Source organism: Diabrotica undecimpunctata, chromosome 8 (assembly GCF_040954645.1).
Source record: "Diabrotica undecimpunctata isolate CICGRU chromosome 8, icDiaUnde3, whole genome shotgun sequence".
NCBI lineage: Eukaryota > Metazoa > Arthropoda > Insecta > Coleoptera > Chrysomelidae > Diabrotica > Diabrotica undecimpunctata.
This window is the reverse complement of record NC_092810.1, coordinates 42,540,019-42,684,197: the sequence shown is the minus strand read 5'-3', so window position 1 is coordinate 42,684,197 and position 144,179 is coordinate 42,540,019. Positions and strand designations below refer to the sequence as shown.

At 32.7% G+C, this 144,179-nt stretch overlaps 2 protein-coding genes across 2 annotated transcripts; one reads left to right on the top strand and one right to left on the bottom strand.

Moving 5' to 3' along the window:
• The first annotated feature begins 19,633 nt into the window (after nt 1-19,633).
• LOC140448790 (protein FAM200C-like) lies at nt 19,634-20,916 on the top strand. The gene is given in 2 exon segments (XM_072541906.1): nt 19,634-20,225; nt 20,228-20,916. Coding segments are annotated over 2 exon segments (1,281 nt in total).
• Nucleotides 20,917-47,339: 26,423 nt separating this feature from the next.
• Nucleotides 47,340-120,312, bottom strand: LOC140448789 (uncharacterized). Its single transcript, XM_072541904.1, has 4 exons — nt 120,180-120,312; nt 89,703-90,948; nt 88,088-89,213; nt 47,340-47,618 (listed from the first exon to the last, which is right to left on the bottom strand). Exons 1-4 carry the CDS (start codon nt 120,310-120,312, stop codon nt 47,340-47,342), a joined length of 2,784 nt encoding a protein of 927 aa, XP_072398005.1.
• Nucleotides 120,313-144,179: the final 23,867 nt, after the last annotated feature.

Here is a 144,179-nt window from a genome sequence, read left to right as displayed (position 1 = left end):
ACAATATACAGTACGCCGACGATACTATGATTCTAGCTGAAAACATCGACGATCTGCAAGAGTTGACATGGAATGCACAAATTGGGGACTGTCGATAAATATCGATAAAACTAAATACATGGTGACCAGTAAAGTGGATATCGGCGCAACCCAACCTATATTAAACCAACAACCGCTGCAGAGAGTTCAGAGATTAAAATACCTTGGATGTTGGATTACCCAAAATCTAGATCCATCATTCGAAATTCGATGTAGAATTGAACAGGCAAGAAACTCATTTCAAAAATTCAAGCCTCTATTATCCAATAACTCATTAAATTTGGAAATCCGTGAAAAGTTTACAGATGTTACGTGTGGTCTGTACTTTTGTATGGATGTGAAACTTGGACTTTAAACGCCGATATCATGAATAAAATCGAGACGTTTGAGATGTGGTTGTATCGAAGGATACTAAAAATTCCATGGACTAGCAGAACCAGAAACGAAGAAGTTCTTCGAAGAATGGGACATCAACGAACTCTATTAAATATTATTAAGAGGCGTAAACTAGAATATCTTGGACATATAATCAGAGGACCAAGATATGAGTTCGATCGGCTAATTCTCAACGGTAAAATCGAAGGAAAGAAATGGATAGGACGGAAGAAACTCTCTTGGTTGAGGAATTTGCGGCAGTGGACAGGTTTGACAGCGGACCAATTGCTACACGTAGCGCAAGACCGAGATCAGTATAAAAATATTATAAGCATGGTAGTCGCCGACGTTCCGTAGGGATATGGCACTCTAAGAAGAAGATAATTTAAATTTCAAAATGCTGATCCATGTGTTGCTAATTCCATAAATATCTCTTTACCAGAAAAATCAATATTTTTCAATCAAAATAATCCAGATAAAAAAATAAATTTTTTAATAATGCTTAAAGGGATTTCAATGAGAAAAATACTTGAGGTAGACTTAGGTATGAAGACAAAGAGATACTTGGGTATCGAGATAACTTTGTTGGCAATTTTTAAACTATTAGAGTTAGTGCATGGAGAAGAGTTACCAGAGACAGGGGTAAATAGAAGATTGTTCTGAAGAAGGCTGTAATAACATTAATGATGATGATGATGCATATGTCATGCTTATGCTCTTATTTTCTATTTTTGCGGAAGTTTTATAAGGTACTTTTTAAACACATGTTCTTAAATTCTTAAAATCTTAGACCATACACCTTAAACTCTTCATCTTCCCCAAGTAATATTAAATTATTTGTATATAATTTATAGTATAGAATAAATAACGTTACAACTGATACCATTACGTATATAAATTGTTATGTCATCTCCAGATGTGAAAAATACCGTTAAAATATGTCGTTATTCCACTATTTGGACGAATATGAAACCAGCCGATCTCACAGCAAAATTGCCGATGTTATTGAAAAATCAATACCAACTACGGTCTGAGTATCTATTAAAAATATTTATGAAGAAAATCGTAAAGAGTTGTTTGTTTGTCCAAGCTGTTGTTATAAAATAACAAGTTTTACAAATGGAAATCAGCAGTCGTTTTCTGAACATAAAAATGGATGGAAATCGTTATAGCCTGTGTATAATTTGTATTTAATTATTAGATTATTAGGCGGGTATATAAAAACAATTTAAAGTCTCTAACAGCGGCGGCTCGTGGCCTAAAAAAGTGGTGAAGATGAGGAAAGCTTGCCGGACCAAAAGGAGTTTTGGTACCTATGACGTGCCCAAAACTCATTAAAAATTTGTTAAAAAAAATGTATAGAGTTTAGGGCTCTAATAACTTGAAAACAGTTTTTTAGGGCACTTATACTAGATACGATTCGTTCTGCTTGCCTGGGTATTTTAGTCCTGAACCTTGACATTTCATTGAGGGTTTTTTGGCGATTAAAACACCACGCCTGCTTAAACGAGTTGGTGAGTTTCGATTCAGATGTTTAAAATACTGGTTGGTCGACCATGTAAAAGAACATCCCTTTTATCTTTATTTTTCCAATGCCTAAACGGAGTCTCTAATATATTACACACCAAGTCATTAATTTAGCCACCATTTAATATAGTCTTCTGCAGGTCATCATGCAGGATAGAGTCGATGGCAAAAAGGGAATAAGTAGAAAGAGGAAATCATGGCTGCGAAATATTCGAGACTGGACAAACATGACTCTAGACGAATTATTCCACGTTGCAAAAGACAGAGAAACTTTAAGAAATGTGGTCGCCAACCTCCGTTAATGGAGACGACATAGGAAAAAGAAGAAGAAGTCATTAATTGGATTTATGTCTGTCTAAAATTATTTTTGTCCAAACGAAATCCACGAGAACACTTTATATCCGAAATCCGAAACAAACCACAGAGAAATGTATTAATAAAGTGCACTAAACAAATAAAATGAATACTGTGACTAAACTAATAAATACTATACTATACACTATACTATATAAAAAATATCTATATAATAGACTAAATTTCAAAATATTGTCGCTGAGAGAAATTTCCGAAAAATAGGAATACCAAATACACATCGAACAGTGGGTGAAGACAAATAATATATTTATAGACGGAACTGCACTCACCATATTTATGAAGTTTTCTCAGCTATCACTAAGGATAGGCTGACGTCACGTTGCCATGGCAACCGTGAACGCTTATGCAGATGCATTTCGCATTTCAAAAATTATATTCACCGATTCCTGAATACTAAGATTCAGTACACGGCTAGTGACACAGGTCAGGACTTGACCGTCAAGTACGTACCGCTAATAAAGCTAGTTGTCTTTATAATTTTTAGATTAATTAAAAGAGAATAAATAATTGATTTCAGAATTTAGATATAATAATGTTGCTTTCATTTTTTATTTATTTGTCTAAATTTAATTATATTTTTTTGGTGAACCTCACCTTCACCTACTTCACCTGGCCGGCCGCCGCTGGTTTCTAAGAAAAAATAGTTTCGAGCGTGTCAAATTGTTAGAGTAAACTACGCGAGCAAAAAAATCTACTCAAAAGTAAAATAAGTTATATTTCTTCACTACGCTGTTTGGCTGGTTTATATTAACATCTATTGTAAGTGAAATATCGTGAACAGAAGAGATTTTTATTGTAATAAAATCAATATTTATAAAGTTAATAAGAAAAGAACGTAACAACGATAACTTAATATTGCATGTGAGAAAACATGATTAGCAGTCGTGAATGAAAGTCATTCTGTAATGAATATAAAAGTAAATTAACATAAATAATCAAAATTAATACTGAGTATTTCCTCCTCTGAGTTGTATTAGTTATTATTATTATCTGAGGTCCTTATTAAGTTTCTAACTGATTCATGAGGAATCGCTTTCCACTCTTCATCTAATTGCAATTTTTAGGTCCGCCACTGTCGCTGGTGCTGGATTACAAACACAAATTCTGCGTTTCAGTTCATCCCATAGATGCTCGATGGGATTCATATCCAGACTCAAAAGGGGCCAGTCCATTATTGTTGTATTGGTGTTGGCCAGGTAAACTTTCGTAATCCGCCCCGTGTGACACCGTGCGTTATCATGCATTAGCATAAAGCCGTCGCCTTTATAGTAGGCGTAGGGAACAGTATGGCTATAGAGAATATCCGTAATGTAACGATCCGCTCTCAAACCCTCTTTGCGACCACCACCAGGCTCAAACATACACGAACCACCTCTACATCTCACTGTTTCGACACTGCAGCAATAAGCAAATCGTTTTCCGTGCCTCTGATAAACGCGACGTCTTCTATCATTGATATTTAAGCACATTTGACCCTCATCGATGAATAAAGCCCTGCTCCATTGGCCAAGTTCCCAATTGACGTGTTCTCGGACCAATTGAAGTCGAGCTTGTCTCTGACGTGCATCAATTTGGGTCCTGTGTTAGCTCGTCAGAGAGACAAAGTGTCAGCTTAAGTACGCAAATACACAAATCTATCAGCAAGTGGTTTCGAAGAGAGTGATACCGAAATTAAAACTGATTTAGAGGAAAGTGATGTTGACACCTCTTTGAATTTAGCTAGAAATTAGTTTCCTATTAGTACAAATCAGACAGGCTTTGATCCACCAAGATTTCCCTTTATTGGAGCGACTGGATGCACTTTTGCTTTGCCAGATAAATTTGACGTTTTCTCATAGTATCAATTATTTTTTGATGATGTTCTCGTCAATCAAATTCGTTCTTGCAATGAAAATACTTCAAGGAATTTTCAGCAAACTAGAGGAAAGAATGTAATGGACGGCTTCAGAAGTCTTTGAGACTCCGATATTCTCGAAGTTGCTCGCTTACTGGAGATATTATGATATCCAAAAGAATTTGCATTTTAGCAACAATGAAGAGTACAATCCTGAAACTCATCCACAGCTCAAACTAAATAAAATGTGGCCTGTTTTCAACAATATAAATAATAAATGCAGCTCTTTATATATTCCAGAAAGGGACATCAGTGTCGATGAAAGTTTTATGTTGTATAAAGGACGTCTTGGGTGGGTGCAATATATCCCAATGAAAAGGGCTTGATTTGGTATCAAACTTAATGTCTTGCGAGTCAAAATCTGGATAAAAAGGTACAAAAGTAAGTGAAGAATTCGAAAATTTACCCAAGCCTTCCCAAGTAGTACTCTCCCTAATAAAACCACTGTTAGGTATGGGTTATTGCCTAACAACACATAATTTTTATATATCTCCTCAGTTGGCAGACATACCAATCAAACAGAAAACAGATGTATACGGAACTTTGCGTTTGAATCGTGAAAAAGTTCCCATAGAATTGCAATGAAGAAGGAAGTAACGATCGCGTTTCAAAAAGGGAAATTATTGGTGCTGAAATGGAAGGACAAGAAAGATGTTTTTCTTTTATCTACAGTTCACAACCCACAAATGAAGATTACAAGAAAAACAGAGAGAGAAGGAAATCACATTTCTAAACCGAAAGTAGTCATCGACTATAATAATACAATGGGAGGTGTTGATCGGCTAGACCAACATCTTCTTGACTACCCAACAACGAGAAAGAGAAAAAAAAGTACTCCAAAAAGATATTTTTTTATTTATTGGATATTTCGGTATGGAACGCATTTGTGTTGTACCAAAAAAATAGGGGACAAAAAAGAAATTTGGAATTTAGAAAAACTCTAGTGAAATGAATGATTGAAACTTATCATACACCCACTAAAAACGTTGGAAGACGTAGCATACAACCTGGACCTTTGCGTCTAACTGAGAGGCACTTTCCGGAATATGTTTCACCAACCGAGAAAAAGGCTAATCCATGTCGGTATTCTGCAGTATGTTGCAACAAAAGAGACAAGAAAGGGAAGAAAAAGCGAAAAGAAACCAGATTCTTTTGCAAAAATTGTATATAATATGCGTCGAGTCAGAATCTATGGAGAAGCTATGAGCATATTACCGTGTGTATTAAAAACGGCGTCAGTAGATGTGGCTAACGAGCATACCAATATGGCGGTGGGATCAGGGCCTGACTCAATAATATTAAAACTACTATACAAATATGACTAGTTATTCAGAAGATTTAATCATAATCTAAAAAAGTGCAATACATTTTTAATAAACTATGATTTATTTATATCGCGGTAAACACTAAAAACACGACATATTATACATAAAGATAAATTAATACAGGCAAATAACAAGTTGTATCTGAAAGAGATAATAATATAAATAATATTTTAAAGGGTAAAATGAATATACGGTATGCAATAAAAGAAATACGTTTGTTTTATAATTTATATGTACATTCGATAACTATAAATTAACTGACACTTAAAAATTTAGTTCAATTAATAAAGTTAGAAAAGTTATTATTAAAAAAACAAAATTGAATATCTGCCGAATATCACAATGGAAATACTATGTAGAAATAAAAATAATGATGTTGCGGTAGTTAATAAGAAATTTTAAGATATTTAGGATGAAGATATTTGAGTATTCTTAAGAATAGCACGATCTACCTTACTTATAAGATTTTTTATGAATACTATTAATTTATTCTCTGAAGTACGGGCCATTATTTTGTTTACATATTTGTATACTAACCTGTGGAACGTTATTCCTGAAGATTTTTTATTAACATTGCTTCTGCTACTGCAACTACGATGAGAACAAGAAACCATTATTATGCACTATCACAATATAATATTACAGTTTTTATAAAAGTATTATAAAACTAAAGATATTCGAAAAACAACAAACGTAAATAATCATACACGATCTGTCAAAACGATCATAGCAATATGGCCGAAGTGAGGTCGTTTTTAGTCACGTGATGCCCTCTCCATAGATTCTAACTCGATGATAATATGCGTATATTATTAGTATATGTATGAAAACAAAAATAAATATTTCGCCTGACCCCCCAGGAACAGTGAAGGTTCTACGCCACTGAAAATATTTTTTTATTCAATTATAACCAAAACAAAACATTTTCACTAAAAAAATATCGATCAGTTTTTGACCATAACTTCAAAATTAATGTGTACGTTAATGAGTTAAGAAAATGGCAGCTAATTTTCCAAGATGAAAAAAAAGTTACTTTGCGGTGTTTATCGTAACTTTCTAACTGAATCTTTTGACAAAAAGCCAAAATGATTGTGTTAGTTTATGAGTTTCCCTTAGTCTCTACGTTAAGGTATTGTTTATTTTATTGTTTTTTTTTCAAATTTTAGAAAAAAAAAAGAATTTTTTTAATGTTTGAAAATTTTTTGTTAAAATTTGAGTAATTTGATGTTGTAAAATTAATTGTAAAAACAAAATGGAAACATCTTGGTGTTGCGACCTAGTAATTTATTAAGTGTGCAAAATTTGAGAAGAATCGATTAATAGTTTTGGGATACAGTTAACACCGACTTAAAAAATTTATTCCGAGAAAAACGCATTTAAACAAAAAGCTCTTTTTTTCGATACTCACACAGTATTGTCTGTTCCAGCCCATATAGCGGCGTGCTTCCTGCTAAAATATCTAGAGCATCTTTTTGCTTCTACTTTCGACGAACTCTGCCTTTTTTGTTGCATCTGCAGCCATTTTATTTGCTCTATTTATTCGATTGTTATCTGCCGTGAGTGCATAATTATGAAAACTTGACACTCACTCACCTCACTCAGTCACCTCACTCACTCAATTTATTCACTAACCTAACTCACTCACCTCACAAACCTCACTCATTCACCTTACTTACTTCTAAATGCCTATAACTCCATCAATTTTGCTACGATCAGTCTGAAATTTTAAGTGGATACTCTTGAAGAGTTATTCTATCGAATAAAAAATACCCTACTCCCTTAAATTTAATAAAGCTTTAAGCTTAATTAAACGTTATTTATAGCGTAAAATATAACGCCGTTTCAATTAACTTCTTCTTCTTCATGTGCCGAGCTCGATTATCGAGCGTTGGCTACCAAATTGGCTATAGTTATTTTGTTGACGGCAGCTCGGAAAAGAGATGCAGAGGATCTGTTAAACCAATCTCTCAAGTTTCTAAGCCATGACGTTCTTCTTCGACCTGGCCTTCTTCTTCCGTCTACCTTGTCGTGTATTATGAAATGGAGCATATTATATCTCTCTGGGTGGCGCATAACATGGCCAAAATATTTAAGTTTGCGATTTTCACTGCTTTGACGACTTCCGTAACTTTTCCCATCCGATGCAAAAGAACTTCGTTACGAACTCTATCCACCCAACTTATTCGTAGGATTCTCCGATACACCCAGATTTTAAAGGCTTCCAGTTTCTTGAGTGTATCCGTCAAAGTCCAACCTTCGACACCATACCAAAGAGTAGAGAACACATAACATCTCACTATTCTAATTTTCAGACTTAGAGTAATATTGTTTCCACATAATAGTTTCTTCATCTTAAAGAATGCAGCTCTGGCCTTCTCTATCCGTATTCTAATTTCTTTGCTCTTGTTCCAGTTCTCATTTAGATTACAACCAAGGTGATACTGTTAGTTCTCTCCCGTTGTTCACCATAAGCTGTTACCACTTTCGGTTGTATTGGCGTTTTACTGACGACCATCACCTTTGTCTTTGCGGTGTTTAGCTTAAGGCCATATTCATCACACGTTGTGGTAATTATATTAATTAGATGTTGAAGTTCTTCGTAATTGCTTGCAATTAACACTGTGTCATCTGCATATCTCAAATTATTAATATTGACGCCATTCATCTTTATACCACATTGAACATTATCCACTGCTTTATTGAAAACGAACTCAGAATGGATGTTAAATAGTAGCGGGGACAAAATGCAGCCCTGCCTTACTCCTCTTCGTATTTGAAGCTGTTCAGAAGTGTCCCGGCTAATCCTGATGTTTGCACGTTGATGCCAGTAAAGATTTTTAATAATGCGTAGGACTTTATTATCAATACCTACCTGCTGAAGAATGGCTATCATTTCAGTATGTTTTACTCGATCAAAGGCCTTCTTAAAGTCAATAAAACACATATAAACTGGATGTCCGACATCTCCGCATCTCTATACCATAACCTAAATACTAAATAGTGCTTCTATTGTTTCACAGTTATTGCGGAATCCAAACTGTGTGTCACCAAGTTGTTGTTCTATTTTTTGGTACATTCTAGATTGCAAAATTCGTAGAAATATCTTTAAAACATGACTCTTTAAGCTGATGGTCCGGTAGTCACTACATCTTTTTGCATTTGCTTTTTTAGGTATCGTCACAAAAGTCGACAACCGCCAATCCGTTGGTATATAGCCGGTTTCATAAATTTTATTAAACAGATGAAGGAGAGATATTTTACCTGAACCACAGTACATTACTTAAAAAGAATTCGAAGAGCTTTATTATTTCACTCGGTATTTCATCTGGTCCAGTTGCTTTTCGGGTCTTTGCTAATCGTATTGCTTGTTCAATTTCGTCTATAGTTATATCAGGTCCTGTAACTACTTCGTTAATTTCAAGCTCGGGCCTTTCATCACTAAACAGTTCCTCAATATACTCTTTCCATCTGTCTATTTTATGCAAATTAGTGATAACCAGTTTTCTGTCTCTATCAACGATGTTATTTGCCTGTTTTTTGTTCTGACCTGTCAGTTCTTTTATTTTTTTATACATATTAAATGAATCATGTTTTTCCTATAATTCTTCAAATTCTAAACATTTGTTTTCGAAGTATGTTTGTTTTGCAGCTCTTATTTTAGTCCTTATCTCTTTATTAATTACTTTATACATTTCGACGTTTTGGTTCTTAAAATTGCGTCTTTTTTCCATCAAGTTCAAAATTTCATCGTTCATCCACTGTTGCTTTTTTTGACTGCTCTCTTTTTGTTTGGAGTTGAGTTGCTTATAATCATTTTGATTTGGTTCCAATGATCCTCGAAGGATTCTTGTTGTTCATAATTCTCAAAATTGCTCTCTAATTTGTTTGCAATCAGGGCATAAGTTAATTAACGTTATTGTTAATTTCAATTAAATACCGTATAAATTTTATCTCTCGTTTATTATCGAGTAATACTAATAAATAAGTAGAAAAGGTATTTCTGTTGCATTCTAGATGATTGAGTGTAAATTTCACGATTGAAAGCATCACCCACCCTCACTCCTTCAACCCTTTTTGCGCTTTGATCTGTCCGCAATCGTCCCGTATAGAAAACAAGCCCCAAAAAGGGGTAAAAGGACATAAAGGACTGTAGTCACTAGTATTGCTAAATCATAAAGTTAATTTCAAAAGCCCACAATGAATGGCGTCTTATCAGCGGGAAAGAGGCCCTTTTTGGCCCTAAGCTTCTTGTTGAAAGGTCTACATATCTATCTGGCTCCACAGTTAATAACGAACTTATCATTCGCGATAACAGTGGGGTAATGAAAGTGTCCCATTTTCTGAGCATCTCTACTCTCTAATATTGAGCAGTAAATTATACTCTCCTGGATGCTTAGTTAAACTAAGACAGAGCGATGAAAGTACAGGGGTGGACTTAATTTTTCTTACATTCTTTATTCTTAACAATCAATAAAACAAACAAACCTTAAAAATAAAGTAAATTTAAAGCAAATTAAATTGTTTAATTGCTAATTGAAATACATATAAAACTTGCTTTATCGTAAATAGTTGGTTGATAGTTGATCTCCATTATCTAAATCCTACCTGCTATTCTATGATGATGTCTGCTAGGTATTGGGGTCTATGATTAAGTGTAGTGATTATTTTATATCCGCAACACAACAAGGAGATTCCTCTACTGGTTTTGACAGAGCAGATTGTCGAACATTTTATAGATTGGCAAATGATACTCTTTAAGAATTTTCACTTATATCCATATTTATCTATATAAAAGGTTATGATTACAGCTTACACAGTTTTTCAAGTAAACTAACGACGTCATCTAGGAAAGAAATCTAAACTATCACCATTTGATATTTTAATCATATTTTGTTCTTGAAACGACACGTTTAATTAATAATACTGTATTGCTTACATATTGATATATTTAATAATTATTTTAATAATATTTTTAAGGTAGAATTTAATAAAAAATAATTTAAAGATTTATTTTATTTTAGATTTAAAATCCTAACGCCATCTGAACAAAGAAATCTGAACTACTGACATTTCAACCTATGAGTCAATCATATTTTGTTTTTGAAACGATAGGTTTAATTAATAATACAAAAAATATTATTTATATATTAATATAATTAATAAATAATATTATTAATAATTTTAAGGTGCGATTTAATACAAAATAATTTAAAGTTTTATGTTAGTTTAGATTTAAAATTCTGGCGTCACCTAGGAAAGAAATCTGAGCAGATAAACTGACAGATAATATAAACTAAAATTATCTCACATATAAAATATAAAATATTTATTTGCCAAATAAAGTACTGAATACAAAGTAATCTGGAAAATAAATTGTGTTTATTGTAGTTTGTTATTATGCTATAGGTTATCGCGAACTCAAAAATATAACCTAAATATTGTTGTTTAGTGTAGGTTAGAGCCGTGGATATTAAAAGATCTAATGAACTCAGAGAGTATGATTAGTATGATGTTTAATGTTTATAAACTTAGTGCGAGAATATCGCTGTCCCGGTGGAACATTGACGTAACTGCAAATTTATCGAAAATGAGTTTATGTCGTGATTGGGTCCAAACTTGGTTACCCCATTCGTCAGATCACTGTCAGACATGTTGTTCAGCTTTTAGCCACCAGGGAGCATATGCGTCATATTTGAAAAATCAGCCGATCTCGGAGAAACAATGACAGAATATATAGTTGTGCTTCGATAAGTTGAGTGTGTGCTTGTACCTACGGTGCTACATTGACGCAATTGTATTTTATGTTATTGGTGCTCTAAGGTTTTTTCACAAATACGCGGAAATATTTACTTAACTGTATTCTGTGTCATTTTTCATCTGAATTTCTCCTTATTGTGAGGCAACATTGACATAATGTTGCCGTTTGAAATGATCAAATAGGGTATCTGAAGACAGAGACACAGTTTAAAGAGTATTGGTCATTAGGGTCCTTGCAAGAAGAGCGAGATTTTTTGGCTTCTTGTATTTAGCTACTTGAGTTGAACTACTGACGTATTTCTACATAAAAAACCACTCCCAGAAATACAAATTGCGTATTTTTCATTACAGGCAAGGGAAAACAAGAATGGGTATGTAAAACGTTTCTGAATAATATTTTTGGAATAACTGAAAGAGCTATTCGCTCTATAATTAAAGCAGTTTCAAGTAAAAAAACTACTATTATACCAGAAGATAAACGTGGGAAGCACGAGAGTCACAAGAAAATAAGTGACAAAATTTTGGATCCTATTCGTAGCCATATAAATTCAATTCCACGAATTACTTACAAGCATACGATGAAAAAATTGGAAAAATTAAGCACCACAGACATCAAGCAACAGTAGGGTAAATAAAAAAAAATAATGTTTATGAAAGTATAGTGCCAACTAAATAGTTTTGCCACATGAAAAAAAAAACACTGCAAGCAGAGAATTAGATACGCGTCTAGCAAAACCAGCAGATACTCAGGTATTGAAGATGTTACTCTCCGGAGCAGAAGATTCGGAATTGAGTCTGACTTTAAAAAGTGTGGTTTCTATACATCAAGACACAAAGTCACAGTATTATTGGCAACAATAAGGTTCTACCAGTCTTTGCTGATACATGGGCCACTAAAATTGTACTAGAGTATGATTTAGCGATATTTATACACATAATGTTGAAGTAAGCTACAGTAATTCTGTTAAAATGTGTTTAGCTACGCTAAACCAAACTGGAAAAGCGTGAAAAAACTTGAGGCGACTGAGAGTAACTGGAACTACTTGCTACCATTTATTTACATACAGCAGTAAAAATAAAAACCCAAATTTGCCACTTTAAGTCAACCAATTATATTATTCCAATTTTAAAGGAAATACTGCAACATTACATGGGAAACAGTATGAATCAGTTGCTTTAAAAATGTATGAAAAAATAACTCAAAGTAAAGTTGAACATTTGGGAATTCTTATCTCATACGATGTACCATGGCAGGCTGTAAATGTCGATGGAATTGTTTCGGAACAATTTTGTGTAGAAATAAAGTGCCCTCAGACAGGCAAACCAAAATCTGTGAAATTAATTTTACGTGACCTTAAATATTTATGCATTGTTGAGGAAAATAATATTACTTGAAAGAAAAACCACATGTATTATGGACAAGTACAATTACAAAAATGTTACTGGACTACAATTATGTTATTTTGTAGTGTTTTATCCATTCGATAAGTCCACACTTATTATTATAGTACCATTTGATGTAAAATGTATACAAAACATGTTAAAGTTTTTGTAGGCGTATATTTTGACATATTTTTGTATGACCACTGAAAGAAAGGAACACTGTCAACGGTGAAAGGAAGTTTTGGAGAAGAGCCGCAGGAAGATCTAGAAGAGAAAGGATTACCAACGAACGCATTAGGTTCGGGCACATACAAAGAATGGACAAACAACAAATGCCAAAAGAAATAATAAAGTGGCAACCAGAAGGAAAGAGAAAACGAGGTAGACCGAGAAAAAGTTGGAGCGAAGGAATAAATAAAGAACTGAGAGAGAGGGCCATAGAAGAATATCTATGGAACAACCGGTCTAAGTGGCGATTGGAAGTCGGAAAACGGCGGAGAACGTTATAAACCGACAAGTAGTAGTAGTAGTAGTATATTTTGACAATGTTTTACCAGTTTATTTCCAATTATATAAATAAAAAACTTGTTTTAAAAGATTGTTTTATTTCTTAAGCGGCCACTATACTACTCGTGACGTTGATCGAAGTTCAGCTAGTACGAGAGTGTAGACAGGTACTTCATGCGACTTCGCTTGGCTTCGTTCTACTTCCGTCTGTGTCGGTTTTCGCGTCCAAGTCAAAGGGCCCGAAGTTCGAATACCAAGTGCCCCACTACATTACTCGACTTCACGAGTATGTAGAGGGTTACCTCGCCTTGTTTAACTTCACTTCGACACAGGGATACCAGGTCTGGGGATTTTTCCTCAGAACTGGGGAAAATTGAGAATCTTTGGGGACTGGGGAAAAACTTTTTTATAATGACTAATATCTGGGAAAATCAGACTGGCTAAAATATGTTATTAAATTTAGTAAAAAATTTACTCATTTACTTTAATTTACGCGGTGACTGATTCCACATATAGGCCACACTCAATACAGTTTGGTGAATTGGCGCTACCGCGAAGAATGATATTGCCTGGGCTGGGGTTCCCTGACACTGTCATCCATTATGAACCACCTGTGTAGGTCTGGGGTTCCCCGACTTACAAGAAACAAATAAAATTATCAAGACTTCTTAGGAGTCACGAGGAATATTATTGTCATTTGTAATTTCCGGTCGGTAATTCTATATAATTACTGTCAATAATGTCAAAAACAATTACTATGCCTGTCAGTGCCACTAATAGGACTTTACAACACTTCTCATTTGTTTCGAGCTTCTGTCATATGTCATATAATCCGTGTATAATATTAATATACGCCATATGACAGAAGCTTGAAACAAACAAGAAGCGTTGAAAACTCCTATGGCTGGATATAATATCGGTAACCTACATGGCAGGCAACGCACAGCGCAACACGGGTTGCATGCATGTAGAAGAAGATTTGTTAAAAACTAAAATGTATAAATCTGGGGAATTCTGTTCAAAATTTGGTAACTTTTGAAACACAATTTGGGGAAATCAAGTTTTTGGGCCTGACAACGCTGCCGATACTTCGTCCGAAGCACTTCGATCGAGAGTGTAGATGGCGTTTTAATTTAGATATATACAAATATAAATTAATAGTTATCATTACTAAGTATTGGTGCAGAAGAGTTAACAATACCTGAAATAGTATTTATAACAGAGTCCCTTTAAAGAACTAGGAATAAATTAACTCTTGCTTTAAGAATTTTAAAGATTTTTAGCCGTTGTATAGTTCTCTCAACGTTTGTTTCCGCAGTACAAAGAGTATCTTGCATTGATAATTGTTTTCTTTTTTCCAAAAATGACGGTCTTATAAATTTGATTTTCTTTTAAATGCATTCATTTTCTATCAAAAAGCCCTTATCTACCATTATAGCATCCTCATTTGGTGTCAATTTGTCCAATAACTTTGATTGAATAAAAATTTCTTGTTGTCTGCGATACGACCACCATAAACAGGACTTACAAATGTAATTAAACCGGATGATGCTATTCCAATTATAACTTTTAATGTGTGGTCTCTTTTGGGGTGAGAATAAGTCAATATGCGATACTTGCTTTTTTGTAAAGGTAGTTCTGTACAGTCCAAAATAATTTTTGTTTTAGAAAATTTCTTAAAACTAACAGGCATCCTATTTTTGTTCTCTTCTTTTCCTGGCCAAGGGATTGCGGGTTTTAATACTTCAGAAAGAACTTCCACCGCTATCTGAAAATGATTTCTACATGACGTGTTTGCTGAGACACCATATATAACAGAAAGGCAAAGAAAAGTGAAGTCAGTTTTTAACTTAGCAAAAACTAAAACAGTACGTAGTTTTAGCTGAAGCAATAATGGTTTCGAATTTTTTTTTTCTAACAAACTAGCAGCTTCTCAAATTTTTTTCAACAAAGTTAGAGTTAGTATTCTAGTAAATGCATTTAAATCGAGATTTGTTTGTATCAAATGATACAAAGTAATTTTTTTTGCCTTCACTTAATACAGATGGGGTCACTTGGATTGCCTTTATTTCTGTGCTGATTTTGAGTGAGTGATCCCGCTGTAACTCTTGATGGATTTTAAAACTGTACTAATCGCTGTACCTGTGTTAATTTCGATTTAATCTTCCGTAATTATTGATGTAGTTGGATTTGAGTTAATCACTACATCTTTTGAAATAGATCCTGTACTGGACAGATGCCTTTGTTTTGCTCGTTTTGATCTTTCTTCTCAAAATGATCTTTGTGAAGCGGACAACACTTTGTTCAAAGATCGAATAGGAGATTCTTATAGGGAATGGAACCTCTATTTTAAAATCGTTTACCAGTTCTAACATCTAAAAAATAAGTAAAACGCTATTTTATTGATTCAGAAAAAACTAGGCTGAAACAATATTATCTAAATAAATTTTCTATCAAATATGATTTACCTTCTTCTTCTTATGGTGCCCTATCCAATTAGTGGATGTTAGCGACAATTCTGGCATACTCCTCTCGGTCTTGTGTGGCTCTAAAGAGTGCATGGGCATCGAGGTTTGTCCAATCCCTTATGTTTTTAAGCCATGAGTATTTCTTTATTCCGATGCCCCGTTTTCCTTCTATCTTCCCTTCCATGTTAAGCTTTAAGAACTGGTACTTGGAATTTCGAAATATATGACCCAGATAAGCAGTTTTTTTTTTCTTTGTATTATTTTCAGCAATTATAGTTCTCTGCCCATTCGATTTAATACTTCGACATTTGTTGTGTGATCTGTCCAGGGAATTTTAAGTAATCTTCTAAATAGCCACATTTTAAAGGCCTCTTTTAAAATTAGTTCATCACATTGACTGTTATGGTCCAGATTTCTACACCACATAGCAGTATGGAGTAAATATAACATTTTACAAAGCGATATCGAAGCGTTAAGTTAAGCCTGCTGTTGCTTAGCAAGGTTCTCATATTAGTAAATGCTGTTCTGGCTTGCTCAATGATTTACCTGGAAAAAGGTAATCCGATTTCTTAAAGTGTCGGCTGCATACATTTATGAATTGTGTCACAGGTTTCGCAATATGAAGGGCTACTTGCTAGTTTTTTTCGTAATTTCTTGTACTTTGGAAAGTAGTGGAGATGTATATCTTTCGTACATCGAGTAGAATATTGTGGCACTGAAAAATATCTATTACTTTGCTTCTTATCGCTCATTATTTTTCAATTTTAATGAAACTTATACCAGTTTTAAACTCTAATTTATTAAAATTTTCGACATTGATCTCTATTTTATTAGTTATCTATTTTGACAGCAGTTGGCAGCACGATCGTTTGAGAAACCGAATACTAAAAAATCCGTACACGAAGTATTCGAAAACACAACTGGATTTCGAGCAAATTTCTTTCAATTTCAGTTCAACACACGTTTCGTTTCAAAACAAACTTATCAGACCTTCTCAAAACTTCTCTGTCAGAAGTGGGTTTTGGTGTCGACCAGGCTAAATCTGATGCAGATACAGTCATCATCCATTCTGCGCTTGCTACATTCCAAGTCTATGATTCTGTGACTGTAGTACTAGAGGACATTGACATTATTGCCTCACTGACGGAATTACGTAATCCTCCAATATTGTGTGTCCAAAGTGTCCAGTTTTTTTAAATCTTTAAAATGGTATAAAAAAATAAGAATAAAGTTGTACACAATTTAATTCTCTACAAATAATGTTTAATAAGATTTTCTGTATTCTTACTAGTTTACGAGATACAGCGCGAAGACAATTTGCACCCCTTATTCCAAAATGCCGAGAATTCAAGAACTCGGTCAACTTCAGAGCGCTGTAAAATCCAGAGAAAGTATTAAAATTAAAAAAATTGACAGTGAAAATTACTCTATGAAAAACTCTATAATATTGCCAAAATGTCATTTTACTGTAAAATTACCAGAAAAATGAAATGAAATGAACGATGATTTATGGCTCGCAAATACAAAGAGTGTAGACGTAGCCCGATATTGGGCAGAAAAACTGTAGTCGCATCCAGATACGAAAAAGTAAAGTAAGTAACCAGAAAAAAAGTTATAAGCCCAAAAGAAAATTTGTTTAAACATTTTTAGATATTTTTGTGTCTAACTTTTTTATTTTCAATTTTACGATAAAAAATATTAAACATAAAGTGGCAGAAAATTTAAGTTGCTACAAATAATATTGTCAGTAGGATTGCTAGTTTACGAGATACAGCGGGAAAACCTTTTGTTTCACTTTTTTCAATATGGCGGCCTGGGGACAAAGGTGGCGACCTCACAAACTGGAACTTAGGCTTATACTAACCACCCCCATACATCAAAAAATTAAATTGCGTCCTCTCAAAAATGTAATCTTAATGTAACTTTTCAATGTATTGATACGTTTTGGTTGTTTAAATTTAACAGTTTTTATTTGCGGCTTGAACATTTTCTTTTTTCCTGCCGTTGGCCCTTTAAGTTGTTGGTGCTTTTAAGAATAGGAATGTCACTTGACTTATAAATTGTATGCGAAATAAAATATATTTCGTCTGTTTTATATCTTCATCAGAGTATTTTCTTTTTGTTTGTACACAATTGTATGTCTCCCTAACTTAACATATATAGTCCTCTTATCTAAACCACGCCCTGTAATCATCGTGCACTGTTTCATCTGTGATTAAGGTATAAATACACCCTTTCACTATCAAAATTATAATCTGTATGTGTACACATTTAATTTAATGTAAAATGGTAATTAAGGGATTAGCTAGACAAGAGAATTTATTAGATTTGCTGAAATTACATCACCTTAATTCATCTTCTATAATATACTCAGTGAAGGAATTATTATAATATGAGATGGGACTGTTTTACAATTTTTGTTTAAACTGAGTGCTATTGAAATTTAGCTAGTACTGTGATTGTTTGATGATATTTTTTAACGATATTTTAAAATTAACAATATAATTTGTTGAAATGCCCAAATATTTTGCCGTTGAACTATTTCTTTTTAGTTTTGGATGCATATAATTACCGTGAGGGATAAAATCTATGGAACTGGATTAGCCAGATATAAATTTAAAAGTTTATCCATGAAATCACAATCATCCAGTTGTTGCTGGACATAGGCTTCTTTGAATCCAGTTGGATCTCACTGTATAAACACAATCCATCCAGCGTGTAGGTGGTTTACCCATACGGGTAATGCTATGCTTTTGTCTGGTCTTGGTTTGTGCAGACAATTACCTAGGAACTCTTCTTCTTTTTCGTATAGTACCTATCCGTTCCGGATGTTGGCGATCAGCATAGCTATCGTAACTTTACTTGCAGCTGGTATTGAACCACTTCCTTAGGTTTTGAAGCCAAGATATTTTTCTTTTCCCTGGTTCTCTCTTTAAAAATACCTTGCTCTAAAGCAGTGGTTCCCAACGGGGGCGGTACCCCCCACCGGTGGGCGTTGAAGAGAGATAAGGGGACTTTTTGGGTCCAAGGAAAATTTGGGGGGCGTTGAGGAACAGCTGCCGCCCCCCTAAAGTAACTCATTGCTTCATTGCTTTTAACAACTTCTAACAATCCGAAAATATAAACGAAATGCACAAAATGCATTTTGGTTATGCACCGTGCAATTTTTTATTTATCACTCAGTCCAACACTGCAACAATTTCGACGTTGCAGTCGAGCGTAGAACGTTTCAGTTTGGTTAGTATAATTCCACTTCCAGTAGAACCTTTATGCTTTAAGTGAATTTTGGCTCCTCCTTCGCGCAGCGGCATGGTCAGGCATAACTTAATCATTCGAGACTGTTTCGCTAAAGCAGGGTGGTGAATTTTCTGTGTGTTATTTGCAGAAAGTTGCAGTGCATTTATTAGAAATATATTTTATTGTAATAGATATTTATCACAAAGGTAAGTATCTACGTGGCATTTATATCACTTACTATAATTCTCTAGTATTTTTCCCTATCGTAATTTACGAGGTATTTGTAAAAATGTAATAAATCTAAATTTGTTTTCTTATATGTATAGTTATTGTAAAATATTCAAAAAGTACCAACTTGCACAAACTGGATCAAAGTAAAAAGTTAATTAGGACCTACCTACACTGAGAGAAGAATTGGGGAAAAAGTACAAAAAATCTTAATAAAATTTACTATAGTGATCATAGACTGCCAAAAATAAACTATTTACTGAATATAAAGTTGTTTTTATAATATGTGTACAGTATGGTAATTTTTAATAAGTTGTTTTGTAATTTTTCCTCAAATTCTTCTCTCAGTGTATATTTATTTACTTGTGGTATGTTTTAAATTTCTCGACTACTTGCTTGGATATTCCGCCACTCTGAAATATTGATTTTGCTAACTAAAAAAATATTTAAAAGTTTATTATTTAAAATTATCAAAGCGGTGGCTACAGCATATTTATTTTTACAGATATATCTACAGTATGTCCGATCCAAAGAAAAAGTGCAGACAATACAATGTCAAATATTTGAAGTATGGTTTTATTCAGTCGCCTTCTAATAAGGCATTACCAATGTGTTTAATTTGCCAGAGAGTTTTCTCAAATGAAGCCATGAAACCTTCACGATTACAAGAACATTTGACCAAAATACATCCCGACGGAAAAGACAGAAATTTATCATATTTCGAAATGCTCAAAAAACAACATTTCAAACGTCCAACTTTAGCTAGTATCTTTTCAGCAGCATCAAAGCAAGACGATAATGGGCTACGTGCTTCTTATTACATTTCCTTACTTATAGCTAAATCAGGAAAACTCCATACTATTGGCGAAGAATTAATACTGCCAGCTGTAAGTGAAGTTTTGCGGACTGTACTGCACCAGCCGGCATCTGATATTATTAAAAAAATTCCATTAAGCAATAATACGGTACAGAGACGAATTCACGAAATGTCTGAGGATGTGGAGCGTTCTCTAACTGATTATTTAAAGACTACTGAGTTTTCTTTACAGCTTGATGAATCAACTCTGCCAAACAATGAGTCTTTACTTCTTGCGTACGTTCGCTTTATAAAAGTGAAAAAATCTGTCAAGAACTGTTATTTGTAAGAACACTGGAAACAGATACTAAAGGCATATCGATATTTAATGTTCTGGAACACTATTTTACAGATAAAGGTATACCTCTGGAAAATGTCATAACTGTTGCTACAGATAGTGCTTCGGCAATGGTTGGACGACACCGCGGACTGATAGCATATTTGAAAAAAGCGGTACCAAATATACTCGCCGTGCATTGTGTAATTCACAGACAGTATTTAGTTGCAAAAAATCTTAGTGATCGCCTTCATTGTTCACTACAATATGTAATTACTGCAGTTAACAAGATCAGAAGCAGTGCTCTTAATGATAGATTGTTTAGAAAACTGTGTGATGAAAACGACGAGAATTTTAATCGTTTATTGTTGCCCACAGAGGTTCGATGGCTTTTGAAAGGTACCTGTCTAAAAAGATTTTATGATCTCTTTGACTCAGTTTTAGAGTTTTTTGAAAGCAAAAATGATTCTTTGAGAGACAATTTATTAAAATTTAAGATCGATATTGCTTATTTAACTGATTTATATGATAAATTTAATGAAACAAACCTACAGCTACAAGGTGATAATTTGAATTTGATCAAAGCAAAAGGAACTATTTCCTCGTTCGTGTCAAAACTTAATTTGTATAGGCAAAATTTGGATCGGAGACAATTTCATCAGTTTTAAAATCTTTCCTCTGTGGAGACAAATGATGAAGACATTCTGGTATATTGCCAGCACTTGGAAGCACTTCAAGAAGATTTTAGGAATAGATTTCAGGATATCCTTGGTCTGATTATTCCATATTGGGTGCTAGAACCGTTCTCAAGTTTAGAAACAGCAGAATTATCACTACAGGAGGAATTGATAGAATTGTCAACAAATGAAGAGTTAAAAGTAAAATTTAAAAATGGATATCAAGAATTTTGGCTGCAATGTCAAATTTCAGTATTATATCCAGCTTTATGGGCTGCATCAAAGAAGTTTTTCATTGCCTTTCCTTCATCGTATTTAGCCGAAAGAGAATTATGGAACCAAATATTGACAGATTACTATCATTACATCAAGCTCAGCCTTCTCATTAAAAATGTTATATTATTATTATATTGTTTTTTATGATATGTATTTAAGTTAAAGTTTGATCAATACATGAATACTGTATTTTTGAATAAAACATTTTTTTTTAAATTTGTTGTTGCTTGGATTAGTTAAGGGGCCGTCGAATCATATTTAAGGTAGCCTTTGACTCAAAAAAATTAAAACAATTGTGAATGAAAGTGCGTTACTAATTTTAAGAATGGAAGAGTTTTTCAAGGGGGGCGTTAAGTATTTTGTTTTTGGAAAAATGGGCGGTAGGCCGAAAAAGGTTGGGAACCACTGCTCTAAAGAATGAATTGCAATAAGCCATATCTCTGGTCATTTCTCATAACATGGCCAAGATATTCTAATTTGCGCTCTTTGATTGTGTTAGTGATCTCGCATTCGTTACCCATTCTACGTAGGACCTCAATATTAGTTAACGATCCACCCGTGAAATTCTTAAGATGCGCCTATAACACTACATCTCGAAGGCATCGAGCTTTCCTAAAGAAGCTTCCGAGAGCGTCCATACATCTACTCCGTATAATAATGATAGATAGAAAATATATAGCATCTGATGATAGAAATTTTGGTACTAAGTGATAAATCGTGACTTCTGAAAAGAGACTTCATCTTTACGAACGCTAATCTTGCTTTGCCTATGTGAACAAATTCCCTTCGTTGGCTCAGTGAAGATGTTCGTTCTGTTGTAATGGAAACACCAAATAATAGTAGCAGAGTTTATTGTTGAGACGTACACTATGGGTGTAGACCCGGGATTACTTTGAGTAGAGACTGATGAAGTTGATCGTTGAAGACTATATGTTCGTTGAGTGAATATTGATTGAATGCTTCTCTAGTCAAGAGATATTAGTTTTATATAAATTCTATTTGGGTCAATATTTTTCGCGTACGTAGCGTGATATGTGTATTTAATTTATGTAAATTGTTTAACTTTGTCAGTACTTTTGACTGATGTCCAAATTATTATTTATAATTGACCAAATGTGTATGTAACCTAATTAACTACGTGTGTGTATTTAATAACAAATAGATTCATTCGGTCTACTGGGTGATAAAATTATACTGTCCAATTTCGGATATGAATTATGAAGATTTGATATTGGACACTATGCGTTGTTTTATTTTAGTAGAGTGTTGACTGTTTATATGTCCATGGTAGTACTAGTGTTTAGTACTAAGATATGTGTAGCTGTTTACCCTGTCAATTGGCTGTTGGTTTACTAAAATATGTGTATTTAATATTTCGCGCTTACTAACTACCATATACTTTATTTTCTTCGTATTGAGATCCAGCCCATATTAGGATCCAGACATTATTGTTTGTAAACCATCTAGGCTATCTGCACAAACTACTGCGTCGTCAGCATATCTTATGTTGTTTAGACGCACTCCGTTAACTAAGACGCCTTCCTCTAGTTCTCCCAGTGCTTGCTCGAAGATACGCTCCGAGTACATGTTAAATAGCACTGGAGATAGAATCCATCCTTGTCTTACTCCTCTATCTATGGAGATTGTCTCTATCAACCGGTCATTCACTTTAATGTTGGCAGTTTGGTGGTTGTAATATATATATATATATATATATATATATATATATATATATATATATATATATATATATATATATTGAAATGATATAGAATATAGGAGAAAGAAAAATAGTATTTAAAAAATTAATTTATAAGTTATATACTAGATAATATTAGATATTAAAAGTATTTGGTTGTTTTAATAAGTTATATACTAGAGAATTTTATAAAAATTATTTATATGAGGGTATTCTTAAGAAATTAGCATATAATAAGTGTAAAAAGTTTTATTTTAATAATTATAATATTGTAAATACATTTAAGTGAGCCATGTGATTAGGCAACCAACTATACATTTAAGTGACAGACAGATATACATACTCTGAAAGTGACATTTTAAATAATAATTAGGAATATAAAGTGGGGTTATAATAATATGTTAGTTTAAAATGTTTAATTTATATATAGTTACTGATTTAAGTGTATATTCTGATCTGAAAAGCCTAAATGTCGACAAAATTCTCGATAGAAAAGTAAGGAATTCTCTAGATCACCGAAGATAACCTGTTTGCAAAATGGATTATTCCAGAAAATTCAGATATGTAGGAAATGGAACAAATCGAATAAGATTTCTTGCCAGATGGTTCTGGAACATTGAAAAGGTATAAATACTCGGTGATTTGGATTCAAGGGGCCAGTCAGTTAGTAAGAAAGTTAGTTAGAAGACAGACACATTTAGTTAGTGAAGTCAATTGTTCAATAATTTAAGATAGTCGGTCAGAAGGCCCAGAAGATTAATAAACAGTATAAAGATAATATTATTGAAGATTAAAAATTATGTTATGTAAACATGGTAATTGGATAATGGAAGAAAGTATCAATTGAAAATTAAAATTATATAATATTTGGTGATTGGAGATTGGTGTATTAAAAAGAAGAATAAATATAAATACAGTTAAGCAGAAAAATATTTTAAATTGGTGGAAGCTGATAATTGGAAAAAGTAATTTCACAAAAACAAGGATAATGTAACGAGTCCGTTACTTAAATAATCGTTTACCTTCTTTTTGTGACTGGAATCTTTTAATTTGATTCTAAATTAAATTCATATTAAAATATTCTTAAACTAAATATTTAAATAACTCCCAGTAAATTTTAATTTCTGATATTGGCATTAAACTGCGCCCTCAGCGGTGAAATTCTGAAAGTACATTTATTCTGCGGCGTGTAAAATCTCAACTTGTCACTTGTTAACTGGATGTGAGTGAATAAACATCTCAGAGTAGAGCGGCTGGGAGTCCATTTTTTTTTCCCGAATTTAGTTTAAGTTTATTTTTTATGTGAAGAGCTGTTATTTTAGAAGAAACCATTTGAGTTATTTTGTTGTTTTGTACGAGGATATTTTCAGTTGGATCACCCTAGCCGGTAAGATAAAATTACAAATAAATTATAAGGAAAAATCCTTTATATCATCCGTCATTGTTAGTAAAATTCAGACCTATTTTAATTTCGTCTTTGATAGGTATCTCATATATTTGATACATGTTATATTTCACCTTATTTCATTAAGGAAAAGTTTTATACCTAAATAAATTATAAGTATTAGATTCTATATCTATCTCAAATTTTTATTTCCTTTCAAGAGTTAAAGTAAACAATTATGTATTTCAATTTCATACCATTTAAACCGGCTAATATTTCTTTTTTTTCCTATTCTATAATATATAAAGATCATGTTTTCAGTTAAAATTATCTATCTAATATATCCATACATTATAAAAACATTGTCACACCATTCGAAGGTCACTATTTACCGAAAACCATTAAGGTTTTTATTTCAATTTAAGGTCACTTGCTGACATTTTTTGTATCGCCTTCCAAGGTTGATAACCCTTGTGTTTTTCCTTAACTTTTGTATGTACAAAAAACTTGGAGTAACACAACTGTTTTTTTAGCCTACTCAAGAATCCAGTTACAAGTCAGGGGAAGAATTATTTTTTAGTTGGGGTTATACTTAATAAAGATAAGGGGAAGGAGTTTCAAGTTGGTTTTTTTATGGGAAATTAAGAAGCAGTTTAAAGGGACGTATTTGTCCAATAGTACCTGATCCAGGGAATACAGGTTTGGTATCTTGTTACCACCTGAGTCCAGTTCTCCACTCTTCGAGGGAAACCGACAGGAAGAACTGACTTATTTTTTTTTATTATCATTCAATTACTTTAAATAATTTTTTTTATGTCCTCTTCAAGGTTTAACTTTTGGTTCAATTTTTAATAACAAAAACTATCCTTAATAATAAATATTTTCAATTTTTCCTAAAAAAAAAACATTTTATCATTGTAATTTAATTTAATTATTTATTGTTTACCAAGGGATGAGGTTATAACTCTCCCTTGAATTTCTCTTTGTTAGGTTATTGTGTGCACACATATCCCAGAGAATTTTTTTTCTTAAAAACCTAAACAATTTTTGAACGAAAACTAACTATTAGTGAGTAGTATATAATTATATTTATTATTTATATATTATTATTGGATCTAACTTTTGTCACAATTTGAAATTTTTAAGGGGTATATCAGGGGTAAATTGTTTTATAATTATTCAGGGATTTTACTGTAAATATAGATAAGTTAATTGTATATAAGAGGTGATGGGTCATATATAAGTGTTTAAAATAGTCTGTACATAAAATTGGTATTTATTAAAGTTGGGTTAAAACAATTCAATATTTCAATCAGTACCTATCTTTCATATTTCAGCAATACAAGATATCTCGGAAGAAAACATTTAACTTCCTGGCGCCCAAGCATTCACTAGAGCAGCTTTTATTTTTTCATCTGTTTATTTCTTGGTGGTTTTCTTGTCATTAATTCTTATATCTTACGGTCTCTGTAGGGCATGCAAATTGGCCGAATCCTTCTTTGAGTGTCAAGTGGTCATTCTCCTGCATAGTCGCTAGCCAACACTTAATTCTGTTATATTTTAAAATTCATATTTACTTCATAAAATTCATATTTATTTCTTTTACATAATTTATTTCTATCTAATCCCTTCCATCTTCCGTTATTCCCCATAGTAGTTCGTTGGTGTATCAAGGTGCATTTTAGAGTTCACCCTTTTGCTACACTGGATAGAGTCACCCAGACTTCCTCTAGCACAATTGTTGCTACATTAACATATTTTTGTTACATTGGCGAGCCCAACGTGGTGCCTATTCTCAGTTCAGACCGTACATTCTGTAATATATTTCTCGTTGCAAAATATTCTTTATTATTTCTAATTTGTTCCTGTTGCTCTTTGTTCATTTTTTTTAACTTCCTTATTTATTTATCTTTTCTTTTTAGATTTACATTTATAGGTATACTTGTATTGCTGCAGTTTACTTATATTCATATTTAAACCCTCACCTTCTTAATCATTGTGTACAGTTAACAATCTATTTTACTAATTATTGAACTATAAGAATTTAATAATTTAGATATTACTATTTTTATATATATTTATTAGCCAATATTGGTGGGTTTTTATATTCAATTATTTGTTAATCATATACTTGTTGAAACCATTGTGTGTTGCTTCAAGGATTGTGTTATATTTACTTAACTTTACTTAACCATTTTAAAATTTTTGTGAATAACTTTAGATTATTCTTGGATTGATTTTGTGGTGTGTTGTTATATATTTATTTAGATATATATTTTTTTTTTAAACCTTAGATTATTCTTCGATTGATTTTGTGGAGTGGTAATACATTATTTCCTCTGTCTATTCCTTTATTCATCTATTTTTTTTTCACAATGTCTGCATTCAAGGTAGAACATTTATTAGTCAAGGAATTAGATTATGAGTTGAGAATTAGGGACATCAATATTGATGAGTCTTCCAATGTGGATTTAAAACGCAAACTATTGCGTGGAGCTTTAAGGCAAGAAGAAGGAAACAGAAGCTTTCGACAAATTTCTGCCACAAGTATTCCTTTTCTAGAGCAGCAAGAAGAGATTGATGAGACTGTGGATGATTTGGCTAAAAGGATATCCGATTTTAGAGGGACTGTCCAAGATAGCCTATACTCCAGGCTGATATCACGTCTAGCTCATGTCTCAGGCCGTGTTCATTTATTGTCGTGTTCGAATGAGGATCAGCAATCTTATAAACGCTCAATTTCAATCCGAATTCTTAGCCTAGAGGGTGAACTTGATTCACGAGTAAATCCAATTGCTACTTCAACTCCTATTTCTTCTGTCCAAGCAGCTAACTCATTTCTACACCCCAAACCTGTTCAGGTACATAAATGGGGCATTACATTTTCTGGTGAAGGTCATTATGACCAAGTAATTTCTTTTTTGGATAGGGTGGAATGTCTTCGAGTATCGAGAGGAGTAAGTGAAGATGATCTTTTTGCAGCTTCTGCTGAATTGTTTACAGGCGCAGCTTTTACGTGGTTTAGAAACAACCGCAATAATTTTTCTAATTGGTCTGATTTGGCTCAGAAACTTAAATCTGATTTTCTACCATATTCTTTTCAAGATGACCTTCTAGACCAAATCAAAAATCGTAAACAGAAGCCAAATGAGTCTGTTACGATGTTTATCAATAACATTTTGGGTATGTGTAGTCGCCTTGAGACTCCTTTAACAGATTCTGCAAAAATTAAGATTATTCTGAAATGTCTATTGCCTTTTTATCACCAACAATTAGCTTTAGTAGACATCACCAGTATAGCAGACATCACCGAGAAATGTAAACGTTTGGAGGAAACTTTATCTTGGTCTACTCAACCTCCCACCACTTCCAAACACTCTTCTGACTCTTTCGGTCAGCAAAATCCTTTTAGACACCGTTCTTGGCAATCTAAGGGCCCTGAGCGTAATATCTCAGTGGTAAGTTCTGTAGTGTGCTGGAATTGTCGTGAGTCTGGCCATACTTTTTATGATTGCGGCATCCCTCGTACCCGTATTTTCTGCCACGGTTGTGGTAGGGAAAATACCCTCAAACGAAATTGCTTTAAGTGTTCGGGAAACGAACGATCGGAGGCCCGTCCCCTGAGCGTTTCTCCGTCCACACCCCCATCAGGGAATCAAACCGTTACATCAAACGAAATCACTGGTCCAACCACGTCAAGCCACCCAAACCCATCTTCCAGTCGGAAAGGGAAAGGGGTTGTCCCCAAAAAACCAACACACACCACACCAAGTCATTCCAAGAAGTAACTTCTCAATATAATACATTTGATTCGCATAGATTATCTTCCCCAAATATCTTCCCAAATTTTAGTAATAAACATAATAGTAGCAGTGTAGTAGTTCCAGTATCTATACCAGAGTCTACCACAATTCAGGAGGATTCTTTTATTTCTGATTCTTCTTGTTTGCCTATTGCATCCTCTGATTGTGTAGGTAGAGATAATAAGTTTAGTTTAGTACCACTTAAAATTTTTGATCAATCAGATAATAATTGTTTTGATTTGAATTCGTTATTAGTGAGAAAACATAATGATAATAGACCTTATCTTCCTATTAAGATTTTAGGACAATCTTGCTTAGCTCTTTTAGATAGTGGCTCGAACATTTCTGTGATAGGTTCACATTCATTAGCTTTACTGAAAAATGCTGAGATTTTTATTAGGCCCATTTCTTCTCTGCAAGTGTCTACTGCAGATGGTACAGTTCAGTCTATTACAGGCAAATTTGAAACTGAAATCACAGTAGCAGATTTATGTAAACAAATTACATTCTATATTATTCCTTCAGTTCAGAATTCTATAATTTTAGGTATGGACTTCTTAAATGCTTTTAATAGCACACTAAATTGTTCTAATTTTTCCTTTTCTATTTCTCAATTTAATCTGTCCTTACTTAGTGCTATTCAGGATTTTACTAGTTTATCTAGTTCAGAACAAAGTCAATTAGAGAATATGATCTCTAAATTTACAATTCTTTCGTCAAAAGACAAATTAGGTCGTACATCCTTAATATCTCACACTATCGAAGTGGGAGATACCACACCTTTTAGACAATATCAGTATCCTATTCCTCAGGCTTGGCAAGTTGACTTGGAAAAGGAAATTGATTCCATGTTAGAGTTGAAGATCATTGAACCTTCCACGTCTTCTTACTGTAGTCCTTTGTGGTTAACCAAGAAAAAAGATGGATCTTTTAGGGTTTGCTTCGATGGTCGAAAGTTGAATAATATTACTACAAATCGGGATGCTTATCCTATTCCTCGAATAGACGTCATTCTAAGTAAACTCCAGAATGCTAGATATATTTCTTCTATCGACCTATCTAAAGCTTTTTTACAAATTCCTTTAAGTGAGGAAAGTAAAAAGTATACAGCTTTTGCAGTTAGTGGGAAAGGATTATTTCAGTTTGTCACTATGCCTTTTGGTCTTGTTTCAGCTCCTCAGACAATGTGTCGTCTGATGGACTTAGTCATTGGTCCTCAGTTAGAGCCCTATGTTTTTTATTATTTGGATGACATTTTGGTTGTCACTCCTGATTTTTCTCTTCATATGGAAATTTTGGATAAGTTGTTTTTACGTCTCAAAGAGGCTAATTTAACTATTAATTTAGATAAATGTCAGTTTTGTCGTCCTAGTCTTAAATTTTTAGGATATGTAGTCGATAGTAAAGGTTTAAGGACTGACCCTAATAAAGTTACAGCTATCAAAGATTTTCCTATACCTAAGACTACTACTCAAGTCCGTAGGATATTAGGCATGTGTGGATATTATCGTCGGTTTGTGCCGTCTTATTCTACTTTGTTATCTCCACTTACAGATCTCCTTAAAAATAGGAAAAAAGGCCAAACTATTACATGGACTTCAGAAGCCGATGATGCTTTCCGGCGTATAAAAGAAGCTCTTACTAGTGCACCTGTCATGACATCTCCGAATTTTAAAGAGCATTTCTATCTCATGACAGATTGTTCCAACACTGCTTCAGGTGGTGTACTGTTTCAAATGAAGGATGGTTCGGAACATCCAATAGCTTATACCAGCAAAAAGCTCAATAAAGCACAGAAAAATTATTCCACCACAGAGAGAGAACTTCTTGCAATTATCCATGGTCTTGATGCCTTTCGGTACTATCTTGAGGGTCGTAAGTTTACTATCATCACAGATCATAGTTCTTTATTATGGTTACATTCCATGAAAAATCCGTCACAACGTTTATCCCGTTGGATTTGTAGGCTTTCTGTCTTTGATTATAATATTGTTCATCGCAAAGCCAATGGTGTTGTGGTTGCAGATGCGTTGTCACGTACATTCGATATCAATCTTTTAGATCTGTCCACTTTATCTCCAGATAATTGGTATCGAAAGATGATTCATAATGTCACCCAAGAACCTACTAGATACCCTGATTTCAAGGTAGAGAATAATATCCTGTATAAACATGTAATCAGTCCAGTTGAGTCTTTATCGAATATGTCTGATTGGAAAATAGTAGTCCCAACAGCAAATAGGGATGAAGTCTTGAGAACTTTTCATGATGATGTGACATCAGGTCACTTTGGTTTTTATAAAACATTTAGTAAAATAGCTGAGTTATATTACTGGCCTGGTCTGCGCAACTCAGTTAAGAAATACATCTCTAGATGTAGAGTTTGTGCAACATGCAAGCCGAGTAACCTACCTCAAGCTGGATTAATGGGTTCGTTTAGGAACATTAATTTTCCTTGGCAAATGATCTCTTTAGACCTTATTGGACCGTATCCACGTAGTTATTCAGGTAATACGTATTGTTTGGTTGTTGTAGATTACTTCACCAAATTTCCTTTAGTTTGCCCTCTTCGTAAGGCTACAACTCCAGCTATTTTGAAGTTCTTAGAGGAGCAAGTGTTCTTACTATTTGGTATTCCCCAAATAGTATCATGTGATAATGGTCCACAATTTATTTCTAAAGCCTTTAAAGATCTTTTAAGTAAATATAAGGTCCAAAAGATATTCTACAATGCAGCTTATCATCCGCAAGCTAACCACACTGAACGTGTAAATCGTAGCATTGTTACTGCTCTTCGATCTTACACTTACACTGATCATAGAGCTTGGGATCAGTACATTCATTCAGTTGCTCAAGCCATTCGAACTTCTGTTCATGAAACCACTCAGTGCTCTCCAGCTTATGTTAATTTTGGTAGGCATGTTCCATTGTCAGGTGATTATTTCGGTTTAATTTCTGAAAATTCAACAACTCTTCCTCAAATTTCTGAGAAACTTCACCGTATGGAAGATCTCCAAAACTTACCTCCAATATTCGCTGACATTAGGAAGAAGTTGAAAGCTTCTTACCGTAGAAATCAGCATCAGTATAATTTGAGGAAACGAGATTTGCGATTTTTTGTGGGCGATCGAGTTTTGAAACGGAATTTTGTAAAATCAAATAAAGGTGATGCCATTTCTGCTAAGTTTTGTCAGAAATATGTTCCCTGTACTGTCGTTAGGGTAATATCTCCTTTAGTATATGAATTAAAAGACAATTCGACGAATAGACGAATTGGTCAATTTCATATAAAGGATTTACTCCCGGATAATACAACATATGAGGCAACATCTTCATCTTCAGAGGAAGATTAACTTAATGTCTATTAAGTTAACTTATTCCTATGAGTGTTATTGTTTTGGCTCGGTTTGGGTACGATTTGATATTTTCTTAGATTTTTGTTATTAATCACCAGATTTGATATATCTACAGTTTATACTTTGATTAGTATCTGTTTATAATTAGTTAAAATTATTAAGGCCATTAGAGTGTTTACGTATATTAGATGTTGCATTGGTATGGAACTAAATATTGTAATGCTACTATACTGTGCTATATGTTTATGTGCTGTATAACTTATGTTCTCATTTTACTTACTTGTTTTGCCAGTTGGAAAGAATGTTGTATTTTTTTTGTATGGATTTGATTCAGTTATTGGTCATAATCAAGTTATATAGTAACATGTACCTGAATTTGCTATGTGGGATGTTTTTTTTAAATCAGTCATTAGGAATTTATATAGACAATCATTATGCATAATTTTAGGACACTCCTATATTATATAGACTATTCTGCCTGTGTATAGGTGAATGAATATGTGGGTTCGAAGTTTTAGTTCAATTGTTGGCCTCAGTTGTGCAATGAATTTCGGAATTCACCATTTTCATGACAAGTTGTACAGTTATCTAGGCAGTAGAACGTCTTAGGATTTGAACATTTAGCTTTAATCCTTAATATTTTCAGACTTTGGTCTAATATAAGAATTGTTGTTCCTTAGCTGATTTATTATTCTTACTTATAAAATAGTTTATTCAAGTCATGGATTGCTCCCTTTACAGCTAACATGTTTAGATTACAGTTATGGATAGTGATTCCATATTTTGGCAACAAATGACCATTTATAGTTATTTTCACTTCTTTCCTCAGGCACTTATCTATATTTTGGTATATTGAATTAGGAATTATCTTGTTCTCTTTTATTAATATCAGAACGAATTATAAATCTGCAGTTTCTTCAGAAATTGGTCTACTCGTTCTTGATGTTCTGTTTTGTTATTACTCCTACCTTAACCCTTACTGTTTTGCTATGGTTGTTAGAGTTACTGGCACATTAAACTCTTTTTAGTGCTCTTATGTTAGATATTCTTATAAATTTGTTGTAGCTACCTGCTATAGTTATCGAGTATCAGCATAAGTTAATTTTGTTGTTTTTTTTTTAGTTTTTATTTTTGGTCTTTATTTTGGATCCCAAATGTACTGATGGCAGATCATCAGGATGGAATCGATTTTATGGCTGTCCTTTTGTTCAAGCCGTTAGTCCCACATTTTGATTCAATAATTTATTTGATGAATTTTTAGGTTAGGCACATATTACCGGATGTGGGTATATGTGGACCTACCCTATTTGGTTTAGTTGGTTATAGTGTGAATTGGGTCATTATTTGCCTGATTGATTATCTTTGGATATGCTACTTTATAAATCTGTTGTCCACTGTATGGTCAATTTTGGATTTACCATCCAATTCGACACTTATATTGTTGTCTATACATTTGGTATTTTTATTGTTACTTATATTGTTTTATATAAGTACGTTGGTATTTTTATTATTACTTATTATTGTGTATCGGTCCACCTATTTGCCTGATTGATTATTCCTTGGATATGCTCTTCTATAAATCTGTTGTCCATTGATGAGTCAATTTTGGAACCAGGGTCCGATTTCACATTATTTTGGATTATTTTTATTGAGTATTTGTATTATTAGTCTATACTATGCTATGTTGGAGTTACCTTACTTTAACTTTACTCTAAATAGTATGTGACTTTTTACTTAGTTACATGTGGGTATCTTTAGATGAAACCATTTTTTTTATTCCTACATCACTCATAATCTGCGGTTAATTATAATCATGTGAATCGATGTAGATTGTTTTGGAAGTATTTTAGTGAGTTAATATAGTTTATAGCTGTACTTGGCAAATTGTTGCCATGGCTATAATTTTTTATATATAAGTTTATTTTTTTCTCGATTCTTGATTGCTCCACATATGGTTGAAGTATTGGTTAACCTACATCTAACCAATCAGTCAAGTAAAAAAAAAAATTTTTTTTCACTAAAAATTTTTTTTTCTCCAAGTAAGAGGGGAATGTAACGAGTCCGTTACTTAAATATTCGTTTACCTTCTTTTTGTGACTGGAATCTTTTAATTTGATTCTAAATTAAATTCATATTAAAATATTCTTAAACTAAATATTTAAATAACTCCCAGTAAATTTTAATTTCTGATATTGGCATTAAACTGCGCCCTCAGCGGTGAAATTCTGAAAGTACATTTATTCTGCGGCGTGTAAAATCTCAACTTGTCACTTGTTAACTGGATGTGAGTGAATAAACATCTCAGAGTAGAGCGGCTGGGAGTCCATTTTTTTTTCCCGAATTTAGTTTAAGTTTATTTTTTATGTGAAGAGCTGTTATTTTAGAAGAAACCATTTGAGTTATTTTGTTGTTTTGTACGAGGATATTTTCAGTTGGATCACCCTAGCCGGTAAGATAAAATTACAAATAAATTATAAGGAAAAATCCTTTATATCATCCGTCATTGTTAGTAAAATTCAGACCTATTTTAATTTCGTCTTTGATAGGTATCTCATATATTTGATACATGTTATATTTCACCTTATTTCATTAAGGAAAAGTTTTATACCTAAATAAATTATAAGTATTAGATTCTATATCTATCTCAAATTTTTATTTCCTTTCAAGAGTTAAAGTAAACAATTATGTATTTCAATTTCATACCATTTAAACCGGCTAATATTTCTTTTTTTTCCTATTCTATAATATATAAAGATCATGTTTTCAGTTAAAATTATCTATCTAATATATCCATACATTATAAAAACATTGTCACACCATTCGAAGGTCACTATTTACCGAAAACCATTAAGGTTTTTATTTCAATTTAAGGTCACTTGCTGACATTTTTTGTATCGCCTTCCAAGGTTGATAACCCTTGTGTTTTTCCTTAACTTTTGTATGTACAAAAAACTTGGAGTAACACAACTGTTTTTTTAGCCTACTCAAGAATCCAGTTACAAGTCAGGGGAAGAATTATTTTTTAGTTGGGGTTATACTTAATAAAGATAAGGGGAAGGAGTTTCAAGTTGGTTTTTTTATGGGAAATTAAGAAGCAGTTTAAAGGGACGTATTTGTCCAATAGTACCTGATCCAGGGAATACAGGTTTGGTATCTTGTTACCACCTGAGTCCAGTTCTCCACTCTTCGAGGGAAACCGACAGGAAGAACTGACTTATTTTTTTTTATTATCATTCAATTACTTTAAATAATTTTTTTTATGTCCTCTTCAAGGTTTAACTTTTGGTTCAATTTTTAATAACAAAAACTATCCTTAATAATAAATATTTTCAATTTTTCCTAAAAAAAAACATTTTATCATTGTAATTTAATTTAATTATTTATTGTTTACCAAGGGATGAGGTTATAACTCTCCCTTGAATTTCTCTTTGTTAGGTTATTGTGTGCACACATATCCCAGAGAATTTTTTTTCTTAAAAACCTAAACAATTTTTGAACGAAAACTAACTATTAGTGAGTAGTATATAATTATATTTATTATTTATATATTATTATTGGATCTAACTTTTGTCACAATTTGAAATTTTTAAGGGGTATATCAGGGGTAAATTGTTTTATAATTATTCAGGGATTTTACTGTAAATATAGATAAGTTCCTTACTTCTTACTCCTTACTCCCTGCTGCAGTCTATATTGCAAGGTAAAGTCAAAGGTAAGCGAGGACCCGGTAGAAGGAGAATATCATGGCTGCGGAATTTAAGAACATGGTTTAAGAAAACCTCAACGGAGCTGTTTCGAGCCGCAGCAAGCAAGGTCATGATTGCCAATATGATTTCCAACATCCGAAACGGATAGGAACCAGAAGAAGAAGAAGATAGATAAGTTAATTGTATATAAGAGGTGATGGGTCATATATAAGTGTTTAAAATAGTCTGTACATAAAATTGGTATTTATTAAAGTTGGGTTAAAACAATTCAATATTTCAATCAGTACCTATCTTTCATATTTCAGCAATACAAGATATCTCGGAAGAAAACATTTAACTTCCTGGCGCCCAAGCATTCACTAGAGCAGCTTTTATTTTTTCATCTGTTTATTTCTTGGTGGTTTTCTTGTCATTAATTCTTATATCTTACGGTCTCTGTAGGGCATGCAAATTGGCCGAATCCTTCTTTGAGTGTCAAGTGGTCATTCTCCTGCATAGTCGCTAGCCAACACTTAATTCTGTTATATTTTAAAATTCATATTTACTTCATAAAATTCATATTTATTTCTTTTACATAATTTATTTCTATCTAATCCCTTCCATCTTCCGTTATTCCCCATAGTAGTTCGTTGGTGTATCAAGGTGCATTTTAGAGTTCACCCTTTTGCTACACTGGATAGAGTCACCCAGACTTCCTCTAGCACAATTGTTGCTACATTAACATATTTTTGTTACATTGGCGAGCCCAACGTGGTGCCTATTCTCAGTTCAGACCGTACATTCTGTAATATATTTCTCGTTGCAAAATATTCTTTATTATTTCTAATTTGTTCCTGTTGCTCTTTGTTCATTTTTTTTAACTTCCTTATTTATTTATCTTTTCTTTTTAGATTTACATTTATAGGTATACTTGTATTGCTGCAGTTTACTTATATTCATATTTAAACCCTCACCTTCTTAATCATTGTGTACAGTTAACAATCTATTTTACTAATTATTGAACTATAAGAATTTAATAATTTAGATATTACTATTTTTATATATATTTATTAGCCAATATTGGTGGGTTTTTATATTCAATTATTTGTTAATCATATACTTGTTGAAACCATTGTGTGTTGCTTCAAGGATTGTGTTATATTTACTTAACTTTACTTAACCATTTTAAAATTTTTGTGAATAACTTTAGATTATTCTTGGATTGATTTTGTGGTGTGTTGTTATATATTTATTTAGATATATATTTTTTTTTAAACCTTAGATTATTCTTCGATTGATTTTGTGGAGTGGTAATACATTATTTCCTCTGTCTATTCCTTTATTCATCTATTTTTTTTTCACAATGTCTGCATTCAAGGTAGAACATTTATTAGTCAAGGAATTAGATTATGAGTTGAGAATTAGGGACATCAATATTGATGAGTCTTCCAATGTGGATTTAAAACGCAAACTATTGCGTGGAGCTTTAAGGCAAGAAGAAGGAAACAGAAGCTTTCGACAAATTTCTGCCACAAGTATTCCTTTTCTAGAGCAGCAAGAAGAGATTGATGAGACTGTGGATGATTTGGCTAAAAGGATATCCGATTTTAGAGGGACTGTCCAAGATAGCCTATACTCCAGGCTGATATCACGTCTAGCTCATGTCTCAGGCCGTGTTCATTTATTGTCGTGTTCGAATGAGGATCAGCAATCTTATAAACGCTCAATTTCAATCCGAATTCTTAGCCTAGAGGGTGAACTTGATTCACGAGTAAATCCAATTGCTACTTCAACTCCTATTTCTTCTGTCCAAGCAGCTAACTCATTTCTACACCCCAAACCTGTTCAGGTACATAAATGGGGCATTACATTTTCTGGTGAAGGTCATTATGACCAAGTAATTTCTTTTTTGGATAGGGTGGAATGTCTTCGAGTATCGAGAGGAGTAAGTGAAGATGATCTTTTTGCAGCTTCTGCTGAATTGTTTACAGGCGCAGCTTTTACGTGGTTTAGAAACAACCGCAATAATTTTTCTAATTGGTCTGATTTGGCTCAGAAACTTAAATCTGATTTTCTACCATATTCTTTTCAAGATGACCTTCTAGACCAAATCAAAAATCGTAAACAGAAGCCAAATGAGTCTGTTACGATGTTTATCAATAACATTTTGGGTATGTGTAGTCGCCTTGAGACTCCTTTAACAGATTCTGCAAAAATTAAGATTATTCTGAAATGTCTATTGCCTTTTTATCACCAACAATTAGCTTTAGTAGACATCACCAGTATAGCAGACATCACCGAGAAATGTAAACGTTTGGAGGAAACTTTATCTTGGTCTACTCAACCTCCCACCACTTCCAAACACTCTTCTGACTCTTTCGGTCAGCAAAATCCTTTTAGACACCGTTCTTGGCAATCTAAGGGCCCTGAGCGTAATATCTCAGTGGTAAGTTCTGTAGTGTGCTGGAATTGTCGTGAGTCTGGCCATACTTTTTATGATTGCGGCATCCCTCGTACCCGTATTTTCTGCCACGGTTGTGGTAGGGAAAATACCCTCAAACGAAATTGCTTTAAGTGTTCGGGAAACGAACGATCGGAGGCCCGTCCCCTGAGCGTTTCTCCGTCCACACCCCCATCAGGGAATCAAACCGTTACATCAAACGAAATCACTGGTCCAACCACGTCAAGCCACCCAAACCCATCTTCCAGTCGGAAAGGGAAAGGGGTTGTCCCCAAAAAACCAACACACACCACACCAAGTCATTCCAAGAAGTAACTTCTCAATATAATACATTTGATTCGCATAGATTATCTTCCCCAAATATCTTCCCAAATTTTAGTAATAAACATAATAGTAGCAGTGTAGTAGTTCCAGTATCTATACCAGAGTCTACCACAATTCAGGAGGATTCTTTTATTTCTGATTCTTCTTGTTTGCCTATTGCATCCTCTGATTGTGTAGGTAGAGATAATAAGTTTAGTTTAGTACCACTTAAAATTTTTGATCAATCAGATAATAATTGTTTTGATTTGAATTCGTTATTAGTGAGAAAACATAATGATAATAGACCTTATCTTCCTATTAAGATTTTAGGACAATCTTGCTTAGCTCTTTTAGATAGTGGCTCGAACATTTCTGTGATAGGTTCACATTCATTAGCTTTACTGAAAAATGCTGAGATTTTTATTAGGCCCATTTCTTCTCTGCAAGTGTCTACTGCAGATGGTACAGTTCAGTCTATTACAGGCAAATTTGAAACTGAAATCACAGTAGCAGATTTATGTAAACAAATTACATTCTATATTATTCCTTCAGTTCAGAATTCTATAATTTTAGGTATGGACTTCTTAAATGCTTTTAATAGCACACTAAATTGTTCTAATTTTTCCTTTTCTATTTCTCAATTTAATCTGTCCTTACTTAGTGCTATTCAGGATTTTACTAGTTTATCTAGTTCAGAACAAAGTCAATTAGAGAATATGATCTCTAAATTTACAATTCTTTCGTCAAAAGACAAATTAGGTCGTACATCCTTAATATCTCACACTATCGAAGTGGGAGATACCACACCTTTTAGACAATATCAGTATCCTATTCCTCAGGCTTGGCAAGTTGACTTGGAAAAGGAAATTGATTCCATGTTAGAGTTGAAGATCATTGAACCTTCCACGTCTTCTTACTGTAGTCCTTTGTGGTTAACCAAGAAAAAAGATGGATCTTTTAGGGTTTGCTTCGATGGTCGAAAGTTGAATAATATTACTACAAATCGGGATGCTTATCCTATTCCTCGAATAGACGTCATTCTAAGTAAACTCCAGAATGCTAGATATATTTCTTCTATCGACCTATCTAAAGCTTTTTTACAAATTCCTTTAAGTGAGGAAAGTAAAAAGTATACAGCTTTTGCAGTTAGTGGGAAAGGATTATTTCAGTTTGTCACTATGCCTTTTGGTCTTGTTTCAGCTCCTCAGACAATGTGTCGTCTGATGGACTTAGTCATTGGTCCTCAGTTAGAGCCCTATGTTTTTTATTATTTGGATGACATTTTGGTTGTCACTCCTGATTTTTCTCTTCATATGGAAATTTTGGATAAGTTGTTTTTACGTCTCAAAGAGGCTAATTTAACTATTAATTTAGATAAATGTCAGTTTTGTCGTCCTAGTCTTAAATTTTTAGGATATGTAGTCGATAGTAAAGGTTTAAGGACTGACCCTGATAAAGTTACAGCTATCAAAGATTTTCCTATACCTAAGACTACTACTCAAGTCCGTAGGATATTAGGCATGTGTGGATATTATCGTCGGTTTGTGCCGTCTTATTCTACTTTGTTATCTCCACTTACAGATCTCCTTAAAAATAGGAAAAAAGGCCAAACTATTACATGGACTTCAGAAGCCGATGATGCTTTCCGGCGTATAAAAGAAGCTCTTACTAGTGCACCTGTCATGACATCTCCGAATTTTAAAGAGCATTTCTATCTCATGACAGATTGTTCCAACACTGCTTCAGGTGGTGTACTGTTTCAAATGAAGGATGGTTCGGAACATCCAATAGCTTATACCAGCAAAAAGCTCAATAAAGCACAGAAAAATTATTCCACCACAGAGAGAGAACTTCTTGCAATTATCCATGGTCTTGATGCCTTTCGGTACTATCTTGAGGGTCGTAAGTTTACTATCATCACAGATCATAGTTCTTTATTATGGTTACATTCCATGAAAAATCCGTCACAACGTTTATCCCGTTGGATTTGTAGGCTTTCTGTCTTTGATTATAATATTGTTCATCGCAAAGCCAATGGTGTTGTGGTTGCAGATGCGTTGTCACGTACATTCGATATCAATCTTTTAGATCTGTCCACTTTATCTCCAGATAATTGGTATCGAAAGATGATTCATAATGTCACCCAAGAACCTACTAGATACCCTGATTTCAAGGTAGAGAATAATATCCTGTATAAACATGTAATCAGTCCAGTTGAGTCTTTATCGAATATGTCTGATTGGAAAATAGTAGTCCCAACAGCAAATAGGGATGAAGTCTTGAGAACTTTTCATGATGATGTGACATCAGGTCACTTTGGTTTTTATAAAACATTTAGTAAAATAGCTGAGTTATATTACTGGCCTGGTCTGCGCAACTCAGTTAAGAAATACATCTCTAGATGTAGAGTTTGTGCAACATGCAAGCCGAGTAACCTACCTCAAGCTGGATTAATGGGTTCGTTTAGGAACATTAATTTTCCTTGGCAAATGATCTCTTTAGACCTTATTGGACCGTATCCACGTAGTTATTCAGGTAATACGTATTGTTTGGTTGTTGTAGATTACTTCACCAAATTTCCTTTAGTTTGCCCTCTTCGTAAGGCTACAACTCCAGCTATTTTGAAGTTCTTAGAGGAGCAAGTGTTCTTACTATTTGGTATTCCCCAAATAGTATCATGTGATAATGGTCCACAATTTATTTCTAAAGCCTTTAAAGATCTTTTAAGTAAATATAAGGTCCAAAAGATATTCTACAATGCAGCTTATCATCCGCAAGCTAACCACACTGAACGTGTAAATCGTAGCATTGTTACTGCTCTTCGATCTTACACTTACACTGATCATAGAGCTTGGGATCAGTACATTCATTCAGTTGCTCAAGCCATTCGAACTTCTGTTCATGAAACCACTCAGTGCTCTCCAGCTTATGTTAATTTTGGTAGGCATGTTCCATTGTCAGGTGATTATTTCGGTTTAATTTCTGAAAATTCAACAACTCTTCCTCAAATTTCTGAGAAACTTCACCGTATGGAAGATCTCCAAAACTTACCTCCAATATTCGCTGACATTAGGAAGAAGTTGAAAGCTTCTTACCGTAGAAATCAGCATCAGTATAATTTGAGGAAACGAGATTTGCGATTTTTTGTGGGCGATCGAGTTTTGAAACGGAATTTTGTAAAATCAAATAAAGGTGATGCCATTTCTGCTAAGTTTTGTCAGAAATATGTTCCCTGTACTGTCGTTAGGGTAATATCTCCTTTAGTATATGAATTAAAAGACAATTCGACGAATAGACGAATTGGTCAATTTCATATAAAGGATTTACTCCCGGATAATACAACAGATGAGGCAACATCTTCATCTTCAGAGGAAGATTAACTTAATGTCTATTAAGTTAACTTATTCCTATGAGTGTTATTGTTTTGGCTCGGTTTGGGTACGATTTGATATTTTCTTAGATTTTTGTTATTAATCACCAGATTTGATATATCTACAGTTTATACTTTGATTAGTATCTGTTTATAATTAGTTAAAATTATTAAGGCCATTAGAGTGTTTACGTATATTAGATGTTGCATTGGTATGGAACTAAATATTGTAATGCTACTATACTGTGCTATATGTTTATGTGTTGTATAACTTATGTTCTCATTTTACTTACTTGTTTTGCCAGTTGGAAAGAATGTTGTATTTTTTTTGTATGGATTTGATTCAGTTATTGGTCATAATCAAGTTATATAGTAACATGTACCTGAATTTGCTATGTGGGATGTTTTTTTTAAATCAGTCATTAGGAATTTATATAGACAATCATTATGCATAATTTTAGGACACTCCTATATTATATAGACTATTCTGCCTGTGTATAGGTGAATGAATATGTGGGTTCGAAGTTTTAGTTCAATTGTTGGCCTCAGTTTTGCAATGAATTTCGGAATTCACCATTTTCATGACAAGTTGTACAGTTATCTAGGCAGTAGAACGTCTTAGGATTTGAACATTTAGCTTTAATCCTTAATATTTTCAGACTTTGGTCTAATATACGAATTGTTGTTCCTTAGCTGATTTATTATTCTTACTTATAAAATAGTTTATTCAAGTCATGGATTGCTCCCTTTACAGCTAACATGTTTAGATTACAGTTATGGATAGTGATTCCATATTTTGGCAACAAATGACCATTTATAGTTATTTTCACTTCTTTCCTCAGGCACTTATCTATATTTTGGTATATTGAATTAGGAATTATCTTGTTCTCTTTTATTAATATCAGAACGAATTATAAATCTGCAGTTTCTTCAGAAATTGGTCTACTCGTTCTTGATGTTCTGTTTTGTTATTACTCCTACCTTAACCCTTACTGTTTTGCTATGGTTGTTAGAGTTACTGGCACATTAAACTCTTTTTAGTGCTCTTATGTTAGATATTCTTATAAATTTGTTGTAGCTACCTGCTATAGTTATCGAGTATCAGCATAAGTTAATTTTGTTGTTTTTTTTTTAGTTTTTATTTTTGGTCTTTATTTTGGATCCCAAATGTACTGATGGCAGATCATCAGGATGGAATCGATTTTATGGCTGTCCTTTTGTTCAAGCCGTTAGTCCCACATTTTGATTCAATAATTTATTTGATGAATTTTTAGGTTAGGCACATATTACCGGATGTGGGTATATGTGGACCTACCCTATTTGGTTTAGTTGGTTATAGTGTGAATTGGGTCATTATTTGCCTGATTGATTATCTTTGGATATGCTACTTTATAAATCTGTTGTCCACTGTATGGTCAATTTTGGATTTACCATCCAATTCGACACTTATATTGTTGTCTATACATTTGGTATTTTTATTGTTACTTATATTGTTTTATATAAGTACGTTGGTATTTTTATTATTACTTATTATTGTGTATCGGTCCACCTATTTGCCTGATTGATTATTCCTTGGATATGCTCTTCTATAAATCTGTTGTCCATTGATGAGTCAATTTTGGAACCAGGGTCCGATTTCACATTATTTTGGATTATTTTTATTGAGTATTTGTATTATTAGTCTATACTATGCTATGTTGGAGTTACCTTACTTTAACTTTACTCTAAATAGTATGTGACTTTTTACTTAGTTACATGTGGGTATCTTTAGATGAAACCATTTTTTTTATTCCTACATCACTCATAATCTGCGGTTAATTATAATCATGTGAATCGATGTAGATTGTTTTGGAAGTATTTTAGTGAGTTAATATAGTTTATAGCTGTACTTGGCAAATTGTTGCCATGGCTATAATTTTTTATATATAAGTTTATTTTTTTCTCGATTCTTGATTGCTCCACATATGGTTGAAGTATTGGTTAACCTACATCTAACCAATCAGTCAAGTAAAAAAAAAAATTTTTTTTCACTAAAAAATTTTTTTTCTCCAAGTAAGAGGGGAATGTAACGAGTCCGTTACTTAAATATTCGTTTACCTTCTTTTTGTGACTGGAATCTTTTAATTTGATTCTAAATTAAATTCATATTAAAATATTCTTAAACTAAATATTTAAATAACTCCCAGTAAATTTTAATTTCTGATATTGGCATTAAACTGCGCCCTCAGCGGTGAAATTCTGAAAGTACATTTATTCTGCGGCGTGTAAAATCTCAACTTGTCACTTGTTAACTGGATGTGAGTGAATAAACATCTCAGAGTAGAGCGGCTGGGAGTCCATTTTTTTTTCCCGAATTTAGTTTAAGTTTATTTTTTATGTGAAGAGCTGTTATTTTAGAAGAAACCATTTGAGTTATTTTGTTGTTTTGTACGAGGATATTTTCAGTTGGATCACCCTAGCCGGTAAGATAAAATTACAAATAAATTATAAGGAAAAATCCTTTATATCATCCGTCATTGTTAGTAAAATTCAGACCTATTTTAATTTCGTCTTTGATAGGTATCTCATATATTTGATACATGTTATATTTCACCTTATTTCATTAAGGAAAAGTTTTATACCTAAATAAATTATAAGTATTAGATTCTATATCTATCTCAAATTTTTATTTCCTTTCAAGAGTTAAAGTAAACAATTATGTATTTCAATTTCATACCATTTAAACCGGCTAATATTTCTTTTTTTTCCTATTCTATAATATATAAAGATCATGTTTTCAGTTAAAATTATCTATCTAATATATCCATACATTATAAAAACATTGTCACACCATTCGAAGGTCACTATTTACCGAAAACCATTAAGGTTTTTATTTCAATTTAAGGTCACTTGCTGACATTTTTTGTATCGCCTTCCAAGGTTGATAACCCTTGTGTTTTTCCTTAACTTTTGTATGTACAAAAAACTTGGAGTAACACAACTGTTTTTTTAGCCTACTCAAGAATCCAGTTACAAGTCAGGGGAAGAATTATTTTTTAGTTGGGGTTATACTTAATAAAGATAAGGGGAAGGAGTTTCAAGTTGGTTTTTTTATGGGAAATTAAGAAGCAGTTTAAAGGGACGTATTTGTCCAATAGTACCTGATCCAGGGAATACAGGTTTGGTATCTTGTTACCACCTGAGTCCAGTTCTCCACTCTTCGAGGGAAACCGACAGGAAGAACTGACTTATTTTTTTTTATTATCATTCAATTACTTTAAATAATTTTTTTTATGTCCTCTTCAAGGTTTAACTTTTGGTTCAATTTTTAATAACAAAAACTATCCTTAATAATAAATATTTTCAATTTTTCCTAAAAAAAAAACATTTTATCATTGTAATTTAATTTAATTATTTATTGTTTACCAAGGGATGAGGTTATAACTCTCCCTTGAATTTCTCTTTGTTAGGTTATTGTGTGCACACATATCCCAGAGAATTTTTTTTCTTAAAAACCTAAACAATTTTTGAACGAAAACTAACTATTAGTGAGTAGTATATAATTATATTTATTATTTATATATTATTATTGGATCTAACTTTTGTCACAATTTGAAATTTTTAAGGGGTATATCAGGGGTAAATTGTTTTATAATTATTCAGGGATTTTACTGTAAATATAGATAAGTTAATTGTATATAAGAGGTGATGGGTCATATATAAGTGTTTAAAATAGTCTGTACATAAAATTGGTATTTATTAAAGTTGGGTTAAAACAATTCAATATTTCAATCAGTACCTATCTTTCATATTTCAGCAATACAAGATATCTCGGAAGAAAACATTTAACTTCCTAGCGCCCAAGCATTCACTAGAGCAGCTTTTATTTTTTCATCTGTTTATTTCTTGGTGGTTTTCTTGTCATTAATTCTTATATCTTACGGTCTCTGTAGGGCATGCAAATTGGCCGAATCCTTCTTTGAGTGTCAAGTGGTCATTCTCCTGCATAGTCGCTAGCCAACACTTAATTCTGTTATATTTTAAAATTCATATTTACTTCATAAAATTCATATTTATTTCTTTTACATAATTTATTTCTATCTAATCCCTTCCATCTTCCGTTATTCCCCATAGTAGTTCGTTGGTGTATCAAGGTGCATTTTAGAGTTCACCCTTTTGCTACACTGGATAGAGTCACCCAGACTTCCTCTAGCACAATTGTTGCTACATTAACATATTTTTGTTACAATAACCGAGGCTGAGAACGAAGAAATTGAGTGGTGATTAAAATCTTTATTTTGGAGAATATTTTCATTTAGGCATTCAGTGAAAAAAAGGTACAAAATTTTGTTAATATAATTTAGTTAGTGTCATAATTATTTCAATTTTAAAGATAGTTTGTTTAAATTTTACATTGTCTATATAATTTAATTAGTTTCATAAGAATTTCAATTTAACGATAGTTTATTTTAAATTTTGCATTGGTTATGTTAGATATATATGTGTGTTTCATAATAGATATAATAAAGATAATTTAAAAAAAGTGCTTACAAACTAATTCTTTGAGAACCGCGATAAAAACCCTATATATATATATATATATATATATATTATTAAAAACACTCATTGCTCATCATTCACAAATAATATATCATCACAATATATACAAGGATTTCCACAGTTTTCACTGTATTCCTTCACTCAACCATTTTCTCCAATTTTTCCTATTTAGCCAGTCCCCTTCCTGTAGGTTTCTTCTACTCATTGCTTCGTGGTTGTAATATAAATTATATATAATTGGCAAGTCTCTATCATCCAAGCCCGCTTGTTTCCAGATGGATATGAGTTTGTCATGTTTTACTCTATCAAATGCCTTTTTGTAGTCGATAAAACAAATATATACACCACAATTGACATCCATGCACCTCTGGATAAGCACTTGTATAGCGAATAGAGCTTATCGGGTGCCTAAGGTATCGCGGAATCCAAATTGTGTTCATGACTATTGATCTTCACATTTTTTATATATTCTGTTATGTATCACTTTTAAAAACGTTTTAAGTAAGTGGCTCATTAGGCTAATTATTTTGTAGTCTTCATATGTTTTTGCATTATATTTTTTTGGTATAGTTACGAAGGTCGACTTTAACCAGCTGTGGAGAATATTTTCAGTTATATATATATATATATATATATATATATATATATATATATATATATATATATATATATATATATATATATATATATATATTTTATTAAATATAGTTGTTATCCATTTTATTCCTTATTCGTTCAAGTTTCAGGAATTTTGTATACAATTTGTCAGGGCCTACAGCTTTACCATCTTTAGTTTTTCTAATAGCTGCCGTAACTTTTTCAATGGTAATCGCGGATCCTGTTTGGCATTCTACGTCTTCAATGGCAATCTGCCTTTCATTTGCAAATGTTACTTCCACATATTTCTTCCAAATGTCAAGTCTCTCTTCCATACTTAGTAGTAGATTAGATTGGGTATCTGCCAAACATCCAACTCTTCTAGACTTGTATAAGCCTGCAGCATTTTTAACTTTTGTGTGCATATTGAATGAATCGTGTTTCTGTTGTAATAACTGTATTTCCGCACATTGTTCTCTCAGCTGTATGTCCTAAGCCATTCTTATTGCTCTTTTGATCTCTTTGTCTATTCTTTTGTATAATGTCTTGTCCTGATCTTTGACCTTTCGCTTTTCTTTCATCATATCTAGAATCTCATTTGTCATCCACGGTTTTTAACTTAATTTTTGGTGGTTTGAGGAATTTTTTTTGTATGTCTTGTGAAACTCTATGCAATTTTTTAAGCTCCTGTTCTATTGAATCAGTTTGAATAACGGTATTTAAATTACTACATATGTATATACTGTTTTACACTCTGTTCTGTGCTTTGGTCTTTGAGTCGCCTGATGTCGTATTTTGGGTTGACACTACGTCGAATCTTCTTTAGCCTGAATCTCATTTTGCAAATCAGTGGGTTGTCGTCTGACTGGAATCTTTTATTAATCATAATGTTATCTATTTGATTTCTGACTATGTGGTCTGAAGTATCTTGAGGTGCTTTCTACGTGTATAATCTTCTGTATGGTAGTTTAAAGTAAGTGTTAGTAATTACAACCTCTTCTTCTAATACAAATTCACCCAATTGGTCTCCTCGCTCATTTAGTTCTCCAAGCTCAAACTGTCCTATAAATTCTTCCGATTGTCCCCTACCAATCTTGGCATTTAAATCACCCATAATCAAGGTTGGATCCTTTTTGGGAAGGTGTTTCAAGGTGTTGGATAATTCACTATAGAATGCTTTACTTATGTCGTCTGGTTTGTCAGCGGTAGGGGCATATACCTGAATAATGTAAGTAGATATTGGGTAGGTATCAAGTTAAAGGAGGAGCATTCTTTCTAATATGGGTACAAAGTTTTTAAACTGTCTAGCAGTTTTTTTATTTAAAATTACACCTACTCTATTTTCGTGTCTTCCTTTGGGGTTACCTGAATTATATATGTGATGATTGTTAATTTCACATTACCCAGAGTTCGTCCATCTCATTTCGCTTATTCCCATGATGTCTATTGATAGTCTATCCATCTCCTTAATTGCATTATGAGTCTTACCGGCCCCGTATAATGTTTTAACATTCCATGTGCAGATCCTAAGCATTTTCTTTGCACTAGATTAGCAAGGATTTCGTCTGTTGGCGACTAAGAAGGCCTTACCGTCTTGTGATTGTCCTTCTCTGCCGGATCTTGGTATCCGAATCCCATGATCAGTATTATCTTTGACTAGTTATCCTATTGCTAATTATACTAAAGGTACTCCCTGAGTCTTTAATGCAGTGGTTTTCCGTTGCTTTCTGCATATTTATGCCGTTGACCATTGTTAATAGGTTCCTTCGTATTCAAGACCGATTTACCAATCTTGAAACAAAAAGGTGCCCTTCGACTTATCAGCTCATCCGCCCGGAGCCGTTGGCCAGTAAGTGGGAGGATTGCTTATACCGGCAATTACTCGGCCAATTTTTCACCATATCTGGCTACTACCCTCACTTAGTCTAGCCTGCAGACCAATGCAGTTGCCCATAGTGTGGTACGTGGAGCCATAAGTGAGAGTTGGGTGTCTTATGAGGGCCATTTATCAAAAACCATCTCCCCTCTATGACGCTCGATGTGGTCTTTCATATAAAACGTGCTACCTCTAAAACACAACCCATACACCCCGCTCTTAGCTATGTAAATTTTCTGGTACGTACAAGAGCTACCTGTATTTCCAATAATTTTCAGACTAAATTCCATCGTACACTCTATTGCCAAAAGTTATCTAAAACTAGAATTTTTAATGAATTTAATAGTATACCTGATATAGGGTGAATTGGGGTAAATGTGGTTCGGGTAACTGTGGCACCCATTAATATTTTTCTAAATTAACAAGATATAAAGTTTACAGTACATGCTTGTTTAATCTCTCTGATAGTAACTAGTGACAGATTCTTTTGAGATATTCTGCTTCCAAAACAAAAATTTAGTTAGCAACTAAAAGTCTGACAGTCTTGTTTTTATTTTGGTAAATTGCGTCGTAGTTGAGTTAGATTTTAACAACTTGGTTAGTTGAGAAGCAGTACTAATTTTTCATATATGTTTCTGTTTCTGAAAGCAAACTTGAGGTGTCATCTAGCTATCGGTAACCAAAGCATGAGAATAGTTTGGAAATTAAGAAGGGGTCCACAATTACCCTGACATGACACGTGATTAGTGCAACTATAGACGGCGATAACGGGATAACCGTGGTTCCGAGAGTTTATAGGTTAGTCTGTTTACAACTTATTTTGGGTCAAAAAATGCAAGAAAATATATTAAAAAGACTATCAATCGTGGTGTCGCAAGTAGGTATTCACAAGAAGTATTAGAACTGGCAATAAAAGATGTGAAATCGGGAAAATCTGTACTAAAGAAGGCTGCAAGGGAGCAAGGTGTACTGAACTCGATAAAAAAAAATTAAATTCTATTTAAACAGCCCTTTCTAAAGAATATGAACACATTTTGGCTTCTCGGATAAAAACTATTAGTAAGTGGGTGTTTTTACTTTCTTACAAAAAAATACTCAACACTAAAATTACATGTTTAGCAGAATAATCTGCCAACACCAATTAAAGAGCGGAAGCTTGGTGAAGATTGGTTTCTGAATTTTTCAAAATGCAACCAACTTTCTATTAAGAAACCTGTGATAATTAAAGCATTACGTGTAAGACAACAAAATGACTCATCTGTTGTTTACGATTGCTTTGATCAACTGGAAACTATTATGTATGGATATGAATATGAAATGCAGATTAAACTGCTTTAATTATGATCCCAGCCGAACTAAGGTTGTAACTGGAATGGGAGAAATAGTTAGCACAAAAGCAAACTGCAGGCTTAGGCAAACAACAGTTTTGGCATGTGCTAATACGGATCCACATTATCACCTATGACTCCACAAGGGCAAAAGGTTCGGTACAGATGAGTATCCAAAGACATCTTACTACGTATCGGAAAATGGTTGGATGACTGAACAAGTATTTTTTCTCTGATTCATTAATATTTTTTTAAAAATATGCGTTGATAGGCCTGTTCTTTTGATTTACAATGATCATTTATCGCACACTTCCCTCGAATTAATTGCGTTGGCTACGAAAGAACATGTGACTATTCTTAAATTACCGCCACATACTTCTGCAATATTGCAGCCTTTAGATGTGTCTGTCTTAAAGGGGCTCAAGTCTTCATAAGATGCTTTGTTGTTAATAGATTATCAGCGCAAAAATTTAGGAAAACAGCTAACACAATGCGAATTTTGCAACCTTTTGGGAAAAGCTTGGCGCAGTATTCGAGAACCTATTGTGGTGAATGGCTTTAGAAAAACAAATATTTTTTCTCCGAATCGAGATTTCATTTTCAAAAAAAAAAGGTTAATCCAGAAAAGTTAAAAAGATATCATGAAGAGAAAAACATTCTCGACACTATCACTGACGAGCAAAGTTCTACCCACAGATCACCTACCTCTAGATGCTTCACGACAATGGATAGTGGAAGTGTGACGTCACAACTGTCAATTACTTTCCAAACAAAAGTTGAAATGTCCAATGTCAAGACTTTTTAATTTCTATAAAGTTAACATTTTGCTTCCTCTGCTGCTTTTTCTTTTAAGTGTAGTGTTTTTACGATAATACCATCATAATTCAGTGTTCTATTTCTATGAAATATAGTTTAAAAGTTTAAATTAAAGACATTCTAACCTTACTTTATTGATACATGCATTTTATTGCTATTTTTATAAAACAACATGCTTTATTATTTACACAACATTGTAAAATTGTTGTAATAACTATTAGAATACTTAGATCTTGCAAAAAGCGGAAAGATTCTGTAAAAAAAAAATGAAAAAATAACGAAAAATACAAATTATCCACACTAAACAAGGTTTGTTTGGAAAGTGAAACTGACAGATGTCAATAAAATCTACGTCATCACTTCCACGGTCCATACTTTAGTTAGATATGAAATTCAGCGCTCCAAGAGATTTGTATCGGAACTACATAATTCAAGCGGGAAATTACGCGGGAATTTCATAATTTAGTTTTGGTGGGAAAATTTATATAAAGCTTAAAATATTTAAATATAATTTGGTATTTAAAAGAAAATTGCATTTGAAATTTTAAAATGTGCAAATTATTTTTAAATTAAAATATAAACGATACCACTTACGAAAAAATAAGACAAAATATAATTTATTTATAGTTTATTCGTCTTCCGGGTTTGGACCGTGTCATTTGTGAGTGACCCAAAAGTGGGTTCATCTCGACGTTTCGCTACAATTGTATGTAGCTTCTTCAGGAGAACAAAAAAGAGAAAAAGAAAACAAAAGACAGGAAGATGGGTAGTTAGCAACGGTAACTCAGTTACTCAACGCAACCAGAGGCGAATACTAACTACCAAGATGGGCATTTGGTCACAGTAACTCAACTACTTAACGCAGCCAGAGGTGAAAACCAAATGCCAGGACAGGGATTCACGTCCAACAGCTCAGAACACTAACACATCGAGAGGCGGGGAGTGAATCCGACGATTACTCCGCTACCGCTCTATTTATAGTCGCGGTGACCTGTCGTGTCGGGACGTATCGGCACACTCCGTGGCGCGAACGTCAAGAAGCGCGCGCTGGCCAATCATGTGGCTGCATCGTGGTAGCGGGACCGGACGGCGGCTCTAGACTGAGATTCTAGATGGGAGACAAGTAGTATCCTTCCTCTCGATTGATATTATGTGGATTTTTTCGGATCTCTAGGGATTCGCGGATTTTCCTGGAATAAAAGAAGGGGCTCTTAGAAATAATATGGGTTTTTTCGAACAATATGGAATGACCGGTTTCTTGGCAGTGTTCTGCAACTGCAGAATGGGAGAAAAGACCTGATCGAATGCATCTTTGATGCTCTTGAGCATCTTTCAAGACTATTTATATTCAAGTTTAAAAACTGTAGTGGAATTGTGGAATTCATCATATCAAAATTAGGATTTTTTTATAACACTAAGCCACTTCCTAAATCGTATAATGTCTTTATCAGAATTTGGAAAGGCATGTCTAATTGTTGACAAATTGGTACATTGTAGGATACAACATTTATTGTGAAAAACTGTATTTAACTAATTATTATTAATCTGCAAAATACTATTTGAAGTCCAGGAACATTTAAAACACAAACTAATTTGAGGTTGATGCTAACAATAACCCAGATATATTAAACCAAGTTTAGTTTGATTTTTTTGCAATAATAACCATTAAATCAAACAATTTAGACGAATAATAACCATCTGAAATCTGATTATATTGACGCTAATCAATTACTGACAATTTGCGATTGACAATTATAATTTTTAGTTTGGCTCTAAACCTAAACTGCATAGTATAGACTATAGACAGAGTATAGCGACATCTTAAGATTTGTATCGGTACTACAAATGACATTTAGTTTAGTTTGACCTTGAGCTACCTGCGTGAAATGTCTAGTTATTAGTGGTCTGTGGTTCTACCGATAAGCAAACTCCGATTATATGTACAGCTCTACTACAGAAAACCAAATTCCGTTGCATCCTAAGAGAACGTTTTACTAGCAACACTAAAACCTTCTGAAGCTACAACAAAGGAACAGGAAAATAATAGATATTGCTAAGGTGATCACAACTAAAACCTATTTAGAACATCTACAGTTATCAAAAATCAGGACAAAACCTTCAAAGAATACATTCAAGAAACAACCAAAACTAATTAGTGACGATTAAAATTCCGAAGAGGTTGTTTATGCAGATAGTGATGACTTATCTGAAGCTCCAAATGAAAATTTGAAAGAAGGTACGGAATTTCAGGTTTAAGAACCTCATTCGATTGGACTAATATTGCAAATTATGTAGTGAAAAGAAACAAATTGGAAATATGTTGCTCAGGATAGAGACCGATGGAAGGAGTTGGGAGAGGCCTATGTCCAAATATGGACGACAGAAGGTTAAGAAGAAGAAGAAGAAGTAGTGAAAAGAGTCGTGATAATCAAATGTTTGAAACGATGCATGGGAAATACTCTCTTTTATTCGCTTATGATACAATATTAGGAATACTGAAGGACCCAAAATCAGGAGATGAAAACATCGCTACGTTTTGTGAGGATTTAAGGAGATTCAAAATATTGCATAGGTGTTTGCCGTTCCATGATTTTTAATAAAAATGTTCGTTTCTGCATTTTTATTGTTTCTTTTATTTTAAGACATTTACATGTAAAAGATGAACTGCGAGAAAAGATAGAGCAAGCGATAAAAGGCAAAATCGGGGAGGATCAGGCAGGCTTCACGGCAGGAAGATCATGCATACACACTGGAACAACTGTTGGAAAAGAAAAAAGCTAAAAATAGAGATATACACTTGGCATTTGTGGACCTGAGAAAGGCGTATGACTCTGTACCAAGGTCAGAACTATGGGAGGCAATGTACAAATTAGAACTACAGACGGAACTCATAGAAGCTACAAAAGCTCTGTATAAAGAAAATAAAGTGTCCATTAAGATGGGAACAAGAATCATAGGAGATTTCACCACAACAAAAGGGCTCCTGCAGAGTTGTTCCACATCTCCAACCCTATTCAAAATATACTTAGAGAAAGCCTTGACTACATGGAAAAGAAAATGCGAAGGCATGGGAGTACCGGTACGGAACGAATACCTATATACGTTAAGTTTTGCAGACGATCAAGTAGTGATTGCAGAAGACCAAGACGACCTCAGCTACATGATGAAGAAACTACAAGAAGAATATACCAAGGCTGGCCTAGATATTAACCTCGCGAAAACAGAGTACCTATCTACAAGTGAAGAATGTAGATCTGTAGATCTACATAGAAGATCTACAGATTAATGACAACGTAACAATCAAAGGAAAGGATAAATTCAAATACCTGTGGTTTATAATCACGAAAAAGGCAACAACAGAGGAAGAAATTACACAAAGATTAGGACAAACAAGAACAGCAATCCGACAACTTAACTCAGTATGGTGGGATAGACACCTAAATATGAAGACAAAAACGCAGATTTATAAAACATTAGTGCGAAGTATTATGACATATGGGGCTGAAAATTGGATCATAAACAAGAAAAATAGCAGTAAGATAGTAGCAACAGACATGGAATGCCTGCGAAGATGCTGCAGAGTAACAAGAATGGATAGGAGAAGTAATGACGAAATAAAGCAAAGAACATCAATAGAAACCGACATACTAACATATATAGAACAAAAAAGACTAAAGTGGTATGGACATGTAAGAAGAACTAGCGACAGCAGATGGATATAGAGAATAACCGAATGGAGCCCCATAGGAAGGAGGAAAAGAGGACGACCCCGAAAATCCTGGAGGAACGAAGTAGACGACGCCATGAGTAAGAGAGGACTAAACGATGGAGAATGGAACAACAGAGAGAGATGGAAACGGTTGAGCGAGGGAAGGCAGTGAATACTGTAGAATCCCTAAATATATATATATAGATGAATGTTAATACTCTTCTCTCTTAATTCATTTTTCAATTTCTATTGAAGAGAACTGACTAACAGATTACTATTAAATACCTAGTAAACAAACAGAAAGTCGTTTAAACCCAACTTACTTCAACAGTAACTGAAAAATAAAATTTTTATATTCTGTCCACAAAAAATACCCCACTTTATCCTAGATTTATTTAGGTATACTTAACCAAATAAACTCGAAACTGCAACCATAGTCACTATTCATAATGCACCCTACGCCTATAAAATTTTGTAACATTTTATGTATATTTTATATTTTGAACCTATTTATTTTCATATTCCATGATATAGGCGGTACTATAAATGCGTTTATTCGATCCACCCACTGTACCCTATTAATATTTTTAATTAGTTATCTGCAAAGTAGGAGGTTTTCTTTTACTAGTACTGCCTATAAATGTTCGGATTGGTTACTGTTATCAGTAAAGTGAAAAACAAGTTATTTAGCACCAAGTCGACAGTTTTTCTTTACAATATCGATAACATGAGAATGTGTTTTTACATAAATAAGTGAAATTTTGTAAATAATAAATATATTATAGTTTCATCTAAAAATGACTTACTCGGTTTAAATTAAAAATACATGCTTTTGTTTTTGATTCCAGTCCGTTATTCGTTTTCTGATACAACGGATGAGTTTAATAAAAGTGAAATTCCTGATATTTTGATGAAGAAGATCACAGTATTCTTCTTCTTCTTTGTATATAGACATTACTGTCTGTTTTTCTACTCTTCTATTTTTTTTTACTTATGTTCTCCACCTTACATCTACGTCGTATATCTGTACTTCTAGCTCTGTCCCATAGTGTCTTACCATCTATTTTTCTAAGTATTTTCATTTCTGCTGTTTCTAACATTCTCTAACATTCTTTTTGTCTTCTCTGTCTCAGGTCGTATTTTTGCCGCGTATGTCATTATTGGTCTGAAGGGTGTTTTGTAAATTCTGACTTTCATTCCTTTTCCGATATTTTTATTTCTCCAATTGTTTCATTCAGGTAACCTGTGGCTCTGTTTGCTCTATTCACTTGATCTTCCCATTCTGTTTCGAGCTTTCTGTAGCTAGATAATGTGATGCCTATTATCTGAGCTTACAGTTCCAATTTACATTTTATTAAGTTTGCTGTTATAACCATGCATTTTGTCTTTTTTGGGGAAATTAAAGTGTTAAATTTTCTGGAGGTTATATTAAATTGGCGCAGCGTAAATCATCATTGCTCTGAAAGAGTAGTATTGGGTCGTTTGCATAGCAGATTATTTAAGTTGGTTTTCTTTCATTTGATATCCTTTTTTAGTTCTTATCTTTTTTATTATTTTTCCATAATCAGGTTGAACAATAGAGCACTCAGAGAATCTCCCTATCTTATTCCATTACCAGCTTCAATAGGATCAGTTAGTTCTTCTTCTACTTTTACTTTAATTGTGTTGTTTTGACAGATTATTTCGATCACTTTGATTATTCCTAAAGGTATCTCTCTTGTGGATAACGTCCTTTAATTTGACTCGATCAAGTGCCTTTTTAAGATACATAAAACATAGATATGCCGGTTTATTGTATTCTAATGATTTATCTTGCACTTGCGTCATTATAAACATAGCGTCGGTGGATGATTTTCCCGACCTAAAACCTTGTTGTTCTTCTGCTAGTGTTATAATTTTTCTCAATTTATTTGTTATTACTTTGGTTGCAAATTTTAGTGTTGGGTTTAATAAATTAATTCCTTTGTAATTTTTCGGGTCCGATTTGTGTTCCTTTTTGAAGAGAGTTATAAGAATGCTTGATCTCCATTCTTAAGGCATTCTGTTTTGTTTTATTATTTTTTGGATAAGTTTTAATAGTTGTTTGATTAGATCTGGTCATCCACACTTTGGGAGTTCGTTCAGTATTCTGTCTTCTCCTAGTGATTTTCTATTTTTAATTTTCTTATTGCTTCCTTTATCTCTTCCTCCTTAATATTTATTTCTCCATTTGTCGTCACCTCTGGTGTTGGTGGTTTATTATCGTCAACTTTAGTAAATAGTGATCGAACGTAGTCTGCCCATGTTTTTTTCTGAATATGTTTCGTTTTTTTAGTTCGTTCATCTCTTTTCGTTGTCCTCTGATCATTCTCCATATTTCTTTTTATGTTCAGTAGAAGTCGTTTTCCATCTGTTGTAAGAAACTCTGCTAGTGTTCCCTTTTTATTCGTCTAACTAAAGTATTCGTTTTATTTCTGATTCGTTTATAGTGGTTGCATACCTGTTGTGTTTGTTGTATTCTGTATTGTAAAAATGCTTTCTTCTTTTCTTTTTAGGTGTGAAGTATTTCACGATGATTCTTATTTTACATAATACTAGGCTATAGTCCTTACCTACATCTGCTGCGTTGAGGCATCTTACGTCAATTATTTTTGATTTTTGTTGGTTATAACATAATCTACCATAGATTCACGGGTGTTATTTAATGTATATTTGTGTTGGTCGTTGTAGTCAAAAAATGTGTTGTTTGTTCTAAGTTCAGTATGCGTGCAGAAGTTTATCATCATCACCTTATTTTAGTTTAAAACATTCTCATTATGTTTTTGCTTAATTCTGGGTATTACTTAATTACTTATGAGAGCGCTAAAATCCCCCAATATTATCATCTTTCCTTTAAATTGATCTACTACTTCTTGTAATTCGTCATAAAACTTTTCCCTCATTGTTTGAGGCTTGTTATTTTCTGAGCCGTGTACTTCGATCGGGTTTCTGTCTTCATTCAAGGTCGCGGCATATTATCGTGCATGTATAGTTTCCGGCACGTAGCGTTTCGAGTCCAGCAATTGGACTGCGCGTTCACATTTTCATACATAGAACGTTTCAGTTTGGTTCGGTGAAGATATGATCTCGCTTTTCTAGACAAAAATTATGTGCAATTGCTCTTTTACTTAACGATGAAGAAAGAAAAACTGTAGTAAAAATAAGGTTTGAAGTATATTTAATGCTAAGAGAAAGGAAAAAGGAAGGTGAATACTGAACTTCATACAAAGAATTAATTGGTGACGATGAAAAATATTATGGACATTTTAGAATGAATAGGATTCAGTTTGAATATATTTTAAATTTAATTACACCTTTAGTTAAAAAACAAAATACTACATTTAACGAAGCCATACATATCAAACCAAAGAGTATTTTTAATAAAGAAGAGGTATCTCTTCCGTGCAAAAGTCCTAATGGTTTATCATTTTCGTGTTTAATTGTCACAAAGCCATAAAAACACAATGCATAAATGACAAAATAGCCTCGAAAATTATTTTTTCAAATACTCTATATCAAAATCAAACAAAAATACCTAAATAAACAACAAGGGGAAAACGACGGACATCTATTTCACATTATATGTATCAACCGGTTACGACTCGTTACGTAGCCGTCAGCATCAGTAAAATATTGTTTTCGAATATACTGAACGGAAACGTTAGGTGTCTGAAACGCTACGTTCCTGACAGTGTGAATTGTTCATATTTAAAATCATTTAAATTATATTTTTCGGAAACTAAACAATACGTGCTGGAAACGTAACGTACATGATAATATGCCACGACCTTTATCTTTAGTGATAAAATTCTTTCTGATATGTATTGACACTCTTTGGTTTGAATTTCCATTGGTGTTTAATAAGACTACACCTTTTTTGGCCCTGTTTTATTTTGCGACTTTACTGTAGATTTCTGTACAGCACAAATGTCTATTTTTGATCCCATGTAGTAATTCTCTAATATATATATATATATATATATATATATATATATATATATATATATATATATATTATATATATATATATATATACATATATATATATATATATATATATATATATATATATATATATATATATATCTACGGCATTAAGTGAACTCCGCCCATGTTAAAATTCAGGTTCAATTGAGCTCCGTGGTCAAGTGGATACCGATATACGGAGCTCACTTGACAATTCCGTAATATTGGTTCAGTCGATTCATCAACATGTAGAGTTTAATAATTTATAAAAATTTTTTGGAGCCCGTAAATACCCCTGTATCATAAATGTATATCGCTTAGTTCACGTGTATATATTATAGGGGTCGTTCAGATCTTCTTCATTGTATATTTGAACCATACGTTTATCGGTTTAAGTAAGCTCTGAGAGTTTGGCAACTGTGCGATTATACCGTATATTTTCAACATATACCCTGAACGGTTTATATGGGCTCCTTATTTTTATCTACTGTTTGTAGACAGTGGAATGTCATACGCATTACACTGTGTAACAGAGGATATCATATTACCTGGTATAACTAAGTACTAAAATGTAACTGGTTCTTTAAAAAACAGGTATGTAGATACAAAAGGATTTGGGCTTATTATTGAATGGAATGTTCGCTTGCATCGAAAATTTTATTTTTTCTGTATTTTAAAGATGTTGTTTTTTTATTTAATATAATTTTATTAGTTCAATGTCGAATTTGATGTTTTTTTTAATTACAGAAATTTCGTAATATATTTTGTTTACGTGAGTATGTCTTTGTACATTTTATGTAAGCATCTGAATAATAAAAACTACTTTTATTTTATCCAATCTTCTGCCATATATTGTATAAAGCTTTTTTAATATTTTAGTTCTGGTCTTATTTGTGTACTACATATGATATCTCGATAGAAGGTTATCTCAAAATAAATATGGTTAAGTGCTACAATAGATATTTTTGTGTTAAAATCAAAAGAAAGAATGGTTAATTTGTCTAACAAGGTATATTCGGCAGCAGAAGCATATAGTACAAGCGTCTATGTTTTAAGGGCGGAAGGACGTGCGCCTCATTTTTAGCTGACAAGCTTGCGAAGAATATTTCTGGTCCTCAATTTACCTTTTAGTTTTAAACAATAATCTGTGACTGACCCGGTGTGATACAAGCTATTATCAAGGAATTTATAGGAAGTCTACAGTTCAATGATTTTATGACAAGATTGGATGTTCAGTTTTGTGAAAACGTCTATGTCGAGGAAATTGAAGGAGCACCTACGAGTTTTTCAGGGGTTTTGGCTAAAAATTGATTCATAGTTTATTTTTATTGTGCAATAATAGGTGTCTCGTCTATATAATAGAAGTCCTAGTATCTACCGGTATGGATCGTTTGTTTGTGTAAATGTTATACAGTGTAGGTGCCTTTATGCTACCCCAAGCGAGACCGTTCTTCATCTGCTATTCTTAACATTGAGTGATACAAAAAATATTCTCTTGTGTAGGCATACGCAAATAATATAAGTGAGTTTGTTATCTAAGGGGATATCATATAGTTTTTCGAGAAATATTTTGTAATTTAAGGTGTCGTAAGCGGCATTTGGATTGAAAAATACCACCCCTGATACCCGATATTTTTCGTACCCGTCTTTGATGTGTTGGGTAAGATTTAGCATTTGTAATGTACCTGATCTTCCCTATCTATAGCCACTTTTGTCTTTTAATTTGAGCTTTTCTTCAAATATCGGTGAAATCATATTAACGATCTTGTGCAAAATTATTTTAAATAGCTGACAAAATAAAGATATTGGCCGATAGTTTTTGTGGTCGTTGGAGTTTTTGCCAGGTTTAAGCAAGGTAACAACTTTGGCTTGTCTCTAGATTTTGGGTGTTTCCATAATTTGAATACAGTTGTTCATCATCCGGATAAGCCATTGTGGTGTTTTTGGTCCAGATTTCGTAATAAGCTTTGTGCTCAGATCCTCAATGTCGGTAGTTGTATTATTTTTCATTAAATATGTAGATGGTGGATCCAAGCTCAACATCGTTGAAAGTTTCTCTGAAAGCTGACTGGTTTTGTCCTTTCTTACTTTGAGTTATTCTTTGCTTTTTTTTCGACAGAGATAGCATGTCTATATCCATAATGTGGTTTTCAGCGATAAGCTTTATTCCAAATACCCTACGTTAGACCCTATATGTGTTTCCTGCACTAGAAATAAGTCAGATTTGTGTTTAGCGCATATGTCTGATAAGTTTAAGTAAAGTAAAGTTTCTTGATCTCTAGATATACCCTTAACAGTTATAAACATATGTTATTAGAATAGTTGGTCCTAAAAAGGACCAATTTGACAAAATCATATTAAAGGGGTGACTGAAGAATTAGCCGATTAATTATTTAATCATTACCCTGGGTATACACGATTGTGGTGGTTTTCTTTGTACTTAAATTTTCGTAAAGGCTCGTTCTTTGAACCCCATAAGTAATGCCTAATATTTTACTTTTTATTGAAAATTTAAATTTTACATGCCGTGTATTACTTTTTGACGATATTTCGAATCAGATTTGTATAGTAATAATTTAAGGTATTAAAGAGCCTGTTTGTGGAAAATAAATAAGTTTGTGATATCGTTCGCAACTCATATATAGATAATAAAAAAATAAAAACAGTTAAAATAGGTGTAAAAAATTTCAACTTCATACATCGGCGCCATTGTTCAGGTGATGGGTTTATCACAGATATCAAAGGTTACATTTTAATTCAAGGTTCTATTTGCGTATTTTCAATATTAAAAGAGTAGGAAAAGACACGTTTATGCTTTTATTTTTTTTTTAAATCTATTCTATTTTGTTTCTAGAGTTCCGTCTTTTTTGAACGACCTGTGGTCTTTTTTTAATTGGGCACTTGTCCAAGGCTATGACAAATACTTTGTCCTCTGCTATTCTAAATTAATATGACTGATTCATTATTTTCTCTAAACATTCTGTCCTCTGCTATTCTACATTAATATGACTGATTCATTTTCTCTTTCTTGCAGCTATTTTAATGTTTATCCTGTGTATCTTTTTCTTCTTCTTCTTCTTCTTCTTTTTTTTATATAGACATGACTCTGTCTGTTTTTCAATGTGCCTCCAGTAAGTTGCCGTTCCATGGTTTTCGTGGTCTTCCTACTGATCGTCTTCCTATTGGGTAACCGTCTCTTGGCGTGTCTACTACTCTATTTGTTGTCATTCGGCTTATATGATCGTTCCATTCTACTCTTCTATTTCTTAACCAGTTCTTGATGTTCTTCACCTTGCATCTACATCGTATATCTGTACTTCTAGCTCTGTCCCATAGTGTCTTACCATCAATTTTTCTAAGTGTTTTTATCTCTGTTGTTTCTAACATCCTTTTTGTCCTTCTGTGTCAGGTCTTGTTTCTGCTGCGTATGTCATTATTGTAAATTTTGTAAATTCTGCCTTTGGTTTCTTTCCCGATATTTTTATTTCTTCATATTGTTTCATTTAGGCAGCCTGCGGCTCTGTTTGCTCTATTCAGTGGATCTTCCACTTAAGTTTCGAGCTTTCCGTAGCTAGATAATGTGATACCTAGATATTTAAACTTCATCACTTGTTCTATTATCTGACCTTCCAGCTCCAATTAACATATTAGTAAACTTGCTGTTGTAACCATGCATTTTGTCTCTTTTGAGGAAATTAACATGTTAAATTTTCTGGCGGTTATATGAAATTGGTGTAGCATACGTTGTAAATCATCTTTACTTTGAAATAATAGTATTGCGTCGTCTGCATAGCAGATTATTTTAATTTGTTTTTCTCCCATTTGGTATCCTCTTTTATTTCTTACTTTTTTATTATTTCATCCATAATCCGGTTGAACAATAGAGGACTCAGGAAATCTCCCTGTCTTATCCCATTACCAGTTTCAATAGGGTCGGTTAGTTCTTCTTTTACTTTTACTTTTATTGTGTTGTTTTGGTATATTTTATATTTTCGATTGTTTTGATTATTCAATGAAATTGACATTAATTTGATAGTTTCCATTTTATTAGTACTGATGGTATATAACTAGCATAAGGTCTGCCTCGCTGTATCTGGGAGACGCAATAATTCGCTTTTGATAGATATAAACAACAACCCACTAAGACGAACACAACATAAATCAAAAAAATCCGTCAACCTATCAATAGGGACATACAATATTAGATCGATGTCTACGGATGAATAAGTACATGAACTGGAAGAAGAATTAACAAACATAAAATGAGATATCATAGGCCTATCAGAAACTCAACGAAAAGAAGAAACCCGAATACAGCCTATGTCATACTTAAAATAAGAAGAACATTAATTAAAATTATCTAGGTATATGCCCCCACGACAGCTTATGATGACGAAGATATCAAACTATTTTATGAAGATATATCAAAGACTACGGAAGAACATAAAAATCGTCTTATACTAGTAATTGGAGATTTCAATGCCAAACTGGGTAGAAAACTAAACAATGAAGAAGCTAAAATAGGAGATTTCGGCTATGGTCAGAGAAATGACCATAGCCGAAGTAGAGAGGTGCTACTTTGATGAACTACCTAGAAGAAAAGCATCTATACGCAATGAACTCCTTTTACAAAAAGAAGCCCCAACGAAAGTGGACATGGGTCAGCCCTAATGGATCCACAAAAAATGAGATCGACTACATACTGTCCACGGAACGATATATCATTAAAGATGTAACAGTTCTTAACAGATTCACAACAGGTAGCGATCACTGGATGGTCAGAGCAAAAATTAGTGTTGACGGTAACTATGAAATGAAAAGAAAAATAATTAAAAACTAGGATCTAGTAGATAGAAACAAACTAGGGCAATATAAAGAGATATACAAAGACCTATTAAAAGAACAACTTACTTAAAAATTAGACAGTGATGACAAAGATATAGATGAAATAGACAACATACTTACAGCAACGATGATTACATCAGGAAAAGAAATAGCAAAAAAGGATCTAAAAAAGAACAATTATATATCAACAGAAACAAAGAAGCTTATGGATAAAAGAAGGAAGCTATAGAATATGTAGAAATCAATAAAACAATAAGCAGAATAATAAGAAAAAATAAGAGAAAAGAACAAGAAATAAAAATAGAAAAAGTAATACAAAACAACAAAAATATGAAATGCTTAAGACCGAAATTAGGTAAGTGTGAAATAAACAAAAAAAAAAGATGAAAACGGACTAGAAACAAACGTTAAATATGACATTATAAATATTATCCACCATTTCAACTCAGAACTATATAAAACAAAAAAGGAACCACCAGAAACAATTAAAAACCAACTTAAGGCTAAAGTAAAAAATGTCAACTCAGAGCTACAGCCAGAAATAAGCAAATCAGAAATAAAGAAGGCATTGAAAGAAATGAAAAACAACAAATCGCCTGTAAAAGATGGAATAACTGCAGATATGCTGAAATATGGTGGAAAAGTGGTAATTAACACTCTACATTCCGTTTTTAACAAGATATTAAAAGAAAAAAGAAACCCAAATAACTGGAAGGAATCCGTAACCATTATCCTACACAAGAAAGGGGATAAAGCAAATATAAAAAACTACCGTCCTATAACACTTCTCAATGTAATGTATAAACTCCTAACAAAAATTTTAACCAATAGATTGACGACAAAATTCGATGGATACCAGTCAAAAGAACAAGCTGGTTTTAGAAAGGGATTCAGCACAAGTGACCATTTACTAAGTATGAAAATACTTATAGAACGAGCAAATGAATAATGAAAAATGAATAAGAAAATGAATTGACCACAGATATACGGAACTAATAGCCAATATATATAAGGAAGCCAAAACAACAATTAAAGTATATGAATAAACAAAATCAATACAAATAAATAGAGGCGTGAGACAGGGTGACACAATATTACCGAAACTTTTCAATCAGGCTCTGGAAGATATTTTTAAAAGATCAGAATGGGATGAAAAAGGTATAAAAATTGGTGGACAACGCTTGAACCATCTAATATACGCTGATGACATCGCATTGATAACAGATAAATGAGAATAATTATTTGAAATGATGAAAGAACTGGACGTAGAAGCTGGAAAGATAGGCCTCAATATGAATTACAGCCAGACCAAAATTATAACAAATACAGATGAAAACATCACAATGAGGATCGGACAAGATGAAGTAGAACAAGTTCAGGATTATATATATCTGGGTCAAACTATAAAACGTAACAAAGAAAACCAAACAGCAGAGATAAAAAGACGAGTTAGACTGGCATGGGCGGCATTTGGCAAACTAAGCTACATTCTTAAAAACAAAAGATATCCACAGCATCTTAAGACCAAAGTATACAATCAATGCGTACTCCCTGTTCTAACTTATGGTTCCCAAACGTGGACATTTACAAAAGTAAACATGGACATAACCATAAAAACCCAAATAGCAATGGAAAGACAAATATGGCACATAAGACTAATGGATAAAAAGGGAAACGAGTGAATAAGAGAGAAAACAAAAGTGAGGGATGTTAGACAAGAAGTTGCAAAATTGAAATGGAGATTTGCCGGTCACAATATAAGACAAAAAGAAGACCGATGAAACAAAATTCTTATAAGTTGGAGACCGTGGGAATATAAACGAAGCAGAGGAAGGCCCCAAATGAGATGGGCAGATGATATCAAGAAGCACGTGGGCTCTAGGTGGATGACTATACCGACAGACAGAGAAGAATGGAAAAGGATTGGGAAGGCCTATGTCCAACGATGGACCGAAAAAGGCTAATTAGATAGAGATAGATTATTGTGATCTTAGTATTTCCGTTGATTGAATAGTATAGGGTATCCAATATTTTAATTAACGGTATGTCAGAGTTTTATTAATTTTTATATATATTTGCAAAATGAAGAAGAAAGTTCAGTACAGGCAGTTAAACAGCTGATCTGTCAATTTAGAAGTAAGAGCAAGTACCAACTTGCTGAAAAGCATACCATACACAAAAGGGATAATAAAATGTACTGCACAAACTATAGCGATATAAGCTATATATAAGCTATATATCTATTAATTATTAGGATATACAGTATTTTTTCTAATACACCTGGAACGATTGAGTAAATAGGTGAACTATCAAATAGGAGACTATTAGTGTGGAATAAGAAAAACTAATAAATCGTTTATCAATTATTCACTATTAGGCAGTTAATGAGAAATGTTGGGAATACAAAAAAAAACATTAAACTAGTTATTTATAGATTTTAAACAAACACTGATATAATCATAAGAATAAAACTATGAAATACCATGGCAGAACTAGGCTTACCTAATAAACTAATTTAACAAGGAGTAATCTACAAGTAAAGTATCTTACTGTCGACTTATTTTCAAATGTACTGCAAAGAGCTCTAAAAAATGTGAACGAATTATTAACAGCTGTTTTGAAAACTAAATATTATGAGACGAATTGGAGATATTATATTACACAAACTAAACCGCTTGCCTACAAAAAATATTAGGAAAATATGATACGACGGAAAAGACTAATGACTTTACAGCTAATTGCCACATAAGTATCAATGTAACTATAGCTCGCAAAATGGGTTCAGTTACATTGCAATTTTTAAATTTTTCGTGATAAAATGAAGTGATTGATTGTTGTTTTGAAAAGGTAAGTTGTTTTTTATTTTTGTATTCCTGTCATCTGATATTGTAATATCAACAACATTTTTCATAATAGGTATATTCTGAAATGCGCTTTCTCTTACTGATAACGAACAAAAGTTTTATTAACTTCTCGTTAATATAATTATGAAGGAATTTAGATTTTTATCTTGTTCTTACTATAGTGCTAAAGCACAAATATAGTCATAGTCTACCGTATTTTTTTCATAGTGGTCATAGTTTTTAATTGTAGTATAGCTTATGTGTTTATAATAACTAGCGCATAGAAAATAATAAAATTTTTTACCCTGTGCTTTATGTTTATTATCCTTTATTGTATTGGAACATCTAGAAGTATAGCATACATTTTAAAAAATAAAATAATTTAATAATAAAATTTTGTACCCTGTGCTTTATGTTTATTATCCTTTATTGTATTGGAACATCTAGAAGTATAGCATACATTTTAATTACTGAACAAAAGAGAAAATAAAAACACTTTTTGTGGTGTGCCACTTAACCATACACAAAATTGTACACAAATAGTCAAATGGTAGTAAAAGTTTCCGATATAGGCCGCCAGACGGCAGAGGCACCGCCGCGCTCGATGTCTATACTATGAAATGTTTTTCATATAGTTTTCGGATCAGATTTTTTCAAAACATCAAACTACATCTTCTTTTTGCCTTTCTTTACTTAGGCTAACCGCTACTGTTTTTTTCTTCAGCGTTTCTTCTTAATCTACATTAATGTTTTTATATTTACAATTCTTACTGGAACGAGCTATAATTTTTCTCAAATAACCATTTTGTGTGGTTTAGTCGACTTAAGGTTTAGCATGCTTTGTCAGATGCTCTTTAAAGTCTCTTTTAATATTAATATCGTTTGAGAAATTTTTCCCAGATACTTATATTTAGTTTAATTTTCAATCTTCTTTTAATGTTAGTTTAAATGGTCCAGTAGTGTGTTCGTAAAGTTCAGTTATAAGCAAAATTAGGTGTTGTTGTACACCTAATTCTTTTAGTATCAGTCATAAGTGTATCCAGTTGACTCTGTCGAACGCTTTACGATAATCTATAAAACAAATCCATAGTGGGATATTGAATTCCCTAGACTTTTATACTTTTTTTGGACTATTATAATAATAGCTTTAAAATTAAATGTTTAGTGAAAATCTCTACGCGACTTTAACGCATTAAATATTTTAAATCAAAATCGACATATCTATTGAAATTAGACAGTAAAAAAGTATGTTATTAAAGATTGATTCATAAATTATTGTAGTTTAAATTCAACTACGCTATAAAACAAACATTGCATGTCATAAACGGCAGTAATCCAAAAATTACAAAGATCTCCCTGTTGTTTGAGTTTTCTTTAATTATATTAATAGGGTAACAAGCATTATAATCCTACCGAAGGGGCTTCTACTTTCATCTGTTACACGATTACTCTATCCGATCTACGTACATTTATGAACTAAATGTTTTAGTGACAATGCCTTTTAATAAAAAATACTAATTAATAAAAATGGAAACTTAACTTTTCCACGTTTATAATAGACACTTTCTTATGTTTAAAAATATATAAAACAAGTAATATAAATTACCGCCTTGTTTATTAAAACTAAAAAGTAAAATAAAGTTATGTGTCGGTTAACAATTTATATTTAACTACATTAGCCAAATAATCCTGAAATTCCTCCATGACTAAATTGATGGATATTTAAATAAATTTCAAGTTCCAAAATGTACCATCTGTAAAATTTGAAAATCTACTACCAATACAATTATTGGCAACATCTCAGGAGATTAGAAGTGTACGCGAAATGGTAAATACGGATCCCACAAATGGTTTATCCTGTTGTGGAGTCCACTTAATCCTACATGTTGGTCGGAGTTTACATAAAGCGCTACTTAGATAATAATATACACGGTGTATATTCTACTGGAGTTAGTATAATACCGTTTTAGAACGGAGCTCAGATTAACCGCTAGATGTATATATATATATATATATATATGTATATATATATATATATATATATGTATATATATATATATATATATATATATATACATGTAATATATGTATAAGTGCAGGTATTCCATCGGTACAAACCAGATACCCTAAAAAGAATCTTTCAAATTCACAAAGCATGTCAAAAAATCAACCTCTGATACTTAATACAGAAACATATACAATGAACTCCCAAAAATTTGCCTAAATCCAAGTCTCTGACGTAAAGAGAGCCGCCGGGGAAAAAGAGTAAAGAGAATGGAAAGAAGAGACTAAATGCGGTGTGCGGTAGCGTTGGCCGGAGAGCTTTGCGATTGCTTTGGTAGACAACGAGCCGGAAAATTGGCGGCAGACCGGCGTCGGCGGCGGCATTGGGAACGGCATCGGCATGCAATCGCCATAGGTAACTACACAAACGACGAAACGGCGGCTAGCTGAGACATGCTTTTTACTAGTTCTTTATAGGATCGTAAAATCCAAAGGAATCAGAAGAGATTTTTATATTACTTTTAAAGTTGCCGGATCCATTCTTCAAATGTATGTGGTAATTTATAAAATAAGTATATATAATGCTGTTTTTTTCATTTTGTTCTATATTCTTGTAGTTTCTCATTGATTAATCTGTCTATCCATTTCACTAGCTTGGATCCCTTTGTGTCATTATCCACCTTTCATATCCATTTGACAAAGCAGATGGCTATTGTGTTGTAAGTTTTAAAGTTCGTCTTTCTCTTTCATGTTGTGTCAATTGCTTGGCGTATATACTTAAACCTGTAAATTTTGTGATTTGAAGCTGGTAATATTGTAACAATATAACTACACATCAGAAAGTTGGAGCCAATGTGTAGTAATAAAACTACACGTGTCCATTGACTTTATGGAAGATTTTGCGGAAAGATCTGGCGTTGCATGCTTACAAAATCCAACTCATGCAAGAATTAAAGGTATATCATCACCTAGTAAGACGTAGATTCTTAGATTCGGTGAGTGGGTCCAATACGAAATTGCCGTTGATTCCGAATATCATAAGCCAAATTTGTTAAGCAACAAAGCTTACTTTTGGTTAAATGGCTACATTAACAAACAAAACAATATATGCAGGAGCTTTCGTTTCAATAAGACGGCGCAACATGTCACACAGCTGGTTCTATAATTGATTTATTAAAGGAAACGTTTGGTAACCCCATAGTTTCACGTTTCGGACCGTGAATTAGCCTCCAAGATCGTGCGATTTAACAGTGGTAGACTATTTAATGTGGTGATATGTAAAGGTGCTAGGCTACGCCGATAAGCATGAATCAGTTGACTGCTTGAGGTAAAACATTCGCCGGGTTATTTCTAATATACGACGACAAATATTGGAAAAAGTAATCAAAAATTGGGCCTCCAGATTAGACTACTTCATAGCCAACCATAACGGTCATATACTAGAAATTATATTTAAATTAAAATGCCAAAAGATTATCCTTCGAATAAAGTTAATTTCGTGTCAATCGATAAAAATCATCTTTGTTTTATTCCAGTTCAAAGTTTTATACCTTTTATATATAAAAAAAACACCCTTTACATCAAAAATTAAATTAAATTCTAATATTAATAAAAAAAAGAGCAAATCGTATCGAAAACTGTACAAAATATGTAAATGATTTTTATGCAAAGTACACTCAGGTGCAAAAAAATCGATCCATTCTTTATTTCTTATTTATTTGAAGTTGTATAGTTTTAGAGATATTAAATTACGTATGTAAATTTAGGTGTACCCTCGTATACGAAAAATAAAATAATATTTTTAATATTGCTTTTTATATTATTTCTTAAAACAAATTGGTATTTCGAGTTTTTGTCAAAAAGGGTCTGAAGCAAGTAGATATTTATTGAATGTTGTTTTTAATTCAACAACCATACTAGTGTAGTGATTTTATTTTCAAAACGTGTTATATTTTTATTTAATTATCCTTCCTAAACGTCTCTAACTCCGACAGATGCTGCAAGGGCGGTGACTTTAGTTCAAGATGGTCGTAGCCAATATTATGCAGCTGAAATGTTGGGTGTTAGTCGATCTTCGGTTCAAAGAGCAGTTCTGCGTTTTAGCGACACCGGTAACTTCACAAGAAAACCAGGATCAGGTCTTCTTCTCAGGATTTTTTAGCAAATAATACCCATGGATCGATTTTTTTGCATCTGAGTGTATATGGTAAATGTATGGCTGGCTTCATTTAGTTAAGATATAACTTATTGTGGTTGAATGTACAGTCGGTTCACAATTTGTTGATAGCTCACTACAAAATTAACCCTAATTAGAAAACTGAAATACAGAGAGGATAGGTAATACGATATAATAGTAAAAACCAACCTAAAACTGACGGTTTAAGACGTTTTCCACTAACCCACCTTATATCTGAAGGAATACAATACCTTATAATCCTATTACGGGGGTATTTTAAATGGTTAGAGATGAACGACCAGTGTCGTAGAGTATATGATTGAAACATTTATTTGAACTAAATAAATATATTTTTTAAATTGTACTTATGTAAATTGTATTTTTTAATAAAACTTATTTATTTTATTAAAAAATAAAAAGTTTCTTGCCATTTGTAAAAGATACATTTATTTAATTAAGGAAAAAGGCGCCAAATGTCGCCTGGCAAAATTTCCAATGTGTTTTAAATGTATCCATTATTTTCGAATCCGGAGAAAACTAATAAATATATTTGAAAAATTTAAACGCAGAATAAAAGATTACATTATTACTCAGGGCAGAAAGTCCCTGAAAACTTCTACAATGTTTATTTTAATATGTTATGTAACAGGGGTGAAAATAAAAGAGAAAATATAGTATAATTTTTAATTGAAAATATTGCATGCAAAAGAAACTTTTTATTTATTCTAAAAAATATTTCATTCTGCCTTTAAATTTTTCAAAAATGCTGTTTAGTTTTCTCAGGATTTGAAAAAAAAATGGATACATTTAAAACACATTGAACATTTTGACAGGTGACATTTTGCGGCTTTCCCCTTTAATACCTTAAGATTACAACTATTATTACTTACCTTATATAATTACGATTAGAAAACTATTCAAATTCAAAATAAATAGGATCAACTTCGGAATCCGAGTCATCTTGAGGGTTAATAATTAGCGGTTGTGTCTCTACGGTCGCATCAATTATGTTATCAAGATCCCACATTTTTTGTTCTTCTTCTATTACATGCCTTACTGCATCTTTCCAGTTTTGTTCTGTAATATGTTGAAAAGACTCGTATAACAATTCACGTACAGCTTGTATTTTATATAACGTATTTTTTCTAGCCACATAACTTTTCATTTGTGCCCAAATGAGTTCAATTGGATTTATTTCGCAGGGGTAGCGTGGAAGTCTAAGGACTGTAATGTTTCGCCTTTCCGTTATTTTGTCAACTACGTATTCCTTGAACTTAGATTTGTGTTGCCGGGCAATTTTTAGAAGCTCTGCTTTTACCATTCCATCTTCGTAAGGCAGATACTTATTCCGCAGCCAGTCAAGAATATCCTGTTTCTTCCACGCAGTCGTTGGAAGTCTTTCTACTAGTCGTGAATGATAAGTTGCATTATCTAATACTATAATTGAATTTGGTGGTATGTGTTCAATCATCTGCTCAAAATACTCTTCGAAAACATTAGCTGTCATCTCCTCGTGATAGTCTTTTGTGCTTTTGGACTGAAATTCCAACAAACCATGCTTAACAAATCCTTTTTCACTGCCAATGTGAGAAATTATTAATCTACTGCCTTTACCAGAAGGTGGGGAGATACCAGTAGACCAACCTTCCATAAAGGCTTGCCTGGAGCTTAATATATTTTTATCTGACCAAATTTTTTTTAGAGTATGACCTGAGTTTACCCACGTTTCATCCTGGTAGAAGATGGGCCTTCCTTCAGCCCGGAATTTTCGTATGGATCTTAGATAATTTCTTCTCCAACATATTATCTCCTCCCGGTCAATCAAAAGTGATTTTCGGTCTGATTTCTCCCACCGGAAATTTAATTCTTTTAAAACTTGCCACAATTTAGTTCGTCCGATATGAGGCAAATCCGGGTCGTCTCTAACTTCTTGTAAAATTTTGTTTAGGTTTGGTATTTCTTTTTTGAAAAAAAATCCATGAATTTTCCTTCGAATACCATTTTTGGCAAATTCATCAATTTTAAAAGGCTTTTTCCCTCTCTTTAAGTGTTCGTTTGTGTTTGGGTTAGCTATACCGTGTTTTTTTCTTTCTGATAGGAACCTATATATAGTTGACTCTCCTGCGCCAGTCATGTTGGCACAACTTTCGACTATGTTGCGAACAGTGTTTGTGGGATTCTGAGAAACCAGAGCATCGTGAACATTCAGGACAATAGTCTTCTCTCTTGGTGAATAGACAGACTTACTGACTGTACGCAACAGTACCGGTGTAAAACTTGATGATGTTGATGATGAAGCCATCACAAACAATCCAACAAAACGAGCACGAGCGAAAGGTACGTATATGTTCGTAGGTATATGGAATAAAAAATCACTCACGCACTGCATATAATTCGCAAAAACAATATTCGAGACGCTAATTACTGCCGTAGACGCGGACACACCGACGAGCCGTAAATTACATGCGATCAAAAACGTACTAAACAAAAAAATTGTTTTCGTTCGTAATAACTTCACCCTTTTAAGTTAAGTTTCGAATATAAACTGAACAAACGAGGCTCGTGGCCAAAGCATACCCATTATATTATTAAAAATCTGGGGAATTTCATCCTAATTATCTTGCAACGAATAGTACCTTCGGATATGAATTCCAGGTTTTCTAGTAAAGTGATTAAACGCGAAGATTATTATTGAAATATCCAAAGAGATAAGGTGTTCTTTTTTACAAAATTGTTAATGGTTAAATTCTTATTTTTATTAATATAATATAATTACATAACATTAGCCGTGACAGTTTTAATTGTTTTTTTGCTAAATATATTAGTATTAAAATATTATTAATATTATATGTATAACAGTATTAAAAAATATTATATTATTATTTAATGAATAAACACCTCAGGAACGCCTATGGTTTACGATCGTTTTATGAGTTTGGGGCACATTTCGTGCTCTCAACAATTTATGAACGGAGAATAGTGTGATTGTAGATGAATGCTTAATACGTTTCGGATAGGTATGGGTTTCTCCGTATTAGGGTCCATGTTGTTACGGTAGCTTATTCTTTGTGGTACCACGTGATTCGGAAAGTCCCTCCCAAATAGGAGAAAAGGAAAACATTTAAATAAGAACAAAAACTAAAACGAAAAACCTTGTATTAGCGACAGTATATATTTTAAACAGTGCCTTGCAATAGAAACAAACATTTTTTAAAAGGACCTATCAGACGACAATGATATTAAATGAATATAATATTTATTTAAATAAATCAGTTAAAATTATTTAAACCTCTTATGTTGCAATTATTTATTCATTCGTTTGGTTTCAATATATTTATATCTGTTTGAATAATCTAAGATGATATGCGTTCTATTTTTTTAATCTGGACATGCCTTTACATCTTTCTACATTACTATTGTTGTCAGGTTTCAGTTTATTACCTTAGTTTTAAATTGGTTTGTGAAAAACATTTCAATAGAGTACCGTGAGAAAACAAACTCTGGAAAGATGGTATGTGGAATATATTTCAAAAATGAAGCGGGAGTTAGAGAACACTTTCTTGTATATTACCGTAAAGCGGGCTTTCCATTTGTGCAACTGCGCATGCATAATAGCCGCATGCGCAAAATAGGTGTTTCTTTTACATATTATTGGGCCAACCAGCGTCAAAAGTAATTCAAAATCAGTAGGTGACATCCGAATGAAATTTTTAAAAAGAGGACTTTGCGCCAGCCTTACTTCATCCATGATACTCAAAGTTTCTTTCCTTCTTTGGAGAAAAGGGTTTATCCAGTATGAATGCTTCGTTTTTTTCGCTGATTATTATGATTAACAATAATTAGTACTGCCGCTGCAATTGTAACAGCTTGTACGTCACTCGCCATATCTAGGTACACTAAAAAGTTAGACGTATAATTGGAAATTCGGTACACGCAACACGCAAGTTGCAAGCCGGTAGCATGCATCTGTGCAAGCGCCATAAGGTATGCAAGGCTAATGCGTAGTTGCATGCGTAGTTGCACAAATGGAAAGCCTGCTTAAATGGAACAACATATGTATGCGTCAGGTATATAGCCAATTTGATGATTATAATTTTGAACGAAAACTTCAAGAGAATAAGTTGCCTTTAAAGAATTGGAGGAAACAAACAATTTAACTATAAGTAGATTTACACAAGATAGTTTAACAAAATTCTTTTTACCCAACCCTACACCAGTGAATAAAATAGTTTGAATGCTTTCAGATGCACAGATGTGGAATAACTGTTAAAACCTGCTGTTAATTTAACGATTTTTTGTCCTAACTTAATTTATAACTTTTTTTTAATTGCCGTATTGCCAAATTCCAGTAAGAGCCTAAGAAAGTATACATTAAATTCTGACAGGTAACAGTTGAGGAAATATTTTTTAGACATCTAACCTCACGAGGCAAGACACCCTGTCACCATTCCAGAGTAGTGGTCTTGCCACTCAATGAACAACTAAACTCTTTATATTATCCGTTACTTTAAAAGAAGAAGAAGAAAAAAAGAACTATATTATATTAAGGAAAAACTTACATATAACTATACCTATCACCGTAAATCAGAAGAAAAAAGTGTTTAAGAATTGCCTTTTACAAAAAGAAATCTAAAGAAAGAAAATATTTTCGTGAGGCCATAAACTAATTTTGTTACTTACCGGTCCTTGGCTCGCGAGAAAAGAAAAACAAGATTTCAGATACCTGGTTCAATTTCCTTCTCTGTCTTCCTGTTCCTTCTTCTTCATCATCCCAGAAATCAGACAGTGTACTTCTCCCCATTCTTTTTCACCTCTCATCATTATGTTTACCATGTTTCTTTCATCCCGCCCGAAACCCATTCGTCTTTCGAAGTATCCCCACACATTTGCTCATCTTTGGCCTATTTTCGCTAGATGCGCTAGATCTTCTGAGGAGCATTTGCTTTCGAGAAATTTTCATCAGCTTGACGTATTTTGCAGTGTTCAGTGCACTACACCACACGGGGGCAACTTAGGTTACCAGCGACTGGAAAACTCCATTTAGCACCCTTCTTTTGGTGCTACTTGGGCCTCCAGTCTTTGGCATGAGCCGTATCAATGCCTCCAGATTTCGGTTTGTCTTCTCTACCATATTTTGGATGTGTACTCCGAAACCTCAGTTGTTCCGACAACCATACTCCAATTTAACAGGTGCAACCTCCACACCTTCCACTATAAAGCCAAAAAAGGATTTGTCCCGGCTCCCTTTGAGAACTACCACCTCAGTTTTCTGAGGTGCTAGTTGTATATCGTTCTCTCTAATCCACCTACTAATAGCACGCAGGGCTGTGTTAGCCGCATTAGCCACGTCCGTTTTCTGACTTCTTCGCAACCAGTGCGAGATCATCGGCAGAAGCAACAAGAGTACATACCCTTGGCATTTGTAACCTTATCAGCCCGTCGTATAGGACATTCCACAGGGTGGGAACTAGTACTGAACCCTGCGGAACACCCTGCGACAAATTGATACTGGTATCTTTTTCCCTTATGGGACCTATCAGTAAAGTATCTGTCAATTACGTTACTTACTAATGCCCAATTCTCTCAGCCGGGGCATGAGTTTTTCCCATGATGACGTGTTAAAGGCATTCTTGACGTCAAACAGGATGAGAGCCACCCATCTCTTTGTATCCTGCGTGACTAAAGAGGTTATCTCTGTGACCGCATCTATGGTGGACCTTTTGGCCCTAAAACCATATTAATGGTCGGTCAGCGTATGCTTTTCTTTCAGCTTTCGCTCAAGGCGGCCTTTTACAAGCTGCTTGTACAATTTAGCTACCGAACTAAGAAGGCAAATTGACCGTAAGAGCACTTCTTCCTCTTCACCTTTATCTTTTGGGATAAGGACAATTTTATCGTCTTTCAACAGTGTTGGAAACTCCTGTTGTTCAAGCAGTTTGTCTGGAAATCTCAGGAAAACATGTGAGTATCTAAATACGGAGAGCCTTACTGTCTCTGGCATGAGTCCGTCTGTGCCAGATAATTCATAACTTATTTAATGAAAAATAAGAAATCGGTTTCCGTTGGTAAATAATTTTATAAATTTTAAGAAAAAATTGATCATAAAGGTACGAATGAAGGTGCACATATATAAAGAAAGGTTTCCCGGTATCTTTTTGCCACCTTAAATGGAATTGTTGATGAAACTTTGAAGTACTGCACAAAATTTTTTGACTTAAGCATTTACAGTTCACGGACTCGAAAACAGACACATGTGCCGTTAGCATTCTTGCTTGCAACTGTGTCGTATATAAATATGTAACAGCCAATATTTTATATAACTTCTATATGCAAACAAAAGTCGCAGTATAGTAGAACATGTTTATCTGAAACCGCGAAAAGAAGCGATAGAGAGGGTCATTTATGCGGCGTTACCCTCTTTTTCTTCTTGATGTGCCTATCCGTTTAGAATGTTGGCAATCTTTATCTTATCTGCAGCACTGCGGAAAAGCTGAGGTTGTTTAACCAAGATGTTTTTCTTCTTCCTGGACCTCGTTTTCCAAATATTTTTCCTTGCAGGGTGGCTTAAAGGAGAGCATATCTGGATTCATTTCGCATAATATGTCCGAAGAACTGTAACTTTCGAGATTTGATGGTGGTCAGTACCTCTCGGTTCCTATTCATTCTTCTGAGGACCTCCTTATTTGTGACTCGGTCAGTCCACGGGATCTTAAGCATTCTCCGATATAGCCACATCTCAAGTACTTCCAGTTTTCTGCACATATCCTCGTTCAAGGTCCACGATTTAACACCATAAAAAAAGGACAGAGAAGACGTAGCATCGCAGCATTCTTACTTTTGTATCAAGAGAGAGATTGTGACTATTGAAGAAGGCCCCCATTCGATTGAAGGTGGATTTAGCTTATCCATTATTATTTTAAAGGTTTGTTTTTGAACTGTAAAACTAGGTAATTGATAAAATATGTAAATAGGTAAAGTATTCGCCCTAATTATTAAAATAAACAGAAGTTTATTAAATTAGAAAGCTTATATTAAGCTATTTAGGTAAAATAAATTGTTTTAAACGGTAGTGGTAAAAGCTTATAAAAATATACTACCCAGTTTTTATTCAAATGTCATTAAAACCGCTGTTGTCGCTGTCAGAATTTAACTGTAAATCCTCGTTTTCTGAACTTCCGTCTACATTGATTATCCACGATTACATCAATTAATATCTCTTTTGATATTAATTCGTTCAGTTGCGATAACTTCTTCAGTTACTTTTTTCCATTCGTCCACAGAAAATGCTTGAAAAAATTCGTCCGACAGCTGCTATATTTAGGTAAATGTAAAGTCAACATTTCTGGCTCCCACATTGAATTTTAAAGCTGCCCAAACTATTTCAATAGAGTTCAATTCGGGATGGTATAAATCGCGAAGCCATTTCTGCATTACACACTTTTTCGACGAGGATGTGGGATATTTATCTTCCTGTGTATTAGTGTATGGTGCATTATTGAACACTTTTACACTATATGGAGGCAAGTTACTTAAAGTTTGTTCTTCCAAATATTTTGTAAAATTTGTAAAGTTCATGTCATCCTGATAGTTTCCAGATTTTGATGTTGACTTCCACCTTAAATAAGATTCAGGAAAAAAACCTTTTGCATTTCCTGTCTCAACAATAATTATCCGTTGCCCTTAAAACACGGGTTTGCTAAATCCATTATTACTGGTATCACACCAATTGTTTTTGAAAATATGACTCGTTAATAAGTAATTCTCGTCTTCCTTAATGTTCCTTAGGTATTGCAACCTTAAATAGCTAATTTTATGTTTTTCTATCAACATTTTTCTATCGTCAATTGTTTTTTCAGCGAAACCCAAGTTCATGAAATTCCCTTCTCATACTTTCTCTACTCTCTGCATAATTCAGTTCGCTTACAAATTTCTGATGAATTTTCTTAATTGTGAGAACTTGTTGATCGCTAAGATGAAAATTATATATCTGTCTCCGTAAGATACCTTCATCACATGCATCTAGCTGTATTTTAAAGACTTTTTATTACAAATCTTTTTTTTAAGGCAATTCATTCATTTTAAAAAAAATTATTTCATCTCTTAGTTTTTGATATCTGACAAAATGACAACTTTCACAGCTGAACTCGTAGCAGTCAAAGAAGCCTACAAAATATGTATGAATAAAAAAAAACTAAACTATGTTATATTTACAGACTGCCAAAGCATTGTACATAAACTGAAATATAATTTACATAACTTTGAAGAAAATTATATCATCAGTGACATCATAGCACTGAATAGTGAAGCTTTGAAATCGGGCAAAAATATCATATTGTGCTGGATAAAAGCTTCTTCTTCTTAAAGTTCCATCTCCTATCGGAGGTTGGATATCATAACGGCTATGGTCACTTTGTTGGCTGCTGCTCTGAAAAGTTGTAGTGAACTACAGTTAAACCATTCTCTAAGGTTCTTCAGCCAGGAAATGCGTCTTCTTCCTATGCTTCTTCTTCCTTGGATCCTTCCTTGCATAATAATTCTCAGCAGCTCATATTTTTCTCCTCTGGTTATGTGACCCAAATATTCTAGTTTTCTTCTTTTTACGCTGTTTATAACTTCTAACTCCTTATTTAGACGTCGTAGTACCTCAGCATTGGTAATCCTTTGAACCCACTAAATTTTTAATATTCTTCTGTAACACCACATTTCGAACGCTTCTATTTTTCTTATGTGTTGTTTCTTCAATGTCCAAGCTTTCATTCCGTATAGTAAGATAGAAAATATGTAACATCTTCGAGCACATTAGGATAAAAGCACATATTGGTATAAAAAACAAAGAAATAGTAGATGATCTGGCTAAAAAAGCAACAATGAAAGAATCCACTCTGCAAACCTATCAACTTCCTATGGGTGATTTAATATCTGTAATCAGATCTCTTCAACGCACAAAATGACAGGGACACTACAACAATTCAGACAAAGGCAAATTTTATAAAAGAATCCAACCCACAATTTCCGTCAAGATATGGTTTAAACCAGTTTCCAACAGAGGCTTCATCAAAACTATTTGTAGAATAAGAAGCAATCATTGTATGACTTCAGCATACAAAAGAAAAATAGGACTGGCAAATAATAATGAATGTATATGTGGGAAGCTAGCTGATCTACAACATATGCTGTTAGAATGTCTTTTACATTTTATTGAAATATCAAATTTTTTTACCAAGCTAGTTCAAGTTAATGTTCAATTACCTTCTAATCTAACAGATCTTTTAGAGTCAAAGAATCTAGATGTATATAAAATTTTATAGGGTCATATTAATTGCTTAAAATTAAAGCTCTGACAAAAAAAACAATAAAAAAAAATAATAAAGAATAAAAAAAATGGAGAACAAAATAAAAAAATATAAAATAAAAAAAAAGTTACTAAGAAGATCTAAACCTCCGAGGTGTCGAATCGGGTTTATGTCTTAGCGTAGTAATAAAAAAAATAAATAAAACAAAATAAAAAAAAAAAGTAAAAAAAGTAAAAAAAATAAAAAAAAATACAAAAAATAAAACAGCAAAAACAGAGTAAACTAGTAAGTAAGTTTCTAACATTCCATGTCTTAATTGTCAATACAATAGTTTTAAATTTAAATACTAACAATATCTTGTGTAAAGAGAGAACTCAAAACAAATTGACTGGCCAGTTGGTTGTCAAAACCAGTGCCAATAAAACACACACACACACACACAGTTTTTGATATCAAACTCTACAAAAAATATTTCACTAATTACGAAGTTATCTGGCAATGTTTCAAACCGACTAAAATTAGTGTTCAATGCTAACTAAATGGATGTTTACACTTCTCTCGCTTTTTGAAAACTGAAGACTCATACCTCCATATACTGGATAGAATGAACTTGAGGATTAGAAGGAGGTAAATACTTTATCCGATTAACCATGGAAGTGAACTAGTTAATATACGGTCTTCGGAGCGATCTAGTATATAATTAATAGGGTTTTTTGACCTCGAAAGCGAACTAAAGTGCTCCGAATTTAAAATCCAAAAGGTTTTTCGTTTTTACCTAATGTTGCGAAAGTTTTATATGATATATTTGTCAATGTACAACGTTCATTGTTAATGTGCCAATAAAGTTAATTCACTCTGTATAATAAATAATAAGTTATTTGCCTATACTGTCTATATGTTAAGGTTTCTCGTTTTTTTACCGAGAATCTTTTCCTATATAGGCGACTTTTTCCTCATTTTTTTACGTATAAATTCGAGCTCTGATTATAAATGCTTATCTTTTCTTATAGAATGACTAAAAAGAAGAGCTATTTTTAAATTAAAATACACATCAAGGATAATAAATAATATCAATTTTTCAGTAGTTCCCTTGAAAGGGTTCGGTTTTACCCTTTGTCCGTAAGAGGAGAAACACGTGACGTTGGAATCCTATCCTCACTATCTATCAGTCTGGTATTTTTCCCGAAAGTCAATTAAAACCGTTGGTCCTTATCAGCAATCAAGGATTATCACATTCCTTTAGTTCTTTCAGCTGCCCTCGACCGGGATATTCGTTCATTTAACCGGCCAGCAACGGCTTAGTCTTTGTCGAAAGATATTATCCAGAAGCTCCTTAATTAATCCACTTTAATTGAGGATGAGTTGAAGAATGTTGGTTTTTTGTGTTGCGTTTTAGATTTTTATAGAACATTTACAATCAATTACGTTACCACACTCGCCTGATGGATCGCCGTGTAAAATTTTTTATTCGTGAAACAAAAAATTACTCTTTTATGCAGTTGTTGCATAAATTACTATTTTGTATTTACAACTGTCTGACAAACAAAATTAATAATATATAGTTAGGAAAAAAAGAAGAAACTTACACACAATTACAGCAAGAAAATTTTTTTCTCAAAAATAAAATTGAGTACCTAGAAAATATAGAAAAAAGTAAAAGAAGTAAAATATACTGACTTTTGTTCTAGAAGTCACAGCAGATGGTGCTAAAGTACCATTTATTTGTATGGCTCAAATATAGATAAAGATGCAAGCAATAAAATTAGGGTTGGATCGATGAAATGAAATGAAGCGAGTGGTGTATTGTGTGATAGAAAAATTCTAATAAAGCTGAAGGGAAAATTTTATAAAACAGCCATAAGACCAGCTATAATAAACAGAATTGAACGTTGGTGAGTTAAAAACAAAGAGAAACAACGAATGCGTTAAGCGGAAATGAGAATGGTAAGATTGATGAGTGAAGTGACAAAAGAAATACAATTAAGAATAAGTATATTAGAGGAAGTCTAAGGCTAGCACCAACTGATGCTAAGATGAGAGAACATAGATTAGGATGATTTGGTCAAGAAGTTAATCACCCAATACGAAGAATCCTAGGGCTCCTGGAAGGAATAGGAGATAAAGACCAAAGAAGACCTGGGGAAGACGCTTAGGTAGAACATACCAATAAAGGGGATTGTTGTTAATATGACTCAATACAGAAACTTATGGAGAAATGTATAAAGGCAAGGGGAATGATCATGATATTCTTGGCAAAGTGTACAATTTTACCTGACTCAACAGAATTGAATGTTGGTGAGTTAAAAACAAAGAGAAACAACGAACGGGTTATGTAGAAATGGGAATGGTTAGATTCATGAGTGAAGTGACAAAAGAAATACAATTAAGAATAAGTATATTAGAGGAAGTCTAAGGCTAGCACCAACTGATGCTAAGATGAGAGAACATAGATTAGGATGATTTGGTCAAGAAGTTAATCACCCAATACGAAGACTCCTAGGGCTCCTGGAAGGAATAGGAGATAAAGACCAAAGAAGACCTGAGGAAAAGGCTTAGGTAGAACATACCAATAAAGTGGATTGGTGTTAATATGACTCAATACAGAAACTTATGAAGAAATGTATAAAGGCAAGGAGAATGATCATGATATTTTTGCCAAAGTGTAGAATTTTACCTGACTCTTTTTGTTTCTTCTGTGGCGAATATAAAATTTAATAGAAGAGACCATGTAAAGAAAGTGCATTTTGCATAGTTTCGACTATGCAAAACGTTTCGACTACTTGGTTTTCAAGACAAAGTTTGTGCTCCTCATAAATTTTGCAAAAGTGGAGGACCTTTGAAATAGGTGTAAGAATAAAAGAAGTTTCCAGCCTTGTACCTTGGATATGACGAGAACAAAGAAAACATATTGACTGTAGTTTATGTTGCTCGTGTGATGTAAAAATTTTCACCATAAAATGTAACTATTTCATTGCATTCCTACATTGCTATTCCTCAGCTATTTAGTCTCTTTCTAGTGATGCAGATACACCTTTGAAAAAACCCTTTATTATGTTAGAAGAGATACTGGACTTAGATAAAGGTAAAGTATAACTGAAGGACAATCAAAACTCAAGCTCTGACTTTGAAGACGACACTGGACCAAGATTACCGAAAGATGCTAGTTATTTGCTTGGATCCTTGGTCTAGATTAAATATTCTTACTGAAATGTGTTTTTCTTGGTTTAAGTATCGTGAAAATAATTTTTTCTACTTCTTTAACCAATAAGGAAATCTAGTTTATTGTAGTGTCCGTAAAGTTTTCCTGGTTCAATTCAAAATCCAGTATAAGTCCACTCAATGGCGTTATCTTATCGATTAATAGAAGCGCTGTTTTATCCCAAAACGGTAAAATGAGCAAACTAGAATAGAAGAGCTAGAATTTTTTGTTTTTTTATTTTTTATTTTTGTTTATACATAAGCTAATAAATAACATCACATTGGAGAAACACATGCACATGAGATAAAATAAGGTAAAGGTAATCCAGGGGCGTACCTTACGATATTAAAATAGAGTTTCAAAGAAAATAATTAGGCAATTATTTAGCACGGGAGGCAAGGCAAGTTGTAATGAGTCTAGTTTGTATGTTAGGTTCTGCTAGAACTAAGTTATTTGTGCGATTGGCGATCCATTTTTTTTTTGAGATGTCGGTGTTCTTCCAAATTTTTGTGAGTTTGAGTGTTGCCGATCTGGCCATTGTGATGACCATTTGGTTGATAGTTGTGATGATACTCATCACAACTATCAACCAAAATATACTAAAATATTTTGGACATATAACTAGATAGTTGAAGGTAGCGTAGCGGGTAAAAGATCCAGAGGAAGATCTCCAGTACAGTGGTCGGACCAAATAAAGGACATGACTGTTTACTCATTCTCCAAAACAAAACAACACGCACAGGAGAGAGATAATTGGACAGAAATAGAAATAACAAATTACATGACGCCACTACATCCTTACGAAGGAGAAAAGATAGAGGAGAAGGAAGGGAATTCAAGTCATTTGGCAATTGAATAGCATAGTGTAAAATAAAATAAGTTCGAGAGAAAATAAATATAGAATCTATAAAAGCATTATCAAAAGCATTGTTACATATGAAAACTAAATACGACCACTGAAGGAAAAAGCCACAAAGACTTTGAAAGCAACAGAAATTAATTATTAGAGAAGAACGACCAGTAAATCAAGGTAAGATAGAGTAACAAATGAGAGAATTCAAGAGAACACGGGCGTTAAACATATAATAACAGAGGTCATCAGAATCAACTATTTAAGATAGTACGGACACGTACAAAGAATAGATAATAGCAGAATCTCAAAAAAAGTTAAACTGGACATCGCAGGGAAGACGAAAGAAGGGCAGACCAAGGTAAAGCTGAAGACAACGATTCGACAAGGATATAAAAGCAAGCGAGAGAAATGAGATAAAAGAAGAATACCTACTGAATGACCAAGACCGTTGGAAACTGGAAATCAGAAGAACTTTATAAAATGATGACTTCGAGAGAAACCAAAATACAGTAAGTTCCCAGTAATAAGCGCTAATAAGACATACCCACAAACTGCTAAAGGTACTGAGACTAGAGGGGAAACACAATCTGATAATTAACAGGACTTGACTTGTCTATAGAAACCAGCCTTCAAGTGATTTTGGAAAAACTGACTGAACAGAAAAGCTTAGAGAGGACAGCAGAAATAGAAATAACAAATTACATGACGCCACTACATCCTTACGAAGGAGAAAAGATAGAGGAGAAGGAAGGGAATTCAAGTCATTTGGCAATTGAATAGCATAGTGTAAAATAAAATAAGTTCGAGAGAAAATAAATATACAATCTATAAAAGCATTATCAAAAGCATTGTTACATATGAAAACTAAATACGACCACTGAAGGAAAAAGCCACAAAGACTTTGAAAGCAACAGAAATTAATTATTAGAGAAGAACGACCAGTAAATCAAGGTAAGATAGAGTAACAAATGAGAGAATTCAAGAGAACACGGGCGTTAAACATATAATAACAGAGGTCATCAGAATCAACTATTTAAGATAGTACGGACACGTACAAAGAATAGATAATAGCAGAATCTCAAAAAAAGTTAAACTGGACATCGCAGGGAAGACGAAAGAAGGGCAGACCGAGGTAAAGCTGAAGACAACGATTCGACAAGGATATAAAAGCAAGCGAGAGAAATGAGATAAAAGAAGAATACCTACTGAATGAGCAAGACCGTTGGAAACTGGAAATGAGAAGAACTTTATAAAATGATGACTTCGAGAGAAACCAAAATACAGTAAGTTCCCAGTAATAAGCGCTAATAAGACATACCCACAAACTGCTAAAGGTACTGAGACTAGAGGGGAAACACAATCTGATAATTAACAGGACTTGACTTGTCTATAGAAACCAGCCTTCAAGTGATTTTGGAAAAACTGACTGAACAGGAAAGCTTATTTAAAATAATTGAAGAAATACTAACTGCTCTAAAATATGGCAATAAAGGAGCGATTTCAAAAAAGGAAATATGAATGGCCAGTCTTTAAATATCGGGTTGTAATATCTACGAATTATTGCAAAGCTCAAGAATTGCAACTTTTAATGGATTTGAACAAAATTGACCTATGTTTAATATTTGAAATACACCTTACTAAACAATTATTTATTAGATTTAAGGGATACAAAGTTTACACCATACATCCTAAAAGACCACATGCAAGTGGAAGATGTCAACTCGGATCATACTCCCAGTGTATTAACAATTAGTGAAAATATGATTTAAAAACCTTACACTTTTGTGATAGTAAACAATAAAACGCACTAGGACAGCTTTAGAATTACATTAGAAGAAAAAATTGGTTTGGTAGTGTCATTGAAAACACAAAAAGGCTTGGACGCTGAGATGGAAAAATTAATACCGATAACCAAAAAGCAGCCTGGGAAAATACCCCTAAACCACTAAGAAGATTAAAAGAAAAAAATAACCTTAAGGTAATTTTGTAATTAGTCTATGAAAAAAGAGGAGCAAGAAGTAAACCAACTTGCCACAGAACTAAAGAGGGAGAGTAGGCAACTTAATAATGAATACATTAGCGAATTCCTGATACATTTAACAAATGATTCTAGTACTGAATACTCTATGAAAAACAAACAAGAATTTAGAAACCAATTATGCAAACACCTTCTCTAGGAAATAAACAAGTAGGTTAAGCGAAAAACAACGAACAATAAGCATTAGCATTTGCAAACTATCTCGAAAGTGTTTTTCAACTATATATAGTAGATATACATGAATCTCTCCCAGAAGTTTTTTAACAAGATGATATGGTTTGACAAAAAGGTCCTTAAAGTGCTACCAAGAAATATCCTGGTTAAACTAACCAATAGAATTAACACATTGTTTCGTTTAAATTATGTTCCATAAATGTGAAAGGTAGCAGAGATCACCATGAACCCAAAACCAAGCAAAGAGCCACATAAAGTGACGTCGTATCGGTCAATATCCTTACTATTGATTGTGTCAAAACTGCTGATAAAGTCCACCGGATCACGGACGTGATCGAAATATCACTTGAAGTATAAAAGGTATGTTCAGAATTACTTGGATGCAGCATAGGCCTTCGACAAGGTCTGGCATAAAATATTGGAGCAGAAAATGAAAATGGTTCTTCCTATCCAATAATTAAAGATCCTAATTTCAAATGTCTTGAAAATGAGCCAAGTTTCAATACAAAAGATACATTTTCTTTTGTCAATGCTGTAAATGGAATTCAGCTACCAGATAACTATGTTTTAATATCATTAGATGTAGTGTCATTGTTTACTAACATCCCAATAAAGTTAATCATTGAAATCATACAAGAAAAATGGTCTAAAATAGAACAATTCACGTCATTATCTAGGAAAGATTTCCTGTCATTATTAACATTCTTATTTGACAGCACATATTTTTGTTTTTGTGATAAATTCTATAAACAAATATTTGGAACACCAATGGGCAGTCCTATTAGTCCTATTTTAGCAACAATTATCCTAGACCATTTATTAGACCTTGGAATCTCAAAATTGCCGTTTTCACTAGCATTTATTTATAAATTTGTTGATGATATAATATGCAGTGTACCATTCAACCATATTCAGACAGTACAAACGATCTTTAATTCACTCCATCAAAATATTCAATTCACTGTCGAATATGAAAATGAAAATAGTATACCTTTTCTAGATACCAAAGTCATAAGAACTAATGATAACAAAATCATATTAGATTGGTATCAAAAAGATACTGCATCCGGCAGATTTATAAATTATTATTCTAATCATCCTAGAAGTTAAAAATTTAACACAATTGTATCTATGAAAAATCGTGTAACGACAATCTGTGATCGGAGTTTCCTAGATGTCAATTTAAAGAAACTTTTTGAAATGTTTTTAAACAATGGCTACCCAAAACATATATTAAAAAAAACTTATTTATAACACTAACTTTTACAATAGAGCTTTAATAAATAATCCACAACCAGTTTCATATAAAAAAATACCTTTCATAAAAAATTTAACAGACCAAATTGTCCCACTTTTCAAAACATTCCCGAACATTAAATTAATTAAATACAATCCACTTCTAAATTCAAGGTTATTCACAAAAATAAAAGTTAAAACTCCAAATTCATTAATGAGTAATATAATTTATAGAATAAATTGCAGCCAATGTCAAAGTTGTTATATTGGTCAAAGTCAACAGTGGCTTAAAAAACGTGTCACTCAACACAAAAGTGACTGTAACATACAAAAAAACTCTTGTGCCTTAGTGGACCACCACTTGAAGACAGGACATAACTTTGATTTTAATAATGTAAAAATCTTGGAACAAGTTGATAATTATAAAAATCGGCTTTTCCTTGAAATGGTATACATTAATAAAACTCCTGAATCTATCAATTATAAGACAGACACCAATCATTTAAGTAATATCTACTGCAACATACTAAACAATATATAATATGATAGATCTTAACCTTTTTTTTTTTTTTTTTATTAGAAAAAGATGTCGCATCCACCAAAAGGTTATTAGCGACGGAACAAAATATAAATAACATAGTTAAACACCTACAGATTATACAAAATGTTTATGGATCTGAGATAATTCACTATATTGTCACAGGAACAGTTTTGACCTAGAGCCTGTGGTAGAGTGTTTGGGATCTTGTAGCGCTGTCTTTCTTGGTCATATTTACTACAAATTGTTAAAAAGTGTTCGACTGTTAATCGGACGTTACACTGATCACATATAGGTGGATTTTTCTTTGTGAAAAGGTAGGAGTGCGTTAATCTGGTATGTCCTAGACGTAAACGCGCAACCGCAATTTGTTCTCGTCTATTGCGCGACGATGGAAACCACTGAGACACATTATTTTTAATTTTATTTAAATTGGAATTAGTTTGAGACCACTCATTTCGCCACAAACACAACACTTTATTTTTAAAATAAGCTTTTAAGTCAGTGGAAACACACTTGTCTATCGGCTCCGACAAATCACTTAAAATTGCCTCTCGTGCTATCCTGTCAGCTTCTTCATTTCCTGTTATTCCGACGTGTGAGGGAACCCATAAAAATTGGACGCTTCTTCCATGCTCATGAGCTTGGGAAAGCTGGTATTTTAGCAACTTTTCAAAAGGATGTTTGGGAAAAATGTGTTTTAATGAATTTAAAGAGCTAAGGGAATCTGTTATAATCAGGGCTTTTGTGAGTGTAAGCTCGTTAAGAAGTTTCACAGCACGGTATATGGCATAGAGTTCAGCTGAATATGTGCTGCATGCTGGGGGTAAACGGAAAAGAAGATTGTTTTCTGAAGAAACGATTGATGCCCCCACTCCGTCTTCGGATTTAGATGCATCTGTGTAGATTTTATGGTAGTCGGGGTACTTATTTATGAGGGCCTCAAACTTGGACCGAATTAGAGAATGATGTGTATTAGATTTATCTAAATACTCTAGAGATGCATCGAAAGTTGGTATATCGATCAGCCAAGGCTCGGGGTATTTAATATCCGAGGAGAAAACCTCCGGAAAATTGATGTTTAGGTTTTGAAGAATGGATTTAATTCTTTCGTAATATGGTTTTTTAGTATAGCGAATACCTTGAAATAAGTTTAAATATTTATTTGTAAAAGTATTTTGATGTATTGGCTTTGAAGTATTGCTCGCGACTGAGGCTGCATGTGATAGAGCGAGGTACATGCGGCGGTGATGTAGCGATGGTTCTCCTAAAAGAGCATAAATGCTGGATACAGGTGTAGTTGGGAAAGCCCCTAAGATTAATCTGAGACTTTTGTTATGAATAATATCTAATGATTTCAGTAGAGATTTATTAGCAGTGGAATAGGCAATTGCTCCATAATCTAGCTTTGAACGTATTAAAGATTTATACAGGAGGAGTAGAGTGGATTGGTCTGAGCCCCAGTTTTTATTACAGAGAGATCTTAAAACATTTAATCTTTTATTGCAGGAAAGGATTAGTTCTGAGATGTGATTTTTCCATGTTAACTTTGAATCAAAGATTAAACCCAAGAATTTGTGGTGATCTCTAAACTCCAGCTGTTTCTCATACATTCTTAGGTTAGGAGGTTGTGGCAAGGAACTTGAAGAGAATACGACTCCTATTGATTTTTCTACTGAAAATTGAAAACCTGTAAAGTTGGACCAATTTTCGAGAGTATCTAAAAAGTTTTGAAGGATTGATGACATTGAGGAAATATTTTTACCTTTAATAGATACCACTAGGTCATCAGCGTATAAACGAGCCTGTAAGGGTGCTTGAATGTTTTTGATGATGTCGTTTATTGCTACCAGAAATAGTGTTGGACTGAGTATGGATCCTTGGGGTGTACCATTTTCCAAACTATAAATATTTGAAAAGATATTATTTATTTTTACTTGAAAAGATCTGTTATTTAAAAAGTTTTGGATGAAAGCAAGGCAGTGACCTTGAATATTCCATTTATGAAGTTGTCTTAAAATGTTGTATTTCCAAGCTTTATTAAATGCACGTTCTAAGTCAAAAAATATAGCAACACATTTTTGGTTTGTAGCAAGAGCTTCATGTATTTCACTTTCCAAATCTAAAATGTTGTCTGTGGATGACCGATCTTTTCTAAAGCCATTTTGCTCGGAGATTAAGAAGTTAGAATTTTCTAAAACCCATGAGAGTCTGGAGTTAACAATATTTTCTAGTAATTTGCAGGTTGTCGATGTCAGAGATATGGGTCGATATGATTCTGGGTCATATTTAGGTTTATTAGTTTTTAGGAAAGGAATGACTATTGCATTTGACCAAATAGCTGGCCATTGGTGGTGAAGCCAAATTCTGTTGAATATGTTTAAGAGATACGTTATGGCTGAAACAGGGAGATGTTTCAGAAATGCTGAAGGAATATCATCAGGCCCCGGACTAGAGTCCTTCAAGTTAAGAATAGATGAGTTTATCTCTTGAAAAGTGATGGGATGGTTTAATGAATTGTTTTGTGCTTCAAACAGATAAATGGGATTTTGTTCGGCGAATTCTTTGGCTTTGAGAAAATTGGCCGTATACTGTTGATTCGATGAGTGGCCTTGATAGATTCTTCCAAAAATGTTTGCAATATCGCTGCTCGATGTTGTGAAATTATTATTTTCTTTTAGCCCCGTGAAATTATATGAAGTATGTAAACCAGAAATTTTCCTAACTTTGTTCCAGACATCAGAGAGGGGAGTATTGCTATTAATTTCCGATACGTATTTGTTCCATGAAAATTGTTTAGCCGTTTTGACAGTTAGCTGTGCCCTTGCTTTTAGCATTTTGAATTTTAATTTATTTTCGGATGTTTTATGTTTTTTGTATCGGTTTAGGGCTGATTTACTTTCACGGATTGCTGTAGCACAACGGTCATTCCACCATGGTACAGGACATCGGCCCTTAACAGATTTAGATTTACCAATAAATTTGTGGGCGGCGCTTAAGATAAGTTGATTAAACTGTTCTACATTCGAGTTAACATCGTCTGTTATATCCAAACTGGAAATGTTATTATCGATATATTGGGAGAATTCTTGCCAATTTGAATTTTTTATTCTCCACTTAGATATGAATATGGGTCCTGATGAGGGATAATTATGGTTTCTAATTAGGATTGGAAAATGGTCACTACCATATGTATAGGTTTGAGCGTCCCAACTGAGACAATGAGCTAAATTTGGGTCGCAGAGAGTTAAATCGATGCATGAGGAATATCCTGTTGAAATATTGAATCTTGTAGGGCTACCATCATTAAGAAAATTTATATTAAGTTGATCTAAGATATCGGCAATACTTGAACCTCTGACAGACGTGTGATCTGAACCCCATATTATGTTGTGAGCATTAAAGTCGCCTAGAATTATACGAGGACGTGGCAGTTGCTCTAATAACCTGCAAAAGCTATCAGAACTGACTTGTTTGTCAGAAGGAAGGTAAACATTACAAATAGATACTAAACTGGTAGATATGATTCTGATAGCAACGGCCTCCAAATCACTGACTATTGGAATTTGTATCGCCTCGATGGATTTGTTTACTAGTATTGCTACACCACCGCTTGCACGACTTGCATCTGTACGGTCTTTGCGGAAACAAGTGAAATTTTTTGAATTGTACAACTGATTGGTCTTTAAGTTTGTCTCCTGTAGACAAATAATATCTGGAGAATATTCAGATAAAAGAAGCTGTAGCATAGGGAGACGATGGAAGAATCCATCAATGTTCCATTGAAGTATCGAGTTGAATGTTGTTAATAGATTCGGAGTTAGATGATACTGAACGATTGTCTACAGAAGAGTCACTATCTAAGTCAGAAATCTCTTTCCCTAAGTGGGTGAGTAGTTTCTTTTGAAGTTTTGTAAACTTACTTTTTGTAGATCTATCATTTGCATATTGATAGCTGCTTTGTAAAAGATGGAGTAAACCAGCCATATCAGTTGTAAATTCTTTAACGACGCTAATAGTGTCGGGGGAGCCTTGAACATTATCAATCAGTAAGGACAATTGGTGGAAATTTAAAACGAATGGTGGGGTATGATTATCAATGAAATTTTCAAGAGTTTCCCGTGTAGATTGAACTTTAGATGAGCGCGGTTTTTTTGGTTTGGAGAGTTTGGGTTTTGCAAACAGATTTTCTGATGAGATTGCTGAATCTGAAGGAGGCGTGTCGATCTCACCAATACTGCGTTTTATGGAAGAACTTGCGTTTTCGCAATTGCTATTAGAGTTTTCACTTAGATGATGTGGCTTTATTACATTTGGAAGTAATGGAGCAAACTCATTGGTAGTGACAGAAGTCGAGCTTGTAGTTTTATTTGTAAGATTGGTTGAATTGGTAGTTTCAAAAAATTGTGATGATGTATCAGTTTTATTAGAATTTTCTGCAGTTGTATCTAATGGAAGAGGAGCTGGTAGATTGGAAAATATTGCTTCCGAAGTTTGTGAAAACGGTGTTGCCGCTGAATGAGGTCGATTAAAAGTGTTGTTATGAGTCGGAGTATTAGTAGTTTCTTTGTCGTGGAGATTTGTAGGTGTAGGTGATATGCTCGGATATGATAATGGATAATTTGATGACTGCTGGGTGTTTGGTACCTTGTGTAGTATACTTGTTGAAGCTGTTTGATTTGGTACTTCATTGTTTGACTCAATATGAGTTGATTCCGTTACTGAACTGGTTTTGCATTGGGATGATATGTGTCCTGTATTTTTGCAAATAAAGCAGGTGAGTGTACCTTGTGACAAAAATATGCGGTAAGGTGTTTGGTCGAAATTTATTAGAATAGAATCTGGAATTGGTGATGTTATAGGGCTTATATAAACTTGCCTCCGAAAGCTCAATATGTGACTATATTCGGGAAGAGTCGAGCTAATTTTCAGAAATGTTATTGGGGAAATAAGCTTTAAACCGATATTCTGTAATTCTTCAACTAATACTTGATGAGGAATTGACGGGCAGACTCCAGACAAGACTAGTCTTTCTGCTGGAGAGACAAGTCTTCGTGCTGTTACAACTTCGCCGAGTACTTCTATAGAGCCATGTTGTGTCATGAAGTTATCTACTACGGTTTTGTTTGCCAAATACATGCAGATTCTATTATGAGATAATCTAGATGAAAAAATAATATTTTTTGGGTTGATGATTGTACCCAAAGGAATGAGATAATCCTGCAGTTTAGCATTATCGATACAACTAAAAACAATTGCTTGGTTCTTACTCGGAAAAGAATGTGAAGCGGCTGAAGCATAACTGTTTGTGATATTCGAACGTTGATTTACTGGACTGGTTAGATCGGAAGGTGTGTTTACATTGTGTGAAGTCATTTTAAGCTGCGGTGGCGAAGGCCTTACTCCGACTCTGGTAAATGAAAAACCAGTCGCATGCTACCATAAGCTACTTATAGCAGCTAACCTCACAAAATGTTTGTACGGTAGTGTATATTTATTATTTGACGTTTTCTTTTCACAATAATAAAATAATAATTACGTATAGATGACTTACGTAGTAGTATCTAGTAGATAAACACTTTAATTTTAAAAAACTATTTAATAAAACCACTTGTTTTTATTAAAAACTAGGAGTACGCTATCAGTACTACTTAACCGTACCTTGCCAGGGCCGGTCCGAATCCTTAACCTTTAAACACATACTTATTATAGTAATTCTCTAGTAACTGTATCTATAATTTTATTACATTCCTAAATATCAGTATTGCAGTAACTGACTACATACCATCAATTACATTTTATAGATCAATTTATCGTGTTCCTGATTCTTTCTCAATTTTATTAATTCCATCTTTCCACTTTATAAAATGAATAATACTGTCATAGTAATTGTTTATTTTAACCTACTCGCTGAAAATTGTACAACGGGAATTCACTCTATAACATATTGCGGTTACCATAACTCCTTAATAAAATCAAACAAAAATATGTCATTTATTTAGATATGCCAGAAAAATTTAAATTTTCATTCTTATAGTTGTAAGTATTTAAATATTCATTTTGTTTACATATAATCATTAATTATTCTAATAAATTTACAGTTTTCTCCTGAAGAAGTCACAAAATCGTGACTAAATATTGAGACTGAACAAATAGAGTTTTATTTCCTGACCGATTGCTGATACTCTAAATCAATATATATATATATATATATATATATATATATATATATATATATATATATATATATATATATATATATATATATATATATAGGGTTTTTATCGCGGTTCTCAAAGAATTAGTTTGTAAGCACTTTTTAAATTATCTTTATTATATCTATTATGAAACACACATATATATTTAACATAGATAATGTAAATTTAAAATCAACTATCTTTAAATTGAAATTCTTATGAAACTAATTAAATTATATAGACAATGTAAATTTTAAACAAACTATCTTTAAAATTAATATTGTTATGACACTAACTAAATTATATTACTTAACAAAATTTTGTACCTTTCTGTCACTGAATGCCTAAATGAAACTGTTCTCCAAAATAAAGATTTTAATCACCACTCAATGTCTTCGTTCTCAGCTTCGGTTATCCTTGTTTTTGTGAAATTACTTTTTCCAATTATCAGCTTCCACCAATTTAAATTATGTTTCTATTTAATAACATTTATATTTATTCTTCTTTTTAATACACCAATATCCAATCACCAAATATATTATATATACTTTTAATTTTCAATTAATACTTTCTTCCATTATCCAATCACCATTTATACATAACATAATTTTTAATCTTCAATAATATTATCTTTTAATATACTTTCGAATACTATCAAATTTTAATACTAAATCACTGATTATTGCATACTTTATACTTTCTTCCTAATTATGACTGACTAATCTTGAACTTACTGAACAACTGACTTCACTAACTGTAACTAACTGTGTCTGTCTTCTTACTAACTAACTGTCTGACTGCTTACTGACTGACTGGCCTTATACTGACTTCATAGTAACTGTAACTGTCTAATTGTGTGTCTCCTCTGACTAACTATATACTGACTGCTTACTGACTGACTGGCCATTTTGAATCCAAATCACCAAGTATTTATACCTTTTCAATGTTCCAGAATCATCTGGCAAGAAATCATTTTCGAATTGTTCCATTACCTACATATATGAATGTTCTCGAAAAAGTATATGTTCGATTATGTCCATTTCTCAGACATAACCATTCGCGAAGGTTCTACCGTAAACAAAGGTTAAATTCTGTGTTCTTGAAAATTCTTTTCTTTTCTATTGAGAATTTTATTGACATTTAGGCTTTTCAGATCAGAATATAAACTTATATGTAATTTAAACATCTCAAACTAATAAATAACCCCACTTCTACATTCGCAACCATCACTTAAACGTCACTTTCAGAGTATATTTGGTTGCCTATGCACATGGCTCACTTAAATATATTTACAATATTATAATTATTAAAAAAAACTTTTTACTCTTATTATATGCTAATTTCTTAAGAAGACCCTTATATAAATATATTCTATAGTATATAACTCAACAAAAATGTATAACGTTAATTTATTTGAAAACTGCAAAAGATAGGTATAGAGAATACTAATACAGACCGATAGTAAACATATTTTTCTAAAAAAAATGAATCACATATAGGGTGTCTCATTTGAAAAAAAGGAATTAGGCCAAATTTAGGATGCCGGTTTTATACCAATTTTGACAGCACCCTGTATAATAAAAAAGACAACTTTACACTGTGAACGGTAATTCTGTATCTGGTTAATAAGTTACTAAGAAATTTAAACGTTTATTTAAAATACATTTGAGGATATTGAACTTTATATACATAGTAGAAAAGTGTAATTTTCATATAAAAACCATTATAACTCAAGAACGGTTCACAATAGGTATATGGAAGTATTAAAAAAATATTAAGAAGAATATTTCTAAAATTAAAAAATATACAGGATGTTCCATTAGAAAAAACGAAGTTATAAGCAACTTACGGTATAACCGGAAGTAGCAAATAGATAAACATATATTTATTAAATAGGTCACTTTTCAAATCCCCTTCATTCTAATTTTTATAATTCAGTTATAGTTTATTTCACGAAAAATGGTTGAGTGCTTAATGATTGCAATAAAACCCGACCGCAAGTACCCCAGCTTAGCCAACATTAGTTGAGCAGGTAAGTATTCAGGTAAAATTGAAGCTACTGTGGAGTGTCGTTATCTTGTTTGTATAATAAATTCCTGGTAATATAAAAACGATTAAAAAATCGTATAAAATTATAAAAACGATTCGAATACATTTTATTTCATAAAGTTGTAAATATTTTAACCGTGAGTTTCACTATCAATGGTTGATCTTTTAATGATCACAATAAATTTGTTGATCGTTAAGTATTTCCTGGAATAATTATACAGGTTCCCTCTATTCTGTATAATTTGTAAAAGTATATAAAACTGTTGAGAAATTTTTAAATATACATTTTGTTTCATTTAGTTGAAAGTGTTACAAGTGTTACCAGTGTTATACCTATTTATACCTATAAAACAGCATTATGTGGCGTCCGTGGAAAAACATTGATGGTGGTTCTTCCAGTGTTCCAGCAAAGAAAAAGCATTTATCTGCTGACGATAGAGAAATCGTAAAAATAATATATAGTTCTTTACTTACAAGAGGACTTACTGCTAATATTGCTGCCAGTGAAATATCTGATTTAACGAAAATACCTCTAACCACAGTGAAGAGAATTACTTCAAATCCCATTAAGTCAAGAAGGAAGCGTAAGGATGCCGGTTCTACCAAATGTATTGACGAAAATGATAAGGACTTAATAAGACGAAAAATTTACACAATGTACGAAGAGCAATGGATACCTACATTAGATGCTTTAAAACAACGGCTTACTAATGATGATACACAAATAAACTGTAACCGTATTAGTCTTTGGAGGATTTTGTCTAAAATGGGCTTCAGATATCGTACAATTGACAAAAGGCAAGTGCTTATGGAGTCCCATCGTTTACAAAAGTGGCGTACTGAATATATAACTTCCATAAGAAAATACCGTACAGAAGATCGACCAATAATTTATCTGGTCGAGACATGGTTTGACACTCATGAAACACCATCCAAAGGATGGTCCGATTCTTCCAAAAGGTGTCAAACAAAAGCTCCATCAAACAAAGGGAAAAGAATAACAATTTTACATGCAGAATCAGAAAATGGTTGGGTCCCAAATGCGTTATGGCTTTCTGCAAAGAACATTAAAGACTCCTGCGTGGACTACCATAAGGATACAATGGCAGAGCTTTTTGAGCAATGGTTTAAGAATTGTCTTATACCTAACCTTCCTCACAATAGTGTGATAGTAATGGACAATGCAAGTTACCACAGTCATCAATTACATAAGTCTTCAAGTAGAAATAACACGAAAATTGAAATTCAAAACTACCTCTTAGAAAATGATATATATTTTGAAGAAAGTTATTTAAAAAATGAACTGTTAGAAGTGGTAAAATAATTTTCTATTAAAAAAGTATATGTTTGTGACGCATTGGCCGAGGGCATGGGATATACAGTGTTACGGCTTCCACCCTACTATTGTTTATTTAATCCCATAGAGCATATGTGGCACCAACTATAGTCAAATGTTAGGTCACAAAATGTTTCTCCGACTTTAAGTGGTAGTGTAGTCGAATTAATAAGGAAATGTGTTGATGATATCTCCCCAGAAAGTTGGAAAAATTCAGTACGCCATGTAATGAACGTAGAAAATTCATATGTTACTTTGAATCACATAATTAAACCAATTGTTATTAATCTTGAAGAGGATAGCGACAGCGAAACAGAATTCATAAATATATTTTGGTTATTTTGGGTATTTTTTTTTTTGTAAATGTTAACTAGGTATATATTTTTCTATATTTTTTTTCAATTCATCTATTTTTTGTACATTATGTATTCGTTTGTATGTATATACTGTAAATAGAACTATTATAGTACATTTTTAACGATATCCGATTAGGAAGAGCAAAAACTTTTAAACACGCCAGTTTTTTCCTGACAGTCCTAAGCCTGTAAAAAGTGTGAAGGAAAGTACCTTTCTGAATTTAGATCCATATAATACAATAATTCACGTAGAACAAAAAAACTACTTTCTTCATGTTAAAAATTGTTCAATTATCAAGTACAGTCCTCTCTCTCTATAACGATATGCAAGGGACCGGGAATTTTCATCGTTATAAGGAGAGATCGTTATACAGAGAGAGACAAAATTCGGTACTGTAATATTAATAATACTGTACTAAATAACCTATTTTAATTTAAAAAAATTATCAAAACGAATATAAATGAATTAACATTGTATTCCACATAGATTTATTAACGAATAATATAAGCAATACAGTATAAAAAATGACTGTACAATTAAAACATGTGTTACTGTACAATAAAAAAAATAATATGCTACTGTAAAATATATTTAGCCTACATTACCAAAAAAATCTGTCACCTTGGTCTGTCTTCTTTTTCCTTTCCACAGAACTGACCTGACCATGTCCTGAAGACGCATCGAATCTTCCACAGCACTCATATCGTCTTCCTGGTGGATGAAGAATCGATGCAGTACTTTTGCTGCATCCAATGCCTGCTGAGGGGTCGGAGCTGGTTCTGGCTCTGCTTCCACTTCCGAGTCACTGTTTTCTTCTTCTACACGAACTGCTTGCAGGATGTCCTCGTCAGAAAAACCAGATGTTGTAGCTACATTTTCATCAACTTCTTCAAAATCTGTTAGCTCTTCCGGTCCGTAGGTGATAGTAAGTTCAAACTGTCTGGCCCAGACATCTAATCGCAGGTCATCTTCATCATCAGTCAATCCTTGATCTTCCAGCCATCCTGCGTGTTTGAAGGAATGTTTTATTATATTGCTCGTCACCTCGTCCCAGGACTTACTAATCATTAGGATGGCGTCAAGAATGTTTAGTTTAAGATCGCCATTATTCTCAACCATTTCCATCAAAAGTCTTCTCCTGTAATGGCTTTTCAAACTCTTGATGACACTTTGGTCGATGGGCTGAAGGACACTTGTTGTGTTTGCTGGCAAAAAAGAGAGTTCAATGTTTTGAAGGTCGAATTATTGTCTACAAGCAAAAGAATTTTTTTCCCTTTAAACTTGATATCCCACTTTCTTATCGCCTCTTCAAAAATTTCGGAGGTCATCCACGCACTCTTGTTTGCTTTATAGGTCACCAGCAGATTTTTTATGTTTTAAAAGCAACGCGGGTTTGTCGACTTCCCTATCACTAACAATTTTCGCTTCACCGAACCTGTCTGTTAGCGGCCACTAAAACTGTAATGCGTTCCTTAGAGAGCTTTCCACCAACGCACTTTTCCAATTTAAATTTTAAAGTTCTGTTTGGTGTCATTTTAAAAAACAATCCAGTCTCATTGTATCTTCAGTCATATCGTGCCTTCAGTCCAGGCCACACGTTTTCTAGCCAATCATCCGTTACGTTTTTGTTAACATTGCGAGCCTCTCCGCTAATTTGCCCGTAGTTGATCTTGTGCCGCAGCTTCCACTTGCTCAGATAACCCTCAGATGCCTTGAAATTTTCAATTCCAAGTTAAGTTGCAAAAAACTCAGCTTTTGTCATGACCACAGGCCCAGAAAGTGGAATATGGTTCACTGAAGCATAGCGCGATCTAAATCTTCGTGCTGAGGTTTCCGCAACTTCTTCCTGCTACCGCCCTCCATCTCTGCTTTAAGCCACTTGTTTCTATCCTTCTATATCGTAGCCACAGTTGACTGAGACAGCCCCGTCCGGCGAACGACATCCGATTGCTTTTCACCTTTCTCTATTGCTCGAGTTATCGATAACTTTTCCTCCACCGAGAACACTTTAAGCTTTTTCGAAAACATGTTGACACACTAAGATACAACTCAAACTGGAAATGAAAAGTCGTCAATAGATGGCAACATCTATGTGATAACAGTTAGGTATGCCGCCCGAACAATAAACGTAAGTCACTTAATCCTCTGATAAGAAAGAGTAGAATGGGTGGCCGCATTCCTTAAGCGCAAAATGAAACAACCGCTGGACAATGACCTTGCCACTCGTGACTCAAGTATTCTGAACTTTAAACACAATCACACATTTACCAACTATTGAACGCTAAAAAGTTATCGCTATAAAGAGAGAACGATATCGGTATAGAGAAAGAATTAATACATTGTTCTTATGACGAACCAACCAACTATTTACATCGTTTACTATTTTCATCGTTAAAGAGAAATTATAGTTATATAGGGAATCGGTATAGAGTGAGACTACTGTATATTTACTTGAACATCCTGAAAATACTATATGAAATAATTTAATAAATTTTTATAATCGTGTATTACACAGCTACCAATGAAATATAGTGCGACCCTGTGTACTTCGGTAGTTTATTGAGAGACTCTTGTATACACAATAGGATCAACTCAGGTAACCATTAAGCACTCAACCATTTTTCGTATAACAAACTATACCTTTAGTTCTCGAGATATTTCTAATTGGTCATTTATCTACCGCACTCTGTATAATATAGACTTCATACTCGTAGACTACATATATTTAGTTACAGTTAAAATAACAAACTGTCTTTTACCTTTTCATAGGACTTACGGGAATGAAGATTTAATAGTGGAAAGTTTTTAAAATTAAATCTTGTATATTATACAGTATAATTAATAATTTCATCTGAAACCTTTTGAAAAGCCCCGGTTTAAAAGGAAAATGGAGGCATATTTCGCGAATTCTATAGCAAACAATAGCAACAACATAAAACAAACAAAAATGCCTGCACGAAGCCAAATCACCGCTAATACCGGTATAATAAATAAATGAGGCTCAGGAATTCCACCCTTGCCCTAGAATTTGTGCATCACAACAACGTAATTTCCTTAAAGCCTTATCTCAACAAGCTCTTTTTACCCGCCGCACAACCCTCGCCCTCTTCGGCCCATTCAGCTCTTACAAAAATTAAGATAGTACAGAGCTAATTGCAGCGAAGCGAGACAAAGCGCGAATTTATTTTCTCTTGGCACCGCTAACGAATTCATTTCTTTTGTGACTCTCGCTCTCCCTAATGAATTCGAAATATTATTCGCGAATAATTGTCATTTGTTTTACTAACTTGGTCAATTTCGTCATAATTACACTGAAAAAAGCTACGGAAAAATTTAAATTAATTTACAAATACAACAAAGGGCTTTTGGCATTGTTTCGAAATTTTTTGGAACATCAAAAACGATATTTTGTTTCATTTTTATCATTAAAATACATCTTCAAAGGCAATATGTATATTTTAATATAAATTTTTTTTTATAGACGATGTCCCATTAGGAACAGAAAATATAATAACAGAAGATTATCTGCTTCAAATAAGAGTTTTCAACAAAAGACCTTGTTTTTAAAATGCAGGGAGTTAAAGTGGAAAATTAAAAAAATATTAACAGTATTTTTTTATAACTTAGTATAACCCCCAGATAATAATGAATATACTCACAGAGGAGAGCGCCAAGATGGGGTCGGAAATTAATAAAATAAAAACAAAAAGATCAGATTTCAGCCAAGACTTACAGGCCTATTACAATAATAATGTTAGCTTTAGTGGAATCAATCTGCTAACCGTTCAATATATATATATATATATATATATATATATATATATATATATATATATATATATATATATATATATATATATATATATAAAGAAATAAGGATAAAGAAATAAGGTTCCAACTAGACAACTCAAAGGAATTCCAGAGAATAATTAAAATGGTCAGAGCAAGATTTATAAACTTGAGAAATATATGTTACAATTCTAAAATTGGTCCCTGCTATGCTTCGCTTTGACTGTGAAGCATGGACGCTCAAACAAGATTTAAAATCCATATGTTAAAAGCATTTGAAACGTGACTGTAGAGAAGAACGTTGCGAATCAGTTGGACTACAAAAACAACAAATGTAGAAGTGTTTTTCAATAAATAATCGCCCACATCTGTTAACGATGGTCATAGGAAAACTTCATATTGTCATGTTAGTACAAGAATATAGAGACACCTGAAGCATGTGTAATATTGGAATTTCTTTAATTTATTTTTCGATGACAGATTTAACACATTGTTGAAATAATACGTTTATAGGTGTCGACCTGACACCGATAAAGATTAAATTTATTAATGACTCATTTCAAACGCAACATGTCCAATTTATATCTAACAACTGGGTCACGGTTTTAGACACAAAAAAACGTTATATGTATCAATTTGGTAAGCTTTCGTGACGGTGGAATGTATAATTAAGTGGGTTAATAAATAAGTTACATAAACAATAATTATTATATTACTCTTAGGAAATTATTTAAAATTTCTTTTCTCCTAGAAGAGAAAGGTACGTGTATAATGTGTTAATGTTTTTGATTCAATTATCGTAGATACCTCTCTTCTACTCCTCGTTTATTGAGACCCTTTCAGGTGGTTATGACTCTCTAAATAATATTAGATTTCTGTCTCCATTAGCTGCAATTCTATGCCATATGGACGGCTTCATGTAGAGATTTTCTGACCAGAGTCTTCATTTGGTCTGCCTATCGTGTTGAAAATCTTCCTCTTGCTCTTCGACCTGACCTTTCTTCTACTACCGTACTACTAATAGTTCTATGGTCCTCGTTCTTCTAGCTATATGGCCGAAGTAATTTAGGTATGCTCGGTTTACGTTTTTAATAGGCTGTCTTTTATACGAAGCCCATACAGAATTGACAGGTTGATTCTACGTTTTATTTAAGACACGCGTAAAGTTCTTCTAGATCCACATTTCGAACGCTTTGATCTTACTCCTCTCAAGTCCATGTTTCAGGTGCGTATGTAGCAATGAGAAAAATATTGTTGCGATTCGGGTGATTGTTGCAATATTGCGGTGCAGGCCATAGATACCTGTCCTTACGTAAAAATTATAGAGTAAAGAAATTAAATGCGGTGAAAAATAATATTTTAAACTGTGCTTAGATAAATCGTATGATAGGAACACTAAAAACGTTCTCTACATAAAATCCCTTTTTGTAGTGTAGGAGTTAACTCAGCCCGTGGCATGCCACATTGCTACGGGCTGGCGCGCCGCCTCAACCTCCACCTTCACCCTCACCTCCGTCTCTTCCATGCGGATAAAATTTTTCATGTTTGAAAATTATTGTATCGTCGCTGCCTGGACGGTGCAGTAAATTTGTGCTCGCCATGTATTCCTTATCGCTAAAGATAAATTACGTACTCTCTACAGCCAGAAACACTTTTTGAGGATATGTTAATTTATTGTGAGGCTCTACGCATACGAGGTGAGCTGCTTAGATATACAGGTTTTATGATTTGTGGGGAAAATTTTTAGACAAATTCTATTCTATTTATTCTATTCTATTCTATTCTATTCTATTCTATTCTATTCTATTCTATTCTATTCTATTCTATTCTATTCTATTCTATTCTATTCTATTCTATTCTATTCTATTCTATTCTATTCTATTCTATTCTATTCTATTCTATTCTATTCTATTCTATTCTATTCTATTCTATTCTATTCTATTCTATTCTATTCTATTCTATTCTATTCTATTCTATTCTATTCTATTCTATTCTATTCTATTCTATTCTATTCTATTCTATTCTATTCTATTCTATTCTATTCTATTCTATTCTATTCTATTCTATTCTATTCTATTCTATTCTATTCTATTCTATTCTATTCTATTCTATTCTATTCTATTCTATTCTATTCTATTCTATTCTATTCTATTCTATTCTATTCTATTCTATTCTATTCTATTCTATTCTATTCTATTCTATTCTATTCTATTCTATTCTATTCTATTCTATTCTATTCTATTCTATTCTATTCTATTCTATTCTATTCTATTCTATTCTATTCTATTCTATTCTATTCTATTCTATTCTATTCTATTCTATTCTATTCTATTCTATTCTATTCTATTCTATTCTATTCTATTCTATTCTATTCTATTCTATTCTATTCTATTCTATTCTATTCTATTCTATTCTATTCTATTCTATTCTATTCTATTCTATTCTATTCTATTCTATTCTATTCTATTCTATTCTATTCTATTCTATTCTATTCTATTCTATTCTATTCTATTCTATTCTATTCTATTCTATTCTATTCTATTCTATTCTATTCTATTCTATTCTATTCTATTCTATTCTATTCTATTCTATTCTATTCTATTCTATTCTATTCTATTCTATTCTATTCTATTCTATTCTAGTCTATTCTATTCTATTCTATTCTATTCTATTCTATTCTATTCTATTCTATTCTATTCTATTCTATTCTATTCTATTCTATTCTATTCTATTCTATTCTATTCTATTCTATTCTATTCTATTCTATTCTATTCTATTCTATTCTATTCTATTCTATTCTATTCTATTCTATTCTATTCTATTCTATTCTATTCTATTCTATTCTATTCTATTCTATTCTATTCTATTCTATTTAGCCCATTTTCATTAAAAACAAACTGAATAAGAGCAAATATCAGAAGTGGTAGACAAATAAATATCCATCTTAAATCATCATAAAATACTTATTGTACTTACAGCAGACTCAAGATACAACATACATTTCTAGGTGAATGAAAAAATATACGAAAAAAGAAGCAAATACTTGAATATGGTATTCATTGATATTGAGAAAGCATATGATAGAGTTCTTTGGGAGATTTTTTGGTGGGCGTTCCATCAGAAAGGTGTTTCCAGTGAATATGAAAAGTTTTGCAAGATATACAGGGTGGTCCTAAAGTAATTGTACAAACAGAAACCATAGATTCTGCACTTTAAAATATTACGATTTAAGCCAACTTGCTTTAATAAAATGTTGATATTAAGAAAGATACAGGGTGTTAAAGTGGAAATTTAATATTCTATTTTTCGCTATAACTTTTACGTTTGTAAATATTTTTGGACAAAAATTTATAATTGGACGCTTTTAAGTAGGATAAATTATAATTTTATACATAAATTAATGTTACTGATAGATGGCGCCACATATGCCACATGTGTGGCATAGATTTGCGCTTAACTTTTTTGCTCTTAAAGTTACCTCTATTTGTGTTAAAAAATATTAAACATACATTATTTTTACAAAGAAAAGGTATACTTGTTAGTAACCTCAAAATTTAACCGTTTTCGAGATAATCGCATTTTATAAGTCAGCTGCCTCATAATTCTTAGTTGTGATATTTGTGCGGTAAAGCACTCAATACCTGTAGATAAGCATAATTCATAGTTTATTCTTATTAAAACAACTCAAAGATGATAATGTAACATTACAAAATTTTTGTTATGGCTGCTAAATGTCTTATTGGAGAAAATATTCTTCATCTTCTTCTCTAGGTGCCGTGTCCGTATTCAGACGCGGCCGTCATCATGTATACAATTTCCCTTTTCTATCGCTTCTTAAATTTCTATACCTACTGGCGTTGTATTACTTTTTCCCTATTGTAAAATGCTGAAAAACCAAAATATATGGTTTATGTAAGATGGTACACCACCACATTCTAGAGAGAAGGCGTTGAGAACATAGTTAAATATACCTTTTCTGAACGTTGGATTGGTCGTGGCAGTCATATTCCTTGGCAATGTGGTGAGATATTGATATAATTATTTAATTTATAAAAAAACCCAAAATAATACTTATTATTCATTACGTAAATTGTTGTTTACCCATTTTTATTATGACAAATGGAAACTAAATCACAGGGATAAAATAACACACGTGTCTTGTTTCATAATACTTTTGCTTCTTACCTTAAAGACTCAGCATTTTTACAAAAACATCATCGTTGGCCTAATAACCGATATTGTTATAAATATAGTAAACAAACAGGCAATTTAGTTCAGCATAATATTAGTTCGTTAGTTCATAATATTATCATCATTATCATAATAGTCCATTTGTTCGATATGTAATTATAGTTACTCGTAAGCTTATATGAGTGTATATCACAAATACAGTTCACTCAAAGAGCAAAAAAGTTAAGTGCAAATTTATGCCACATATGTGGCATATGTGGCGCCCTCTATCCGCTACATCAAAGTGTGCATCAAATTATAATTTCTCATATTTAAAAGTACCCAGTTGTAAATTTTTATGCATAAATGTTTACAAACATGAAAGTTATTAAGAAAATTTTTAATTTGCACTTTAACACCCTGTATCTTTCTTAATATCAACATTTTATTAAAGCAATTTAGCTTAAATCGTAATATTTTAAAGTGTAGAATCTACTGTTTCTTTTTGTACAATTACTTCAGGACCACCCTGTATATAACTAACGACAGGTGTGAAACATACTGAAAAATTTCATGTGAATGTAGGGTTACACTAGTACTGGATGATTGGTCCTTATTTAATCTCTTAAGTGTTGGATCAGATGTTGCATTCGAGCTAGATATCTTTGCAAGGTAAATTTTGTGCTATTTTCTTCATGGATGGAAGCTCATTTAACTGATTTTAGATGAACAGATGTCACTCGACACTGAGGAGTAGATATATTGAGACCTCAGTGCTGTTTAATGGTTCTCGTATTTCTGGAGAACAAGATAGTGATACGTCACGAGTGAGGAAAGTAGGCATATTGAAACCCAGAACTCGAACTAAACCATATCCCTCTTGATATTGACTCAAAAATGGGTGCCGAAACGTCGACTTTTAAATCCTCAACTCGGTTTTTCCCAAAAACTTAGTAACTAAATCGTATTATATGAAAAAGACCACGGTACTATAAATTTTCAATAACCTGTATATAATAACTTTGTAAATATAATAATTTAACATTAAGAAGTATTCGAAAAAGAGTGGACTTTTAAAGGGTATTTAAGTTATAAGAACAATTCATATTGATAAACATTAGAAAGTTAGCTAAATACTATTTAGAAGCTTATAAGTAATTAGATCCGGACGTTTCAATAATAGGTCCTGGAACTTTGGGGCTTAAATAAACAAAGCGTTGAGTGTTATCAGAGATAATACTGATTTCAGATAACAAATTCAAAGAAGCGATTAGTTGGAGAAACTGTTAATGTTTTATTCCAAGATACGATTTTCTGCTAGTAAATAAAAAATAATTTTTATTCTGATTGTCTCCTAGAAAGTTGGAAAAAACCAAGTTGTATACAATATCGTTGATTTCTTTTAAAAAATGACGAATAGATTTTTTGGAAAGTGGTGTGGTGAGGATGAATGTTATGTGATTGGCTAAGGGAAAACAATGGGAGGAGAATAAAGAGTCGATGTAAAATTGAACGAGAAAGTTTTGATCGTTGTGTTTTACCATCCAGAACAAACAGTCCAGTTGAAAGCAGTGTGTTACAAGTTGTGTTTTTTTGTGGTTAATTCGGTGATAGCAGAATCGTGTAAGGCGAACAGAGACCGAGTCGAGAATTCCAAACTCCTTGTGTCCGAAGAGGTTGAGTAAAGAAAAGAAGCATCACGTAAAATTGGCAGGAGGCACCAAGTCGAGGAGAAAATCCTTGGGCCTTAAGATTACTGATATTGTAACCTCGGAAACCTTTTTTGGATGGTTCTAGAAAGGACACCAATAAATACCTTTGTAAAGATGGGACAGGATAAGATATATTAGAAAAGACACAGAAATAAACAAACAGATAGATGTGTAAAATTACCAAAGATAAGATAAGAAAAAGGGCGCCATTTAACTTTTTGGCTTTCAAGGGGAAAATTAAGAAACCTTAAAAACAAAAAGAGATAAGGAAAGATATTTAGGTTCTAAGACCAAATCCAAGGAAAGATATCAACAGTTAATTATTAAATAAATTTTGTGTTTATGTCACACTACATAAAAAAATAATAAGTATATTAGGTGGACTCCGTCCACCTACTTACCTACGAAACTTAATCAGCCTGATCTTTCTCATGGTCGAAGGTATAATATTAATTTAATGTAATACGCAAATATTTGGTATTATTTTATCAGCAAACTTATTAGGAGCCGAGAAATAAAATTTATGGATAAAACAAAACAATATATTCAACAACACAATTAAATAGGCGGCCAAATGTAAACACAAGTAAAAAATGCACCATTAATTATTAAATGGTTGTATACATATGGAAACAAACAGTATTATGATCAAGAAATACCTTTACAGATACAATATAATAAAATCATGCACAAATTAAATTATCAGCGGAGAGAGCCTGGTAGTATTTAAAAAAAATTCAAGTAAAGTTGATTAAAGAAATCTCTCTTCGTTGTTTATGGATTTGTCTCGAGATAACGGGTACAATGAATTTAAAAATGGATAGAAATTATAGCAAATAAAACAAAATTAATTAAATTTAAATTCAAAAGAATACAAAAAGAATCCTGTAGTATATACTTATATTATTTAGAGAATTATATTAATAGAGAATATTATTCTCCCAGATAATTAAAGGTAATATGATTACGATAACTTACAATAAATCTCGATGACTGTTGCACTATTTCACTGATTCTACTATACTTTACTAGTATCAAGCACTGAATTTAATCTGATATGGTATTATTTTAAGATATTTCAAAGATTTAAGTGTATACACACTTAAAGAAAAAATTCACAGAGAACGGTAAGATAAGCAAGCGTCTTTACTCGAAGACTGTCCTGCCCAAAGTCCTTTTCTTCCTTTTAAAATTTAAAAAGCTTCCAAAAAAGTGGGATATCCGCCACAATGACAATTTGCCTAAAAGAAGGCCAGGCTGTTTCCATTTCTAGGAAGATACCCGAACATAGAAGGGGGTGGTATCCCATCTAGGTAAGTAACGGGACTCTTGTAGTTTGGAACCTTGAGAAAAGATAGAACCTTTTGAATTAGGTTCTTTCAGAAAGATACTATAAAGAGCTTTTACGACTGTGTTCACCAAAGTTATCAAAAAGGACCCGCTTGAAACCGAAAAAGGTTAACAAAGCTCTATTCTACTATTCTACTCCGGCTTCTTTTGATGAGTACGGCCATCCGTACTTTGAGAACTCCGTGATAGTCGGTATGTTCCAATAAAATTTGCTAAGGATGAGAGAGCCCACCCGCATATCTATTTGCAGATATGGCTATGGGTGTCTCAGCAACAGGAGTAGAGGGATTAAAAATTATTATTATATTATATTATTTTATTTACTATTATATATTATATTATTTACTATTTTAGTTATAAAAAAAACGGGTTTGGCAGTCCAGTGGGACTGCCGGTAGAAGTTATACTTCTATACACGCGTTCACCGTTACTAATTTATTTGGTAGTCAATCTGCGCAATCATTACATATGTAATGCTATAGGTAAGACATAGCAGAAAGAGAAATAGAATTAATAACAACTTACTAACAATTAATAAACAACATTTGACCTGTAATAGGAGGATAGTAAATGAAGGATTGAATCAATATTTTGATGAAAATGTATATTTTTATTTTAATATATGTATGAAAGGAGTTGAATGCAAAAATTTTTTTACACATACTCTGCAGTAAAATTCATTGTTTATTTTGTTATTAATATTAAAATACAATACAATACACTGCAACATAATTTAATATAATAATATAATACAAATTAAAGGAACATTTTTATATTCGAGAGAGGAAGAGACAGAAAATATATCTTCTGTCTCTCTCTTACTCATTATCTTACATATGTAATGATTTCACAAATTCACTCCCATACAAATTTCCAACGTGGAGCGCGCGTATAGAAGTATAACTTCAAAAACAATTATTGTTACAATGTTACAATATTATTTTGAACGAGTTGGAGATTTGATTTGTGGAGAGAATGCTGTTTTGAAACATTGTGAAAGGAGAAAGCAATTTGCAAAACAGTAATAAATATTTAATTTATTTCTCTGAACCATTTTGTCTTTTTATTTTAGAAAAGTCTCCTAACCACTCTTGTGTTTCTATTTTAGGAAGGAAAAACCTTTTTCCTTTATCCAGAAAGACAAGGATTCTTCGAAGCCGCGTCCTTATTTTAAATAGCTAGAGGCCTTTCTTGTTGTTTTTGTAACCCATTTGTCTAGGAAATTTATGTAAGTACCCATTTGTGTATTCTCTTATCCACGACCCCAGCTCTCCAAATAAATCCTGAGTGCCGTTCGCACAAATATCGTTTATTTTGCTTGCCCTATCTCCACCCCAGTAACTTCTGTCCCAATTTTCAACCCCCATAGTAATACCCTATGTGGTAAACAAAATATTTCGTTACAATATATATATATATATATATATATATATATATATATATATATATATATATATATATATATATATATTTTGTTCAATTTATTGAGTTCACCTCGTAAAACACATGCCTCTCGTTTTTCAGAATATGGTAATTCATTATGCAGCCAGTATTTCAGGCACTAGTCTCTCTCTGGCTACCTTAATTACTGAAACATGTAAATAAACGTCATTTGAATATGAAATTTATCGGATTCCCAGACGGTTGACTCAAAACTGTTACGGAAACACGTACGGCTCTGTTTGCAAGAGCATAGAGCTTCTCTATTTAGCTAAAATATTGCGTGTTGTAATTAATTGGATTCTAAACATATAGTCGAATGACGAAAAGTAACAAAGATAGAACTATGACGGTCTTACATACCTTAAGAGGTACTAATAGAAACATCCGTTTTGACCAGAAATATAAAAAATCGCTGTGCATTGTAAATATGTGAATTTTCTTATCTACTATCTTGTCTTAGTTAAAAGTGGGTAATTTTTGATGTCCTATATCTCCTAAACCTGTCGTCCGATTTAAATGACTTTTTTAATATGTTATAGCCTTATTCCTTGAAAATATTGTACTAATAATATGGTGCTAAACAGGTAAATGTTCATTGTATACCGGGTGTACGAATTAAACTGTGTTTTTTCTTTAAACTTTGCATCACCCTGTGGAATATTCTAGCATTTATAAACTATTGAAATTAAAAACTAACTATAGCCTCTCAACATTTTGTTTTTTGATTCATTTGCTTATGTTGGATAATACAAAAGTTAGGTAGTTTGATACCTAGCCATGTTTTTCATCAATACAGACGATTTAACTCACCAGCAAAATTAACTCCACCACCTTTATTATTGTTTTGTTTATATTACCTGTGACAGTTTGTTTCCTAAATTTGTGTCATCGAAAGATTTTTGACATATAGTCGTTGTACGACTTTCTCATATATTTTTCGAATATACTGTTTGTCTCGTTGCTTCTGAGCATGTTCTTCTTTCCTTTCTTGTTTTGTTTTATCATTTCTCTTTCTCAGTTTTCCCTTTAATTTTAAAAATTGGAGATACTGCCTTCTTGCTTAGGACGGCAGTACTATTATTTTGCATATATTATACATCATCTTGTATTTTTTACAAAAATATGTGCATTAAAATGCCCATTTTTCAAAGATTTTCTTTGCATATCCACTCTTTAATAATAACCCACAAAATCTCTACTGGCTTATATTTTATTGGGTCCAGGGACATATTTAATATAATGTTAAGGTATACAGTTAATTTTTTTAAATAATTTAACGTTTGCAATCGTTCTTTTACGCGCATGTTTCCTTTTCCCTTAAAATATCTTCTTTCCTACAAAGTTATAAAGAAAAACACAACTAATTCATATGTATACATCCCATAAATCGTCTATATATCTCAAAGAAGCCTCCCGATTGCGTGGATCAGAGATCCTCGGTAAATAAACATCGAGCAGGAAAAGCTGTATAGCACCGAACTCCTAAATCACGGAATTGAATTTCATGAACCATAAAAATGTTTTAACGTTATAGGATCCCTAAATAATCCCGTTTTAAAAGTTTCGTCGGGGCGGCGCGGCGGCGAGTTGGTTTGGACGTCGTTGCCGACTGACGATGAGGATGAAGCCGGCTCACGGCTCAGACCCTCGATGGAGAACTAACTCAAATCATTAACAGATATCCTTCGAGTGATAAAATGTGTTAAGCGTACTTGTAATCCTGGGATCGATAACGAACTGATTTAAGTAATTCGGTGCGGGATCGGACCAGCTCGGCGGAGATAAAATTTTTATGTTATGTACAATTAATTAAATATCACTATTTTAGCAGGTGTCTCACGTTTTTAATGATTTTTGTAGACTAGTCAAATTGTACGTTTTTCCTATAAAAAAACTAATTTTTGATTCGACAAAAGGAGAAAATTTAATTATTATTTAATAAACAAATTAATGGATTACTGCAGAGTCTGTTTAATCTCTTAAACATTGACAAAAATCTACTTCTTCTGATTGTTCAAAGAATATGCGTTGCGATAGGAGAGATATCATTTTATATGAAATAATTTCAATAATTTGACTGGTTTATTTTTTGGCAAAGTATTGGGTTCTAAGGAAAATGTAACGTTGTCAGCGCGTATGATTTAACTTGAAGTTATCTGCAATGTTGTAGTTTATTTTTAACGGTAGATAATGTCTGCGATCAACAACGTAGTTACGGCAATATAACTGCCAACAACGTCATTGTTCAAGTAGCAATTTTATTGTCTGTTATCTGTACGTCGGTTTCATAAGCGCACTGACAGGGGTTTAATAAAGCGGAGCATAGAATTGTTTGTAATTGTAGTGAGTAATTTAGTTTATTTTAATTTGGTGACAAATAATAAATACGACTGACAAAAGTATAGTGAACACTTTACGTGAAATGAACTTTAAAGGAATTCAAGGGAAAGAACAAGACGAATAGTACTTCCATTTAGAAATAAGCAATTATTTAATTACTATTTAAATGAGAATAAGCCACAATTAAAGGTTAAAATACGTTTATTGAGGTTTCAATTTCCATTTCGGAAATCGTTCTCAAAATACAAACATTAGTAAATTAAACAAATTTTGTTTTTTGTTACTTTACTAATAATTTAGTTTTATCTGACCGATCTATATTGACAATTTAGACATACATTATACATTTTACAGTAGACGACTTTAATATGATATTGCCAATATTGTTGAGTTGCGTTCCTGGGACGACTTTACTTATAAGATAGTTCATTCGATTACATGAAATCAACTTTAACTTGAGAATATCCGTCAAAAAAGATCATAACATGTAATTCGTCTTTAAAAAGACAAATACATGCCATGATGACAGTAAAATTCTCCTGTTAGTGATTCCATAGTAAATTATGAGGGAAAAACCAGGAAAAAACCTCATAATACTATACCGACATGGTAAGTATTTGATCGTGCATTTAGTTTACCTTCAATAAACACCAAATTCCGATTTTATATGTTTGTTATTTAAAAAACATAAATGATGTATTCTCTATATGTTACTGACTTACCAATACTGGTATTTTCTTTTTAATAACTTCGACTTTCAATATGGGTAACCAGATCCTACTACATTCTGCCGAGGAATTCGCGACACAATTGGTCTCATTTAGCATAATTAGAGCCGCTTCTTTGATTTTTCTCTTTTTACCATCCGTTTCTTTTAGGACTATATTTGAATCATTCCATTGAACCCTATGTTCATTATCCCATGCGTGTTTACATATTTGAGATTTATCAAATTCTCTATTTTTAATATAGGATTGATGTTCACTTATTCTAACATTTAATGGTCTTCATGTTTCACCTAAATAAAACTGATCGCATTCACAAGGTATTTTATAAATGCAATTCTTTGTCCTTTCTTGTTCATTGTTAGGTTTGGTTTTGGACAAAATAGATCTCAACGTGTTTGTTGTTTTGAATGTTGTTGAAATGTTGAATTTATTTCCTATCCTTTTAAGCTTTTCCGATAATCCTTTTATGTATGGTATTGTTATTTTCCTCGTATTATTCCTTGTATATGCTGTAGGATCTCGTTTTAAGTTGTTTTGTTCTATTCGATCGATTATTGAAAATTCCTTATTTATAAACGATAAAGGATAATCATTTTTTAATAAAACAGATGTTAACAAATTTTTTTCCTCCAAGAATGAATTTTCGTTAGAACAAGTAATTTTGGCTCTATCGTATAAGGATTTAATAATTCCATTTTTAATATTAATATTGTGATTTGATTTGAAATTTAAATATCTGTTGGTGTGTGTTGGTTTTCTATTTTATCGTTTATATCATTTAGGGATGTGTCCAACAACTCTGATCCATGAGGCCATATTGAGAGTACATCATCTACATATCTCCACCATACTGAGGGTTTTAAATTTTGTTTAAAAATAATATTTGTTTCAAAATCTTCCATAAATATATCGGCTAATAATGGAGATAAACTAGAGCCCATTGCTAGTCCAAAACTTTGTTTATAGAATTCATTATTTAGTTGAAAGTATGTATTATCAGTACATAATGTTATTAACTCCATTATAGCTAATATATTTAGTCTTGTTCTAGTTGCCAATGTATCATCACTTTCTAATTTTGTCTTGACTATATTTTAAGTATTATCTAATGGCACATTCGTAAATAAACTATTTATGTCAAAACTTACTAAAGTATTATTTGAATTAAATTCAATATTTAATAATTTATTTAAAAAATATTGTGTATTTTTTATAAATGTGTCATTTTTATTTGCAATTGGTTTTAAAATATTTATTAAAAATTTTGATAGTTCACTACAAGGAGAATTCATTGTACTACAAATGGGTCTAAGTGGTATATTGGTTTTATGAATTTTCGGTACTCCATAAAAATGAGGGGTCTTACTGTAATGAGGTGTAATTAATCTTCTCTGATAACTGGGTAAACAATCTTTAAACTTGAATAAAGTTCTATATATTTTGTTTTCCAAAGGCTTTGTTGGATCCTTTGTTAATTTTGTATAAGGTCCGTTTATTATTAGATCTTTAATTTTGTTTTCATAATAAATTCTATCCATTACCACAGTTGCATTCCCCTTATCTGCTGGTAGGATGATTATTATGAATATATGAATATTAAGCAATTATTTGGCGCAGAAAGTATCTAAAACAAATAACAGAATTTCCAAGAAGATGGAAATATATATATATATATATATATATATATATATATATATATATATATATATATATATATATATATATATATTTATATATATGAATTACTTAGTTCTCGGGAAGAACCGCGTTGAGAAGTTATTACTCCAGAGTACTGTATATATATATATATATATATATATATATATATATATATATATATATATATACAGATGAAATATGGTTAAATACATACTGAGACAAAAATTTGGCAGGATTTAACTGTGAAAAACAAACGACAAGCTTTCCTAACTAATTTGTCGATAGGTTTAAAAGCCCCAACTGGAAAGGGAAAACGTCTTATTATTAGTAATATCGGTAGCGACTTCGGATTTGTTAAATGAGGTTTAAATGTATTTCTTTAAAAAAAAAACGAGATTACTATAAGAAAATGGATCAAACTAGGACCTGTAATTATTATAGATAACGCACCATATCACTGCCGGCGTGTAGAACAGTTATCCAGCACTAAATAGAAAAACGTTAACATTGCGAATTGGTTTACTACAAAATATAATAAATTCAATGAAATAATTTTAAAATCAAGGTTCTAAACTTAGTAGGGTGTCATTAAGATAAATATATTAAATATGTAGTAGATAAAATGGAGTGAGAACGAGGCGTAATTATAGTTCGATTGCCGCCATATCATTGTGAGTTAAACCCGATAAAACATGTGTGGGTTCAAATAGCAATGAAATAGCAAGGAACAATGTGATCTTACAATCGTGGATTGAAGAGCAGAATATGTAGAACCTTGATAACTTCATTGAAATTACCATGAAACCAGTAGTTGTGGATGTAGGCGAAGATACTACCAGTAAATCTACAGATGACATAGATATTTAATTCTTGAATCAGTTATAAGTTTGTATCGACAAGCTAATTACGAATAATTAAACTTTTGCATTCAAAAATTAAATAAAACAATCTCATATTAAAATTTACATTTTCGCAATTGGGTATACACATAAGAATAGAAATGAAATAAAAATGGAAATTTGTTTGTCAATATATTTATTTAAGTACTACAGATATGCTGGACACTTTAATTATACATTTTGAGTACGTTGCATTTATGGGAAACGAAATATAATATAACGACCAGCCTGATAATAAAAGTTTATCGTCTGGCTTTTAAAAACAAAGAACGTGTGCTTTTTGTTGAGTTTTTAGTTTTAGTAATCATTGAGACACCAGTTGCATCGGTCCTCGTTACATACAATCCCTTCGAGAATTAATTAAGCTTTACGATTATAAATATTATTAACACTTTTACTACGTTTTATTCAATTTTATTATTTTTTATTTTTGTTTCCATGGTAAATAAGTTTATCACACACGCATCCACACAACCACGGAACAAGTTTATTAATTTAAACAAATAAACGATTTTTCCCAAAAAATATACAAGAATTTTCTAAAATACTAATTATTTATTTAATAAAAACCGCATGCCTTTGATTCGTCGATTTCCTTTCCCATAAAACCCGCAAAGGTCTACATCGAAAATATGAGTAACTTTCTACAATTCTGTTACTGTGGTTTAGCAAACAAACCTGTAACACATCTATATGATTGATATTGCAAATTGTTTGATTAATTTGAGTGTATTATGCATTGTGGCAATGGTAAATGCGTAAGTATCTAAAGTCTAAAGTACCAATGATTTGGAGGGAATCAAGAAACCATTACGAAGATTGGTTATTGTTAACATTAAAGATAGCAATCGAAACAATAAACAAAAATGGGTATATATACTGACTAGACTCAAGGCAGGCAGGCCAGTATCACATTCTAAAGAATTATCTATCATGATTCAATAATCTGTCTACGTAATTTGCAGTCCTGAAAATAGTTAACTACAAAGAATATTAGTAACTCATTTGTATTGATTTATAAATGGTAAATTGTATCAGTGAATAGATTTTGGATTTATAAAAAATCTGTTTTTTATAGTACAGTAGAGAAAAAATCAGCACTGGGTTAAACAAGATTGGCCTTTGAGGAATGTCATTAGTCAACGAAACTTTACTTGCATGATAAAAAATTTATTATGACAACCTTTTATATCAAATTGGAGCTTGTGAAGTTATTTGTAAAGCGTTTAAGGTGTAGATTAAGGTAGACAATGTTTTGGATCTCTCTCCCTTCAGTCCTTTCTCTCCATATTAGACTGGGCGGGATCTGTAGAAATTCAGACCATAATGGATATTTTCCATAGGAAGCTATTTTTTTGCTGCACTCCCTTCAGGATGTCCCAAATATCGATAATCACGATATGCGCCAGTCGCAAACCCTGTGCTAAATTTTTTATTTAACAAAATCTGAAAACAATTGAAAATTTCTCATTTTTTTGCTCCTATTTTCGTTTATAATTCGGAAAATATTGATCATAGAGAAAAAAATATACGAAGTTAAAAGTTTCGTTATTCAATTTTACACAATATTTAGTTAGCTAGAAAATTGAATGTTTATTGTTGAAAAAATAGCAATAATTGTAAAAAAAAGTACAAAAAAATGAAGATAATCCTAAATGTTTTCGACTTTCTAAACTTGACTTACAAGTTCCATATTCCGCCTAGAAAAACTTTTTAATATGTTTAAAACGTGTGCTTAATTTTGTTAAGATTGGTCGGATAGGTATTGCATAATAATTTTGCAATCCAGCCTACTGGAAAAAAAATCGCAAATTTTTAAATTTATAGTTGGCCCTAAATAAGGCTCTCAGATAGTTGCAATTTTTTTTACATATAAAGTAGGGCTCAAACTTTCAAACGCTTTTTGTAAAATTCAAATCGGTTCACTATGAGAGTCTAGAAATTTTTTTAAAATTTTAAACATTTTTTAGGCTTATAAAAAAATTGAATACCTACAAAAAAAGAAAAAGACTTTAAAAAAATTATTGAAGATTGAGTCAAAATAAAGTTTATTTATGAAAAAAAAATTTTTTTTTTCGTTCGCCTTTGTTTTAACAATTTAAATTATTTATTAACAATTTATAAATACATATTTGTTTACTAAAAGTAACAATTTACTTCAATGTATAAATTGCAAGCTCAAAAAATATGCATGAAGAAAAAATGCAATTACTTGTTTAACATACAATTGTTTATTGCAAATTTCCCAATTTGCAATTAAAAATGGTATTTGAAAATATGATATTTGAAATCCTCGTCGTCCGAGACATCGATTCAAAAAAAAGAGCAAAATTGGTTAACAAGAAGCCAAGATAATGCAATTTTTAGCGCGCGCTATGATTTTGAACTCGTCGATTCACATTTCGAGTGAATGTCCCCCACCACCACCTCTCATGCATTCCGACATTTTACGCGAAAACGGTTTTTTATTTGTCTTTTTTATGGATGTTGCCATGAAGCGCATTACGTAAAACTTTTCATATAAAAACTACTTGACAAGACGAGGGTATTTGTTTAAAAACGAGCCCTCTATCACTTATGGTTACACGGCAAATGTATGCCAACTTTGACCTTCAATATCTCGGCAACCAGTAAGCCGAATGTATCTTTTTTTTAAGAAGTGTCTTTTAATGTTCTTTAAGTGTATAAATTTTGAAATTGATATGTTTAAAGATCGTAAAGTTATTCAATTTGTTTATAAACCTAATATATATAAAAAATGTTTAAAACTTTAAAAAAATTTCTAGGCTCTGCTAGTGAACCGATTTAAATTTTACAAAGAGCGTTTGAAAGTTTGAGCCTTCCTTTATGTGTAAAAAAATTGGCAACTATCTGAGGGCTTTATTTAGAGCCTACTATAAATTTGAAAATTTGCGATTTTTTTCCAGTAGGCTGGATTGCAAAATTATTATGCAAAACCTATCCGACCGATCTTAACAAAATTTGGCACACGTTTTAAACATATTAAAATGTTTTTCTAGGCGGAATATGGAGCTTGTATGTCAAGTTTAGAAAGTCGAAAACATTTAAAGGATTAACTTCATTTTTTTGTACTTTTTTTTCAATTATTGCTATATTTTCAACAATAAACATTAAATTTTCAATTTTTAGCTAACGAAATATTGTGTAAAATTGAATAACGAAACTTTTACCTTCTTATAATTTTTTCTCTAGGATCAATATTTTCCGAATTATAAACGAAAATAGGAGCAAAAAAATGAGAAATTTTCAATTGTTTTCAGATTTTGTTAAATAAAAAATGTAGCACAGGGTTTGCGACTGGCGCATATCGTGATTATCGATATTGGCCACATCCTGAAGGGATTCCAGCAAAAAAATAGCTTCCTATGGAAAATGTCCAATCCAAAACAGATCCCGCCTAGACTATATGAAGTGTAGTAGTCATCGTGATGTCGTGTATTGTCGGTCACCAAAGATCTCTGTCTCTGGCTATTTCTTTTAACTCATTCATTGTTACGATTATTTTGCCTACCACATAGGGTATTACTATGGGGGGTTGAAAATTGGGGACAGAAATTTATGGGGTGGAGATAGAGCAAGCAAAATAAACCGAAACTTTGGCGAATAACTACAAAAATGAAACAAAAGGGGTACTTACATGAGTCTCCTATGAGTCTCCTAGACAAGCAAAACACAAGAAGGTTCTCAAAGCTATTTAAAATGGACTTCGCCTTGAAGAATCTTCCCATTGGATGAAAAAAAAGGTTCTTCCTTTCTAAAAACACAAAAAAAGGGAGAGAGAATAAAGGATCACAAACTCTTGAAGTTGGAGATATTACAAAACTTACAATTGTTAATGGGTAACAATTTGTAGCAGAAATAAATTATTACAAATAAAAAAATATCTTTTTAAGTGAAACTGTGCATAGAGATTAACCTTTTTTAAAAAACAAAAACAAAATCTCTATTATGATTAGGTAATTACCAAATGTCAAAAAAAGCTAGCTGTCAGATGTCAATATTAAATTTTAAGACAGAACAAATAATGACAGCTAGATCTAGACCACAACCTAGCATCTACAATTTTAATTATTACCATTTTTTAAATTGTTATGAAAGCAATTATTATTAGAAAATGTTTATTTTTTCTTTAAAAATCAAACACAAATTTACCTGGATTTCACTAAAATTTCTGGGGTTAGTAACTGGACTTAATAAAATTTCTGTGGTGAAAACTGGACTTACACTTTCCACCACACCAACAAATTCATCTCCAAACTGCGAAAAAGCCTGGGATGACTGAACTAGGGACAAACAAAACGAGAATGGAAGCTGCTGGGCAAATTATCCTTTAAAGTTGTTGAAAATGACACAAATCTCTTAGATACTTAAAAACATAGACGGACACATTACATTAAGTATAATTCACTATTTTTAACAAATTTGCCGGCTTCTGGACGCCGACACCCACAGCGTGTTCTCTTTTCAAAGATTCTCCCCAACCTTACTTAAAACTGTAACTATTAACTGCTCAGTACATATTTTCCACAACATAAGACGAAAAAACACAAAACATTACAAATTTGACGAAAAATTTGGACTGACCTGAAACCAACTGCCCCTTACAGCGGCCTCAGCGAGGGTGATGTAATTATCTTTAAAATTCATTCGCCCAACTTGGTATAAACAAAAAATATAAACGGGAATATTCATTTAACGCGCAATATTAGGCGGCTTAACGATCAAAGAATACCGAGGAAATATATAATACCCACCAATGACACTTGGTTGCAATATTTTGACTGACAATGCTTAGATCTACTACTGATGGGTTCTGACCAGGCAATACCATTCTAGTAGAGTTTCCATCATTTATTATTACTAATTGATCTTCCTCTAAGGATTCCTTTACTATGTTTCCATTATGAATAGCACAGCCCCATAATGGATCACGAGCATTTATATCCCCCATAATTATAACGGGTGTACCAATATTTTGAACTATTAATTTATATTTAAATGGGAATAAGCCACAATTAAAAGTTAAAATACGTTTATTGACGTTTCAATTTCCACTTCGGAAATCGTTCTCAAAATACAAACATTAGTAAATTAAACAAATTTTGTTTTTTGTTACTTAGTGAAAAATTCTTCTAATAATTTAATTTTATCTGACTCATCTATATTGACAATTCAGACATACCTTATACATTTTAAAGTAGACGACTTTAAAATGATATTGCCAATATTGTTGAGTTGCGTTCCTGGGACGACTTTACTTATAAGATAGTTCATTCGATTACATGAAATCAACTTTAACTTGAGAATATCCGTCAGAAAAGATCATAACAGTATCGTTCTTAGAGATTAAAACATCCAGAAAAGGTAATGTGTTATTATATTCCTTTTCCATGGTAAATGTTATTGTCAATATCATTTACCATGAAAAAGGAATATAATAACACATTACCTTTTCTGGATGTTTTAATCTCTAAGAACGATACTGGATACAAAACTCATTTGTATAGAAAACCAACACACACCAACAGATATTTAAATTTCAAATCAAATCACAATATTAATATTAAAAAGGGAATTATTAAATCCTTATACGATAGAGCCAAAATTACTTGTTCTAACGAAAATTCGTTCTTGGAGGAAAAACATTTGTTAACATCTGTTTTATTAAAAAATGATTATCCTTTATCGTTTATAAATAAGGAATTTTCAACAATCGATCAAATAGAACAAAACAACTTAGAACGAGATCCTACAGCATATGCAAGGAATAATACGAGGAAAATAACAATACCATACATAAAAGGATTATCGGAAAAGCTTAAAAGGACAGGAAATAAATTCAACATTTCAACAACATTCAAAACAACAAACACGTTGAGATCTATCTTGTCCAAAACCAAACCTAACAATGAACAAGAAAGGACAAAGAATTGCATTTATAAAATACCTTGTGAATGCGATCAGTTTTATTTAGGTGAAACATCAAGAACATTAAATGTTAGAATAAGTGAACATCAATCCTATATTAAAAATAGAGAATTTGATAGATCTCAAATCTGTAAACACGCATGGGATAATGAACATAGGGTTCAATGGAATGATTCAAATATAGTCCTAAAAGACACGGATGGTAAAAAGAGAAAAATCAAAGAAGCGGCTCTAATTATGCTAAATGAGACCAATTGTGTCGCGAATTCCTCGGCAGAATGTAGTAGGATCTGGTTACCCATATCGAAAGATGAAGTTATTAAAAGGAAAATACCAGTATTGGTAAGTTAGTAACATATAGAGAATACATCAGTTATGTTTTTTTTTTTTTTTTTTTTTTTTTTTTAAAATAACAAACATATAAAATCGGAATTTGGTGTTTATTGAAGGTAAACTAAATGCACGATCAAATACTTACCATGTCGGGATAGTATTATGAGGTTTTTTCCCTGGTTTTTCCCTCATAATTTACTATGGAATCGTTAACAGGAGAATTTTACTGTCATCATGGCATGTATTTGTCTTTTTAAAGACGAATTACATGTTATGATCTTTTCTGACGGATATTCTCAAGTTAAAGTTGATTTCATGTAATCGAATGAACTATCTTATAAGTAAAGTCGTCCCAGGAACGCAACTCAACAATATTGGCAATATCATTTTAAAGTCGTCTACTTTAAAATGTATAAGGTATGTCTGAATTGTCAATATAGATGAGTCAGATAAAATTAAATTATTAGAAGAATTTTTCACTAAGTAACAAAAAACAAAATTTGTTTAATTTACTAATGTTTGTATTTTGAGAACGATTTCCGAAGTGGAAATTGAAACGTCAATAAACGTATTTTAACCTTTAATTGTGGCTTATTCCCATTTAAATATAAATTAATTTAAAATGCCACAAGAAAATAGCTTCAGAACAATAATTTTGAACTATATTATTCCATAATGGTTTTGTGATCTTTTTACCAGAATGATTATAAATATTAATGACATTTAGTTTAAATTTTGTCAGCCTTGTACCTATTATTTGAAGATTTTCTCCACTACCACAGTCGGATATTCCTATACTATTATGATCAAAGCAATTTTTAACTAAAATCATGATGCCACCATATCCATCATATCTATCATCTATATATACATCTTCTTCTTTGTGTGCCGTGCTTGTATTCAAGCGTTGGCTATCGTCATATTGACAAGCTGATGAAATGATTCTCGGTCGGCAGCTAGATGAAACAGTTCCTCGACCGTTCGACCTGTCCATTGTCCAATGTTACGCAGCCAGGACAGTTGTGTTCTTCCAACCCAACGTTTTCCTTCGATTTTGCCCTGAATGATTAACCGGAGTATGCGATATTTAGGTCTTCTCATTATATGACCGAAGTATTGGACCTTTCTCATTTTGATGATGTTGATCAATTCTCGCTCTTTGTGCACGGTCTCTAGCACGCGTTCGTTAGATATGTGTGCTGTCCACGAGATTCTGAGCATGCGACGGTAACACCATAACTCAAACGCTTCTAATTTTTTAAGATTTTTTATTTTTGTTGTCCAGGTTTCACATCCATAGAACAAAGTGGACCAGACGTAGCACTTCAATACTCTTAGACGTGTGGTCAATGACAGACTTCTACTGCATAATACAGAAAGCCAGTTAATAAAGTTTTTTCGTGCGAGTTCTATTCTGGTCGAAATTTCCTCGTCACTTTCAACCCTGCAGTCAATCCAGCTACCCAGATATCTAAAGTGTTCCACCCTTTCCAGGATTTTGTTATCTAATCTTAGTACTAAGTCTTCGATATTAATTTTTCCATATATACATAATAATTTTTTATTTTAAAGATAAAACTATTATCTGTGCAGGTTTCATTTAATAGAACTATATCTGATTTGATATAATTAATAAATATATTTAAATTATCATAATTTGCTTTAAGACTTCTGATGTTCCACTGCTTAAGTGTGAAACATCCTTGTGTTTTGTTATATTGATTAACTTGAGTCATTCTTTTCTATGGATGAATCAACATTTTCTGTTTTTAATTTTGTGATAAAATTAAGAACATGTTCTCTATCTGTTTTGTTTAATTTAGTAGCCATATTCATTATAACGGGTAGTTACATTCCATTCATTATTGTTATAATTTGTGTTACTAAAAATATGTGTTTTTTCTGTATGTACTCTTCCATTAGGATTTAATAAAAAATCATTATGTTCTGAATTTCTTTTCTTTGCTCTCTGGTCTGGGGCTGGTCTTTTCTTTGCTTTGACTGCAACACTATATGTATTCGTCTTTACTTAATTACCTACATGCGCTGTTCTGCGTGACTTTAGGGGTATGTCTATATCTGAATTTTCCTTAGCTGGCAAGCTGGGAAAACAAAGGGTGCACATTGAATTTATTATTATTTTTAACCTTAGGTATCTTCTCTATTGCCTCAAAGAAAGATATATTTTCTAGAGACATCATCTCTCTAATTTTTTTTGTCTGATATAATCTGGACATTATCTACTTGTACTATTATGTATGAAAGTTGGGGCTCTGTTGAATTTCAAAGATGGAGTTCTCGAGAGCAGTGGTGAAGAGTTGCCGTTTCATGAAGACAAAGAAGATGTTATCAGCTTAATAACTATTTGTGACGTAACAGTACCCAGTAATAGTGAGAAAATTTTGATGACCAGACCTGATGGTTACTGCCGAGAGGAAAGCTTAAAGATGGTCCTCGATCTTTGCTGTATATGGTGACCAGGAAGTCGTATACAGACAGGGCAAGCTACGAGGATATATGGCGTGCTCTAACTAATTTAAAGAAAATCGTGTGCAATTATGACATTAAGAATTTGGCCTTACCCAAGATAGGCCATGCACTAGATAATCTGGACTGGAAGATTGTCGGCGTACGAATTACTCTGTGTTTCATAAACCCGATGGGATCGTATCCTTCAAAGTCGGTAGACTGTTATTTCTTTCTAAGGGGTTCATGCAGAGCTGGAGAGCTCTGTAGATTCCGCCATCCTGGGCCTACATCTGGAGTAACTGATTGGGACGCTCAGATCAAAAAGGGGAGCAGTGTAACGAAATAGTCCAACTCCGATACGTCATAATTCTTAGAAGGAAAGATCTAGATTTTAGAGAACTCAGGAATTGGCATTTCAATACCCCCCGTCTTCATGCGGTTTCGATGAGACGAATTAGAGGTGGGACTACGCCAGAATGTTCTCGAACATAGTAACTTTAGTATATATATGTAACGATGTTATGAGTTTAGTTTAGTTGATAATAGAGTACCGAACTGTAAACTATAAATAAATATATTTATATAAATTCGAACCGCTAGTTTTATTTAATCTCGCTACAATATAAATTTTGTTTATGTAAAATATAAGGGAAAAAACTTATAGACAAAAAATCAAATTGTGACCATAAATTATTGTTTAAAAACAAACGCAAGGTAAAAATACAAGTACTTTTTCATCTATTCCTCATTTAGTAACCCCCATCTATGTCTTAAAAGCTTCCGATATCTGCGAAAAATTTTGCCGTGAAATCGATGATTTTTTGCATAACCAGACTGGGCTAATAACAAAAGGCGTATCAAATACTATATTTTTAGTTAAATATAACTATTACCTTATACTCATAACCTTAAAATACCAATTGCTACATACAGTTATTTTAAATAACCCTTTTAACTTTAGCGTTTCTAAACCGATTTAAACAGAAAACCCTAACATTTTTCCATTCTAATATGATATAAAAAACTGCAATATAATATAAAATCTATTGAATAGTATCCCAAGGCATTTTCCAAACTGCAGAGCCCAGCAATTTTATTTAATCAAAACTAAATCGTGCAAATATAATCCAGCTAAAATGTAAATGAACATAACAGTAAAATGAATTAGTTTATTTAATTGTATCAAATATAATGTAGAGGTGCTGATAAATATATTATTGAGATGAGTCGGATTCGGTCTAGCGAGAACCGATATTTAAAAATCACTGCTTAAATTGTTTTTTCTTCAATTTTCAATTTTCTGCAAAGGTCATAGCCGGATAAGAATGTCAAAATTGCCCCAGGGTAAACTTGACACCAAATTTTAGGGTTTTGTTCGGCATCACAACAGATGACGATTCACCAAATTTTAGTACAAAATATTGACACATAACCTTAAAGCCCGCCACTCACGTTCCAACGACGCAGTACGATTTTATCGAATGCAATTGGACGACTTTCTGCAGAAAGGGACCAACCCACAAATAGGACAAGCTGAGAAAAATGAAGTTAAAGTTTTTGCGACAAAAAAAATTGTAGCTCCTTTAAATTTATTTGACAAAAGTTCGCAAGTGGGTTAATACATTAGAATTATGTTTCTTTAAAATGTTAGTGTTAAAATAATGGTGCAGCTATTATTTTGTGATACATATGTATAAAAGTGGGTTGGTTACTTTCTGCATTTTAAGGAATGAACTCTTTAGAAAAGTTTTATTGAAATTATTACATTTAATACAACAATACTAGTACCTATATAAAAAATTTAATTGTAACACAAAACTAAAATATAAAAAACATATATTCCCAAAACTGCTAATCTGTCATGGATTCATCTTCAAGGTCATCAAGTTCATCAGGACGGCCGCTATATCCTTCAATATCATCAATAATTTCAGAGTCTTCAGTTAAATTTAGCAGTTTAAAATATTCTTGAGCATCACCTGGTATTAAATGCATTACAGATTTTATGTTCTCTAATTTAGGAAGAGAAATAGGCTCCCGTTGGACCACATTTTTGTGAGTAAATGGCTGAAATTATTATTGGTTACTGCTGGCCTTCCATGTTTTTTACCGATGTAAACGTCAGAATAATTTTAACCTACAAAGCTTGTTTTCAAAAATATATAAAATGGTTTTGATTTATCTAGCATTATCTCCCTTCTTTTAACCAATTAATTTTTTGTTTGCTCATGTCAACTTTTCTATTAGATTTGTTTTTCTGCTTCTGCTGTACCAAAAAAAAAACCAAAAGAAGTCATTCTAACGATATCAAATTTGTTTCTATTTCTGCAATTTTTCATTACAGTTATGTAATCTTCGGGCAGGTATAACCTTTGTTGATGTTTGACCGCAGACTCTATGTCTGCAAAATGGGCATCAAGTCAGTTAAATGCTAAAATAAATAGTCGTGACCAAACTAGTCTCATTTTCTACGTGCTAGTCTTGCATTCAAAACCGAGTTTAGTATATGTTGTCCTCTGGAGGATCTATAACTCATTGTTTAAGAAATGTTTTACTATCCAATAATTGTAAATAATTAATAATTTGCAATGTTTTAACTACTTTATAACACAAACATGCAGTCTTAGCCTTATCGCGTGACAAGCTAAAGTATTAGTCATTGATGAAAGGGAAAAAATCCTAAAGTATTTTATACTAAGGTAAGTGACCCAAATTCAGACACTGTCCTAAATTCAGACATATTTCTGTTTATTCGGTTAAAATAAGAAATTTGGTATATCCAGATAATTATTAAGACATCTATTGGTTTAATTTAACATTGATTTTTTCATTTCAAAATTCGTTTCCTACCTTACCGACATTGTATCTGTCAATACATAAACTAAAAGTTAGACGGTTCTTGCAAATTGTGTGTTGTGTCCCTCGAGAAAGAATTTCTAATAAGGTAAGCAGATTTCAGCTATTATTATATTTACTATAAGATATTAATAGTTAAGAAAATTAGAATAAACTTTGTTGAAGTTGTATATAAGGGCGTTAAATTTTTATTTTAAGTTGGAATTCTATCAGTATAATTACAGCATCTAAAAATTTTAATGGTGTCGGAATAAGGTACAAGAAATTTCCTGTATTTCGTAAATCAGACACTGGGTGTCGGAATTGCGTACATAAGTTATAAAGTGAATATAGTTCTATTTCTTTCGTTTCTCTTATATTCACTTAAGTCTATACCACTTTAGTTAGTAGAACTATTTTTAACAGCTTGTATCCAAATTCCGACACAGGTGTCGGAGTTAGGGACTTTAAATGTCCAAATTATGTTTAATTTGTGTAAACGAATATTCTCTGTTATTTTAACATTTAGATATTATTTGTAATAGTTTTTTGCTTTATTTACAGAATGTCGACGAAAAAGAAGGCATATACCCAAGATGATGTGAGACGTGCTTTAGAGGCCATTAAAGGTGGAACACCTTGTTTAGCCGCAGCGAGGCTATATAACGTCCCGAGAACTACACTCATTGGGAAGATCCGGGGCATTTACCCAGAAGAATGTCGCAGCGGAGCACCTTCTGTACTATCCGTTCATGAAGAAAATCTATTGGTTCAATGGGTAATTAATATGGGGCGAATGGGTTTTCCTGTCACCAAGGATCAATTGCTCGATAGTGTTCGCCTTCTGATAAAAAAATTAAAGCGCCCTAACAATTTTACAGACGGAAGACCAGGTCGTCACTGGTATGAATTATTTACCAAAAGGCATCCAGAAATTAGTGAACAAATAGCTCAAAACTTATGTACATCTCGAGCAGCCGTAACTGAAAACAAAATCAGAAACTGGCATAAGGAAATTGAAGAATACTTTATTTCATGTAATATTAATATAACTGATCCAAAAAGAATATACAACACGGATGAGTCTGCTTTTTTTCTCTCGCCAAAAGGTCGCAAAGTGCTTGCCAAGAAAGGAAGTAAGTCCCTGCACGATAGATCCGGTGATGACAAAGAATGCTTGACTGTTCTTGTTACGGCTAATGCTGCCGGTCAACTAGCTCCACCCATGGTAATGTACGCATATGAAAGAATACCCAAGCACATAGTATCGCAGGTGCCTAAAGGTTGGAGTATTGGTAAGTCAACCAGCGGATGGATGACTTCAGAATCCATTTTCGAATATATAACAAACATTTTTTATCCATGGCTCTTATCTGAAAATATTCAGTTTCCAGTAATATTATACTTGGATGGACATAAGTCACACGTGACCTTACCTCTGACTGACTACTGTAGAGAAAAACAAATAATCCTGATAAGTTTGTTACCAAATTCCACACATATTCTACAACCTCTAGATGTGGGATTATTTAAATCTTTAAAAATGAAATGGAAAACTGAAGTACACAATTTTAAAATCCAAAATAATTATAAACATTTAGGAAAAGACACCTTTGCCTCTGTCCTTCAAAATGCTTTAAGTTCAATAACAAATGTGGAAGATATTTTCAAAAAATCGTTTAAAGTATGTGGTCTTTGTCCATTTAATGCTGATAATATCGATTATCATAAACTTCTCGCTGAAGACAATGAGCTTAATACAAGTACAGCCGCACCGGATCCTGAAAGAGTGAGTCATTTGCAATATCTGGAATCGTTCATTCAGCCAGATTGTTTGACTAAATGTTACGGACTGATGGGTGCAGAGTGGACAGGTGAAATTAAAGATAAGAGTTTGTATGAAGTTTGGTACAAACTATATCAGAAATCTGGATTATCCCAAAATATTGAGAAAACCGCCAACATTATAATCGATATTCAAGAAGACCTAATTCTAGAAGATGGATGGGAAAATAAAGTGGAATTTGAAGCTGATGATACGTTACAAGGAGTAATTTTTGACATACAAGACATAGTTAAAGATACTGAAATCGAAGAAGAACTTCTTGGCCTTAGCGCATATGCTGAAAAAGAATTAACCATTATTGAAGAAATGAAAAGCATTGACGAAACAGGCACGAAAGAAATATTCGACGAAACAAAAAAAACTAATGTTATAGGAAAGAAAATTAATGTATTAGAAATTATTTCATTGGCCCCAGAAAAACGAATTGATATCATTGAAAGCGAGCGAATACAAAAGGAATCAGTCAATAATAAAAATAATAGTAAAGAAATATTAGGGAACATACAGTTGACTGCAGAAACACAAAATAATATCATTGAAGACGAGCAAGTAAAAGAGGAATCGGCCAAAGAAGAGAAAAATAATACTGAAAAAATATTAGTAACCTTACAATTGACACCAGAAAAATCAACTGTTATTGAAGAGAAGCAACTAAGAGAGGAATTAGTCAATAAAGATGAAGATATGAAGACTTGCAGAAGTAATAAACATTCTCGTGTTTTGCCAGGAGTGGTTATACCATCCCCGTTTAAAAACTCATTGTTCTGGCCTGAACCTACGAAAAAAATAACCTCAAGAAAGTGTCGAATTAAGGTTCCTTCGGTAGGCACCTCCGACGCTTGGAGACAATATTTTTTGAAAAAAGACGAAGACCAGAAAAACGCAATTAGAGAAAAAGAAGAGAGAAAGAGAAAAAGAGAAGAAAAAAAAAATTGCGCGAGGAAAATATAAAAAAACCTAGAAAAAAGATCATTAAAAATAAACAAAAAAGCACAGAAGAAGAAAAAGATGGATCAGTTAGTGACAAAGAGTCAACTAAAGATAACGATAACATTAAAAATTCAGGTAAGACACCATTTTATTTAAGTAACTAGGTTTTTTGCTTAATTTTACTCTACAATAATAATTATTTTAGATGAAGTTTTGATTGGAGAAATAAAAATAGGTGATTTTGTAATTGTCACCTATTTTGAAGAATATTATCCAGCACAAATTACAGATAAAAACAGTAAAAAGATGTTGGCTAATGCAATGGTTAAGGCTGGCGGTTGGTGGAAATGGCCAACTATAAAAGATGAAATTTGGTATGATAACCATGAAGTTGTTAAGAAGATCAAACCTTCCACAGAAATAAATAAAAGAGGATATTTTTCTATTAAAGAATTAAAAACGCATAATAATATATAATGTTATAAATAATCTGTCCTATTTTATATTAACTTTTCTTAAATTAGTGATTTTATTTATTGTCGGAAGAATGTTCCTCAAATGCCTGATTTAGGATCAGTGTCTGAATTAGGTTCACTGACATGTCTGATTTTGGAGCAAACTGCACTCTTGATGTCGGAATTAGGTGATTTTTGTATGGTTATAATAAATATAAAAATATAATTAACTTGTCGAAGTTTTATGATTAATAATTTGTCAGGTTCTCTTAGAAATAGTTATTAATTCGAGAAAATAAAAACTGATCAATGTTACTCAATAAGTATTAATTCCAATAAGTAAAATGGAACGTGAAAGCCTAAACATGTCTGAATTTGGGCCACTGACCTTATGTGATTCCCAAGTTTTGCAGAATGGAACCAACCCACTTGGATATTTTCTGCATATTACTTCATTGGATACTGAAGTGATGTGGGTTGGTTCACTACCTGATAGATGGCAGCATGCACTTGCTGTGGCCTGGTTCCATTCTGCATATGATTTTTAACCACTATTCAAAGCGGTACCATGAATAAAGCAAACAAATGTATTTTGTGGGTTGGTTCTTTTTTGCAGAAAGTCGTCCAATTGCAGTACAACAATGTTGAAAATCGGATGGGAACACACACGTACCGATTTTACAGTACGAGTTTTACTTTCAAATCAGGAACATGTAAGATCACGATATTCTTTTAGCAACTCTTGCTCTTTGTATAAACGAAAAAATACAAGAAACGTTATTGGTGGTGCAAATATTGGTTGCTGAAAAGACAAACATACTGTCACGTAGATTTATTAGAAGGATTGTGATTATATCCAGATTATTTTAATTCCCATTTGTAACACGTTCGAAAATTATTAATTTGTTTTTTATCAACTCTTCATTAGTATACGCTTTCACTTCTTGAAATTTAGCAACCAAATTATTCACATCTTTTTTTCTAGCGATTTATAATAATATGATGTCAATTTTATTTTCCAAAGACACTCTGTTCTTTATAAATGTCAAAAAAATCCCTTAAAAACCTCTAGCTATAAGCTGTTTTTGAAATTTACCAGCAAATAATTTTTTTGTAGTCGTACGATTTTGTCGTTGTCACAATATACACGATCAAATTTACGACCCAACCAACTCTGTCGTACTGCTGCATACTGATTTGTTTCTCTGCCGTCAAATCGCGCCGATTTGGTAGAATGGTGCAAATATACGAACAAATTACATTCAATTTTGTAGCATTCGACAAAATCGTACTGCGGCGTTGGAACGTGACTGGCGGGCTTTAAAGTCCAAAACGCCAAAAATCGTTTTTTGACCATAACAGGCTTAATTTTTCACCAAAATAGATTAAATTTTTTAAACCCTCCATCACTCGCACCTCAAAAAAATTACGCCATCACTCGCGTATTAGATTTTATCATATGGGTATATGTCAAATAAATGGGTCATTAGTACTTATTGGTTAAATTTATTGGCTATTAACTCACAAAAAACGATAAACTTATATTTTTTTTAAAACAAAACTGCAAAAAAAACTACTAGGTAAACTAAAAAAATATACACATTACTCTAGAACAAAATAAATAAGGGGATTTATTAAAAAGAAAATGTACGCATTACGCATAAAATTAGATTTCTTCTTCTTCTAGGCAGTGGTGGCAAGTAAAATTTGTTACGCCAGTGTGCTCTTTACATATCGGCAACTTACAGTTAGTACAATAATATTGGGTAAACCTGTTTTTCCTTACAGGACAAAAAGAACATCTTGGTTTTATAGTTGGAGTTGCCCCTTGAGAAACTGATGACTCTTCTCCGGTTATATTTCGGATCCTGAGTCTCAACTAAAAAGGCAGATTTGGGATATTGGAACGTCGTTGAAGATGGGACATTAAAAGTTGCTTGCCAAGCTCAGCAATTTAGATTTTTCGAGAAGTTACAATATTAGTGTTATTGTTGTAAATTATTTGGCTGTTTAAAGTTGAAATATTTGGTAGGCTGCAAAAAACAGTAAACTGCCTGCGATTGCTAAATCGAGTCACCGAGTATTCTGCCTTCATTTTACAAACAACATCCACTCCGCGTTTTGTGAGATTGTAATTAGTAATAATCTCTGGCTTCATGGTATGCTCTTTGGTGTTTTTATCAACGAAACCATCGCTGTGTAATGTTGAAAGTAGTAGTACATTCTTATTTTTTTTGGCACATATGATACAAGTACACACTTGTTTCCATCGTCACTATATGCAAACATGCTACTACACAGGTCTTTCTTTTACGTTTGTCAACTCAGGGGGAATTTGTTGTTTGTTTTTATGCAAAGTACCTATCGTTGTCAAGCAATGATCGTTCAATAAAGAATTGGCTAAGGGTACAAAGGAAAAATAAAGCGAGGTGTGAGACAAGGGTGTATACTGTCACCAACCCTGTTTAATCTCTATTCCGAAGACGTAATGAATAGAACACTCTCTGAGCAATCCGTAGGTATTAAAATAAATGGTGTTAGATTAAACAATCTGAGATTTGCCGACGACACCGTTCTGATCGCAGAAACACTTGAAGAGCTAAAGACATTGCTGAATAAGATAGCAGACTGCAGCGAAGAATATGGACTATCTTTGAACATAAGGAAAACTAAATTTATGGTAATATCGAAATCAACACAAAATGTCCAAAATTTATATTTACACAATGAAATTATCGATCGAGTTAGCAAATACAAATATTTAGGCACTTTTATAAATGAAGACAACGATAGCTCAGCAGAAATCAAAATAAGAATAGAAAAAGCCAGATCCATATTCACTAAAATGAAGAGAGTGTTCTGCGGAAGAGATTTGAGCCTTGAAATGAAACTTCGCCTGATGAGATGTTACGTACTTTCTGTGCTGTTCTACGGAATGGAGTCATGGACGTTGAAAAAGATTGATACCAAAAAATTAGAGGCATTTGAACTGTGGATGTATCGCAGAATCCTGAGAATATCATGGACCGAGAGAGTCACAAATGTCGAGGTCTTGAGAAGAATGAATAAAGAAAAGGAAGTCATATTTACGATCAAAAAACGAAAACTGCAATACTTGGGACACATTACAAGAGGCGAAAGATATGAACTGCTTCGAATAATTATGCAAGGAAAAATAGCAGGAAAAAGGTCCATAGGAAGAAGACGAAAATCCTGGCTAAAGAATCTACGGGAATGGTATAGCTGTAGCAGCAACGAATTGTTTCGGTCAGCAGTTTCGAAAATACGTATAGCCCTGATGATCGCCAACCTTCGGAACGAAGATGGCACTTGAAGAAGAAAGAAGAACAAAGGAAAAGTAATTATCCGTTGTTACATTTCAACCGGTTCCACTTATGGGTCGTATCAGTCTTTTTACTACACTAGATGTATCGTTGGGTAGATGATATAGTCCTTCAGGTTGTTTTGCGGGGTAAATTTCGGGATTTTGTGTGAAAAATGTTCTAGCGTCCACCAAGGCATAATTCTTGATTCCATATTTCGCTGGCTTATTGGCTATATACTGCCTGAATTTGTATCGACCACGGAATGCTTCCAACATTTCATCTATGGTCACATAGAAGCCAGGAGTGTATGCAGATAAAAAAATACTGACAAACATTTCATATATTTCTCGAATTGGTGCAAGATTATCAACTGCCGAATTTTCTTGCATCTTAGTGGCGTCGTCAAATCTTACAGCTTGAATTATTTGGTGAAATCTTTTCTTGGACATAGTAGCTACAACAATATCTGGAGCTGTGCCATCTAATTTCCAGAGTTAATTAGTATTTAAATGTTGCGCTCTCTTTACCAAAAGCAAGGAATAAAAGTCCAAAAATGCTTGCATTTCCTTGTAGTCAACAGCAGGAGAATCCCTAAGACCTAGAGTATAAAACACTCATCTCACACTGATTTCATCATATCTTTTACAATATTATTGATCATAGCGTCCGAGAAAAACAATTTCCATCATTCTAATATGGTTTTGGCGCCTTTTGCTTTTGTTTTTACCCTAGGTAAGTTCGTAACAATATTACAAGCTTTGGTATTATTTTTTAGAGTGCGTTACTTATGTTTCAACCATGGTGTTTTGTCTTTGCCATAAAATCTTGGATAACCATCATCTTGGCCGCTTTCTTCCATAGCATTTTCAGGATCACTGGGTAGATCTTGTATGGATTGCTCAAAATCTGTATTGTGGATACTGTGTTCAGAACGAAAATCACTTAAGTCCAAACATCAGAATCTAGTGATTCCACATCGCTGTCTATCTCTTCATACCATTTTGTAACTAATAAACCAAAATAGCGCTTATAATAACGGACGTTCAACAATCTATAGGTATTTCACTAAAAATCTTACCCTTTATGATAAAATTTTAAAACTTTTCTTAAGCGATCTCTCTAAAAATCAACACACGCTAACACTCGCGTAGTTAGATTTTTTCTAACGCTCCGACGAACGCGATCGCTCGCGTGTTATATTTGAACTAACAACAACTGCTATCGGCTATTAGATGATAAGTACTCCCAGTATTATTTAATATAGTCTTATACGAGTCTTCATAGGAGTATTCCTGGTTACAGAACCCAAAAGAAGCAATATTTGGAAAATTATGGCGAAATATTTAAAAATCTTAGATTTTTTCTAACGGTGCGAGTGGTGGAGGGTTAATTAAAGGTTTTTTTGTGCTCTTCAATAAAACAAACATGAGGGTTAGTGGAAAATTCAAATTGATTAAGGCGTTTAAAAGTTTTAAACGCCTATAAAAAATATTAAAACATGCGAATATCTTGAAAAGTAAATGTGATGTATGGTCATAAGAGCTGTGTTCCAAATTTTTTTCAGAATTTTTAAAGTGGTACAATGCAGTTAAAAATTGAAAAAACCGGTTTTCTGTCGTTTTTCGCCATTTATTGATTTAGTTAGAGATACGCTTGTCTTTTAAAAGTTTTTTTTTTTATTTAGAAAAAAAACATATAATCCACATCAACCACGCAGGATTATTAGTGGAGTAACGTACACAAGAGTTCATTTTATTTACATTAAATATATGTATATAAACGTTAATCTTTTAAATAATTTATTACATGGTCAGTGTTTATGGTTAAAGTGGTTTTGATGTCATCTGAGATTCCATATTTCTTCTTGTTTCTTCGTGATACTGACAGTCAATCAGAATATGCTTCACCGTCAATGGGAGAGAACAGTTTCTGCAGTTTGGAGAATATTCTCTGTTGATTAAGAATTTATGGGTCAGTGCAGTGTGTCCAATTCTTAGTCGGTTAGTTATTACTTGGTCCTTTCTATTGGATGGATTATTCGAGATGGTCTTCACAAGGGGATAAATCTCATATAGTTTGATTCCTGAATCTTTCCAGTAGTCTTGTCATATGTTCATACAGTGGTCTTTAATTAGGTTTTTGAGATCGGAGTATGGGTACTTTTAAAAGTTATTTGAAATAATAGCTGACATTAATATTTTTAATTTAAACCCCAGATAAAGAATATTGAACCTTTAGAACCAGAGTAATGCTCATTTAAAAGACAAAAATATGATTAGAACCGTCGCGTCGGTTCTCCGGCGGTTTCACAAGTTTTTCGCAGTTTTTGAGTTATACCTTTAGTAAGTGACAGGCTAATCTTTTCAAAATAATTTGAGCCATCAGTTAACATCAATACCTTTAATTTGGACCTAAATCAACCATTTGGACCCTTAGAACAGGAGTTATGATGATTTAAAAGACGAACATTTGGTTAAAATTTTCGGTTTTCTGGATATTTCGCCGGTTTGTGTTAGATTTGTAGTTAAATTATTAGTTAACTAGAATTTAAAATATACCTTTCTAAAATAACCAAGACGAAAATATATGCATTAATAAATAATAAATATATTTTTCGTATCCTAAAATATGTAGTAAAAAAATATTAAAAAGAAGCATTTTTCGTAAGTTTATTCTAGTCATTCATTAGATTTAAAAATTTAGGCAAATTACTAGATTCTTCGATGGGATTATCAATTACATCATAAAGTTAAAAAGTCTAAATACACTTAACAACTTTCGCTAAAATGATAAGAATATTGTCACCAAGTAAAACTTTATTTGTTGTTGAGGTGTGAAATAAAACCAGATGACTTTTATTTATTTATATTAATAGAGGTTTTATCACTTACAACAATACATAATTACATACTACAGTGCGGTGCTACTCTGACGGCGTCTCACAAATCCCTGGCGCTTGACACTCCATGCCAAGGCCAAGCTTACTCGCCCTTGTCTCGCACAAGCGCTTATTCACATAATATACAGTATCACACATATACATTAAACGCTCATGCACAGTATTTTTTTTTTTGAACCTATTCTCTATCCTTCCATTGTTGGATGTAGGTCTCCCCCAGTTCTCTCCATCTTTTCCTATCTTGAGCTGTTCTCTGCCATGTGGGACCTCCTTGTTTCCTGATGTCATCTTTCCACCTCATCTGTGGTCTGCCTCTTGATCTCTTTGCATTGTATGGACGCCACTTACAGATGGTATTGTTCCATCGTCCGTCTTGGAGACGTTCATTGTGTCCAGCCCATTTCCATTTCAGTTTTGCTGCTTGTTCTATCGCGTCTACTGTCTTTGTTCTGGTTCTGATCCACTGGTTACGTTTTCTATCTTTAAGTGATATACCCAACATTTGTCTCTCCATCGCTCTTTGTGCCTTCCTTATCCTATCCAAATTGGCCTGTGTAAATGTCCATGTCTGTGCTTCGTAGGTGAGCACCGGTATTACACAGGAGTTATATACCTTGCTTGGTAAGTATAGAGGGATTGTTTGATTTATTAGAACGTAAGAAAATTTGCCGAACGCTGCCCATCCCATTCTTACTCGTCTCGATATTTCAGTTGTTTGATTTTCTTTGTTAGCTCTGATTGCTTGTCCTAGATAGATATACTCATTTACCTGTTCTATTTTTTCTGTTTGTATTTTTATTGCCTTCTGGTCGTTCGTGTTTGTCATTACTTTTGTTTTGTTGAAGTTAATTTTTAGGCCTTTTTGCAGTGATTTTTCATGAAGTTCATTCAGCATTAATTCTAGTTCTTGTCGTTCCGAGGAGATCAGGAGTATATTATCCGCATATCTAAGGTGATTTAGGTACTTTCCGTTAATAAATATTCCTCTGTTTTCCCAATCTGTTGATTTTATTATATCTTCGAGGGTCAAAGTAAACAGTTTAGGTGAAATTATATCGCCTTGTCGGACTCCTCGTTTAACATTATACCTATATCAAAACTTACGCAACTTTACAATTTGACTGTAATTATAATTTCGAATTGTTAATTCCCTGTGTCCGATTCGTCTCAATCGGCGATGATGAAATAAAATGTTAAAGTCGTAGAGTAAAATATAGTTTTATTGATAGCTACTGAATTATTACACTATAGTTGTGGTTATTGCAAGTTGTTGTTATTCATTGCAAGTGTTTGTCTTTTTAAAGACAAATTACATGCTATGATTTTTTCTGACGGATATTCTCAAGTTAAAGTTGATTTCAGGTAATCGAATAAACTATCTTACAAGTAAAGTCGTCCCAGAAACGCAACTCAACAATATTGGCAATATCATTTTAAAGTCGTCTACTTTAAAATGTATAATGTATGTCTGAATTGTCAATACAGACGAGTCAGATAAAATTAAATTATTAGAAGATTTTTTCACCAAGTAACAAAAAACAAAATGTGTTTAATTTATTAATGTTTGCATTTTAAGAACGATTTCCGAAGTGGAAATTGAAACGTCAATAAACGTACTTTAACCTTTAATTGTGGCTTATTCCCATTTAAATAGTAATTAATGCAATTCTTTATTTTAAACCGTCAAATAATGAAGACAAAGTAATTAAAATAAATACAAAAAAAAAATTAAAACAATACTACGTAGAGGTATTTTCTCGATGAATTGCCTTCAAATCCTATTGTATCTAAGGACATTATCACGAAAGATTCTCTTGGCGGATCCAAATGTGATCGTATTTTGGACCTACTCTTCTTTTATTTTCACAGCAGATCTCGCATTTGTGGCAGATATCCTTTGCTACTGCATCCATATTCTTAATGAAGTAGAAATTTCTACTTCAATTTTGTTTGTTTCTTTACCAGCACAAATATGACAATGTTATTTGTGAATTTTAACTTCATTCTAAAACCTTTGGATACAATTTGTTTTCGTTCTTCCGAATTCTGAATTTATAAAATATATCTTGGTTCAAAATTGTTCCTCTCATTTTATGTATCATTTGTTGATTATTGTTTTGATCTTGTTTCATTTCGATTCATCATTTCACTATTTTAAACCTGGCCAATCTCAAATTTGTGTTTCGCAAACATGTTGTATTTATTTAATAATATTTCTGGTTTATTTCTCTGGCAATAAATGTTCTAGTTTTACTTCGAAAAGATCCGTGGGAATACCCTCGTTAAAGATTATTGAATATTTTGTAATACTAATATTATTACTTAATTTTTTAATCTTTTCTTCAATATTTGCATGAAATCTTTAATAAACTTATGAATCAAAGTCTTGTTTCATTCGAAAGTTCAAAATAGAATCTAATCCAACTAGAATGCTTGAAATATTCATCATTTACTACAAAAAGATTAATATTTTTCTCAATTTTATTAAATTTCATTTTTGCAATTAATTTTCCTTAAAATTTTTTCTACCATTTATAGTTTTAAACGTACTTCTATCTTCATGAATATCTAATCTTAACTTTTCTACTACCTTCGAATTCAAAAAGTAACATTTGATCCTGGGTCATAAACTCCACAAAATTCTCTATTATTTTTAGGAACATCTTTAATTTAATTAATGGCAGCAAAATTAAAAAAAAAAAAAACGTCAATTTGTATTAGGAGGGGACGAATTTTCATGCGAAATTCATACCCTAAAATGTAACCCCCTACTGCCCCGCATCAACTACCACTTTTTTATCAATAGCAAGTGTGGTCGAGTGGCACATCATTTTAAAAGTATTTTTTTTTTCTCTACACGACACTCTATTTTTTAATTTTCGAAATAACTTTTTAAAAAACATAAAATTTCATCAAATTAACTAATTAAAATTTAATTTTAACATTTAATGTTCGAAATAATCTTCTGTGACCTTCAAACAATAATGCATTATATTTTTAAAGCCTCTTCGTACATTTGCAAAGCCTCTTCGTACTCTGCAAGATCTGACCGGCTGAGTGGCGTATATGTTTGATTTTGAGGTATCCTCACAAAGAAAATCTAAAGGCAAAAGATCCGATGATCTGGCCGATTACTCCACTGGACTCCTTCTGCCTATTCAACACCCTGGAAAACGTTGATTCAAAAATTGTTTTACGTATATATCATAATGTGGTGGTACACCGTTGTGTTGGAAAGTCAGTTCATCTTCTAAAAGATTATCATCAGATTTCAATGTAGCGGATCAATGACGCCTTCTAACAAATTTAAATAAGTTGTTTCGTTAATATTTCCTTCAAGAAATAATGGTCCAATAACGTAATTTCCTAAATTGCCAACCCATAGAATTTCTGAGGTGTTTGTGTATGTGCCTTCATAAATAAATGAGGATTACTATTACTCCAATAACGACAATTATGTCTATTTACTTCACCATTTAACATAAAAGTGTACTCGTCGGAAAAACACTTATTGTACAATCAATGTTGTTATTTATGATTTCACTAAATTCTTCACAAAATTGAAGCCGATGATCAGGATCGTCTTCGTTTAATTGATGAAGTAATCGTATTTTATAAGGCTGAAATTGAATTTTATAATTTTATAAACACAATATGCTGATATACCAGATACACGAGATGATAGACTGTCGATTATCAATTTGCAAATGACGCAATACCGCCACTTCCACTGCTTCAAACTAATGTCAAGGGTAGCTTCAAACTTATCAGTTAAACGTTTATCGTATTGGTGACTTACGTTTTTTTTCTGGGTGGTTCGTACTAAACATCTTTGCCGTAGCCTTACCACGTTGATTATTTCCATAGTATAGCTTAACTAATTATATTCTTTCTTCACTATAATATTCCATTTTTGTAGGCCTTCACAATAATATCTCTAATTAATCAGTCGTTGACACATCTTAAATCATAAGTAAACACTAAAACAAATAATTAGGATTCATTATGTTTTAAAAAACAGTTCATATAAAAAAGTGATATTTTTATAGAAAGCAAAAAAAATCTTCCCATAGTGGTGTGTTTATATCGATTTGCAGGTTGATTGAATTATTATATTGGAGGTTATTAACAACATTTAATAAGTTAATTTGGTGAAATTTTACGTTTTTCTTGTTATTACTGATATTCAACCAATAAATTAGTTAAATTTAAAATTACCTTTAAGTTATTATTTAAATTAAAAAAGTGTCGAGTAGAGAAAAAAATTACCCGTCAAATCATATGCCACTCGTCCACACATGCTATTTAAAAAAAAACTGGGAGATGATGTGGAACAGTAGGGGGTTGCATTTGGGTTATTTGTGCAAGATCTTGCAGAGTTACAACAAATAATTATGACAGAATGCCGATTATTGACACTGGAGGTATTTGCAAATGTACGAAGTGGCTTTGAAAATATACTGTAATATTGTATGGAGGTCACAGAAGGTCATTTCAAACATTTAATTGATTAATTAGATGATATTTTATGTTTTTTGCTATTACTATATTCAACCAATAAATTAGTTAAATCCAAAATTATCTAAAAGTTATTCTGAAAATTAAAAAAAAAATAGAGTGTCGTGTAGAGAAAAAAATAACTTTCAAATGATGTGTCACTTGCCCACACTTGCTATTAAAAAAAACTGGGGGTTGATGCGGGACAGTAGAAGGTCACATTTGGAGGCATAAAAATTCGTCCCCCTACTAATACAAATTAACGTGTTTTCTTAAATTTTAAAGAAGCTCTTGGTGTCTAAGTGTCTGGGGAGGGGGGATCAAATTTTTATTGGTTTGGTTTTCAACACACTGTATAGTAAGTAAATAGTATAAGTTCAATAATTTTTGTTTTTAAAAAAATCATTGTTTGGCGAAGTTTCGGCTAGGTCACACGTGCCATTGTTAAGTCAGATTAGATCTACCTCTTCCTGATGTTTTAGGAAAACTGATTTCTAAACTTCTTCTTCTATTATATCTAGGGTTGGTGGAGTTCAATGTACTTTGATTGGTTTGTGTTTCAAGTAATTTTGCTATTTTTTTATTACAAAGTTTCTGGACATTTCCAAGTTGCTGGATGCCTTGTCTGTAGTCTACTCATGATACTATAACTAACAAGATAAGTCAACGCGCATGTTCTTGCATCTCTCTCGTACGCCTGTGACGTAAGCCCGAGACAACTTTAATGATGATGAAGCTAAATGTTTTATCTGTGTTCATGTTAATTATGTTGCTGTGTTAATTGAGTTTGCTATCCTGTGTGCTTCAAAACGTAGTATAAATGAGATTTTTATTTATTCATTGACGTAGTAACGACTTTGTATATTATATTGTTATATAAATTTTGTGGTGAAAACATACATTCTACTGTGTTAATATCACCTAATTTATTTATCGTACGCAACTTCCTCTCGACTACCTGTAGCTACTTTATAAAGAAGATTCATTATTTGGTTGCCATAATGTATTGTGCATTGGTGGGTTGTTTAAACAATTATAATAAAAAAGAATTAATTAGAATTAAAAAAGAAGAATTAGAATATAATAACAAAACAATAGAATTTTTAAATAATCAAAACATTGAAACGTTACACAAAGATCCAACAGAAAAGTATCAAAAACAAATTAAACTAGCGTTAGAAAATTCAAAATCAATAGTAAATCCAATAGAACAGAAATACCTCAGTATCATGAACCCACAGCCTCCTAAATTATACTCTTTCATTAAACTACACAAACCGGATCACCCAATAAGACCTGTAGTGTCTTTTTATACAGCTCCGTCATATAAACTTTCAAAAAAACTGTTAGAGATTATTTTAGAACACACTAAATTTTCACCTAAATTTACCATAAAAAATACAATAGAACTGGTTAATAACATACAACATTTTCAGTTATCTAACAACTCCAGATTAATTTCATTTGACGTAAAAAATCTTTTTCCTAGTATCCCTCCTACAGAAACTTTTATTCTAGTAAAAAACCTTTTAGACCAAAATAGTACAAATCCAATCATTACATCTGAAATTTTACATCTTCTTGAAGTTTGCATAAACCAGGACTACTTTGAATTTAATAATGAATTATATACAAATAACAGTGCAGGACTTATAATGGGCAATCCTCTAAGCCCATTGCTATCAGATATTTTTATGGATCATCTAGAGACAAAGATTTCAAAACATCCCATATTCAAACAGTTTTTATATTGGTGGAGATACGTAGATGACGTACTGGTAGGTTTCACAGGAACTAACAGGCAACTCGACCAATTTTTATCGTATATTAATTCTCTTCATAGTCATATTGAATTTACAATAGAAACAGAACAAAATCAATCCATAAATTTTTTAGATTTAAAAATTACCAGACTTAAAAACAAACATGACTTCTGCATATTTCATAAATCTACCCATACTGACACGACTATTCACAATTCATCATCCCATCCCACACAACATAAACTAGCAGCCTATCATAGTATGTTACATAGATTAACAGCAATTCCTATGTCAAAATACAATTTGAGACAGAATTAAATATCATTAAGCAAATAGCAGTAAACAATGGATACAACGAACAAACAATTAATAAAATGTTAAATCAAAAATTACACAAGAAAGCCCTGAACTTAGTATTTCCACCACCAGAGAAAATACCCAGTACCTTCTGCTCGATCACATATACAGGCAAAATATCAACAAAAATAGCCAAACACATAAAAAAGAAAGGAATAACACCAGCTTTCAGAACAAATAACAAGCTAGGCAAATATATTAAAAACAATAAGAGCCAACATAAAAAACTCTTACACAGTGATGTGTACAAACTTAAATGTGGCGACTGCCCAAAAACTTACATTGGTCAAACAGGTAGAAATTTTAATAAACGAATAGCAGAACATAAAAGGGCTTTCAATAATAGAAAAACAGATTCTACATACGCACTTCACCTTCTAGATCATAATCATTCTTTTAATGACGAATTTAAAATTCTACACATTCAAAATAAAGGCCTTAAGCTATCTTTGTTAGAATCTATGGAAATCAACAAATTAAAAAACACAGATATAATTCTGAATGACCAGCTTGAGACAAACAGTTCTCCCCTCCTCAACCTATTTCATTAGAGACTATAAAGTGTAAACCCATGCCAAAAACAGATCACTTGAGAAAGGCAATCAGCCGAAACAGCTGTAGTGATAAGAATTTAAAATAAATTTTGTGGAAGTTTTGAAAACAAAGTTTTCAGTGTTTTATTGTTACAAAAAGTAAACCTTTTTCGAATTGTCGTTTTTTTGTGTTTCCTAGAGACAAACAAATGCGTAAAGTATGGGTCTTCAAGTGTTTTCAGCAAGACAAATTTATTGTAAAAACCACGAGAATATAATCAAAAAATTTTAGGGAAGCAGTTTAAAAGAAAAACTATAGTGGAATATTACTACTAATAGTATAATTAATTATGAAATTGTCACTGAAGAGATCTTTTTCTCGCTAAACCTTCCTAGTGGTGATACAGAAATTAACCCTGAAGATTTAATTGACAGTGATCAAGATTTTATTAATTCGAATATGAAAGACCTGGAATGGGATGGATTGGAAAATTTAGCCGGTTTTATTGCATTTAAGTTACAAAAAAAATATTTGGATATACTTTGGACGCTAACGATAAATCGTTTACTTGGGTAAACCACGTTTCTGAGGGTGGTTTACTTAAATCAACACTGGTATTTGTAACTAAATGTAGTGAACTGGAACA

Bases quoted from the DNA above. Each gene is read 5' to 3' on its own strand.
- LOC140448789 (XM_072541904.1), bottom strand. From the start codon at position 120,312: ATGGGGGATATAAATGCTCGTGATCCATTATGGGGCTGTGCTATTCAT. The intron at 90,949-120,179 runs GTCAGAACCCAT...GTTTCCGCAAAG, and splicing joins TACTAGAATGGTATTGCCTG to ACCGTACAGATGCAAGTCGT. The intron at 47,619-88,087 runs GTGAAACTTCTT...TACATTATTCAG, and splicing joins TCTATGCCATATACCGTGCT to GTATATGCCCCTACCGCTGA.